This window comes from Mercenaria mercenaria, chromosome 5 (genome assembly GCF_021730395.1).
Source record: "Mercenaria mercenaria strain notata chromosome 5, MADL_Memer_1, whole genome shotgun sequence".
Classification (NCBI taxonomy): domain Eukaryota; kingdom Metazoa; phylum Mollusca; class Bivalvia; order Venerida; family Veneridae; genus Mercenaria; species Mercenaria mercenaria.
The window spans coordinates 55491525-55632047 of NC_069365.1; the positions used below are offsets into that span (position 1 = coordinate 55491525).

Here is a 140523-nt window from a genome sequence, read left to right on the forward strand (position 1 = left end):
TATTCACTTGAAATACTCAGGTACGTAATGCATGTTCTGGAACGACTATTGACAGTTTGAATGTTTAATGATATGATTATCAAAAAAATATTTATTCATTAACGATATAAACTTATTGCAGAAAATAAAATAAGATGATGTTTAACTGCCACTGTATTTTAATTTGTTTTTAACAGATACGTTACGAAGTGTTTCATTCAGCATACATTTATATTGCATTTATCTAGAAATTTTACTGGACAGTGTAGTAGAACACGTGTTAAACTTTGTATCCGAGTTAAAGTATTTAACTTTTAGTCCAGATTTCATATTTTTTCACTTGAGAAAACATATAAAAAACAGATACGTTACAAACAACAGATACGTTATACAACTGTGCTATAAAAGTGTAAAAATGTTTGAATTGTTTGAATAATCATTACCTTAACTTAAAGTTTTAGAAAATAGTTGATTACGGTATTATTATTGATATCTGAAGTTTATAAGACATCATAAACATTGAATAAAACAGATACGTTACAATTTCTATTTTTTATGTTACATGTTCGAATTAAAGTTTTTCTATACAAAACATGGACATTTTGTGTTATATTTCTTTATTTTCAAATAGAATCATATCAAAATGTATGAAATATAATGCAAATGTAACGCCAATTAATCAATTTAAAAATGCGACAGATACGTTATACGAAATGGGTAGACTATTTTCACCAAAAAGACTGTTTATTAGGATATATCTAAGAACCAAAAGTTATATTGTTCATATAGTATGTTTCCCTCATCAGTTCAAGTACATTAACCTACACGATGATATAGGTCTTATTTCATAATCCAATATGAAGTGCGTTTTATGACAATTGATATTTGTGTAAATTACGTTATTTTTTCCATACCATTTGATTTATTTTATCAATCATAATATTTAAATAACTTCATTTCTTATTAAACTATAAAGAGTATTTAGTCTGAACATGTAAATAACGGACACAAATATTGTTATGTGTTATATTAAAATATTCTTTTGAATGAAAATTTGCAGTGTAACGTATCTGTTGCTGATTTACAGCTATCTTTGTAAAATCAATGAAATAATGAAAAATTGTCGATAGTTAACTAAAATATTTAATTTGTGTACTCCAAAGACATGATACAACTAAATAAAAACAAATCTGATTATATTTGGGAACATCAGATGTGGGGACATTTTTACTGCCCAAGTTGCTCCTCTATCTGTAGAATGGACGAACTGGTTCTTTCCATGAACGAAGACAAGGCTTATCAACTGTTAATAACTGATATAGTGTTAAAACGACTTCAAATAAATAGTAGATAAATTCACATAGTTTTACACGTAAACCCCACCAAAAAATCAAATAAAAAAAAAAATAAAAAAAATCAGTTTTTATGGATATAACAATTACATTTTCTACAAGTGTTGCGGAGCTTGAAGCTGGTTCAATGATCAATGGCGATACCTTTCTATAAAACCATGTATACTTTTGCATGGTTAGAAATTTCGTCGATAATAATTGTCATAACAAACAAAAAACGCTGTTTTCATTTGAACGTAGTTGAAATATTCTATATTCTACTTTTGAAACAATATACATATATATCTATTTTCTCCTTATTCATTGCACTTTACAATGTATGCAAGTACGGCAATACTTCAAAGATAGTCAGAGCGCGCGCTTTGTGTGACGTCAAGATAAAGAAAAATGTTTCACCACAAAGTTAATGAATGAGGCGGGGTTAACCTGTCAGCATTGCTCCAAAAATAGCTTCAGCTTCACCGTTTTTGTGACGTAAAAGAGTAACTCTATCGATTTCAAAAAGGAGGAAAGGGCAATTTGATCTGCAAACAGTAGTACATAAAATGTGCGTAAATGTAAGTACATGCTACATGCAATCAGTAATTGTGAATAGAGGTCCAATGTTATAAGCACTAAACCCGTGACTGGGAAACGACACGTGGTAATCACAATTTACTATTCTAACATGTAAATGCCATAATATATTCACAATTACTGATTGCAATTAGCATGTACTTACATTTACGCACATTTAATGTAATTCAATTCAATACAAAATAATAAAATAAATCATCCTTTGTTAAATTGTCTTATGGACTGCTAGCTTGAAAATATAAAACGTCACATGCAGTGACGGTTCGGCTATCGAACTTTAATGGTATCATATTAGTAACTCTTACACAGTACACAGTGACCGGAATAGAGACCAAATTGTTTTAAAGTTTCCCGTAAGATACCGAAATCGGCTTAAACAAGAAAACATCGGCAATGAAAGGTTCTTGCACTTATGCTATGCAGTCGTAAGTAAGAATTAATAATTCTAAAGCCTTGGCTATCATAAATTTGGTCGAACTTGTACAGATTTTTTTTTATAAAAATCGTCGGAAAAGTTGACTTAATCTCCGTATAAAGCGTCCAATAACTTTTTTAGGGCGCCAGATACAGACTCAGGATAAATTGTCGGGAGGAGATAAGTAGCGTGGTCACAGATTGCACGCATGCAATGTTTCCAAAGTAAAAGAAAAATTCACTTACTTGGCAAAATATCCTCCCTTAGGTGATGATTTGTCAACAGAATCCGCCATATTTACACGAGAGACACAATGACACAATTTTCTCACTTAAACCACAGAAAGACACTTTTTACGTCCTACCCACTGCTTCCTATTCTACAGTGCATATATTGAATATTACTTTCAAGAATGTTTTGTTAGGTCTTTTACAGTTTTATATTTCCCTTTAGTTTTTCTGCATGTTGAAGAGATACAAGAATTTTTTAAAGAAATGTTAACATGTAGCAGTTTGCCGAATCATACAAATATAAAGCCTGTGTGTATTAATTGATGTATTTGAATAGTGGAAGTACAAATTATCAATTTGATATGGAAATACATAACTTAAAGCCTAGTGTTACGCTTCTCTTCACGGCATATACAGTCGATGTATCATCAGTAATTTGTCTACATTTGACAGACGGGTGACAATTTGAAATAATAAAATATCCACATTACATTTAAAGATATCCAATGGGCATCTTTAACTAAAATATCTTATCGTTAAATATCTACTGCAAATGTATAAATTCATCATCAAATGTATTTAACTTTACCAAATATATAAATTAAGACCAACGGCGTACTTACATTACGATATAACAATATAAAGCCCCATCCCCGGGTCTTCTCTTTCAAATTTCATTTATCTTTGGTTAAATTTCGTCTTATGTACAACGAAGTACGTAGTACCATTTTAATGAAAAATAGTAGGAAATAGCATGGTTAAGTTTTGAAGGTGGTGAAATCCTAATACAGTCTCTGCAAGACTACTCAAGGAGATTCACTTCACCAAAGGACAGCTCTAGTCATAAAAAGATCATTCTATTAATTTGATAACTATGTTATGAAATAACTGCGTAATTGTAAATACCTTTTTTTCTTTCTTTCAAGTAGTATCTAGTACCCCATATTTTTCAGGGTTGAACTTCATTGGCCAATCTTTTTCCTATGCTTCTAGGGAATGGAGATCATTTTCCAGAATTTATGTAACAAGTTAGGATTTCCGCATAAAACACACAATAGTTTTATATACAAATGATGTACTGTTTCTTTTAATACAGTCGGTAAATGGTGAAGGTACTGCTGCTCCCAAATTCAATGTGTCATTTCAGAAGTCTTAGTATCGGTGCAAAGTGTATGTACCCAGCTATAGTATGATACCTTTCTATCAAATTTCTGCCGATCACAATGCCCAGGAGAACCCCATGCGGGTATAGGTACAATACAAGCAAAACAGGAGCACCGAGACAGTGGCTTCGTATTGTCTTGTCATATTTTAATACCCAGGAGATCAAATTAGGGCAAATGTTGTCATGCTGTTTGTGAAACGGTGTTATTCAAAGGACGTATGGTTATTGGAATAAAGAGTTTGCATATTCGGTGTGACATTGCGGAATCAAATATATTAGATTTCTTACGGCAAGTATATTATATTCCTTATGGGTATGATATTGTTATGATATGTTTCAACAAGATAATATTCTATTTTATAGAATATTATGAGAGAGAGGTTTGCAAACTGCGATTTTCAAGGGATTGCCAGTTAAGTTCTTTAAGGTCATATGACTGACAAATTGATGAAAAAGACGTTAAATCCGAACACACACACACTGCTTGTTTTATTATAGCTGTTGCATACGTATCGGTCTGTTGATAGTTATACTCGTTGAATTTCAGATGGTAGTGCTTCATTCAAGTTTTGATCGGACATAAAGATGTTATATGCTGTTTCTTTGAATTTTCTGTTTGTTGTTTTGACATTTCTCTTGCTGATTCTGGGTGAGTTCTTTACTTTTGAAGTTATGATATGTATGTCCTTTGACTAACTGTGATCTCTACCTAAACTGAATCCCTGTGTATTTTGTTCATTCTATTAATTTGTTAATTATGTTATGAAATAACTGTGTAATTGTAAAAACTTTTTTTATTTCTTTCAAGTAGTCTCTAGTACCCCATATTTTTCAGGTTCGTTGACCAGTCCTTTTTCTATGCTTCTAGGGAATGGAGATCATTTTGCAGAATTTGTGTTACATGTTAGGATTTCCTCATAAGACACACAATGGCTTTTATGCAAATGATCTACTGTTTCTTTTAATAGGGCATTTTAAGGATATAGGCCTATAGTTGCTAGCCTCGGATTTTTGGTCTTCCCTGTATACTGGATCGAAGTGACTGCATTCTTCCAACTACTCGGACTTGACCAGTTTTCAGCGATAGTTTGAATATATCAAAATACACAGGGTTTCACTTAAAGTAAAGATCTCAGTTGGTCAAAGCACATAAATATCATGACTGGAAAAGTAAAGAACTCATCCAGAATCAGCAAGAGAAATGTGAAAACAACAAACAGAAAAATCAAAGAAACAGCAGACGCATATTTCAAAAAAGAGATGAAAATTGTTTATAACGTGCGGATTTTCGTATAAGAGACACATGACTTTTTCGGCAATAAAATAACAAAACCAACAAAACGAAAATGTTAAGCTTACGATGGACTGCTTAAAACTTAAGTGATGTAAATAAAGAGCAATCAGCGCAAACAACAAAAGAATGTAAAATATTTGGAGCGAAAATCATTCAAATAAGATCGACGAAGAAGAAATTATAACAGTTGATAGTGTACCTTCATTAAGCAATCAAACATATACCAGCTATGATAAAAGTGAAAAATATCAACGACCTTTGGGTAAAATTGATGAGGCGACTTCATTTTTGATACAATAAATATTTCAAGATACTTTACAATGGAACTATTGCAAAACGATTTCTTAATTGACGCTTACCAAAGAAAGTAAAGAATAATTTTGCACAGGCAAGGGATTATTGGAAGGACAGTTTGTCAGATTCATGCATGGAATTTGCCCATCAGGCAAGGAAGAAATGCGACTGTAAGTCACTACAATTCACTATCAATCTTCTTGTTCCGTCAGACAGAGTTATTAAACGATTTCAGCCCAAAGTCAGTTACAGTTGGTAGTGATAAACTGGAACTAGGGATTCTTAAAGAAAATGTAGAAATGTTGCCTGAGTTTGGTGTTATTTTTTCACATCAAACATAATTGTGAACGACGTATCTTTCGTTGCTTTCCCATAGATTTCATCGTTTTCTGTTAGAATCCCTGATTCAAATTCAGCACTATCAAGTGCATTCATTTGTGGACAAAGCCAGGCTGAATCTGACAAATTGTCCTCCCAATAATCTCTGGAATTTCGAAAAGAATTCTTTAGTTTATTTTGGTTAGTTTAGTTTATACTAATTTGTTTTAGCTCGATTGTGATGAAAGCTTTAAGCTTATTGGAACCACTCTAGAGACCGCTTCCTGGAAAAACCAGTACTGGTGGGTGTCATATGAGATTTCATGGTCGTGATCCCACTGGGGCTCGAACCCATGATCCCCGGATTGAGCGTCCGACACCTTATCCACTAGACCACCGCTTAGTTTCTTTTAAATTCCCTCATTTCAGAAATCGTTTTGCAATTGTACCGTTGTAAGGCATCTTTGAACAACTTACTTGAAATATTTGATTTGAAATCACTTCTAAAGTCGCGCAATATTTCTGCTGCATAACTGGTGCATATTTTTCGATACAAATCTAATAACCTATAACTACTTGCTCACTTTATGTTGCTTAATTGCTTCCTGTGCTTCAAATGGATCTTTTACAGACCGTATTATAATTAAGATTCGCGCACGAATTATTTAAACCAACTCTGTGCCACCGTACATGTTGCTTTCATTTTGACTAAGATATTTTGGGAAAACCGTTTAATAGAAAAACGAGATCAAAATAAACTACTACACACAGAACAAAATCTAAATTTTCAATCATATTTAGACCTGCTGGTATGTTTAACTCAGATATAAGTAATGTGTTTAGCCGCAATACTTCGATGAGTGTCAGTAACGCTTTCCTGTGTCTTTGTTTAGAGTTTGCAACATCATCGGTTAGAGTGAGGAACATGATATTAGATAGATATTGAGTATTTTTGATAAAGCAGTTGCAGTAATATATTTCTGAGTCATTGCATTTAATTTATCATTGATTGTCTATAACTATTGTTTTTGAAAACGTGTAATATATTTTTTTTTGCTGTGGAAAATAGTAAAATATTTATATTTACTCAAAAACAGACGGAATTTTTTTAAAAATTAAATGTTTTAATCAATTTAATCGGTTACATTTAGAATCTGAATACATGTTAATGCAAAGACACAAGTAAATGTAATCAAAGTAATTATCATATATGAAAATAATATCAGCCGTGTCATACGGAGCGATACCATAACCAGCCATCGTTGAGATGTTGTCACATGATATCGTTGAGACATGGCTTACGTTGGAACGTCCTTCTCCCGGTGTGATGTAATGCTGTACTTATACCAAATAACCCACCTCATTATCTACAACATATTCCTACATTTATCAACTAGATTGTTAATCGGCTTATTGTAGTTAGGGTAAGCGTATTGCTGTTTACAGGTTTGCACAGTAGTTTAGGATTTTCTCGTCTGAAAACGAAGTTTAGGGTGTCATTTTACGGCGGTAAGTTGATTGATCGACTGGTCAGTAGGTCGGTCGGTCGGCTGCAAAAAGTTTGTGGAGCATTAAAAGTCACAATGAACTGTGGCCGTGCGTGACATGCTCTTTCTTAGGTGGACGAAGGTTGGTGCTCTAAGGCGCCCATACCCGCTCAAGTTTACCAAGTTTACTTCCACAGATTTCGAGGGTTTTCAGTGAAATTCTTGCAATGTTCTGTGATGTGTTCCAGCGAATCTTTGTAAGGCGGTCACCATCACCAAGAAGTGTGCTTGACATGATATATTGTTATCTTAAGCGGACAACTGCACGGTGGTATTATTAGGACACTCATACCATCTCAAGTTTCCAAAAATATTTATAGAGCAAACTATTTGCGCAGATTTGAAGGGATTTCAGTTAAACCTCAAAATGAAATGAGGGAACTGGTGCTGGTAGGAGAGCACTTTTGGATAATTGTTTTGGAGTTTTAAAAAAGAAGACGAACGCAAAACTTTCTGCAGTAGGTTTGCGTTTCTATAAAAAAAATTCTTCTAACCATATTCTGTTTCATCTTGACATAGCAAAAAGGTGTGAGTAGAGAACTAGAGTACCTGAGTGCACTGTGCATAGAAAACACAGTCAAAGCAACACATTGAAAAGTAGGCCAACAACAAATAGAAACAGTACAGGAAAATTATACGGGTTGCTCGAAATGCCTATTTACAAAGATATTTTAATTTTATGAATTGTATAAAAGTTGGGGATGAGAGAAAAAAGGGAAGGGTAAGGAAAGGGAAAGTATTGGTGGGGTATACATGTAAAAGAGGTGGGTATGTGTGTATTGAGGATGAAGAAAATGAATACCGCCAACATAAAAGATATTCATTACATATAAAACGAAACGACAAAAATTGTATTGACAGTCTGTAAGTCGTTAAACGTGTTTATCATTATGAAGCCTTTTTATCAGGCAAGATATAAATAGTTCAAAGTTAACACTAACCCTTCTTTGCATTATATCCTCAAGCTTACAGGGGTAACGGCGCTTTAATTTCATGTGTCATTCGGAATGTCTTCAATCAATGTTCAGTCTTCAGCACTGATGTCACTTGACACTGTTAATGCCGACAACTAGGCGGCAGAAGCCGCAAAAATAAGTTAAAATGAGCGGGGCCATGAGAGAACCAACATAGTGGCTTTGCGACCAGCATGGATCCAGACCAGACTGCGTATCCGCGAAGCCTGGTCAGGATCCAAACTGTTCGCTTTCAAAGCAAACTGCAATTAGAGAAACCGTTAGCGAACAGCATGGATCCTGACCAGCATGTGCAGGCTGATCCATGATGGTCGCAAAGCCACAATGTAGGTTCTCTCATGGCGCGGCTCAAATATGGACATCGTCTTCAATGGAATGGATAGTAACTTATGTCAAAGAAACAGAAGGTTTAAACGCATTTGGGGCATGTAAACACAATTCATTTTAAACTAGTTACTCCAGACAGGATATTTACTGATAAATTTGACTTACCAGTGTATAAAAAACATATGAATAGGGTCAAACCAACACATAAGAGAACTAATGTGCTCAACGTGTCTGAAGGCAGAGCAGCAGGAGCGCATATCATTACTTCATTTTCTCAAACTCGGATAGTTTTCATTTAGTTTAACAATTTTAATGTCCAACATATTTCTCAAAGTAGCAAAAGTGTTACGAAACATGTACATTAAAAAAATAAGTGAAAGTAGAACTGTTTAAAATTAAAAATCTTGCAATAATTAGGATACAAATTGTCAATTTCCATTAGCCAGACATCCATAATGAATATGCTAAACACACATTATCGTAAGAAAAGAATTTGTAAAATATATTTAAAACGTTTTATGTCCTTTTCAAGTCGAAGTATGTGTTCAATATCAGCAACCTCTCTTGAAACCTCACCTAATTGTATTGAACGGTTCGGTAAAATATTTTTGAATTATGATGGTCTTGGTAAAAATGAATGAAAACTCAGTTGACAGAAGACACTTAAATACCTTAAATGACACTCAAATCAGATGAACAAATCTGATGTATAGCATTCTGCATTCTACAGTCTACGAGAAAACTTCTTACGAATCTCTATCGCATAATCAAACTTGTTCTGAGAAGGAATGAACTTTTGTATTCACAGTAATTATCTACATCTGATGTATAGCATTCTGCATTCTACAGTCTACGAGAAAACTTCTTACGAATCTCTATCGCATAATCAAACTTGTTCTGAGAAGGAATGAACTTTTGTATTCACAGTAATAATCTACATTGTCTTCGTTAAAGAAGAAGGGTTAATACGTTTTTGTTTCCTGTCATAGCATCGACGGGATCCCGTGGGATAATCGGGTGCCCAAGTCTAATCCGACTAGGCCTATAATGGATCTCTCAGGATTATGCAGATGTCATAACATGAAAACACATGAGCGGCTACATTAGCACTGAATGAAAATGACACCAATTTCTTAATGAATCAATGACAAGCTGATATTTACTTTCATTATGGTTGTTGAAAAAGTATATTTTGTATATCTTAATTCCAAAGTAAAATATTTCAGCTGGAATCTTTAATTTAAACTTCTTTATAACAGCGAGAGTAAAATCAAATTTCAACATCTGTACCAAGTGCATTCCCGCAGCTCCCCAACAAACGAAATCAGTTTCATTTAAGTATGACGGTATTTGAGGACAACTGTAGAGGTATTTCAGCTCAGTCTAGTGTATCTCCTTTTGCACTTTACCCGTATTTTGATAATGGCAGTAAGTACTTTAACTCTGTTCTGTTATACAAAGTAAAACATTATGTTAAAAGGATATATTTACTGATCTATTTTGAATGGAATTATACAAGTGTATGATAAATGAGTATATTTATTGAGTACACTTTTTTGATATAATAGTGTTAAAAGCACTTTCGTTCGAAGAGTATTTCTGAAATCCTGTGTCCGCGAATGTATTGCCAATCTCTGCTTTTTCTCCGTTGGCAGCCTATGATTCGATGTCTAATGTGCATTCAGTTCCTATGTAATTTATTTTTGAAAAGTCCTCTTTGGCGCGAAGTTGATGTTTCCTCAGCTTTGGTTTTGTCGCCTCTTTTATTCTCTGAAAAGAAACAAATGCGACTCAATTATTCTTTCTTTATAATGATTCTATAATCGATGTAAATTCTGATTTAAATTTTCGGGGATTCTCCAAAACAAACATGTACTACACATTCTAGTATCATAATCTAAGAGCGCAAAACAATATCAACAACAACTAAAACAACAACAACAACAACAACAACAACAAAATAATTATGTTTGTAAAAAGCGCTAACTATCACAAAAAAACTTTATTCGCCTTTATTATACAACATACGTTTTTAATTTCGAAGTGTTGAACATACATTCCTATTCATTATAGATACACGATTTCACATCTGAATAACGAGTACTTTAATGGATAACAGCATGTACTGACACCAATTGTCGTAACATAAGATTTGTAATCGCTTTAACAATGGTAAGCCAGAACGAGATCTATACCCGTAAATTGCTTCCAGTGAATTAAGGTACTCTAAATATCTCTAGACAAATTTTTTTACTGCACGTGTTTTTTTCTGATCCATACATTGAATTATAAAAGAAAATATATACTGCTCTGTATAAAATCTATAAAAAGATCCTCTGGAAGCATAGAATGCAACCGAGGTAAATAATAGTAGACTCGGTTTATTTGAGTCTGTATATGAGAGGAAATGGAAAGTTCAACACCCCTCATGCTATCTAGCACTGACTTCAGCGTAATGCTATTACATAGATTTTGAATGAACTCTATGATCCCAGAGAACAAGAAAATATAACAATACTGAGGCGTATCGTTAATACAACTTCCGTAAGATTCATAAAATATGGCTACATTTTATTTAGTTTCAGTCAGTTATTTCAACTTCTTATTTGTTTGTTTGTTTGTTTTGGGTTTAACGCCGTTTTTCAACATTTCAACTTCTTAAGTATTTAGAACATGTAAACTGTTACCTCAAGAAACGTTCCCTCAGCTTGGTAAATTCTATAGCTGCCAACTATGGGTATCCAAACAATGGAAGCAAGGGCCATAACCCAGCCTATTCCTATTGCCCATTGGGGATAATGGTATTCTACAGACTTCCGGTCATACTTGAGTTCAGAGTATGAAATGACACCAACTATGAACAGAAACTGAAATACATCAAAGTAAATCGTGGAACGTGACTCAAAATAGAACAGTAATAACATTTTCTAAAAAATGTGGTTTGTTATTCTTCGGCAGTGTTGACTCATTCTAGAGCTAATCTTATAATGCGACAGTACTTTTCTTGTATCGAATAGGATTCTCAAGTATTGCGCTCTAACAAAAATATAAAACGGCATGTGGACAGCACTCCACTTCGGATATATAGTACAAAAGAAATAAAACACAAGGCTACAAACAGCGTAGTCATAAAATACTTATCCCAAATTTACAAACCATCGTATTCTAAAAGACTTGGCTATTATATATATTTATATCATAAATTATGGTGAGGTCTGAATATTTCATTCTGTCTTTATATTGAATTAATATTAAGGTAATTCGCACAATACAAAAGGACTGAAAGCAGGGAAAATGATACACAATGTTCAATGAGGGGCATATGCTACACTCACCTATGTTTGTATTGTCTGTTCAGAAAACTCGAATCAATATTGAACATTCATATTTAAAACATATTCTAATTTTACATTCATGGTCTGATGTAAACAGCAAATTACATTTACAACATATGAACACCTATATTGATTCAACAAATTTAACATTGTCGCAACGGAAGACAAAATAGAAAAGGTCATCTAACGCCGTTGCAAGCTCGATTTGATTGAGCATGATTATGAACGGTTGTGGAAATGCAAGCTACTGTCTACGCCCAAAGTTGAGCAGAACTCGACATTTGTACATATTACATGTACAAAAATACAATTAAACAAAAAACACAGATATATTGATACATGGAAACATCAACGGTACACAGAGTGTAATTCACAGAAAAGTGGCCAGTTAAAAATAATTCGTTAGTCATACATGAGGGAAAAAAATGGGCAGATTCTGAGTACTAAAAAATTAAGAAAGGGAGCCTTAATTTCACAGATATAATAAAAAAAAATTAACAAGCAGGCATCATATCCATGGGATGATAAAACAAAACCCAAAAACATAAAAGTGGAATGAAATTAATAAAAACGTACCAGAGGTATTTCCACATTCTACATTGTTACATTTGTTTGCTTTGTTGGTTTTACTGTCGCACTGAATCATTTATGGGTCAAACTTTCCAGTTTTGATGGTGAAGGAAGATCACAGGTGCCCCTCCGTGCATCATTTCCTCACGGGCTGGCACCTGAGTAGAACCACTGACCTTCCGTACTTCCGTTAGTCTGCTGGATAAGTTCTTCATATGAAGAAACCATTCTTCAACTCCCCGAATGAGGCTCGATCCCATCTTGGTGAGGGGCAAGTGATTTGAAGTCAGCGACCTTAACTAATTTACATTGTTACAAGTCCAATTACAAAATACCTAGTAAGAATCATTGTATATAACCATAGTACTCTACATACATACCAAGATGAAAATTGGTGTCAGGAACGTCCAAAACAATTTAAACGCTGGAAATACACGGCGCCCATACATCATTTCCAGGTTGTCATAGAAACGATTTATACCTGAAAAACGCTAAAATTATACAAAACAAAAATGCATCACAGCGTTGTAAGGTGATAATATATCCAGAATGCCACTCACTAAAAAGTCAGTTGATAAATAATCAAACGTTTTGATATGGAATTAATTTGCATCTTTGTTCTTGAGGGAGCCCTCTTGGCCACTGAACTGATTCATGAAAATGAGAAGCATTTTGTTCTCATTTCGAAGCTAGCCCAATCATATTTGATACATAGATAAACTCTAAAAAAAAGCTTAAGGAATTATCTGAATGCAATGTGTGCAACCAAACAAAATAACAGCAGATTGTTTGATCGAGTATATTCTTGAGAGGTAATAAAATGTTCAGTAAACCACGCTCTGCACCCCTCTTGCACCAGTTTAAACAGACTTCCAAGGAAGTGCACGATTTCAAAGCTCAAGACAATATAAAACGCATAATCTTTAACATGCAAATATCTTTTCTTTTAAGAATATCAAATAGCTTCTTTTGTTTCCCCAATTTCTGAGACATATCTAAAACATAATCATTTTTACATCATAAAGACAATAAAAAAGGAAAGTTGATAATATTTTACATTATTTACAAACCATAAACGTAAGAAATGACGATCATTTCTAAGAAGGTGATAACGAAAACAGTCCTGCTGGCACAGTAGTAGTCAAACAACTGAAATACGTACATGCCTCCCTAGTGTGGGAGGTAGAAAGTTTTAATTTTTTATAAAATTGAAAAATATAAAACAAACACGCACCTTTATGTTCTTGTGAAATTAAACCGTCTTGCGTTGATTTTTAGAGTTTACTTAAAACTTATTTGTTAAAGGTCTATAATGCTTTAATTTTTATCTTAAAAACAGATGAAACAGCAGTCAAAATAGATGTTATGTGTACTTACATGATTAGAAATGCACTACTTTTAATATTGCGTATGAACTGTTATAGTAAGAGCCATTAAGAAAGACAATAAAACAATAGATTCAATAAAAACATTCTAGTATATTCAGCAACATTCAAAACTTTAACAGATGATAAGAAAGCAATTATCAGAAATAGGATTTCACAAGAAATTAACGTATTTTATGTTCATAACGGAAAATGTGGCAGCATCATTTTAAACAAAGGCATGTTGAGCCTTAAAGGTCGTTTTGAAACAATTCCTACAACTTCAATTAATCACTCATTCACACCTCATATCTAATGGTAGCTATCATCATGAGAGTATCGTATTTCCCTGTGAGTACTTAGCAACAAGAAAGGAGGCTACTGATAACATATTACATAGTAATGCAGTGACATTTGTTCAATGGTTAAGTGCTCGTTTTATTTTTTTTTAATCATTACTTAATCAAATTAATACACAATTATCAGCTCAGATATTTTGTTTAAGATTAGCATAGGAACTGCCGCTTTCAGAGAATGAAGATGTTGTATTTGATAATAGAAAAAGTTGAAACTCCAATTGTCGCTCAACACGACAAAAGTGAAAATGTTGCAGCCTCAGTTTGATTAAGTCTGTTCGTGGACGATAGCGGAAGTGCATGCTACAGTCCATGCCAACTAGACCCCGGTTGAGCAGAACTCAACATTTTTACATGTTACAAAGTACAAAAAGCAAACAATTTAACTTCTAGTACTGACGATACAAATCAGTTTGGAATCGGCATAAATATTCCGAACAGGAAATAAAAGTATGATTAATACCAGTGAATATTGAAATAAAGGGGAATAACAATGTTATCATAAGTCTCTTTGGTAGCATGCAGGTTGATCAGAAACATACATGGCCAAATAAAAACTGCTGATTAGAACAGTTACCTGATGCTTTACGAACAAAAATAAAATAAAATAAAAAAACGTGCATCTTCGTAGCATGATTACTCTGGATAACAATATTATGATCTTAAATATAAAATCAGACAAATATTTGTTGAATGCATTGAAGAGTTCTCATTTTTTTTAAAAATCAATGAAATTTTTAGCTTTTTATTATATTTGCGAAATAGATTAAAATAAACTTCAGCGGGCGTGTTCTCCAAACCGAAGGGTAACCCACGGTGTACATTTATTATTTCTTGCTAACTGTCCTCTTTGGCTATTTGATATAATCTAACTACATGTCTGTTATAAACGCAAGCATACATGCTGTAGGGTCTTGCTTCCAGGCAATTGCGTTCTTGGAACCTATATACTCCTTTAGATCTATGCTCCAGGTTTGAAAGGAACACAAGATACATGTAAGTCTGAAAATCTTTTCTTTATTATTATTGAAATGATATTTTAGTCAAGCGGGGTTATTCACCTCCGAAACTTACACAAATAAAATCTTTAATAAAGCGGTAAAAGCACCTTACGTTTAAAAAATAGCTGACGGTCCACAAAAATACCTAACAGACCAAAAATAAACGTACCTGGCAGACCATCGAGAGTCCAATCAGGAACGAAATAAGGCAAATTACTGCGACTAAAACTTCCCTCCTGTAACCTTTACGGAATACATTTGGATACAGATCGACAACACATGTTACTACAGCTTCTACGCCACCGAACTAAAAGTAGAAAAAAAATGAAGTAATTATGTTTGTACATCGGTTTCATACCATTTCTTATCTTTTCTTTAAACTGTTTCACACTTTGCTCACAAATTATTTACCTTTCTTAATGCTCAATCTTTGTTGTCGTTAAATTACAGCACGCCTCGCACTAGCATTTTGCCTTCTTAAATATCTCCATTGTGATTTTGCATTTATTCCGGTACCAGTGTACGCCTCAGACTGACAAAAATCTTGACTTTGAGTTCATTATAGGTGAGAAAACTTGTATGTATAACGTGTAAATAGTTCAAATCCTGCTCGCTTCCTCTACACTAAGAACTAGCAGATTATACCCCATTATTATTGACCAGTGTTCCGTCAAAAATGGATTAATACCCTAATTCTTTTATATATAGGATTGATTTTGTTAATGTCCATCTCTCGCTGAAGAAGAGAGATATCCCATCTACTTGAGAGAACAAATTCATATTTGTGTACCAGTAGATTTTGCATGTACAAAACTTTACAGCATGGTTTGAAATGTGTTTATATAGTTAAGTGGTATGGAGATTCAAGAATTTTCATGCAGCATCTTAAGACATGTATTTTTAAACGAGAAATTAAAAAAATACCAATGTACTTACACGCAATATTTAGGATTCACATACTTTGTTAATAAAAAAATGTTAAACCTCAAAACCTACCTGACTGTCAAGCCCAAGTAGAATGAGCATGAGAAAGAAAACTGCAGACCAAAAAGGTGCTAAAGGCATCTGGGCAACAGCCTCTGGGTATGCAATAAAAGCCAGTCCTGGACCTGGAATGTAGTTGGGTATCTGTTTGAAATTACTTAAATGTTGCTGTATCTATTGTTTATTATTATTCTGTTAAAATCAAAGTATATCCTTTGTGCTACAAAGAGTATTTTATTTCTGTTTGGTGACCTAGAATTAAGGGGAAATCCCCAACCGAGTGGTTAGGTCACTGATTCACAGCTGTGGGTTCGAAGCCTCGCTTTGAGTGAAGAATACTTTCACGTCATCAAGCTGGCTTACTTAATGCCAATGCTTCTACCCGGTTAACAGCTTTTGCTTGAGATCCCACCAGGAGGATTGCCTGGTGTCGTCTTCACCATCAATACTCGAAAGTTGTGACCTACAAATTGCGTCGTGTTGACTCAAAATAAAGAACAAATGTTTGATAAATGCAAACACATTGAAATAATCACCTCTGTACTACCTGCAACGAAATGAAATTGAAAATGCATATGAAGGATTGGATAGGGTAATTGTTTTGTTTTATCAAAATATTATTACACATGTCTAGATACAATACGCTTTAAGTTATAAAGTAATAGTTGAGTTGTGATAACAAGGCATTTGTTTTCCGTTTTTCAAAGAAACGTAATAAAACATAATAAAGCAGACAAGGGTGGTGTTTTATCCTTATTTCGATGATCAAGTACTAATACCTGATGCATGGGTTATGAAACTTAGTTTGAAACCTTGTCTCAGACGTCAGCGTTGTCAGTGGTCAATTTCAAGAATGAGTCATTCATCAGATGCTAGATCTTTTTTCTAAACTTGTCTCCAATTCGCTTTGATTAGATCGAATACTAAATTCAGTAAAAACATGATTTGGCATTGTTACAGTCGCATATGCTACTGTTGAAACTAGAGCTATCACTGAAGGTGATGAATGTACTCCCCTCAAGCACTGACACAGTACATTTCAATTTGACGCACACAAGATTTCATTATGATGTGGACTGTATGTGTAATAGTATAGTAACAAAAAACGAAGTCCCATAACTCTGCAGAATTTTTTTCTGAAAGAACCTAACATGCACAACACATAAGTAAGGTTGGTACTGATCACTTGTGTGAAGTTTCATTAAATTGTGTGCAATGGTTCGGGAGATTAGGCGCGAACAAGGTTGCATATGCAGACTCTATGTATAAAACATAGTAACAAAACAATGTGTGTGTATTCGGGTTTAACGTCTTTTTCAAAAAAAATTTCAGTCACATAACGACGGTGTCTACTTGTAGCAGTGAGCACAATGCCCAACTTTATAGTGCTGCCTCACTGGAATATCACGCCTTAGACACGTGACATGGTACCCAACCCAGTCACATTATACTGACACCGGGCTGACCAGTACTAGCACTATCCTCTTACTGCTAAGCGCCAAGCGAGAAAGCTACTAGTACCATTTTTACGTCTTTGGTATGACGCGGCCAAGGATTGAACCAACGACCTCCCGCACTCAAAGCAGACACTACCACTAGCCTACAGATGCGTTTTTTTAAAAGAAAAAGTTCCATAACTCTGCAGAATATTTATATAGAAAAACGAAACATGCACCATGCACAATTAGGGTTGGTACTGATCACTACTATTGCTACTATTGAAACTAGAGCTATCACTGAAGGTGATGAATGTGCTCCCCTCAAGCACTGACACAGTACATTTCAATTTGACGCACACAAGATTGCATAATGATGTTGAATGTATGTATATAGTATAGTAACAAAAAACGAAGTCCCGTAACTCTGCAGAATTTTTTTTTCCTGAAAGAACCTAACATGCACAACGCATAAGTAAGGTTGGTACTAATCACTTGTGTGAAGTTTCATTAATTTGTGTGCAAGGGTTCGGGAGATTAGGCGCGCACAAGATTGCATATGCAGACTGTATATATTGTGAAATCATTAATATTCGTGGGGGATTTATTTTCGTGGATTTCGTGGTTGAGTCAATCTACAAAATTTAATCCCAGCGAACAAGTAAAATTCCCATTAGTTTTATGTTCAAAAGTTGAAATCCCCGAATTCATATTTCCACCAAATTGCCGTTTTGACCAAAACCACGAAATTTCATGCCCACAAAATTAAATGATTTTACAGTATACAGTATATTAACAAATAACAAAGTCCCATAACTGTGCACCTTACATACACTATGCACAACTAGGGTTACTACTGATCACTTGTGTTAAGTTTCAGTTAACTGTTCTCGTGGGTTCAGGAGAATAGACGTGCACAAGATTGCATATTCAGACTTCATGTATAAAGTAACAAAATAAAACAAAAAAGAAAAAAGAAGTCCCGTAACTCGCTAAATGTTTTTTCTGAAAGAACATAACATGCACCATGCATAACTACTGTTGTTGCTGATCACTTGTGTGAAGTTTCATTAAATTGTGTCAAGGGGATGAGGACAGTTGGTGCTTACAAGACTGCGTCTACGGACAGACAGACAGACGTACAGACAGACAGACAGACAGACAACCTGAAAGCAGTGTATCCCCTTACAAATTGTTGTTCGGGAGGTACAATAACATGGAAAACTAAAGGTAGCAACAGGCGCAATATTTAGCAGTTGGGACAACCGTGTCAACGGTTAGATTTCCGGTCATGACTGATATCTCAACTAGTGTTCATTTCTGTGTTTCTGTGTGATTACTTGAAGTGGTACTCTTTCCAGTGATACAGGTTAAGACTGGATACGTTGGAGATGAATAGGACACATAAGTTGTTTCATCCATTCCAGTTGAGAGCTTCAGTCAACTACTCTGATATAAGACGTAACTTTAACCTTTACCTTTCAACACAATGTTGATGGAAAACATAAACGTTTCTTTACATTCATGTATAAAAACCCCTATCTACGGATCTTCATAAGGATTTCATTTCCTCCTCAATGATATATCCATAACTGATAAGATAAAGAGATTATGAATAAAGCGCATTTATGCAGTTAAAAATACTGGTTTACCTGATTCAGCGACTTGATCTATGGAAACATTCTGTTTTAGAGCCATAAAACCAAGTACCGAGAATATGACAAAGCCCGCCAAAAAACTCGTCATGCTGTTTACCAAAGCAAACAGGAAGGAATCCCTGAAGATGAAAGTACATCCTGTACTGATGGTAAACTCTGAAAAGCAGCCACATTTTAAGAAAATGATCTGGAAACGTCTTAAGCTTAAAATGGCAAAACTTACATTTTAAGTGGTTGCCGTAGTTAAAACAAAAACGTAAAAGAATGAAAATATTCTGAAGAAAATTCCTTATAATCCTAATTCTACCTTCAGCATATTAAACTGATAAGACCTATCTTTGTACGTCAACACACTACTACCGTAATTAAAACGAAATTATTCAACAACAATGCAGAGCAATATGTAAGAACAACCCAGAACAATGTATTTGGACCTTTTCCATTACTAAAAAAAAAGAATAAAATAAGTAATGAAAAGCAAGAAGTATCTTTAAAAAGACACATGGCCGTATTAGCAAATGCAAACATTAAGCTACGAAACGTGCATGCACTCTGCACTTTTACATACGATCGGGTATTTATAAAGCAAAACAAAATGTAGTTTTTAAAGTAACATTTTCATGTTTTTTATATAGAACACATTTTATATCATTATCATATAAATCATAATCGATGAAACTTTGACAGACAGTAAGACTGAAAAGGAGGGACCGGAAATTAGGAGACAAAGTAACGTCAAAATGGGGACAAGTTGACTGGACGAGTTGACAAGGGGACGAGTTGACTGTAAATCGTTTACTTGACATCATTCCGTATCAAAAGGTTAGTAGTCAAACTCTGCCGCAGTTTCGCTACCGAGGGGGTGCAAGTGTATGGCGTTAGCTATTTCCACAGGAGTCTTGCAACGGATAATACTGTCTAACAATACAGCCCAGAGCACATGCACAACCTTTAAGAAAATATTATCTATTCCATTCGAAGCCCTGTGGATTTTTTCATCAACCAATCAAAATGAACATTTTAATCAGCTGTTAAATGACCTTCATCCCAGATATTTATAGGAAGTAAAAGTGAATTCAATACCGGCCTGCGGCCAGAATAAACATTAACTAAAGCAATACAGTGAACAAGTATGAAGTCATATACGAAATGGAGAAAGTCTAAAATGATTTAGAACAAGACAAAAATGGGCGGAAAGTAAAATTTGTAAAGAGATCATTTGGAATTATAAAACTGATTCAATTTGATTGAGTCCGTTTATGAAAAGCAAATGTTCTATATCTTATCTGTTAGAAGATCCTTTGGAAACACCACGCAAAAAAGTAGGAAATTCAGTGTCTTTTCATAACAGATTATTGAAATGTAAAAACCCTTTTACACGCCCCTAAGTACCGGCTTTAGCGTGACTGTTGTAAGAATTACATGTTCTCCCCACCCCCTCCGCACACACACACACATAAAAAGAAGAGAATTTAACAACATTGGATAACAGTTTTGGGGAGATCTTTAAGCGGCGCTGTGAGGGTGATTCAATAAATTCTGTCACTGGTCTTCGTATGCCTAAATTATCAATCAGCTCTAGATAATTTCCACGTCATCATGTTGCAAAGAAACGATCTTTGACCTAATGCTGCAAAGTATCTACCTTTGGCATATTGCTGGGTCACGAACAAACGGCACTTCTAGTGGTATAACAGCAGCTGAGAAAAAAGTTTATCTATATTTACCGGCTAATTAAACCTCGCATACAAAATAAGCACTGTAGTAGAAGAGTGTATGAAAACTGGGTCATAAATGGAAAATGAAAGGTTTAGGCAGTATTACATTGTAAAATTCAGTTTGCTTAAAAATAGCGTGTTTTATAGATGCAATACTAAAGTTAGGTAGCGTCAATGTGTAGCTCAATTTTGAAGTAAAGATTTGTTTCTCGGAGATTGGTGGCGTAATCTTAGAGTACATAATTGAGCCGTGCCATGAGAAAACCAACATAGTGGGTTTGCGACCAGCATGGATCCAGACCAGCCTGCGCATCCGCGCAGTCTGGTCAGGATCCATACTGTTAGCTAACAGTTTCTCCAATTTCAATAGGCTTTAAAAGCGAACAGCATGGATCCTGACCAGACTGCGCGGATGCGCAGGCTGGTCTGGATCCATGCTGGTAGCAAAGCCACTATGTTGGTTTTCGTATGACACGGCTCAATTGTTGATTATTTCAGTGAATATTTTGTTTCGTGTTGTTGTTTTGTTGTGGTTTTGCTTTAAAGTTGATATTTCTTTTGTTTGTTGGCAGTTCATTCGGTGAATATGTTTATGATTTGGTTGATCATTTGTATTTGTGTGTTCAGTCGATGGTTTGATCATTTGTATTTGTGTGTTCAGTCGATGGGTTGATCATCTGTATTTGTGTGTTCAGTCGATGGGTTGATCATCTGTATTTGTGTGTTCAGTCGATATGTTGATCATCTGTATTTGTGTGTTCAGTCGATGGGTTTATCACTTGTATTTGTGTGTTCAGTCGATGGGGTTGATCATTTGTATTTGTGTGTTCAGTCGATGGGTTGATCATCTGTATTTGTGTAATCAGTCGATGGGTTGATCATCTGTATTTGTGTGTTCAGTCGATGGGTTGATCATCTGTATTTGTGTGTTCAGTCGATGGGTTGATCATCTGTATTTGTGTGTTCAGTCGATGGGTTGATCATTTGTATTAGTGTGTTCAGTCGATGGGTTCATTTGTGTTTTAGAGGTTCTGCTGTTTGAAATGTTTCGATAGCTACGAGTGTATTATTCGATCCGAGTTTCGAAACCGGTTGCTTGGTTTCGGATGGTTCTTGCTTGAAGCTTTTGCTGGCAGTATTGAAATACTAATGGTATTTTGTTCATCTTATATACCTGCGTATATATGATAAAGATTTCCGAAAAAGCGGTGTTTAGTTTTGTTTATCGAAAATATGTTTCTTGTGTATGTTTGCTTTAGGTGTAAATATTACGTCAAATATTGAAGTATCGGATGTATATACCATAAAAATGTACATAAAACTACAAAAGATACACACACAAAAATACGAAAACAATAAGTGCTAGTTTCCAAGGTAAAGATTAGCCATAGCCAGGCAGCGCAAACTACCTCCGCAACCGTTGGTAACGCCCCTCGCATACCCGAGTACCTGACAGATCAATATAGCACAAACCGTCTTCAATTTCAAATGAAAGGGCCAGTGAGAATACCGTGGATGATCCCTTCTGAAATGTCTAAAGAGTGAGCTGTCTGGGAAATAGTATATCCACCATCTTTTTCTACCATTTCCATATTTCATATTTCTTTGTTGCTTCAACAACAGGACGGTTGCTATCTGGAAGACTATTATGACCCCCTTGAAATTTTTGACTGTACTTAACGCACGACAGAACTATCATGAATACGACATAATTCTGAAAATATCACTTTAAAGAAACCCAGGATTTAAAGTACGCCCTAAGTTCTATCTTTTTTTCTTCTTTTTATATAGTCACTGTTTATGAGTGTGTTATGATTCAAAAATGGACAGCTTGGTCAACTATAATTAAATTAAATAGATATTGCACGGAAATGTGCATTAACTTAGGGCTCAAAAAACAAAAGCAAAGTAATAAAATAATAGAAAAATGAAGTCAAAGTGAACATATTAACAACACAAATATTCAAGAGTTGACAGAGAAAGGTTTTCTACAAAGAAAGTACGAAAATCACAAATAACAAGAAATATCTTTAAAAATGATGGTCGGCGAATTGTAATAAGGAAAGAAGTTTATGAATTTTCCATCTAACATTCATCTTTCATCTAACATTTTTCAAATTGCAAAACTAAACACCGCACTTTAACAATTTAAATGGATGAAGATTCATGAAGCGGTTCATGAGAAGAGGTCATTAAACGTGTTTATATTTTCAGCTAAATTGGTCCCTATCCCCATTTGTAACAAAATAGCAGGAGAACTTAAGATATTGTTACACATCGAGTTTGATAAAAATCCGTTACAATTTAGTGGTTAATGCGAAGAAAGGCATATCTACTTTTAGCTATAGTGGTCCCTAATAGGGCCCAAGTTCCTATATAAATAAATTTGGAAGAGGACCTTATAATGATGCTCCAGACCAAGTATGACAAAAATCCACCAAGCTGTTCATGAGACGCTGTATAAAGGCATTTCTAGTTTTAGCTGTAGCAGCCCCTAAAAGGGGTCAAATGTCCCAGCTGAACAAAGTTGGCTGCGGGCCTAATAAAGATGCTACAAATCAAGTTTGATTAGAATACATGAGAAAAATCAATTAAAGGATTTTTTTATTTATTATTTTTATTTATTTCTAAAATAGGCCAACTGATCCCGCTTTAACAAATAGCATATTCGCTATTCATGAATCTTTGGACAATGACGTCACACCTATAAAAAGTGAAGGTCAAGCAAAACATACCATTGTAATTATTTCAATATTTCTGTTTCATAAGCAAAGTTTGACCGTAGTCATATCATATAGATAAACTGTATGCAGCGTACCTTTATTTCGGTGTAATGAGATTCAGTCATTATATAGCATGCATATATAATAAAACAGATTTCAACTGAGTTCAATATTTGCATACCATACTAAAGAAAAATATTCATATATAATAAATCAGTTAAATAATTTATAACAAATATATCAAAGCAAACAAGTACTCATTTTAACATGCAATCTGAATAAGTCACAAAAGCAAGAAACCTTTTCATATACAGACGACAACTGTAACAAGGATAATCTTTTAAAAAGCACTTCTCTACATAAAAGACTCTTATCACACCCTTATTCATGTGATACGCAGACCGTATTGAGCTCTTTCTTTAATTTGATATATGTTGGTATTTGAACAGGTTTTTATCATATTTATTAAACTTATTTATCATTTTGAGATATATCAATATTCTTGCTAAATATACTGAGCCAAAGTTAGCTTTAAAACTGTGAACAGCGTCGTTTAGGATAAACGCTTTGTCTACATTTCACTCAGCGTAGCACAATCAACAGAGTGAAAGAAATTGACACTCTCGTCCAATCAGGCAGAGTGTTGCATAAATCTTCCATTTTGATAAATTGTCTATAATGCGATATCAAGTAGTTTGATTTGCAAACTGAAGTCACGTGGCATAGGTAACGAAAACGAATTTAGACGGCGTCGCCGAAAAAAAACGAAACTATTCAATTTATAATAATTAAAAGCGAGAGGTGTTGGCATTGTCAAATGACATGAAATAACCTAACCATGCTTCTGTAGTTCCAGTGACAAATTTTTTAGTCTTTTATATTTGTAGTTTAGAATTGCGACTTGTGGCATACCTATTTATAGTATTTAGTCTTGACCTTTAAATAACAACATGAATGATAAAATCCTCCATTAGTTAGTAATCATATGTGAGAACATAGATTCATACCAGTGAAAACTTGCAAGGTATCAAAGTAAGCATTGTTCTTCTATTAAGGTTCAGAAACAAATGAACCGTGTCATGGGAAAACAAACATAGTGGCTTTGCGACCAGCATGGATCCAGACCAGCCTGCGCATCCGCGTAGTCTGGTCAGGATCCATGCTGTTCGCTAACAGTTTCTCTAATTGCAATAGGTTTTGAAAGCGAACAGCATGGATCCTAACCAGACTGCGCGGATGCGCAGGCTGGTCTGGATCCATGCTGGTCGCAAACCAACTATGTTGGTTTTCTCATGGCACGGCTCAAATACAGTTGAAACTTGATATCACGAACTCGTTTATCTCAAATGTCCGGCTTCCTCGAAGACATTTTTAAGTCCCGTCCCGAAAACAGACGCACTAAATATCATTTTTAGTTGTTTGTTTGTTTGTTTTGGGTTTAACGCCGTTTTTCAACAGTATTTCAGTCATGTAACGGCGGGCAGTTAACCTAACCAGTATTCCTGGATTCTGTACCAGTACAAACCTGTTCTCCGCAAGTAACTGCCAACTTCCCCACATGAATCGGAGGTGGAGGACTAATGATTTCAGACACAATGTCGATTATCAAATATACACGGAGAACATACGCCCCGCCCGAGGATCGAACTCGCGACCCTGAGATCCGTAGACCAACGCTCTTACCTACTGAGCTAAGCGGGCGGGCTCATTTTAAGTTGAAGATATAAAATGCTCGATCCCTTTTGAATTCGAGATACCGAGTTTGAAGTGTAATTTATAATGACTTGTTGATGTTTGGACGTTTTTGCTGCATGTAGCAATGAATGACATTGTTGCCCTTTGTATGTGCACAGTTAATAAAAACAGAGAATAAAAGAAAAAGATATACCTGTAAGCATTGTGATCGAACTTATTGTAACTTCCAAGCGCTGTCAACGTTCCGACAGACAGTGAGTAAGAATAAAAAACTTGGTTTCCGGCATCAGCCCACACCTGCATGTACATGTACAGCATAGGAAAGATCTGAATAAACTACACGTTTGACATCTCCTAATGATTATCTAGTGAACACGTTATAATTTAGGCTATGAAAATAAAAAAAAAAACCGTACACTTCAGTTGCTGCTTGGACTCCAGACCTCGAAGCATATAAGCATATACAGCTTATAGTTTTTGTTCATCGATTTAGAAGAAGCCTCGCAGAAAGATGTTACATGATGGTATCTCTATATGCCACTCAATATTTTAGAATAAAAAACAAAAACAAGAGTCATATATACAAAGACATGGCAACTACCTTTTCGATCGGATAATTACTCATACAAAAGTAAAATTTGAAACACTGACTGAGCACATAAAGTGCCATCAAAGCTACATAACTCTAGGTAGGCACCCACAAAGAGATACTGCATCGGAAAGATTTAACAGTCGGTGAGTTTTAAATACCCATCCACGACGTGTTAAATCATCACTGCAACATATCTTTTCAATAAAATCAAATAATACCTGCAATTTTAGAAGTTTAGAAAAGTCAGGTACAAGATAGTATTTAATTCCGTCCACAGCGCCATCTAGTGTTAAACCTCGTATCAGCAAAATCATCATCAAAATGTAAGGACTTGACACGGTGACGTACATCACCTACAACAAAAACAAAACAAAACAAAACAAACAACAACAACAACAAAAAAACAACAACATTTACACGACTTCTTATCATGAGTCACCTGGTAGTTCTTCACCAAACTTTACCTGTAGCATCCTGGCATAGACCTTTCCTTGTAGAAACGGTGCTTTTTGACCGTATTTATGGACCACAAGAGCTACAAAAAAATTTATCTAGGCGACTTTATGTGAATGTGTGTTGGTCGTGTGCAGGTCCGCATGCTGGGTTGCGGTTTTGGGAGGATGTGTTCTTGGAACGAGACTTTCCCTGTTGGATATTCATCATTGTTTTTTTTTCTTCTCGTAAAGCGCCAGATGGATTTTCACAGAACTAAGCGGCTTTTATCAAGTTCGTTTAAATGGTTTCGCCGCTTGACTTCACTAATGCCCTGTCAGAGCTAAAAACAAAGGTTGTAGTATTGTCGCCTTACTACATGTGTATTTAATAAATACCTTTCCGGAGCTCCTAATGCCTTTCCAGATACAAAAGTACACAACAATCCAGGCTAGAATCAGACAAAGGCAAATGTCCCATTTAATCATGCCAAGCTCTTGCACACCTTCAGATATGTCGAGGACTTTCCTTCTGTATGTACAGGAAGAAAATTTTAGTTTTGATTAAATGGAAAACATATACAATGTATTAACTTTTTTTTTTCTCAAGGAAAATGTATTCTTATTTTATTATACCGTCTCAAATCATATGATATACAGATCGTTTCATCACTTATATCGGTATCTGGTTGATTTGTTTGTTTGTTTTGGGTTTAAAACCGTTTTAACAGTATTTCAGTTATGTAACGGCGGGCAGTTAACCATACCAGTGTTCCTGGATTCTGTACCAGTACAAACCTGTTCTCCGCAAGTAACTGCCAACTTCCCCACATGAATCAGAGGTGGAGGACAAATGATTTCAGACACAATGTATTTTATCAAATCGTCACGGAGAACATTCGCCTCGCCCAAGGCTCGAACGCACGACCCCGTGATCCGTAGATCTGCGCTGTCCCTAATGAGCATAGCGGGTGGGCGTATCCTGGTTGAGGAGGTCCTAAACGGTTTTATACTAAACTGTACTATACACTATTTCCCGAATAACAACCCCACCACCCACCACAAAAATAAAAAAATAAAACCCCGAAGACATACAAAATGTAAGAGTTAAAACAAGCTATTATGAGGTAAATATGCAGACATTTATGACCGCAAATCAAACTACTTATATGATAACAGATCATCATGTCAAGCTGCAGTTGAGATTATTATACTCTGTCCGGTAGGTGATTTTATAATGCATGGCATTACTTCACTCAGTTGTTTTGCATAAAACGTACTTTAGAATTACTAGCCAGTCATTGCTAACCTTTCCAGTGAAAGTGAAAACGGACGACCTGTTGACTTACAGAAGGTCTGTGGTTATTTCCGCTTAAATATTTTGTTTTGAGACATACACGGGGTCTACATCCACCATTAACGCTTGATATTAACCGGCCACCAATGTCAATATTAACCCAATGGAGAAAACCTTGCTTCATTACTATTCCTGATTATTTTGTCCAACTGACTAATAGCCATCTCAGACGTATTTCATAATTCTCTAACTGTTTACTAAGCTATCTAGAGAATCTATATGAACAGAACTGGTAGACGTTTATTATATCATTTTGTTTGACGTTTTAGTTTTGTAAATACATACTCCCAAAACTCTGTAACTGGATCCGACACGTAGGTTTCATTTGTCTTCGCAATATGGGTCGCCACATCTGCGACTGGACCTGGCAGTGGTGATACATTTAAACTCATCATTTCATTATTGCATTTTAGCATTGGATCGTGTGTAATGTTTTTGAGGTTCGTTACATTCGAGACAACCAATTTATTTGAGAGAACACACTTTTTCTCTGTGCTGTATCCCGCAGTGCATTCTGGCGTGTTCCATTCATTGTCGCAGTGAGACCAAGGCAATCGCGTTGTCAAAGAAGCGAAGAGGTAGTAGAAGGCCCAGGACAGGAGAAGGTTGTAGTAACAGTTGGAAAGAAAAATAATCACTGCAGAGGCCATACCAAAGCCTGCAAAACATTGATGAATGTAATATCGCATCATGGTCATGCATGTTTAAAATAATCTGTAATCGCATTCGTTGTCAATTTCATATATCAGTTAAAGGAATATATCAATAAATAGTGTGATACAATTAAACGTTGCTTTCCTTGAAGTCTTTTGAATATGCTTCTCTTATATATTATTTCTAAGCATATCCGTTTTTAAGATTTAAAAGTTGTACAGTTCTAAAGTCATTACTTTATTGGTAAGAAGTCGTTTCGGCCTATGATGTTTCGGCGAACCGACAGCGGTGCAAAAAAAATGACATGTGCCGACACGACTGTAAATCGAAAACTGAGACAAGTAAATTTTGGATTATTCCTAAACGCTTTGAGCTTAAGCTTTAATTGCAACCGACAACGTGTTTAGAAAAGTCAAGTATGTCTCGTTCTGTCAATATATAATATCCTAATGCTTTACATTCGTACTACTGGTAAGATCATAAAGAGTAACATTTTATGTTTCAATGCTGATGTCATTGTGAAAAAAGCCACTTACGTGTAATGAGGAAAACGTGTTATCCCGTGCTATAAGTATCTAAAAAGTACCTTTGATGCGCTGACGACATACATATACTGTAGTTAAAATCTTTGGTCACCCTATTAGCCTATTTTCTATACATTTTATAAATAACAAATACGAGGGGTGTTTGTAAAGTAATGCAACTGGGTCTGTATTTTGCAAACTATGTTCATTTTGTCGAAATTCCCTGTTTATTTTGACTAAACAATTTCTCATCTCCTCGTTAGCAACTACACAGAACTTAAGCTGAAAAGGGGGCCTTTCTGACTCCTATTTTTGGGTACATATTAAGGTAACTACACATTCAGAAAAGGACAGCAATGTTTCTTTCAGACATGCAGCGGTTGCAGGATTTTGTAATGTTTGTATCAAATTCCTATTAAAACATCTTTCTTCTTTTGAAATGTTGAGTCTTTGGATGTTTATGACACTATATCCTGCATTAATTTGTATTTCACTATTGTCAGTATACATATTCAGTACTTACAAACGTTGCTGTTCACAGAATTGCTAAAAATCGAAAAGTATCATACTTGTTTTCCAGTCGTGTAATTATTAAAATTATCAATACATTTTCCTACGAAAGCTTCATATCTTTCTTTATCTCGCCTCCTACAAGATTCTTGCATTTCTATATTGGTCAACAGACGTCACGTGGAGACAGGATATATTCCATATCCTGCTAGTACATATTACAGATATGAATTTTGATTAAAAACAAAATGGCTGCCGCATCGCTAGGGTAATTAAAACAAGCCAGACTATAAGCCCAAGCTATAGATATCATTTCCGTGATAAAAAAATACTGTTTTCTTGCCGCTCTCATTTTTCCTGTGTAATTAAGGTTCGTGAAGTTAGTGGAAATTCTATAGAAGAACAGTAACTCTGTATGGCACGGCCGCGATTGACAGGTTGAAATGTTGTTTTAGTTAAATCATCGAAAAGCAAAAGAATTAACACATTTGTAAGACAGCAGTTTGTTGTAGGATCATTTAATCTACCTGCAAGATAAAGGAATTAACAGGAAACGGGACTAAAGCCGAAGTTTAAAGACATTTCTGACATCGTGTAATCTGATGATTTTTCGAAAGGATGGAACGTAAATGTTTTTCAAAACCAGTTCATAACCTGTATAAATGAGCTTCTGTGTTTTGTGATTCTGTCAAAATACAATTCATTTTGCATTTTATGGCTGGTGTTAATCAACTATACTCAATGCATGAAAACCAGAGAAGATTTCGGGATTCCAGTCTGCACTGTAACTGTAAGTAGCTTTATTAATATAACAAGAAACGCGGCAATGCCACGAAACCAGGTTTTCAACACTTTTCATAAGAATAAACAATAGTGCCAGAATATCACAATATACGCGCGTCACAACAAATTTCTTTACTCTAGCACCTGTATTTGCAGATGTAATTTTAATTTTGTGGTTGTTTAGTAATCATTGTAATTCTTTTGTTTTTCTAAGTCCACAAAAAAACTCCCTACCAGGTAGAGATACCTTAAAATACACCTAAAATTAGAAAGTAAAAACTATGTTGTACCAAAGAAAAGTGGTCTTGGTTTTTCCCTACGGTCAATTATAAAAAAGTTACGATATAAGTTATTTATAGTAACAACTAAGGGAAGTCAATCTTAAAAAAAACAAAAAAAAAAAAAAAAAAAAAAAAACAAGAGTTCCAGAATGTCACAATATACGCCCGTCACAGCAAATTTCTTTACTCTAGCGCCTGTATTTGCAAATGGAATTTTAATTTTGTGGTTGTTTAGTAATCATTGTAAGTCATTTGTTTTTCTAAGTCCACAAAAAACTCCTTACCAGGTAGAGATACCTTAAAATACACCTAAAATTTGAAAGTAACATCCATGTTGTACCACAGAAAAGTGGTCTTTTTTCCCCTACGGTCAATTATAAAAAAGTTACAATATAAGTTATTTATAGTAACAACTAAGGGAAGATAATCTTAAAAAAAAAAATCCAAAAAAAAAAAAATTGTAAGTCCACACAAAAATCTTTACCAGGTAGAGATTGGTCAAAATACACCTTATAATTGGATATAGCATGCATGTTGTACTACAGAAAAGTGGTCTCAATTTTTCCCTACGACTAGTAATGAAAAAGTTACAATATAAGCTATTTATAGTAACAACAAAGGGAAGTAATTCTAAAGAAGGGAACTGCGCATGACACTTTGTCTCATGATGGTGTATAATTGTGCCAAGTTACATCAAAATCCCTCCATGCATGAAGAAGAAATGCTTCGGACAAAGTCATTCTTGTATCTGACCTTTGGCCTCTTAAGTGTGACCTTGACCTTTGACCTAGGGATCTGGTTCTTGCGCATGACACTCCGCCTCGTAGTGGTGAACATTTGTGCAAAGTTATATCAAAATCCCTCTATGCATGAAGAAGAAATGCTCCGGACAAGGTTTTTATTCTTGTATCCTTTGACCTCTAAGAGTGACCTTGACCTTAGACCTAGGGACCTGATTCTTGCGCATGACACTCCGCCTCGTGGTGGTGAACATTTGTGCCAAGTTATATCAAAATCCCTCCATGCATGAAGAAGATATGCTCCGGACAAAGTTTTCTTTCTTGTATCCTTTGACCTCTAAGTGTGACCTTGACCTTAGACCTAGGGACCTGGTTCTTGCGCATGACACTCCGTCTCATGATGATGAACAATTGTGCCAACTTTCATCAAAATCCCTCCATGCATGAAGAAGATATGCTCCGGACAAAGTCATTCTTAAATTTGACCTTTGACCTCTAAGTGTGACCTTGACCTTAGACCTAGGGACCTGGTTTTTGCGCATGACACTCCGTCTCATGATGGTGAACAACTGTGCCAAGTTTCATCAAAATCCCTTCATGCATGTAGAGGTAAGCTCCGGACAAAATCTGTGGACGCCGCCCGCCCGCCCGCCCGCCATCCCGCCCGCCAGGGGCGTTCCCATAATACGTCCCGTTTTTCAAACGGGCTTATAAAAGTCCACACAGAAATCCTTACCAGGTAGAGATTGGTCAAAATACACCTCAAAATTGGATGTAACATGCATGTTGTACTACAGAAAAGTGGTCTCGATTTTTCCCTACGTCTAGTAATGAAAAAGTTACAATATAAGCTATTTATAGTAACAACAAAGGGAAGTAATTCTAAAGAAGGGAACTGCGCAAGACACTTCGTCTCATGATGGTGTATAATTGTGCCAAGTTACATCAAAATCCCTCTATGCATGAAGAAGATATGCTCCGGACAAAGTTTTCATTCTTGTATCCTTTGACCTCTAAGTGTGACCTTGACCTTAGACCTAGGGTCCTGGTTCTTGTGCATGACACTCCGTCTCATGATGGTGAACAATTGTGCCAACTTTCATCAAAATCCCTCCATGCATGTAGAAGATATGCTAACCCTAACCTAACCCTAACCCTATTTTTAGTAACAATGACCTTGACCTTGATCCCAGAAACCCCAAAATCAATCCAAAGCTACAACTTTATATAAATTTTCTATACACCAAGTTTCATCATGATAGCTCATTCCTAAGTTAAGTTATTGACCGGAAACCCTTTTCTATTTTAAGTAACAGTGACCTTGACCTTGATTCCAGAAACCCCAAAATCAATCCCAGCCTTTGTCTTGATATAGGCTATATACATACCAAGTTTTATTCAAATATCTTTACCGAAACAAAAGTTATTGACCGGAAACCCTTTTTCTATTTTAAGTAACAGTGACCTTGACCTTGACCTTGACCCCAGAAACCCCAAAACCAATCTCAGCCTTTGTCTTGATATAAGCTACATACATACCAAGTTTTATTCAAATATCTTTATCGAAACAAAAGTTATTGACCGGCAACACCAGTTTGACGCCGCCGCCGCCGCCCGCCCGCCCGACCGACATCTACCCCAATCTAATAACTCAGGTTTTCGTTGAAAACCTGGTTAAAAATTATGTCAATCAGTATAGCGAAGATGTAAAAGGTAGTCGGCAAGATAAAATCGTTACACTGCTTGTTGGTGACAGGATACGGGATATACGCTGTCTCGAAATACCATATCAGACTCGAGCTTCGCTCTCGCCTGATATGGATTTCCTCGACAGCGTATATCCCATATCCTGTCACCAACAAGCAGTGTAACTAATAATACTACGAGATACACACGTTTAGAGTTAATGTCAACATTAAGTGGGCTATTTCTATACGAACATACAGACACTTCCAAGAATTAAAGTTGATAAGATTTATAGAGGCACGATTACATAATTCCACGTTTTGTTGTTAAATTATGGAGCTGAACTGCATTTTATAGCCATCCAAAACAAAGCGTCTGATAGTGGATTCGACATTATCCAAATCAAACTTACTTAGCAAACTTAGTCATTACTCGATTCCAGTGAAATTTTGTTGAATATAACTAAAACGTCAATCTTTACAACTGTGTTCCGATTCTTTGTCTAACTTTAAACATGAACGAATGCAAAGATTGGTTGCGTTTCTTTCCGAGCACCTCTCGTAGAATACTGGAAAAATGATGTACAGCGAAAACTAGAAAAAGAGACAAACAAATCACCTTGAAACAGTGGACAGATCTTCCAAGCATTCATGCCGCCCTCAGACATAAACTGACCAACAGAAACCTCGAGGAAGAATGTAGGGATTCCACCAATTATGCAACACAGAAAATATGGAAGCAAGAATGCACCTGCAACACATAAAATATGAGAGCAAGAACCAATCTTTAGAGATACAAATGTTCGCACAAATATTGTTATGCCATTTTTATACTTCATAGAACAATTATGGAAGACCTTTGTGCCATGTTTATTGCCAAACTATATTGGCCTTCATTTAACGCTGTCTCCTCGGTTAAAATCGCTTTTGCTAAAGGTATTATATCGCAAGTTATAAATTTGATACAAGATTATGGAAGGGCTGTGTGCCATGCTTTTTGCCAAATGCTTAATGCCAAATATATTGGCCTCATTTAAACCTGCCTAATGTGTTGAAATAGCTTTTGCTAAAGGTGATTGGGATAAACAGGTTCGGTCCCATGTTCCCGTGACCAGCAGGGCGTCTTATTGTTTCAAAATTAAATGTTAGATTTATTAGATCTTTAAGGTAGTTCTACATGTCTGATAAACCGGAAGACATGGCGTAACGTCATATACCCCGATAACGTAGAATAAAGCCTGGATTGGGAGTATCAAAATGAAAATCATTTGATGAATAAATGAGAACCTGTGAGTACATTTATTACAACGACAATGTTACTATCTTTCTAAAAATATAATATGCTAATAAAATATCTGACATGTTGAATAATTCCAAAAATCGTCAAATGACATTGAAATGCGCAGATCTGTGTAATTATTGGCAAATATCTCAAAAACAAGCATACGGACCATTACATTTTATTTCCTTACATTACAGATCATATGCTTATTTATATCTGAGAAGTTTCATCAAAATCTACATTGTAGAAAAACATCTACAAACGAAAATGTTATCAAAATTGTGATTTTCCCATAGACTCACATTATGAAAACATGTGTCAGATCATTTTTTTTAAAAATCAGTCTGACAAAAAAAAATCGATCACACAACCCTATCTTCTAATTTAATTTGCCAGATTTTCTAGGTATATTCTGAAGTTTTGAAAATTAAGGTTTAATGAATTTCTACATTTTAAAAAAATGTTTGATTCGAACGTGCATAATTACCTTAACACGTAAAGTTAAAGAAATTGACGATTATCAATTGGCAATAATTAAGCATTAATTGGCAATAAGCATTAGCTATTTGTCATTTAGCATTTGGCATTTAGCATGAAGTATATGGTATATATCATTTGCTATGTAGTATTTGTCATTAAGCATTTGGCAATTAGTATGGCGTACTGGCCTTGCATGGTATACGGGCCAATTGCCAAATTCTAAGTGTCATATGGAAGGCCTGTGCACCATGATTTTCTTACCCTGATTGCCCAATCGAAATAATATATATTTAGCATAAACATAGTTTGCCTTAGAAATAATATGGATATAAGATTATATTTGTCAAATATTTGTATTGTGAATTACTATTTCTATAAATTTGTATTAAAACATTGTTACATACATTTCTAACAAAGATCTGACTCTATGTAGTGGATCTTTTGGTTCTTGAAATAAATCTCCAGCAGAACATACAAACACCGAAAATGACATAAACTTTTGGTCAGATGTGACTGACAACCTTTGAATTATACTATAATTTATATAGTCATTACTCATATATATATAATGTGGTATTTACAATCACACCTGTGGAAAGCATCTTTTCACAAGTGTGTATATAAAAATTAAAGAACCATATTTCATGAACCATTAAAACTTCAAAAAAATAAAAAAGTAACACGAGGTCGGGTAGCAGTATATTTTGCAAGAACCTTAAAGTTTTCCGTTTTTCTTAGGTCCTGTGCCGATACTTCACCGTTGATGACGCCATACATCCTCAGTTGATCAACTCAAAACGTACACATGATGGCATCATTTGAATCATTTGAACTGTATGAGTATATAAGTTACTTATACATTTCAAATTGACAAATGCAATGAAACAAATAAACATCGTCTTACCTCCTCCATTTTTATAGCAAAGGAATGGAAATCTCCAAACATTTCCGAATCCAATAGAGAAGCCACAACAAGCTATAAGAAAGTCTAACTTTCTTGACCATGTCTCTCGTTTTCTTATCCCGTTGTTTTCCTCATTTTTGAGTACATCCGTACTTGGGATGAATGTTTTCATTTCATTATCCATTAACGCTGAAGCTGAAAAAAATGCAAGTCAACCATATGAATTTGGCTGGTGTTAATACTTCCGTGCATTAATTTTCTGGTCCTTGGGATTATGGGACCCATTCAAAATTTATGTACAACAGATTTCCGCTTAAGACAGTACTGTGGGGAGTTAAGGGTGTTGCACATTTCATTACCCATAGCTGTCAAGGCTCTACAAAGGCCACGAGTGTAATTTGGGGTTTAAAGGGGCAGTTGCCCCTCGTGGGGTGTGGGGGGGGGGGATCTGGAGGGTGAAGCCCCCTAGAAGTCGGAGACGCCCTCACATGGATTTTTTTTCAACACAAAAAGAACCTGGTTTTGAATCGTATCCCTCTATGTTTACTTTTTTGTGCCGTTTATTCATGCGGTAGAAATTACACGTTGCACCGGTGAATGTAAAAGCTGTATTATACGGTATGAAACGGTATGAAAACACCGTGTCAACGTTGCCGGGTGCAGTTCGATTCAATGATTTTCTACGAAAAAAAAATTGATTGTTTTATTTTTTGAAATGCGTGCGATATGGGATAGTAGGCGTGTGAGCGTGATCTAGGGCCGAAATGAGTGTGACACACGCGAAGTGCGTGTGTCTCGACAGCTCATGAATAGACAGAATCAAATCGAGTCGCTATTACTTTGCTTAGTTGCATTCTATTGTTATATTTATAGTTGCATTCCAAAAATCTCCTTATAGATTTAATTAACTATCATAATAGCACTCTTGAGTGCAATGTTGTGGGACACCTGTAAAAAGCCTCCCCGTGCACCATGGTGTCAGTGTTATTATAATTTCTGCAGTCCCTTCTGTCACTTTAGTAACCTCCCCTGATGGTCAGTAATATCAGGCAGAAATGGGATCGAAGCGATAATTACGTCACGAGTTGGACTAGTCCTTCTGGGACCATGGCGAATCTGCGGTGAACAGACTCAATCAAACTGAGTCAGTTACTATATATCTCGGTTGCGTTCTATGCTACAAAAATATCTTCCTTCATTTTAAGCACAGGGGAGTCTGGGTCGATACATTATGTTCCAGCTTTAAAGAAGAAATATATAGTAGAGATGGTACCTAAAAAATTCAAATTCATCTTTATAGTTTTTTTTAGAGTGAAATGATAGCTAAGTGCACCAATTTTCTAAATATATTTATGGTTTTCCTCTTTTCCTCTTCTCCATGTCAAAAATAGAAATATTTGATATCTAAAAAATGACTTTCTCAAAATATCTGAAGCAAAATGGACAACTCTTGTATTGACCGTTTTTCAAAGATTTTAGGACTTCCCCAATTATAGTCTATATCAAAAGCTCCCACAGCCAAATAAATTCAATAGAGTATAAGGTAAGTTTACTCTACTTTCAACATTTTGAAAGAGCCTATATTGAACTTCCTTTTGTCTTTTAATAAAGTCAAATTCCAAGACTAGCCAAGAGTCTGAAACACTTGAAAAAATGCTGAGTGGAAGAGAATGACATGTTCTTTATTATAAGCTTACCAAAACCATACCAAAAATGTACCTTAAAGAAGTTATTAAAGATTTTATATTGTAAACAAACCCCTACACCATTTTACCATCACTATTTTCCACTCATGAATGCACTCAATTCAGGTGATAATTGTTGATATATTTGTAAATGAGAGGCCCCAACAAAAACCTTTTTTTCAAGTTGTGTAAACAGTATAAGTTTTAAATTAATGTTGATATCTGAAATTATCCGATTACTTTGTTTTCAACAATAAATAAAACACCTTTTAGTTTGTTTAGGGTAGCTGACATGTAACGAAAATCATCAAATAGAGTAATCTCCATATGCTTTTTCAGCATTTATTCGTTTTTCAAGGAAAGCAAATGATCGTGCTAGTTCCCTCCAGAGAATGTTTAAATTGAGAATTGCTTAAAATACATTACATAGAGTCATCATTACCTGTCAGCTACCTTAACATGTAGTAATTACAACCACTACCTTAAAACATTGTAATTATATTTGACGACAATGAATTTTTGTGTTACCAATTTAACTTTTTTCGTTATTTCTCATTGTTGGATATATACATTTTACATTTTGATATATAAATGTTGTGAAAGCCAATGTATCACCATTGAGAACAATAAATAAACAACTTTGGCTAAAAGATCAAAACTTAATAACGTTTCTTAATGTCGTTAATTTTCTTCAAAGGAATGTATGCATTATTCTATATAATCTTCATGCATTACTAAACTTTCTATCAGGGCCTCACTACAACTTACAAAATAACTATCAGTGTAAGTCATGAGAAAAGCGTGCATATTGTATATTGAATACAAAGGGATTTAAACAAATGTAGGTCATATTTTGTCTGCCTGATAAGTTGTTTGAAAAAGGACCTATCTGATTTTTCTTTCACTTTTGATCAATGTTTAATGTTGGCTTCAGTTTATTTATCAATTCAGAGTTGCCCCCCTTTGATTTATTTGGGTAGGTACCATCTCTATATATAGGCTGAAAACATTTATCACCAACAGGTTCGAATCTATTGTACTGGACTGCGACATTAGCAGAAACTTTTGAAGACTTTCATTTCGGTCAGGTAAATACGGACTAGACACCGGTCGACGCGCGACAATTTGAAACGGTATTTTTAAAATGTCGCTTCGCATTGTCGAGAGCGTTGCTTTGCGTTGTCACTTGTCGCGTCGCGTTGTCGTGTGTCGTTTCGCATTGTCGTGTGTCGCGATTCCGGCACAGTAACGACGCAGGACATTTCAAGACGACAATGCGAAATATTGTTTCGCATTGTCGAGCGTCGCGTCGCGTTGTCGCGTGTCTTGTCACGTCGTCGCGCGTCGCGAGCATCAACAAAATGCAGACCGCGACGCACGACAATGCGACACGACATCGCGACAATGCGACACGACATCGCGTCAATGCGACACAACACACGACAATGCGACACGACATCGCGACAATGCGACACGACACACGACAATGCGACGCGACAATGCGAAATATCGCGCTTTTGAAAGGCGACAATGTGACGCGACAATACGATATTATTATCGCGCGTCGTGCCGCATTGTCGCGATGTCGCGTCGCATTGTCGTGTGTCGTGTCGCGTTTTCATGTCGCGATGTCGTGTCGCATTGTCGTGCGTCGACCTCAAAGCGCGACGGACGACATACGACATGGTCCTAACAGGATTCCTTACGTTCAAGTATGAAATCACAATCTCTCTACAACAGCATGACTGACAATTGATTTTTATCAAGGTGAAAAAGCCTCATCAAGTCATTACGAATTTGACCCCGTCAGCATGTGTGTTGTGTATGGTACTTGATACTTAATGGACCAACACAGTCTTAAACTGAAAGGGGAAGAGAGGGAGATTATTATTTCCTTACTTATATATCATTTGAAGTTATTTCGATAGGCATTTACTTTTCTTGAATTTTGGTAATTACCTCACTTTAATATAAAAGTATTTAAAAAGTGAACTATTTCTTTACATTTCAATATAATTTCTACTTTACATTTGCATTTGATAAATATTGGGATATTTCAACTACCCGATACAAAAGGCAAGTTTTAAAACAGGTGTAGCTTTAAAATCCATCTATTTCAATATGTCTTGGCAGGCAAAGGGAGATAATAATATTTTATAAACTTGCATTTCTAATGAATTTTGGGAAGATATGTACTTGTCCATCCAAATATTTGACAAATTTAGAACAATATTGCTTATATTCATATTCTTCCTTAGGCAAAATATGTTTATTAAATTTATACTTATATGCTATCTTGCTTGGGCAGCCAGGATAGGAAAATCAAACATTGAAAATATTTCCAGTGAAAATCTAACACGTGTTAAGAACTCAGTGTAAATGATTATTTATTTAAGTTTTGATAAAATCCATTAGTTAGCCAAAATCTGATCAACCACCTTAAAGTTCACACTTCGGATTGAACTTGACATAATTTTCATGAAACCTGCCCCAGAACACATTCACGTGCAAATCTGACGTGAAAACATTGATGAAGGCTAAAGGGGTGTCCGACAGGACCGTCGGATTTTGTCGCCTGCAGGAGTAAACCAAGTTCGAATATTATCATCTGCAGTCAATAACAACATGATTATGATGTGTATGCTGAACCTTTATAAACTATAATTGCTAATATTTAATAATGTTTTGTACAGGTCTTAACCAAAGCAAATGTATACAAAAAAATATGAAAAATAAAATCTTATGAAGGCAATGTAACCATAATCAATTATAGAGAATTCCTATAGTGTTTTTCCTTTCATAGAATTTTTTCGAATTCACATATATGATAGGAAATATTGTGCTGAAAACAAATAACAAATAAAAACAATAGGTCACCAAGCTTGTTACTGTGAAAAATTGTTTTGAACACATCCACTGTTGCTGAAACTGCCAGCGATTTTTCAACATTTACATTATTTTCTGCTTTTTTATAAATACCGACTAAAATGTACATCAAGGCAGCACAGTGAGGTTTATTCTTTTTACAGATTTTATCATATACTTATTTGATATCATAGTCATATTTGTAATAGACATTTGCGAATTAAGTCTACGTGGACTGTGAACACCAAAGACGATCGATTTTTCAAGGAGACCGTCTCAACATGATAATTTTAATTTATGTTTGGTAGGAAAACATTCCTATAATGATGTCTGGCTTATTATGTCACCGAAAAGGATAAGATTTTGATTTGTCTTTCCGTCCGTCTGTTCACCAGAGAAATGTTTTGTTATACATATCGCAAAAAGTACTTGATCTAGCGTCATAACACTTTCCTGAAATGTTTTTTTAATATTATAAGTTGCGCATCTGCGTCAAAGTTTAAAGTATGAGCTAGTCTGATCGCAATGTATCCGTATTCCATCGTCGTCGACGTCCGACATGAAAAAATCTAACTGGGTCAGCTGGGATCAAAATGTAGGTCAGTAGTTAAACCATTGTGACAACTGTGAAAAACGTAATAGCTTGCGTCTCCATTCCTTTGATGTTATAATACACCCGAGGGGACGTATTCTGGGATACAACAGGTGTTCATTTGGCCGTCTGTCTGCCTGTCTGTGTGTCCGTTAGCAATTTCTTGTCGACTCCGCTCTGTAACTCGTGAAACCCTTTAAGGATTTTAAACAAACTTGACAAATGTTCTCCACATCAAGACGACGTACAGAGCGCCTGTATCGCTTTAAGGTCAAGGTCACACTTAGGTGTCAATGTCATATGACTTTGTTTAGTGTCCGCTCTGTAACTCTTGATCTGTTTGAGGGATTTTAAAAAAAACATTGCACAAATGTCTACCACATAGAGATAAGGTCAATGTCACACTTAGGGGTGGGGTCAAAGGTCATATAACTTTGTTTCGAGTGCGAAATGTAACTCTTGAACTGCTTGAAGGATTTTAAAGAAACTTGGCACAAATGTTTACCACATTAAGACGACGTGCAGAGCGCATGGCTCGCTTTAAACTTTTGGCGATATGTGTAGCATAACATCTCTCTGATGGACAGAAACACAGAACAAGAGCTGTCCGTAAGACAGCGCGCTCGACTTTTCTTGGTACTTGACTCTGAATTACAGCTTTGCCAGTAAAACAATCCCAAGTTAAAACGGGACATAACTCTGTCAAAATTCAAATCTGAGTAATGGGGATTGTTTCTCCACGTGTGGACTTTGATAGTAAAAAGGATTTTAAGTTTCAAGTCAAAAGCTTTAATAGTAACAGAGATATTTGACTTCATCAAAAATTTTAACAAAAAAAAATCTAAGTGAAAAGAGGGCATAATTCTGTCAAAATTCAAATCAGAGTTATGGGGTTTGTTTTTCTGGTGTAGATTTCGATTGTAAATAACTATTTTAAGTTTCAAGTCAATAGGTTTGATAGTAACAGAGATATTTGACTTTATCAAAAACTTAAACCAAAAATTCTAAGTTAAAAAGGAGCATAATTATATCAAAATTCAAATCAGAGTTATGGGGATTGTTTCTCCTGGTGAAGCCTTTGATGGTAAATAAGTATTTTAAGTTTCAAGTCAATAGCTTTGATAGTAACAGAGATGTATGACTTTATCAAAAATTTTAACCGAAAATTCTATGTTAAAAAGGGGCATAACTCTGTAAAAATTCAAATCAGAGTTATGGGGATTGTTTTTTCCTGGTGTAGACTTCGACTGTAAATAACTATTTTAACTTTCAATTCAATAGTTTTGATAGTAACAGAGATATTTAACTTTATCAAAAACTTTAACCAAAAATTCTAAATTAAAAAGGGGCATAATTCTGTCAAAATTCAAATTAGAGTAATAAAGGTTGTTTTTTCCTGGTGTAGACTTCAATTATAGTAAATAACTATTTTAGGTTTCAAGTTAATAGCTTTGATAGTAACGGAGATATTCGACGTTATCAAAAACTTTAACCAGAAATTCTAAGTTAAAAAGGGGCATAATTCTATCAAAATTCAAATCAGATTTATGGGGATTATTTTTCCTTGTGTACACTTTGATAGTAAATAACATTATAAGTTTCAAGTCAATAGCTTTGATAGTAACAGAGATATTTGACTTTATCAAAACCTTTAACCAACGGCGACACCGACACCGGATCGAGTGCAGAAGCTCTACTTTTTCTTCGAAAAGTGGAGCTAAAAATAGGCACATCCGAATTTGTATCACATACCGCATAGTGATGATATAATAACCCAAACCGTATTGCCGTTATAAACTCAATTTCCTACCGCGCATAATATAGTCAAATTATGTTGAGACGATCCCCTTGGAAAATCTATCGTCTTAGGTGTCCACAGTACACGTAGTCTTATTTCGCAAATGTCTAATACTAGATCCTTACAATAATGGGTACAAATAGAAACAAAATCTTGTTTCGTATTCACTTTTGTGAACTTTTTTCAATGAAAAATACCAATAGTGAAGAATAATTTTTTAATTTTAAAAAACTGTTTCATAGATTTTTTCCTGTTTTTGGTGTATATAAATAATTGTATTGTGAGCCAAAAAATGGCTAAAAATGTATGGGTCACCAGGCTAAATTGTATGTTAAGAGCGCTTGAATACAACATCTGTTCGGACGAAATTGGCGCGAATCTGACCAAATTGATAACATGTATATCTGCTAGAAATTTAAAAGAAGTTTTAAAAATTCTTAATTCTTTCTATAACTGAATACAAAATAATCTGAAAGGTGATATTGTTTTATCGGTACTAAGCCAATTGTCTTAAATTATATGAACAACACTGTCTTTGTACTAAAATGCGATGTGAAAACACAACCACAACAATGGCAAGATACCTGTCAGGCATGATACTTGTCAATACAACATAAACCAGTATCAACATTTGATTACTGATAAAACTTATCAAAAATGCTATTTTATCCAAGATTTCTCATATTTAAGATTGTCTGTCACATATTTCAACAAATGTTGACTTCACTTCAGTTTTCCATGAAAAGTGTCTGCTGCGCAGAAAGATGCGCATAAAAAACTATAGGAATTCCCTTTAAACAGCTAGTCCGCCCAGTTAACTTGGCAACAAGACTTCGAATAAAGATGAGGCGGGTTCGATACCCGGGCGCGGCGTTTGTTCTCATAACACAAATGTGTTTGGTGTCATTCATCCTCCATATCTCAACAACAACAACAAAAAAAAAAAAACAAAAAAAAAAAAAAAAAAAAAACCACACACACACACACACACACACACACATTCGCTTGAACAATTGTCTTCCCTAAAAACTGTTTGCTGCAAAAATCAGACTGGAAGTATTTTCAGAGTAGGATTAATTTGCCCGACTGAAGTACAGGACTATGAATACAAAGATTGTGTGTTCAGCGTTCGGATGAGGTGAGGTTTGACAGATGACAGTGCGCAATTTGTCCTCCGCCTATGAGTTATATGGATAGTGTGCCAGTTACATGCATGAAACAAGTCAGAATTATTGTGGAATTAAGAAAAGTGATCTTGTTGACTAACTGATGTAATGTTGAATAAAATGTATTAAAGCCAATCCGTCAAACGACCTATAGGTTGAAAATGTATAAATATAGCACTGTTATTTTTGCTTAAATCTTACTGTAACTTTACATTAACATTGTTCAGCATGCAAACAAAGCATGTGCAGGGGCTGGGCCAATTATACCCAAGGTCAAGGTCACCAAGGTGTTATACTTCGGTTATTTCTAAGGTTAAAGTTTTTCGGCAACATTTGTTTTTCTGATATATCTTTGATACTATTGCTTATATCTTACTTTAAATTCACATAAACATTGTCCAGCATACAAACAAAGTATATGCAGGGGCTGGGCACATTATACATACGGTCAAGGTCATCAAGGTCATCAAGGTGTTATCCTTAGGGTTAAAGTTTTTCTGCAATCTATGTTTTTCTGTCATATCTTTGTTACTATAGCTTATATCTTACTGTAACTTCACATAAACATTGTCCAGCACACATTCAAAGTATGTGCATGTGCTGGGCCCATTATACCTAAGGCCAAGGTTACTAAGTTGTTATACTTGGAATTGTTTTCATGTATTTTTTTTTCTCGAAAGCTTTCTTTATAGACATAGCTTTTGTATGTAAGTAGAGGTTTTTATTGAGACATAAATTCATTTTACTTTCAAATTGCCGAATAGTGGAGCACGCTGTCTTGCGGACAGCTCTTGATATTTAAAAGATTGTTTTATTTCATTTATAATTTTTGCTAAGAAGTGGATGCTAATTAGCTCATTTGATCGAGATAAAAACATTTTTAGTACAACCAGATTTAAATTTGACTGTTTTCTTGTTTACGGTTTTATGGACTTGTCTCAACATTTTATTTGAGCTTATGTTAGCAACTACATCTTTCTTTTAACATGGTGTTTTAAATGTGCTTATTTAACAATCAAAGTAATATTGATATGTTTTAGTTATAAGTCTCTTATAACTATTTTATAGAGTGGCAGTGTGCATTTTACTGATATTTTATTGTGTATATTATGTAATATGTTGTACACTGATGAGACTGAAATAAAGAAATAATATAAGTCTATTTCTGTCAATCAAAAGGTGTTGAATAAATCACAACACCTGTGAAGAGTTTAAAGAAATAATATTAAAGTCTATTTCTGTCAAGCAAAACCCTTAGGAAAAACAACTGCTAAATTTAGCAGTGAAATAGCAGTGAAATAGTAGTTTTTTCAAATTAATGCCTTTTTTTTGCAAGTTTTTTTTTGTCAAGAGTGAATATTTAATTAGCAGTTTTTTAAAAACTGGTAAAAACTTGTTACAAAAAACTTTCGTCCACCAGTTTTTTGTAGCAGTTTTTCTCCATTTAAAATAAATGGTCACCTTCAAAGCATTTTTTGAGCAGTTCATAGCAGTAAATTTCTTGGACCAGTTTTTCTTGCTGAAGTTGTGATGAATAAAAAGCAGTTTTTACCAGTTTTTATTTAAATGCTTACATCATAAGAGAATACACTTGAATTTCATGATTTGTGAATAAAATAGCTACACCAGCTTTGGCGGCAAAATGGTTTGTATAGTTTGAAATTCTGGACCATGTGGAGTACAGAAGATCTGTGTGAATAGCATGGTATTAGCTACAGTAAGTGCCTTTATATAATGACTATAATATATAAACAAGGCATGTCAAAAGTAAAATGTGATATTTTTTCGTCGTTAGCTGAATAACATGGATTTTGACCTAGATTCTGTAGTAATCGGGACACGGAACAGGTGCACGCTGAGAAGATAAACCATTTATTAAGTCTTAAATGACATTGATTATCAGAAGGCACATATTAAATGGAACATATTTAGTAGTTTTGTTACCCTAAACTGAAACGATATATTCTAATTTAAAGTTTTTAGTAATTTATCACCGCTAGAGAAATCGAAAGTAAACGTCTTCCCCCGATGCGTACCTCGCTTATGGATGAATGAGTGGTGGCTGGTTGTAAATGTAGAGTCAGTGTATCCGGTGTCGGTCTGTACGCGGTTTCGCACACACGGCAAAATCATGCTCTTCGTGAAAATAAAGCAGAAAATTTAACAATTCTTTGTTATTATTTCACGAAACTGAGTTATTCCCTACATAATTTGTCACCAGGGGTCTTTCCCCACTGGAGCCTCGCTCTGGCAAGTGCAGACTAAAACAATAACAACATCAATGGAGGCCAGTAGGTCAGCTTAAATTTTTTAAATTTCATGAAAATAATGAATATGCAAACAACAACAATGTGCAAATTAAATTTAAAAATCACTATTCCATCATATATTATGTAAGTATTTACCTATTACTTTACCCAAATAAAAAAGATTTCAACATTTATTGAAGGTATCCCAATCTTCAAATGTTTGATTTTTTGCTTTAAGTTTTTTTAAAACTGAGAACTTAATCAAGTAATTAGAGTTATGGGGGTCACTAGTGATATAAAAGCTAGGGTTTTATTTCTATGTCAACTGCTTTAGCCTTTTCCAGTCCAACTAATCGTACGCTGGTCGACATATTGAGTTAGTGGGTTAGTTATGGGGGATTCTGACCCAACATGAAATTATTTCAGAATCAGCCCAGGACGTTAAATTATTTTGACCTTCTATCACTGAAAGGATACCTCTTGATCATTTAAATTTGGAATATTTGCAAATGAATAATGTGTTCGTATATGCATATCCAAATATTTTCTGTCTGTACATTCTGTTTAATTCTGAATTTTCCATGCGCCAAACATTATTACCTCTACGCCGTTTGTCTTTTTAAAGACATTTCTTGTTTCAATTGACTTGATTCATGTAATTCTAAACAGATGCAGACTTATTTTTGTCATCAGTTTTCATGATTTTGAATTCTTGTACATGTAAATGTATAGAGGTGCCCAGCTAATTCACTAGCTTATTGAATCATCTGGCACTAAGTGCCAGGATGAGCTATTGTGATTGTTCATTGTCTGTCCGCCTTTTCATCCATCAACTATATATTTTCTTAAAATAATATCTTCTGAAACTACAAGTTGATGAAAACTATCTGCAGACAGCTTGCAGCTCATTCACCGCAGGCTGTTCACAGCTCATTCACCGCAGGCTGTTTACAGCTCATTCACCGCAGAATGTTTGCAGCTCATTCACCGCAGACTGTTCGCAGCTCATTCACCGCAGACCTGATTTGCATGTGAAAAGTTAATGAAAAGTTAATGATCTCAACTTCATTCACTTTCTATTAACCAGTCATTAACCTACCATTCACCGATTCCATTTGCCATAGACCATTTTTTTCTGTAAGGGGATATAAAAGTTGCCCTATCATAGACTTATTTAAGAAATAATTTATAGCAAAAGAGTGTTTTAACACTATTTATGCACGATGGGTGGTTATACGTTGGGCATAATAATTTGTATGAAGTATTATCGCCGGAGTGTATAAATAGTGTTTAAACACGATCTTGCTATAAATTCTTTCAATTTTAATATGCCCTTAATCTAAAACACTAGATAAAATATAGTAGCGCCCTTTCCTGGAGCCAGTTGTTCGAAACTTTAACAGTTGATTAAGCTAACAGTCGATTAACTCTTAGAGTAATATTTCGACACTTTAGAAAACGTAGAAACCCAAATGTATGTCTTAAGGATTATGAACACTGAAACGTCTTTACAGTAAAATTAAAACATCATACTAATGTTTCCCATCAAGACTATTATTTTGAATCAAAATTTAACAAGCGATTAATTTAACAGTCTGTTAAAATTTCGAACAACTAGGCCCAGGTCGCAACAAAAAAATTGACGTCACCGCATGTAAAGTGACGTCATTCTAGCGTAACTGTGTTTTAACAGAGAAAAGCATATTAGAATTATAATATCAGTATGTGCAGTACTTATTCTTGACTAACTTTTGAATGGAAAATGCATTTTCTCAATGAATTAAAAATCGAATAACAAAGCTATTGTTGAAATTTTCAAAGAGAAGTACAAAAACTAGGAACTGGTCCAGCTGGAACTCTAGCAGAGAAATGGGAACCAAGCTGTTTGCAACACCTGGAGACGAACTATGTCCAGTACCCATCTACAAGGAATATAAACGTCGAAGACCAACCGATATGCTTGACGATAATAGCAGATTTTACCTACAACTAATTAATACACCAAAAACGAAAGTTTGGTATTCTCATCAGCCTGTTGGAAAAAATAAACTTGGACAAATGATGAAACAATTGGCTGAAAAGGGAAAACTTGAAGGCCGAAAAGTGAATCACTTAACAAGAAAAACATTTGCTCAAACTCTTGTTCAGGCAGGTCGACCTGCAACAGAAATTGCCCATCTAGGAAAAGCCTCTGCAAAACAATAAACGCTTATTCAACCTCAACTTTAGACCGGCAAGCACAGGCGTCTGATATCATATCTGACGTAATGTTTGTTTGTTTTGTTGGATTTAACGTCGCACCGACACAGGATAGGTCATATGGCGACTTTCCAGCTTTAATGGTGGACGAAGACCCCAGGTGCCCCTCCGTGCATTATTTCAACACGAGCGGGCACCTGGGTAGAACCACCGACCTTCCGTAAGCCAGCTGGATGGCTTCCTCACATGAAGAATTCAACGCCCCGAGTGAGGCTCGAACCCACATCGATGAGGGGCAAGTGATTTGAAGTCAGCGACCCTAACCACTCGGCCACGGAGGCCCCCCTGACGTAATGAGACCATCTTCAAGCACTGCTGTTGTTCCGCATTCAGACAAGGTTCAATCCATTGAGCATGAGCAGACATCTGTGTTGGCAGATATAACGCCAGTAATGAACACAAGTAATACATGTAATACGCTTGATGCAAGCCGAAGTGTGTCATCCAAGATCTCAAAACAACACAAATCCTTTTGCAGTGTTATGTGGTGCCAATATATCTGGGGGTACTTTTAACATTAACATTGTGTCAGGGAAAAGGAAGTTTTCAGATATTGAGAGCTCACTGGAATCACAATAAACATTCCTTTAAAATGGTTAAAATATGTTGAAATATGCTGTGTATTTTTAAAGTTCTTAATATATTGTTAAAATTTTGACTCATTTGTGGTGTCAATATATCTGAGAAAATTTTAAATGTTAACATTGTGTCAGGGAAAAGGAAGTTTTCAGACATTGAGACCTCACAGTAATCACAATAGACATTCTGTTAAAATGGTTTAAATATGTTGAAATGTGTTCTGTATTTTTAAAGTTGTTAATAAATTGTTTAAATTTTGAATCATTTAAGTACATGTCGTTATTTAATAAAATTGTCAATAAATAAGTGATTTACGACTGCCCTCTGACAAATAACAGGGCCAATATCAAATCACTTATTTATTAACATATATATCTGTGAATGATTGTAATGGTATTTTCAAAAATATGTGATGAAACGGTTTTATTAAGTTTTTTGTGATGTAATATAACTGCTTTGAGTATTTCCAGTAGTGGACAGTTTTTTTTGCAGTTTTTATGAGGTCATATAAATGATTTATAATGCTGTGGCAGTTTTTTTTGCAGTTTTTCATGAGGTCATATAAATGGTTTGAAATGCCATCTACAAATACGGAAGCAGTTTTGTGATGTCATCTCAGTTACATATTTCGACTGATTTCAATGCTTTTTCACTTGCATTTAACTGCATTTTAAACGCATTTTAACTGCTTTCTATAAAATACCAATTCTTAGCCAAAAACTGCTAACTAAATGGTAAAAACTGCTAAAAACTGCTCAGAAAAACAATGCTAAAAACTGGAAGTTAAATGCCATTCTTTTCGCTATGGAAAGGTGTTGATTAAATCAACAACTGTGAAGAGTTTAATATATTGACTTACAATAAAACTAATGACTTATTCTCAAATAGTAATATAATAAATAATATTAATATAGAAAAAATAATCATTTAAGAAGTCACAGAACAAATTGAAGTTTAGAAAGATACATTGATTAAATTGACAATATTACCCTAAATTAAGGGTACCATAATTTCTAGAATTATGGTCAGTAAAGTAACAGCTATTTCCATAAATGCCCGAACAATCTATAAGAAATAATAATAATAAAAAAATCTTAAATAACAAAATATTTCACAATATCTTCAGTATATTAAAAAATGGGGGTGAAAAGTCTTGGGAGGAAAAGTCTTGGGGGTAAAAAGTCTAGGGGAGGAAAAGTCTTGGGGGTGAAAAGTCTGGAACTCCCTTCGGACGTATATTAAATGTATTTTTTACATTAAACTGTTATCGTGTTACGATCGCAATAGAAAGTTTCACATTTCTAAATTCATTAAATAGCTTAGCCATAACTTTTTATTTCAAATTACGAATCATAAAACTCGTATAAAGATGCATTTTCCCAAGTTTCCTCGCGAAAACGGAACCTAACTAAATTTTCATAACAATGTTTGTTTGGTTGTTTGTATGACTGTGTTTTGAGCCCTTTTTCAGCATAATTTTTATTTTACAATGTCTGTAAATCTAACCAGTGTTTGTTGATTCTGCACCAGAACTGACTTGCTCTCCGGATGTGCCTACAACTTCTCCATATGACTAAAATGTGGAGGACGAGAAACATTAGACACATTGAAATTCAAATCGGTCGCCATTGTGTTTATAAATTAACATATATCTCGATTAGAACCACATTTTTAAGAGAAAGTTTTTTCATTTTTATTGCTCTGAACATACTGAAACATATCTGTAGAGTAAGAGAACAAATTTTACACATTATTTAGTAAGTTACCCAATAAAAAGGACCTCCGTGGCTGAGTGGTTAAGATCGGTGACTTCGAATCACCGATGTGGGTTCAAGCCTCACTTGGGGCGTTGAATTCTTCATGTAGAGAAGCCATCCAGCTGGCTTACGAAAGTTCGGTGGTTTACCCAGGGGCCCGACCGTAATGAATTTATGCACGGAGGGCACCAAAGGTATTCTGCCAATATCAAAGCTGGAAAGTCGCCATATAACCATGATAACTGTGTCGACTTGACGTTAGACCCAACAAAAAGACATAGTCAATAGATTTTATTTTAGTATTTTGCGCACAATATTCTAATAAACCGAAGGGTTTTGCTTTCATTTGAACAATATTAAAAGCATATGTTTATTACATTTTCATCTCAGCCTATTATTCTTCAAATAAAGCATATGCAATGATATTTCTACATAGTGAAATTTATCACATTAGAGTTACCCGTCCTTATCATACTAAACCACAACAATTAATGGTACTTTCCAATAAATAAATAAAAATATTATGGTACAGTAACATTAAACGTCACTTTTAAGTTTTAACATACGCGGTTATCACGAATTTCTGTTTTATTTTATCCGTAGGACATAAAAATAAGAAGCGACAGACTCGCCCGCACTCTGAGAGACATGTTGTTTTAACCATGACGAGAACTGACCTAGATTTTAACCATACATCAGTAAGAGCAGTCTGTCGCTTCTGACTACTGACAATAAATAACAAATGCTGATTGAATGGGATAAGGCCGTGACTTTTATTATTATAATATCATTGCAGAAAATTAATGAAATATCATGGCATATTGTACGAGATAGAAGTATCATGAAATGAAGCATGTAATGATAGATTTCTAGCCAAATTGCAAAGAAACGAAATAGGCAACGCTATGATGCTGAAGCTCTAAATTTATGATAAGTACACATGTACTAGACAATGGAAGGAGAGTGCAAAATTGCAAATTCTGCTAGCAAATCCAGCTGCCGAAAATCCGAGGCCAAGATGCGCAACGTATTCTCAACACCATGATAATGGATTTAAAGGAAACAAAAATACGAATCCAGTGCAAGTGCAAGAGAATATATAATTAGAATAAAACTGCCAAAAAGATACCATATTTTTGCCATATTTATGCAGCAATATATCAGCCACGATGGGAACAAAAGTCACGACTAACAATTAAAACTTAAGTCTTTAAAATGAAATTTTTTTTGCTCTTAAGAAGATGATATTTTGCAGCAAAATAAACAAGTCCGCTGCTGCCCGCGTGTTTACTTGATACAACATAATTATCATATTCTACAAAATAAAATATTTTCTTTACTGAATAAAAACAAACAGTTTCTTTTGTTACACAACCTTGAAGTTTCGCTGAATCTATTTCATTTTGTTAACAGGACTATTTCAAAGGGAAGTCGGGAAACTGAGAGCCGGCTGCCTAACCACTAACTCCTATTTATATATCTTTTTTTACCCTCATCTTTTAGTTATTTATCTTAATTTGGAGGGGAAGGGGGGGGAGGTGGTGGTATCCAAATGCTGCAAACAGAAAGATGTCTCCACCCCCGACTTCCTTGATCTATAACATTCGTTTTTCTGGTATTAAATGAAAATTGGACATGATACAGGTTGTAACATTTAGACAAATTAAATACACAGATAAATACTTAAATAAACTAAAAAACCGCTGAATTTCGTAAATGAAACACTTTCATATGCATGGGCAATATCTTAAACAATCCATAATGAAGCCTTCATATACATGGTGGCGAACTTTTGACTTCCTGGAAGGAATAATTGTCTTTATCCATAAAAGGCACTGTATACCGGTGTGGCAGTATGTGGCATGACCTGGTGTACTGGCGCTGAAAAATATATAACACGGCAGCAGAATTTTTTCCAAAAATTGTTAGGGTGAGGAGGGTGGGTATTTTTATACACCAAGTGTCGACTTGCCTGCTTAGTTATTTGTGAAGGAATGAACCGGTTTGAAATATAATAATGATCAAAACGACCCAACCCGTGAACTGCTCGTGCGTAAAAGTGATTAATCTAGGCACGTTATATTATATGGACTGGATTAGAGTAACATAAGCAGAAATTACAGCTCATGCGTACCTACTGAAAAATAACATAGATTTATTTCTCTAGAGAACATAAATTCCTTTATTTTATCCGTAGGACATGAAAATAAGAAGCCACAGACCCGCCCGCACTCTGAGAGACATGTTGTTTTAACCATGACGAGAACTGGCCTAGATTTTAACCATATATCAGTAAGAGCAGTCTGTCACTTCTGACTATTGACAATAAATAACAAATGCTGATTGAATGGGATAGGGCCGTGACTTTTATTATTATAATATCATTACAGAAAATTAATGAAATATCATGGCATATTGTATGAGATAGAAGTATCATAAAATGAAGCATGCAATGATAGATTTCTAGCCAAATTGCATAGAAACAAAATAGGCAACGCTATGAATGCTGAAGCTCTAAATTTATGATAAGTACACATGTACTAGACAATGGAAGGAGAGTGCAAAACTGCAAATTCTGCTAGCAAATCCAGCTGCCGAAAATCCGAGGCTAAGATGCTCAACGAATTCTCAACATCATGATAATGGATTTTGCTCCGATTGCCTAAATTATACTGATGATTGTGTATACAATATGCCATACCGAAATGCACAAAGTGTGTTGAGGGCCACTAAATATTTTATGAAATAAAATTCGTCCATAAAATGGTACATTGAATATTGTATCTAATTACTGAATAGCCACATGCAAGCATTCATTTCTTTAATAATACCAGATTTTCCGGATAATTTACTTACAAATATGGCAATATAATCTATATTCAACTCTATTTGACCATTATTTCTCTTGATTTTATCTAATCAACAATATGCAGCAGTTTCTTTTTCCCTCATAAATTTGTTGGATCTAACCCGAAATAGGTCAGGCGGTAATCTTTGTAAGACACGCACTTTATAATTCAGCCATTATTCAAGTATGTAATTACGTATATTTGAATAGATCAAAAGTTTTACTTAATACTGTTTTGCTTACCCTGCTAGCAAAGTTTCCATTTACTTTCACCAGTCTAAGGTGAAAGAACTCTACCGAGGTCATGCCACCCTGCCACTCCGAGTGTATATTTAGAATTAGCAAAGTCTCTCATGCAATCCACCAAATGGTTCGACAGTGCTCTCAGGCTGCCTTCTACGCCTGTGACAAGAGGATATAGAAGCTGCATACACAAGCATCTAAATAAAAGTAAATATAATATCAAAATTATTATCTATTATGTTGGGTTAACCCCCTCGGAATCAAATAACTAAACAATAGAAATACTATACAGTTTTTAATTATTGATGAATGATTTCGTGATCACGATAAAGTCACAAAGCGCACAGCCCTAGATTTAGCACTGTGGACGAAAATTATTAACTAGATGGCGGCATTAAGATACCATACTGATGCAATGTTCAAGAATCAATGTTACTGCAATTCATGTACGACTAAGCTACTGGCAGTGTAATACGGAATATTTTCTTACATAATATATGCATGCACAGGCACCATCTAGCACTGAAGACAAGTCAAAGCCGTAATTCGAAAGCAAAATTTGTATGACATATGCCATTCAAATCAGTTCGATCAAATTAACCTCCTTAGAAATTTTGATTAAACAAAAGCCACAGCAAAACAATTTAATTACAAGCGTAAACATAGATATTACAGACATAAACCAACGTATAGTGTATATGATATACGGTAGAACACGGACCAAATACAATTTTTTAATAACATCGACATTTTATCTTTCGCTTCTACAACAACCACATCAAAATAGTTTTTTTTATAAAAAGCGTTAACATAAATAATGTGGTCGTAAACCGATTTAGATGGTAGAACAAAAAGAACCAAAGACAACGGTTTAATAACATGTACCTTTTACCTGACTACTTACCTTCAGGTATTGCTACCAAATAACATATTTTAACTATTTTACCCAACACCAGCATAAATTTCTATTGTCCACATGCCTGTTTTCTTTACCGATCGCCCAAAAGAAATTTACTTTCAATACCTGCTTAAACTAAAACCAAACAATAGATTGTACTGCTGTATAATGAACAAAATGTGACGCAATCTAAAACTTAATGTATGATTAATTTTAAACCATTTCCAGTTTCGGAAGGTCAACATAGTACTGCTGTAATTATTACCCAATGTACAGTAAAATGCATAGTCTAATCATCAACATCATGACCGCCACCACCACCATCATCATCACAATATTTTAATTTTGCGTTCAAAAGTATAATTACTAGCCCAACGACATCATCAACATCATCATCATCGTGAGGATACCATCAAAATGATAAGATTAGAACAATTAGTAAATAACCACGATAGTATATTTCTTAAACCAGAGATGCTTTTGAAAAAGGCGCATGTCTCCCACAACTGCCTTATAAGACTTTCAGTGCTTTGATTATAAAAACAAGTTTCAAGGGTTTTAATTCCGAAGTGCCTGAGCCGATTTGGCATGTTAACGAACTTGGCCGAGATATTATGATCAAACACATAGGGTCAGAATAGCAGAATAGCAGAACAACTCCAGCAGAATAGCAGAATAACTCCAGCAAAATAGCAGAACGACAAATTTCAAGGGCATATTTGGGGGGAGAGAGATCAAGGTCAAATTTATTTGTTTATTTATTTAATAGCAACATACTTGGTCGCAAAGAATTGCAACAAGTATTATAAATAACATTTTATGTATAAGAGTATTTATTTCATCATATTAATTACCGCCAACAATAAATCTTTTTTTTCCCTGAAAATGTCCAATCGGATTTTTTCCAGCTTTTAAAATGGGATTTTTTTATTTATCGCTGAATTCGTCTCAAACCCGGACAAAATTACTGTACAACAGAAAACTTAGTTAAAACATACCATTTATTTCTTTGATAAAAATTCGGGAAAAAATCCAGCACGCCGAAATATGGGAAAAATGTCCGACTGGATTTTCAAAAACTCGGATCGGACACAATATATCCGATCGAATTTTCGATCGGACAAAATTTTTTAACTGATCTTTTTTTTTTGTACATAAATAATTTTGAAATATTACAAAACTCATTCATTTATTGCTCAGTGGTCCATAAACTACCATCCAAACATGAATAAAAGTTTCTAAGTCACTTAGAAATGGTAGTGAAGTTTGCCAAAATCCTGGTTTTGCAAAGATATCCTGGTGGCTGTTAATAACTGAATGTGGCGCCAACTGCTTTTCGGCGCCATAAAAATGTAAAAGGCATTCTGATTGGCTGATCGTAAAATTGGTAACATCATCGGAAATGGAAGATAAAAACCCCGCATGAACAGGAAAATTCCCGATGACCGACGCTAACGGTAATATCTGAGATGTTCCGATTGCGGCGTTTCTAGAAGCGGTGGTTAGAACACATATCGTCGCCTCAACGCGAAACTAGTCTATGTGTATATAGAAATAGAAGCAGATAGACTAGTTTCGCGTTGAGGCCACGATATACATTCAGATCTAATAATCCATCGGCGGTGGAAATTTTCGCTGATAAAAACGACTTACAAAATTTTAGTGTAGTTGGGGATAAAAGTATATTATTTTGCCTGGGGAATGGGGCCGAATTTCGGCCCCAAAATCGGCGTAAAAAAGGGCTGCTGAGTTTAGAAGCGGAAGCTGTGCGATTCTAAATGCCGAAATGTGGTGAAAATACCGAAAACGGATTCGAAAAAATTGGATTTTTCAGTGGTCATAAAAAAATCGGAAACGATCATAAAAAATCGGTCTTTGAGGGAGTGAGAAGCGGATTTCCGCTTAAAAGCGGAAAAAATCATGTCTGTCATCCGGACAATGGCGCTGTCTAAAGCATCTTGAGACTGTGACACTTCTAGTGACCTATTAATCGACCCCATACAACTCGAACTCGCTCAAGGAAGTACTTTGTCATTATTTGATATTAGCTGGCTGTTTTTTTGTTTTGTTTTGTTTTTTGTTCAGTCTTTCGCAAATCGCGCTCAAATGAATAACGAGCTTTCTCATTGGTTGATAGAAAAACAATACCCTACCGTACTATACTGCATCCGGTTAAAGCCGGGTAAACCGCATGATGCGGGTTATGCGGGTTAGTATTTCACGCACAAACGGTTCAAAACTGTTCCAGCTCATCTTGTGTTTTAGGCACCGCAAGATGCGCTTTATAAACCGCATGATGCGCTTTTAAACCGCAAGATGCGGTTTTTGAGAGTTTTGGACCAGTTCGTATCCCATAGCATACAGGTTCAAATGTATAAAAAGCGCATCTTGCGGTTTAAAAGCGCATCTTACAGTTTTAAAACCGCAAGATGTGCTTTTAAACCGGAAGATGCGGTTTTTAAACCGCAAGATGCGGTTTTGAGAATTTTTAACCAGTTCGTACACCATAATTAAAATGGTGTATGCGGAAGCACCTGTTACATAACATATATATGAGTAAGTCAGTCGAGGGATTTAATTTGATTTGATGGGTTTAACGCCGTTTTTAAACAGTATTTCAGTTATGTCAAGTGGGCAGTTTACCCAACAAGCGTTCCTGGAAAGATCCACTACTTGTACCCATCCTCCGTAAGAAACTGTCATCTTCCCTACATGAAGTAATACGGTCGGTTGCAGGGATCGATCCCATGCCCCTTAATCAGTGAGAGATTACAGTGATTTTAAGTCAGCGACTCTAACCACCCTAACATAGAGGCGGTCAGTCAATAGAGGAAATTCTATATTCTGTTTGTAAGTACATGTAGTACGTCAATCCTTCGACATTCAATCAAAATTGTCTATGTCAGATGTTTACATTAATAGAGCACAAAACAGTATCTGTTTGTATCAAATTCGTGTTTCAGTCACTTTGCATTGCTAACACGAATTGCTGAACTTCGATATTAAGTAATATTGTATACTGTAGTTCCTTCTTCATGTTTTAACTAAAATTTTCCATTAGGCATTTACAAAGCTGTGCTAAGCAGACAATTTTTCCTTCAATTCTGTCTAAATAAAAGAACTGATTTACAGAAACAATATTGTAGACCAACATGCTACTATCTGCAGTTGTATTCTACTCGTTCCAATGACAGTTGTTGTGTTCTTACCTTTGAAATATTGTATTATTATACAACTGTATATACACTGTATACATTATATGGATTTAAACTCTAGTACCGTTTGCTATTTAATCATTATACGTTTCAAAAAGTAAGGTATTACAAAATGGTAAAAAAGACGTTCCCAGAGTAGGATATGAACCTATGACCCTCGCTGTTTGTGTTAAAATTAAGACGAAAACAATAGAGCTATCGAGGTAATTAATTTGAATAAGATAGCACATAACCTTAAATGATGAAGAATAACAGTGACAAAACATTAATTTTTATCCGACAACAGGCTAACGAAAACTTGATTTTCTTAGAAAAAGACTTTTGCACATATTTGAAAAGTAAAATTTCAGGTTTGATATGTGGAAACAAGAATCAAATATCGGGGAATCGTTCATTCAACCTCCGCATTTTTGGTTACCAATATATTTTCGTATAAGAAGTTTTTATTTCAATCTTATATTTAGAAAACCAGGCTTCACTAGTACGTTTACTTTACACAGTTAATCTTTCAGAATTTGTGAGGGTCAAAGGTTCGGATCCCACACTAGGAAAATATTTTTCCCAATTTTGTGACGATTTTCCTTTTTGAAACTGAACATGATTTAATTGCAAGCAATACTTACCAGAGTTTTAATCACGAAAAGGTATATATAGTATAATTACAAAGGTAGGAGATTGAAAACTGAAGAAACAACTGAATTTACCGCAATACAAAGTATATTAGTATTTTCTATCAAATGCTTTCATGTAGTAATGCTCGTGTAAAAATCATTCTGATCAAGGAAGAGTGAAATGAATCAATCATAAGTATTTCAAATGCATTTGATATTGTTTTTGCTTTATCTAAACTTTTATGTCCTAAGTATTTTCATGATTATGATATATTTGTGTTTCCAAGAAAAAAGAAGTATTTCAATGCTATTAATACCAGTAAAGCATATGTATGCCACTGTCAAAACTAAAAGAAATGTACTTGCACACATAATATATACAGCGTTAGTGTGTCATCGAATAGGGAAATGTCTTATTTTGTGGTCAGTTACATGAATAAAGAATGAAATAGTCTTATATGTAATAATAAATAATGTCGTTATGTATTTGAAAGCTTTCTATTCAATAAAAATCCCTTTTTGGCACAGCCCCGGCAATAAAATTTCTGTTTTCAAGTTTCCACTAACGATTAGTACATGTGTGTTATGAAGAAATCGGAATTCATTCAATACATAACATATTGTATTTTCTGACATCTTGGGAACTTTTATTGTTTCTATTTCATCAGCACTGTCAGTTCAATCACCAATCATTTTCGCTCTTCGTTCCCAAAAATACCACATTAAGTGCTACCGCAATATACATACGGTATGATATAGCTTTGAATGTACAAAACTGATCATCAAACAAAATTTCTTAAAACGTCGTTTTTCTACGGACCTGAAGTTGAAGAAAACATCATGTGCAGATAATTGTATGCCATATTCATATTCATAGTTGAAAGATAGGAATATCAGCGGCAGGAAAAATTCTCCTTTTGGTTAATGAGAATATGTATTGTAAAAATTACCCTTGGTATGTGTAACGCACTGAGACTTTCATACTTTACACATATACGAGACCGTCAATGATAACACTTCATATATCAATGGCCTCGACAAACAGAAACGTTCGTTTTTGTGTTACAACTTACATGCGCGGATCCAGCCAGTTTTCTCAGAGGGGGTCCGGCCGACCCGTACTATGACAAACGTGTCACTTAACAATTCGATTTTTTATGTTTGGTGCTTACAGTACATGATTGTCAATATTTTTTTGAACAGGCTAAAATAAAAAAAGTAGTCCACCAGCTAGAGGGGTCCGGGAGCATACACCCCCACCCCCCATGGAGAATTTTAAAATTCAGCCTTCATTTTCTGCATTCCGGAGCATTTTAGGAGCATTTATGAACATTTTTTTTTTCCACTGCAATTCTATATAAAGTATACCCCTTCTGTTCCATTTTTATGAGCTCACCTGTTGAATTGGGAAAAATGATAAAAATTTAGTTTCCTTTAAGGTAATTATTTCGAAAAAACAACATTTTCTTTCCTTCTTCTCTTTCTTCCCTATTTTTAGGATTTTCCAGGGGTGGGGGAAGGGGAGATGGGTCCGGACCCCGGTCCCCCCTCTGGATCCGCGCATGAACTTGTTTGTTTGTATAATTCTAAAAGCGATAGTTTACAAAGGTAAGACGTTTATTAAAATAAAGCAAATTATAGACGGCTCTGTAGAACTGACAATTTTTCTTCAGGATATATCTGTCCGTAACGTGAACATCTAATTTTATTAAGTTTTTGTTGTTCTTGATATTTTGCATAAGAATGTATGCTTAATATTGTTCTGTTGTTGTTTTTCATGTGTTTAGTTGATGTCTCACGATCTCCATATTTTGACAAATGTTAATAAACCCGTGCAGCCGCAGCATTATCATTTTATTAGAACCGTCGTAAACTACAAATATTTCGGACATGTGCAACATATTTCGTAGCCTATGCTTTGTTGAAACATTTTTGTAACATGAATATCTATGCATGGCGATCGCTGAACAAAAACCGCGCGAAAATAGCATGAAAATTCCGTGTTAAGATAATTGCACGAGTTAGTTATGATCTAGGCTTGTTTAAACAGTATTAACAACGTACTGGAGTCAGATCCTTGTGACATTTTCTTTGATTTGTGGTAGATAATATCACTTAGATAATGTACTAGTGTTATGATTTATGTGGTCTCTAAATTTGACAAATACTTCATAAATAAAACTTTGTTCAAATATCTTGGCTTTGCAGTATTTATTACTGTTGACACAGATAATTGCATTACTAGTAGACAGCTGATTATATAAAAATCGTAGGAGATAATGAACATAAAAATGCAGCCGTTTTGAAAATGCAGCACAGTAATTTGGGAGGTGTAAGTATTATATACTTTACTTTTGGGAGACCAAAAACTCTGTATTTTATTGCTAAACTTTTGGAGTGAAGTTAGAGGTATGGAACTTATTTCTTTCCCTTAACCAAAAGGAGGCCTGGAGAGACATGCAAACGTTGGCCTTTTAACAATAATAAGCATCTATGTCGGCTGAAGATGAATAAACCCGGGACCCTAAATTAAACGGTATTAAAAATGCAACATATGCAATGTAAAACTTTGTACTCAAAGTAACCGCTATTTGGCGGAGACAAATATAAGTTAGTGCGAATATTTACAAAATACATGAATAACACGCTAAAAGATATAATTATTGCATTAAAAAAACCCTAAGGTATTGGCTTTGTGAATGAACAAGTATTGTTCAATCAGTAGTGTTATATGGCTAAATAAAAGAACTGATTTGGCCGACAACCTTTTTTTCGCTAGAAATTTAGACTAAGTGTAAAGTTTATTTTCTATCGAAAAATCTTAAAGTACTGCTGTACCTATACAGGAAATAATTAAGATTATTCGATAGCTTTTATTGATATGATCAATACCACTCAATTGTTTTATATAATTGAGCCGTGCCATGAGAAAACCAACATAGTGGGTTTGCGACCAGCATGGATCCAGACCAGCCTGCGCATCCGCGCAGTCTGGTCAGGCTCCATGCTGTTCGCTTTTAAAGCCTATTGGAATTGGAGAAACTGTTAGCGAACAGCATGGATCCTGACCAGACTGCGCGGATGCGCAGGCTGGTCTGGATCCATGCTGGTCGCAAACCCACTATGTTGGTTTTCTCATGGCATGGCTCATATAGATGAATGTTTGAAATGTTGAAGAATTTAAAAACAATTGGCCTAATTATGAAATCAAACATAATCCCCAAACAGGGCACAGGAACCGTGTGAATCCCGCTGAAATACCAGTGACTGTTCGGGTGCCCATACCTGCACCCTATAAATAATAATACATAGCAAGTTCATTGAAAATAAGTATTCATGCCGGATTTGATAAGTATTCTTGCCGGATTTAAATTGCAAGTCATAAATTTCAGTGTACAGGTAACAGGCCGTTTGTATACCGAATAAATTACCACAAGTAAACTTAAAATGAAGAAATAAATGATATAAATAATTTAGAAGAATTAACGAAGTATAAATAAAGATATAGATGATATCAAGAATTTAGAAGAATTAACGAAGTATAAATAAAGTGGAAAACGTATATTTATTCGAACAAAATTTGTTCAATACATTCATATTGCTTTTCTTTGAGCGGGTTCAAACGATCTTTTTAACAACTATAGACTTTGAAATAGACACGGTGCAAAGGTGAGGATCGGGCACATTGTGCCGCGCAATAGTTAACCCTCCAAGCAATCAACTGCACTAAATGGTAAAAGGTAAAGGTAAAGGTAATTTTATTTACCGTCGCTTTGTGAAATAATTAACATAAGCTCTGCAGAGTTTTTGAGCGACCCTATTTTAAGAACAGTTAAAACCACTTATACCTTACCCCTAGCAGTTTGCTGGTACCCATTTACAGCTGGGTCGACTGAGGCAAACGTGATAAAGTGCCTTGCCAAAGGACACACCGCAATGGGAGTAGCCAGGATCCGAACCAGGGGCCTTCACCTCCGTGGGAAAGCGTCTTAGCCCTCTCGACCTATGCGTCCACTAAGCGGCACTCAAGGACATAAACAGGGGGGTGATGTCTGTTTCAACATACCCAAATGTTAGAGGTTTGTAGCAAAGTGATCCACAAATATATAAAATATATAATATGTACTGACTTACAAGTACACATTTATAAACAACTTTCGACGGGTCAAAGACCAATTGGCCGAAGAGTTGTAATCCCTGTTTAATATAAGATACAGTCAATTCGAGGAATTTGGTTGAACGGCCGACCATGTAGGTCAAGGCCCCCTCTAAAGGTTAAGAAGCGCACGCCCTTAACACCAATAATAAGAGAAGGCCGGTCGAACGCCAAACTTAAGATGCTGATCTAGTGGCCAACCTAGGAAGTGAGCTTGAATTTTAAGATACTACCGCAGTATCAAACCTTTAAAAGGCATACCAAAATTGTGGATCATATAAACTTTATATAGCTCACGTGATCAACACGGACAGCGTAAAAACATTTTTGAACAAACAAACAAACAAACAAAAATTAATTCTCCTGTACGAGTGCGTTGGACTAGTATTTCCTCTGAGAGACATAATAACAACGTCAGTAATTAAATTGATAATCATTGTGATCATCATCAAAATCGTCCATTCCAATATCATCATAAGAATCGTCTTGACCACTAATCGTGTTCACCAACATCGACCTTTTCTGTACATAAATCTACTAAATCCGTTCTAGTATACTTAGTATTGTTATACTTTAACGTTTACCCAGGTCATTATGATATCTAGCATTCCATCTTTCATGTATATTCGTATATTTCAGTTTATACATGAAATACCTTAACCGGTCACACAGGTATACGCGTGACATATAGTTGACCCGATCAAATGGGCATTGGTCAAACATATATTTAGAAAGAAGTTAATAATAACTATGTCCTCATGTCTAGACAGTCAAAGGTCACATAATTGTTATAAAACCCATAGACCACGGTACTGTGGCGCGCACTGTTAGATAGATACTTGTAGAGTATACACCTTATTTTTCAGCCACCAATTCTGCGTCAGGGTGTGCTGTATTGAAAGACTTTTGGGACTATTTTACTATTAACTGTTTCATCTATTTTGACTTGTATATACGTTAATACAGAGAGAGGCTCGCGTGTGAATATTTCTGCACATTTTAGTTAACAATTAATACATTATATAAAGCTGACAGTGTGTTTGTTTATTTTCCATCTCTTCTCGTTTCACATACATATGAGCTCTTGATTACCCACCCAAGACACAACGCGAAGGAACAATATTCTATACGATCACGTAACACCAGCCGTAGGGTAACAGTATTATAACCATATGCAACGACAGCAACATGACCATAATGGACAGCATGATAAATTATTACGCTTTATAAGTATTCAACTGCTAGTAGCAACAACCATAGAAAGATGCGTTCATTCATTCTCAAATTTTCAATCGTTTTTTAATTTTTGCATTTCATTTGTAATAGTGTATATCTAAGGCAGTAGTGAAACAAATAAAATGTTGTTGATAATGCTGTTGTAAAATATGCCCGTATTGAGGCCTTCGGTCTTGAAATGTTCAAAGATATTTCATTTATTTGTTTAGGATAGTCGTTTGGTTTTGACTGTATAAGCAGTGTAGACTTTGAGCTTTCATCCTAAATTATTAGAACGTTTGCGATGTGTCAAAGCTTTGACATGAGACATGTAAAACTGTCACCCAATATCCAAAAAACAACGTCCCAACAAAACGGCAACAATCAAATAATGACGATTGCTGCTACTTTTCAATAGAAACGGGAATTTACCTCGGAAAAGAACACAGCCCCTGATACCGCAAACAAGGAGTGACTGTTGGACACAAACAACACATGAAAACATCCAAACCACAATGCATTCATGTGCCCCAGCGGCCAACCATTGCAGCCTTGCACCCTTCTTTAATTTAATGATATACACAGTAAAAGAAAAAAGACAATTTGTTCAAAACTTATCTGCATTTTTCTTGCATCCTCCTCTCTGTGGCAACATTACTGGAAAACGCCAGCTCTTCAAACATGTGATATACATATTTTTATACACGAAGTGTCGACTTGCCTGCTTAGTTATTTGTGAAGGAATGAACCGGTTTGAAATATAATAATGATCAAAACGACCCAACCCGTGAACTGCTCGTGCGTGAAAGTGATTAATCGAGGCACGTTATATTATATGGACTGGATTAGAATAACAGAAGCAGAAATTATAGCTCATGCGTACCTACTGAAAAATAACATAGATTTATTTCTCAAGAGATCATAAATTCCTTTAACGGAACAGTTGCATATGGAAGAGCATTAGTGCCAGAAGAAATTGAAGTTCAGTGCAAATGTATCGGTTCGTTATACATGTATATAGCAGTTCGCTATTCAAGGGATGTTTATCAGGACTTTGTTCGCTATACGTTTATAGTTCTATAATAACAAACTCCGAATACAATGAAAACATTCTGTTGGTCTAGAGATGTTCACCTTAGCGAACTCTACTTTATTTCTTTTCGAAAAGCCATTAAGAATTGTTGTATTGCTTGCGTTTAATCAAAGTAACACTATAATATGTACACGCAACTTACCTTTATTAAAGAAAATAATCCGAAAATATAAACTGTATGCCAACAGACGAATTTTGTTATGTTGCGAGTTTAGATTTGTATTATATTTGTCAAAAGTAGCTCACTTCAATCATTCAAATCTTATCACACTCACTTGGCAACATAATAATGATCAGCATATAAACAATTTATAGCTGTGTTAAGCGTATTTTACCATTTGCGTCAGTCAGGCATATAAAATATATTTGATGTAAAATAGAATGAGTAAATCTATACAATTTATCACACTTAAGAAATATCAATTTCATATATTTAACAAACATACCAATCTGTCCTTTAGGTAATTATGGCGTGTATGTGTACATACGTAGTAAATCAGATCAACTTACCCCAATGACTAAGGTACATATCCGAAATCTGAGCATGGAAAAGTTGAAGAGATTTTCATATTTTTAATCGTTAATTAAAAAGCAAAATATATGGATACATACCTCTGTTCTGAAATAACTGAACATTTTGATTTTTGTATATGTGTAGTTATAAACACGGTTTTAACAATCATCGCCAATGTGCCTATATGATATCTTTGTGCGTTTAATACATAAAGCATTATTAAGGAAAATTCAAATATAAATTGTAGTAATACTCTGCTGTTATCATGTGTTGTGCGTAAGTGTAATAGAAATATATCGTGATAATTTATAGAAAAACTTCAAAAGCAATAGGAAATCAGTGATTCTACCACTAAAATGCAAAATTTAAGGTGTTTATAATATCAGAACGCGTTTACACGTGGTATTTCTTTCTTAGCAGTTTACAAAACCATATGTTTGACAGGAATATTTTTTTCTCTCCAAATTTGTCTGTCAAAATATGAGAACGCACGCACGCACGCACGCACGCACGCACGGATATTTGTTTTGATTTATTGAACGGTAATAATTAAACAATTAATAGAACTGATAGTGCGTATCTAACTTTCTCAGAAGCCAAACTGACACTTGTCATGTAACGTACAGGAACACTGTTCCTTCTTCTTTGTATAAAAGTTATCAGATTTGCTTTGATCCTGCTTGATGGTGTGGTATATATTAACTATTACATGTTCATAATATCGACTTTGATAATCTAAATACATTTTAGTATCTATCATATTTAAGCACGATATCTCGAACAATCTTCAAAACTAACCTGCTAGAAATACGGTGGCCCATACCCATTTTTGAATTCATTTTCTCAATTTGGTCCGTGGGCCAAGGTCAAAAAATTTGAAAGTCGTAACCCAGAAATTAGGCAAAGGTTGAGCTATACCATGATGTTATACTATCATTCAGGAAACTTTTAAGGGTGGATGTCGGTCTGAGCGACATGTCAGTAAAATTTAATGACGATTTTAAAAACGTTGGTGTCTAATAAATACGATTTAGCATTGCATAGGGATATCGCCGATTTGGATGGTAAAAGAGACATTTATGCGACATTTCTTATAACAAATCTTATCTTTTAATGTCTGAAATAATCAATAATTTACTTTTGTTGTCAAAGAATGCTACGATATGTATTATATACTGAATAAAATGTAAAAAGTAGGGGTTGATGTACCCCACCCACCACATTAGTACATATATTTATGCGGGAAATCTTTAGAACTTTTAATCCTTTATAAAGGAACAGAATCCTAATGTTTACAGTAATGAAAACGAAATGAATGAATAATTAACTAAAATTTCAGACACCTTTACACTTTAATATCAGTTGGCTAAACCTATTGTTTATGTTTTATTTCTGGGCGAATTGCATACTGACAGACGTATTCTTTGCTAGTGCAGTAAAAATGATGAAAGTATTGCAAAAACTAAAACGACCGCAAACGTTTTATGGAAGTTCCCTATGGAGAACATCAAAATGGAAGCAGATCCAGCAATATAAGTCTTTATTCAAGATGACAGCTATTTCAAATTAATCCAAAATTATTATACATATGAGTTAATGCAACAAAAGTTTTTATATTTTGATGACTTTAGTTCTCTTCTAGCTTAGGTCTTCTTAGTAGTCATTTTGTACGTAGTTATTAAATCACCCAAAATTTATGTTTGTTAAACTACCAACAAATTAGGTTATTTAGTTACGCAGACTATACAAATTTAGACGGCCACCACTTTCCAAATTTCCAAATAACTGCTTTAAATTTGATCACACATGCACATATGAAAGAGGCGTAGCTCTTTAAAAGTCAAAACTATAACACGAATCACTTGATATTGATTGAAACATGTTACAGAGGATTTTACCGCTCACAAAATGACCACCTGAAATCGGCTACATGTACAAATATTGATGAGCTACTACTGTTTAGATATTCAGTATTATAAAACAAACCAAATAAGTTTCCAAGGATTGAAGTTTGGTTATCCAGATCAATCTAATAAAGATACTGTCCTGTCATTTTCAAACTGGTCGCCAAAAGTAAGTTTGCAAACATACATATGGATAAGATTTAAGTAATCATTGCTGTAATAGAAGTTAAAATAATTTCAATTGAAAACTACGTTACCAATATGAACTACTTCTATTGTTTTAATCAAGATGGCGCCATTTTCAAAATGCGTACCATAAAAGACATAACAGTAATATGATTTAAATACTGATTTTATTTCTTTTAAATCTAAACATGTTACTCTCAATTTTCATTCAAAGGATTTTGAATGTAGTTAAAATGTAATATTAATTTGTATCAGAATGGCTGCCTGATATATGTTACATATACAGTGTATCCTAGTGGAATAATGAGAAATGGAGAATGGAACATATCATGAAATTATCACTTTCTTCTGAGGTAGTGAAAAAGATCATTGTACAAACACTTATGTCTTTTAAAACATTTTAAAGGATTTATAATGTTCAATGCAAAACTACGTTACCAATATGAACTACTTCTTTTGTTTTAATCAAGATGGCGCCATTTTCAAAATGCGTACCATAAAAGACATAATAGTAATATGATTTAAATACTGCTTTTATTTCTTTTAAAACTAAACATGTTACTCTCAATTTTCATTCAAAGGATTTTGAATGTAGCTAAAATGTAATATTAATTTGTATCAGAATGGCTGCCTGATAGATGTTACATATACAGTGTTTCCTAGAAATGAGCATATACAGTTCTAAACCTATCAAAGCAATTTAAGATGCATATATATTGATGTACCTTTAGGTTGTGCTTGAAAGTTTTATCTGTTTTGTTTGAAATAGAAATAGTCAGATATATCATACATCATTCAACAAAATCCTTTCAATGCGTATTCCTCTGAAATAGTGCCAAACTGGTATGAATATATCTGTAGTAATGCATTTGCTTGACATAATGAACAGGTAGTACAGAGCTTCGCAGCTATAAATTGAGCAAGTCCTGGAATCAAAAAGTCGTGTATTGTATCTGTTTTTTTTTTTTTTTTTTTTTTTTTTGGTTGTATAAGCAATAATTATTGGTATTGTTGTAATTAATATTTAAAGTAACGTATGTTTCAATCAAGCACATAACTGAAAAGAGTTTTTACAGATATGTCATGAAGATATCAAATTACCACTGGCGTTTTCCAAGCAAATAGTACAGACTCTGTAAGTATGTATGTGTATGATGAACTTATTCTGATACTGATACCGAAAAGTGACTTCCACGCAACCTCTCATATCAAAATTTAGAGTATATTTCTGTCATATGGTGTACATAGGTGTTATAATGTGTCCTCTTGTGTAGTTCTGAAACATACGTTACCGAAATTAGATTAAGGTAGTTACTAGACTAAATGGTTGAAACACAGTTACATACCAAGTTAATCTAAATGTAACAGTTGAAATACACCAATTTTTGAACGAACTAGTTTCTTTGTATTTGTTAATAGTTTTGAAAATAGAATATTGAATTTTAGTAAGAACGCAGAACTGACAATAATGATACCACAATCAGGATATGAACAAGGAGTCTTATCTATGTTTCCGTTAAGGGAATGTAATATGAATTCGTAGTTCAGTAATTCCGTCCCACATTTTAAGTGATATTTGAAAATCATCATGGTCAGAAACAGAACTATTTTAAAAAGCATGTTTTACAAAAAGTGTCATTTGTTTCACTACATGTACCCATGTTGTACTGTATATGTATGATGCTCCATAAGTTCAAAATGTGCCGTGTTTATTTACTTCAGGAATTATATCAGCAACTTTGAACACATAATGCATATAAACCGATAATTTCAGTGATGAATACAATCTTACCTTCCGTAAATATCAAAACAACGCATTAAAATATAAAATCCTCTGTCTTGAAACCGCCTAAGTCCATCGAAACCCCAAAACTATAATAGCTTTAATGTTACTTAATGTAGCTTTAATATTACTTAATGTTCTGTGTAATCTTGGTAACGTATGTTTCATAATATATTATTCCTTTCATCTTTGTAATGCTGTAAAAACTGACTGAGTTGGTGCTTTGCGATGCCAGTAAGCATGATTTATGTATTAGCCTAGAATAATTATATACGAAATATAAAATTGAATAGGTGACCTTTAAAACCTAGGTAGGAGAGGTGGTCTAGTGGATAAGGTGCCGGCCGCTCAATCCATTGGTTCTGGTTTCGAGCCTCACTAGGATCACGACCATGACCTCTCATATGGCACCAGTATTGGTTTCTCCAGGAAGCGGACTCAAAGAGTGGTTTCAAAAGGCTTGAAGCTTTCATTACAATCGAGCTATAACAAATGAGTATAAACTAAAACCTAGGTAACGTACATTTGATTCTTAGATACCCTCACGTTCTGTATTTATTTTGAATGAAAGACAAAAATATTCAGACTGCGTACAAACTGTAACCAAGTCTATTGTTAATTATCAATATGCTATCTTTTGAAGCAGAATCCATAAAATGCTATTAAATCTATGCTATCTTTACAGTGATGCTGAAAGAGGCACCGTTGTTTTACTGTAGTTTGTCGACATCCTATAATTAAGAATAGTTACAGGGTTAAGTCCAACAAAATTATAACGGTCATGTGTGCATAGTTTATTTTAATTAAAAGCATACAAATGCAATTGCTTGAGTATTTTCAATGTTGCAAATTCTTCAAGGTGGAAAATTTGAGTGGCGGCTGTTACGTATGTTACATTTTAAAGTATCTTTATCAAATAAAGGTTAAAATTATACATGTAAGCTTACTTTGACATCTAAAATAGAAGAAAATTATTGGTACCCAAAACCTTTCTGAATGAAACACAAATAGGTGATTTATATGTATTACATTTGCATGCACGTTGTCTATAACCTAAAGTGATTGCAATATTTCATATTCTCTCATGAAAATATATAAAATTGTGAATCTTAACACAATTATTTGATGATGTCTTATTAAAAAATATAGTAATTTTGATAATTTTATGAGATATTCAAAATGGCAAAAATGTAGCTCGGGTGGGTGGGGTATTTTGACCCCTAAATTTTGGTAGAAATCGTCAAAATTTGGAAAACTTTGTTACAGTGAAGCTTTAATTGATTTAGAACAGTTACATAAGCAAAACTCTAATATTTGAAAGTCAGTATTGAAACAATCTGTTAAGAATTCGTGTGTAGCCAACAATACTTTCAAAGAGAGAGAATTCCGCATTTTTCATACACAAGGTTTACTAAAATGTGTATAATTTTTATTTGACATACGGTAGAAAGCGACATCCGGTCTTAAACAATCCCGGAATGAATGTATTAATGGCTGAAGTGGATGAACCTTTGCCTAATTTCTGGGTTACGAAATCGAAAAACTAGAGGACTTTCAGAAACTGGCCCACAGACCATTTCCATTGTTCTATCTTTTCTCATATATCAATACCAACGTCTATATTGTTGATTAAACAGAATCTGTAAATGTTTCAATTATTCTTTATATTTCTTTTATAATAATTATAGTATTTCTTAAAAAGATGCTGATGAAACTTCATGTATATATCTGAAATCGAATATTTCAATAAGTAACATAAAGAAACCAAGCACAAAATTATGAGTTTCTTATTTTATTAGGAGAACAGGACAATAGGAGGACAGGGCAATAACAAACGCAAGACGCACATCACTAATACTTACCACGACGAAAACTGAGTCAGTACAAGTGCCTCACCAGACCTGAAGAAAAACACCAAGGGAAATCTTTTTCGGGGACGAGGTTTTGGTACATGCACTTGCATAATTAATGTTTTACAAGCACACATGGAATAGTTCAAAAACAAGATTTTCATATAACTGATAACTAACAAAACGCGGTTGTTTATGCCTCTAGCAGAACCGAACCGGAAAGGAAAATGTTTAAAAATCATTTCAAAACAAGAGCCATGTTAGACATGGCTAATCCCCACGCCGGGCATATTATAATTGAAGGCTAAAGTTCCTGGCAAGTTAGTTTCTGAAAGTATTAATTTTGGGGAAAGCTTTGAAGAACCGTTTAGCTGTGGTCCACACCAGGGGTTTTCAAGATGTGGAAGAAAGAATAAGTCAGTGGTGAGGTGGTTTATTGCTAAATGTTATTAATTTTCATGAACAGTATGGCTATGATGTTTTTCTATATGGCTACTGTAAAAAGAAGGAACGGAAAGCTAACAGGGAACAAGAGTGCCAGAATGTCACAATATACACCCGTCACAGCAATTTTCTTTCCTTACCAGGTAGATATACCTTTAAATACACCTAAAATTGGAAAGTAATATCTATGTTGTACCAGAGAAAAGTGGTCTTGTTATTTCCCTACGGTCAATTATAAAAATGTTACAATATAAGTTATTTATAGTAACAACTAAGGGAAGTTAATCTTAAAAAATAAAGAAAAGAAAAAAAAGTGTAAGTCCACACAAAAATCTTTACCTGGTAGAGATTGGTCAAAATACACCTCAAAATTGGACGAAGTATGCATGTTGTACTACAGAAAAGTGGTCTCGATTTTTCCCTACGACTAGTAATGAAAAAGTTACAATAAAAGCTATTTAAAGTAACAACAAAGGGTAGTAATTCTAAAGAAGGGAACTGCGCATGACACTTCGTCTCATGATGATGTATAATTGTGTCAAGTTACATTAAAATCCCTCCATGCATGAAGAAGAAATGCTCCGGACAAAGTCATTCTTGTATCTGATCTTTGGCCTCTAAGTGTGACCTTGACCTTAGACCTAGGGACCTGGATCTTGCGCATGACACACCGTCCCGTGGTGGTGAACATTTGACCCAAGTTATATCAAAATCCCTCTATGCATGAAGAAGAAATGCTTTGGACAAGGTTTTCATTCTTGTATCCTTTGACCTCTAAGTGTGACCTTGACCTCAGACCTAGGGACTTGGTTCTTGCGCTTGACACTCCGCCTCATGGTGGTGAACATTTATGCCAAGACATATCAAAATCCCTCCATGCATGAAGAAGATATGCTCCGGACAAAGAAAATACGATAAAGGGGAATAACTCAAAAATGGGCAAAGTAGAGTTATTGTTCTTGCACACTGCACTTCCTCCCGATGTGTTCTATCAGTGTATGAAGTTTGAAGAAAATATCTCCTGTACTTTTGGAGTTATGCTCCGGACAATTTTTTTTTAGAAAATAAGATAAAGGGGAATAACTAAAAAATAGGCAAGGTAGAGTTATTGTTCTTGCACATTGCACTTCCTCCCAATTTGTGCAATCAGTGTATGAAGTTTGAAGAAATTCCCTCCAGTACTTTTGGAGTTATGCTCCGGACAAAGATCGTTGCGGACATCGGACGGACGGACGCACGCACGGACGGAGAGCATTTCTAATATCCCCTTTGCCTTTGGCGGGGGGATAAATAATCTAAAAAGAAATATTCCTTGATTAACCTTCTACCAAGACTTTTCAAACTTATAGCACTATGACTTGTCAAAAAGTATAGCTATCAAAGTGCGCGGTCACTTTTCCATATAGGTATAAATAGGAAACATTAACAAGAGGGCAAGATGGCCCTAGGTCGCTCACCTGAGAAACACACCATACCACACCATAACAGTGTAAACATGTTTGACATAGTGATTTCATGGAAAAAAATATTCTGACCAATTATCATTAAAATTGGAGCAAAAATCTTGAGTATAAGTAAGTATTTTCTTTGATTTGACCTAGTGACCTAGTTTTTGATCCCAGATGACCTATATTCGAACTTGACCTAGATTTCATCAAGGCTATCATTCTGACCAAATTTCATGAAGATCAATTGAAAAATACAGCCTCTATTGCATACACAAGGTTTTTCTGATTTGACCTAGTGACCTAGTTTTTGACCCTAGACTACCAATATTCGAACTTGACCTAGATTTCATCAAGGCAACCATTCTGACCAGATTTTATGAAAGTCCAGTGCAAAATGCAGCCCCTATTGCATACACAAGGTTTTTCTTTGATTTGACCTAGTTACCTAGTTTTTAAATCCAGATGACCCATATTCAAACTTGACCTAGATTTCATCAAGGCTATCATTCTGACAAAATTTCATGAAGATCAGTTGAAAAAAAAATAGCCTCTATCGCATACACAAGGTTTTACTTTGATTTAACCTAGTGACCTACTTTTTGACCCAGATAATCCATGTTCAGTCTTGATCTAGATTTTATCAATGCAATCATTCTGACCAAATTTCATGAAGATCAATTAAAAAATACAGCCTCTATCGCATACACAAGGTTTTTCATTGATTTGACCTAGTGACCTACTTTTTGAACCAAGATGACCCATTTTCAAACTCGGCCTAAATTTCATTAAGATTATTATTTTGACTTAATTTCAGGAAGATCAATTGAAAAGTACAGCCTATACCGCATATACAAACTTTTCTTTTTATTTGACCTAGTGACCTACTTTTTGACCCAAGATGACACATTTTCTTCTCGGCCTGGATTTCATTAAGGTTATTATTTTGATTGAATTTCAGGAAGATCAATTGAAAAATATAGCCTATACCGCATATACAAGCTTTTCCTTTTATTTGACCTAGTGACCTAGTTTTTAAACGCAGATAAGCCATATTCAAACTTGACCTAGATTTTATCATGGCAATAATTCTGACTAAAATTCATGAAGATTAATTGAAAAATACACCCTCTATCGCATACACAAGTTTTTTCTTTGATTTGATCTAGTGACCTAGTTTTTGACCCTAGATAATCCATTTTCAAACTTCTCCTAGAATTTATCAAAGCAATCATTCTGACCAAAATTCATGAAGATTAATTGAAAAATACAGCCCCTATCACATACACAATGTTTTTCTTTGATTTGACCTAGTGACCTAGTTTTTAATCTCAGATAACCCATTTTCAAATTCAAGCTAGATTTCATCAAGGTAATCACTCTGGCCAAAATTCATGAAAATTAATTGAAAAATACAGCCTCTATCGCATACACAAGGTTTTTCTTTGATTTAACCTAGTGACCTAGATTTTGACTCAAGATGACCCATTTTCAAACTTGGCCTAGATTTCATCAATGTTATCATTCTGACCAAATTTCATGAAGATCAGTTGAAAAATACAGCCTCTATCGCATACACAAGCTAAATGTTGACAGACAGACGACAGAGGACAGACGACGGACACCGGACATCGAGCGATCAGAAAAACTCACCTTATAATGTTGTCAGAAGCTGCATGTTCGATTTTGAATTTTATTACACAGATGTTTTTCCAGGAGTATTCAAATTATTACGACATAAACATGGTATCAATGATAAAAATGGAATAGTCTTCAAACAGCATATCCCCCAAAATCATTGGCTCGATTCTGTAATAATTTCTCACAAATGTTTCTGTGTAAGCCACAATCAAGATTGTTAAATCATTCCTATACGCCAAAAGATATGGCTATCTGAGGTCGTGGTCACTTTTCCCTATAAAAATGCTCTTGTTAAAAACTGTTTGGCCAATTTTTAAATTATTTCACATACATGTATCTTTGATTACTCTCTATGTTCAAAGCAATCCGATTTGTTAAAATTATGACCACCAGAGGACATGGTCACTTTTCCCTATATGTATATAGCGCAAACTTAAAAGAGCATTTTTGTCAGAAACTACGAGGGGTGTCTGGCAAGTTCGTAGACAAACGCTATTTTGACATTACATATGATTAAATATGAAAACAAAACTTTAATACCTATTTTCTTCTCACAATAAAGAGGTTATTATTGATCATAGGGAGCACGGTCGACGCTCTTGCGACATCATAATGACGTCAGGTGAGGCTGGGTGCAGCAAAGTGTCATACCATTTCAACGGTTTCACATTTATCCGTGATGTATTTTCTCAACATATTCACCCATTTATTGACCAAAAACGCTGCGAATGAAGTGTCAGTTGTTTTGCACTATCAAACTTACACCCTCGCAACATTCTCAACTTTGGGAAAGACCAGAAAATCCATAGGGGGCAAGAACCTTGCTGTCGGTTGGTATTCCAACAGCTCAATGTACGAAACGAGATCTCTTACAGAGTTAATTTAGCTCTGTGAAATAATAGATTTACTAGAGTTCTTCGGTTTTAGAGTTCAGATTTTAAGTAGTTATCTATGTTTGAAAGAAATATGTTATTATTTATTCAATTTACTTACTTTGGAATAACATTCTGCCGTTACAGTTTAGCTATCAGCGAACATAAATTAGAACGTCTACGATCAATTCAAAAATAAAAACATGTACTCCTTCACTTTTCTTAAAGAGGTTGGGTGTTTGGAGTTTTCCAAACACAACATTGCTACTTAGTCTCGGGATCGAAATTCAAGAGCCAAGTTTCGTCTGCTGTAACGATCACGTCTAAAAACTTGTCGCCCTCTATTTCATATCCGTGAACAAACTCTTATTCAACAGCCATAGAACCCAACATGTGCATACCTTTGATACAGAGTTCACCATTTAAAATCCCATGTACAGTAGAAACGGACACTCCAAGTTCAAAAGCAATTGTCTTTACAGTATTGCGTCTATCTCCATTGGTCATGGATTTAACTTCTTCAGTCATGGACCTTTTCAACATACTTTTCCGTCCACATCTAGGCTCTCATCTTTCTATGTTCTATTGTTCATAATACTACTGTGCAACTTAAATACTAAAGCTTTGCTGCATGTACCAACTGTCTGCAAAATTTGTAACAAGTAGTTGGTCTGAGTCAGTGTTTTCTCTATTCCGGAATGAAATTCAAGGACGGCACAAATTTCGACGACGTTGATGTATTGCCGCTAGCAGAAAATGGTAACCTTAATTTGTTCAAAAGAATATGTCACGCGGAAGAGCAGTAGTTTAGCGTGCTCGGGGTATGGTTTAGTATGTTACTATTTTGCTGTATGGAACGACTTTGTTTTTCTGCCGAAAGATTTCTTTTATGTATTGCAATTAATATACTCAGTTTAAGCTTTGAAACTTTATACATACAAAAGATACTGACAAATTCTACACATTGCCTGAACACCTCTTGTACTAGCCAGATTTTTAAAGTTTTTGCACATTCTTTTTCGGTGAGTTATCAAAATTTCGATTTGTCAAAAATGTATGACTGCCAGAGCTAAAAATATGAAAATCTTCAAACATCATGTTCTCCTAAACTGCCTTCCTTATTTCATAATATTATCACACATATCTAATGTGCAGCCTCTATTTATATCAAAATGATTTAAATTATTCTGATTAAATGAAACAATGGTCACCAGAGGGCGTTGCATATGGAAGAGATGGAAGAGCATTAGTGCCAGGTATAGTTTACTTATTAACTCGAAATTTCGACGAAGTAACCCAATATTCCGAGCTAATATTTTCGAGCTAAGTCGAAATTTCAATTTAGTACCTTGCCTGTTTATCAGCAAAATTTGCACCTCTGTCCGTCCGTCAATGGACAACAATGTTAATGGGCTTCTCTTCTTCACAGACTACTACTAAAAGTGTAAAGTTGATACATTTACCTGCACGTCCATGTATTGTACACAGCATGTAGGTACTTGGGCATATACTGCCAAATATCGATGTACATGTATGACCTTCCCTTGCATCTAGAGCTACTCCAAGGTTCAAACTGTATCCAGGATATATACCACCATTTACATTATACAGTATGACTTGGTGGCAGGAGCTTGAACTAGATCGATAACCTTCTAGCTACGGTAAGAATGAAATATTCTAAGTTCGGACACCAAGCGTTTACCTTCTTTGACCTCTCCTTAAAATCGTGAGCTATATACCGAAGTACCCTGTCTTGGTCGGAGTCATAACTAGACGTTCATGTAGGGTATGTGTTTACTTTCTTGCTACATTGGCTCAAACTGGGCCGAGCAACTTCCAGACTTAAACATGGCTTAAATAGTAATATTTAGACAATTTCTGCCCGATCATATTAATGACCCTCTGTGGATACTCGAGGGCTCCTTAAGGTACATAATATTGACCAAGATCTTTACATTTACGCGCACTATGGTATTAATAAATCAATAGTTCGAGTTAGTAACTAGAAGTTTAAAGACAAGTAGCTTAATTCGAAATGTATCTCGAAATGTAGAGCAAGTATCACGTAAATTTCACGCTAATGAATAACATACACCTGACACTAATGCTCTACCGTAAAAGCCACTTTTTCTGTATAAATATATAGTGGGAACTTTAACAAAATGTCCTTTCAGAAAATACTGGCCGGATTTTGAAATGATTGTACACAAATGATTCTTAGGAAAAGCTCTGCTAATACTTATTCGTTAAAAATATGTTCACCAGAGCTACAACTAGAAAAATCTTCAAACAACATCACTGTTTCTTTAATGTATATTGTTGGAACTTAAAATGCTTTTATTTCCTTGAGTTATTCTCATCTATCTTAAGATATTCCAAATGGTAAGACTGTCATAGGCACATAGCAATATGACTACTAGAGCGTAAACAGAATTATTAATTTTATGCTTTTCCGTGAGATACTGGTATATCATTGTTTCAAACAGTGAAAATATCACTTTTTATTTTTCACTGGTAGGGAAGAACACTGGAGTGAGAATGCATATGAATCGTAAATAATCGGAATATCTTTGCAAAATATACTTTAATAAAGATACAGATGTACATAAATACCTACACGAACATAAAGAAATAGATCTACGCTCCGGACGAATAAACTGTAAAAGATATCTGGAAATTTCATAGAAATTATTTGACAATTTTTCAACATAGATGTCTTGAGGTCACGGGAATTTAATAAGATCCCAAGAAGATGTGTATAAAATATCATAGACTGGGCTAAGTCTTTCTACACAAAAAGCATGCCATATATCAAAACACTTCAAATCTATCGATTGATCCTTCTAAAACATAGAAAGTCATCAGGCAAAAGTATAGCATAATCGCTTTGACTGAACCTGTTAGTGAGAGTAAACGAAACGTGCATTGCACCCCATATAACGGAACTGTTTTACACAGCAACATAGAATGGATTCTCTGTACCGAAATGCTAAGAAATACTATCAAAATCTGAGAGCCCAAATAAGAGTAAACAACTTAAACACTTAAACACTTCTGCTGAGGTTAAGGTTAATCAAAATTCATAAAGTACTATAAAAGCAATCAGGCAAAATGATAGGAATTTTCATTTCGAGCAGACGACACACGCAAGCTCTCGTCCTTGGACGTATGGCGGGCACGGCAATGATCCACATTGTGCTTGCACTACATATAAAATGTGTTGATTATTATTGCCTGATCCATTTGGTATAAATTCCGGCTGGCTGTCCATGCAGATATGGTTATATGACCCCAATCTATCATCCATTCCTGCCATTAGGTATCCCGTGTACTCAACATGCCATCCTGAGAAACAGTTGTTTTGTGCTGGCACCATCAGAATAGAAGACCTTTGGGATCTGCAGACTACGCAAGGCATGTCTTGTTGATGAACTGAATACGGAAATATTCCACTGGGATCATTCAAATCAATCTCCGTACCGAAAATAAGTCCTTTTAGGCTACTTTTTCCAGTGTAGTTTGACCAGGATGGATTACTTGGCAGACATATTGTATCGCCTCCACTCCCTTTCTTGTTATAATGTTTACCTGCAGTATACCCTGTAATATAGATACAAATAATTCATAAATATTGCATGTATAGTATTTGAGTTTCACCAGAGGAACAGTAAAAATAAAATAAAGGCAAAAGAATGCAGCCATTCACACATCACTCTTCCACATTGCAAAAGGCAAAATGGCCATGAAAACACATTCACAAAGACGGAGCATATTTACTCATTTAAACAAATAAATGCAATAATAAAATCCGCAGGTGTAATACACAGACACAGGCGTACATGAATATGGAACACAGCAGGGTACAATTGGAACGACCAGAGCCACTGGGAACCTCAAACTTCGCTCTACAATCCCTGCCATGATCCTATATTATAAAAACACTGTAGATGAAAGTACTCTCCTCCAGGTGAATCCCTTTTATTCGTACCAGTTACCACATACTGTAAAATCAGAAAATTTCGCGAAGGTTTATATTTCTATATATTCGCGAGGCCCTACAAATCGCGAAAATTAATCCTTGCGTAAATATTCACATATTAAGTGTTTTTCAAATTCAAGAAGGATATCATTTCTACAATTTTGCGAATATTAAACCTCGAAAACATTAAGTTTTAGATTCGCGAATCTTTGACCCAGCTAAAATATGTGCTTTAACAGTAAAATACTAAGAAAAGCACATATATGCTCATGTAAAGAGACATACATCAAACCAGCGTAATAGCAGAAATATAAACTCACTAACTTTGTACAGAATCATCATTAAAGGTATGAAAAGCAGGGCATTTGAACGATAAAACCAGAGTAAAACATAAAAAAATAATAACTTCCGGAGAAGCTATAAATGTATTTCATTTCCTGTGAATTATATTGATTTCAGCAATATTCTTTTGGGTTTTGAACACACTGGTTTTGTTAAAAGCACGCGTAGAAGCCATTTAATATGTCCATGTATTCCATAGCAAAATGATTACAACAATACCACATGACATTTTAATATAGAGCAAAGAACTACTTCATTAACACTAGACTGATTAAAACGGATCTGTTTTATTAATTGCATGAATATACCATATTTCTAACAAATCATGCGTAATGTATTTAAATATGAAATATTTAATGTACCTACCATTGTAAACAAGACTCGAACCATCCGGGCAAACATTGCGCCCCCATCTTACGTAAACAGCCCCATGCCCTGATAATAGATCACAAATTTATTAACATGCTGATGATACACAATTTTCATCTTCATTTCATGCTGCATAAAAAAATTCCTTTTAATTAAGCAATGTGTATATCTTAGTTATTGAAATAATTTCGATATTCTTAAACACCTATTTGCAATGGAATTTAACATTTTCCTGCTAAATTTCTAAAATAGACTGGTCCATCATTCAATTTGGGCAGTACCATTTATTATTCGAAGGGGCGTTCGCTTAAAATTTACTCACTGAATAGCGAACAGTGCAGACAACGATCAGCCTATACAGACCTTGGTCTGCACTTGTCGCAAGGCAAAATAATTTGCAGACAACAGGCTAAGGTTAAATACATTATTTCGTCAAAAGCTACGACATCTAGTTTTAAAAACAATTTAACTTTCATAGAACTTGTTTCAAATGCATATGGGTGTAATTTAACAAATATAAATATGTATCTGCTCCGATACTGTCAATAAACTAGTCGATGTAACATCACCCAAACGTTATCTTGATTTGCCGTTAATTCAATAGTTTTGCAGAAGCACTTATTTTCAATAAATTGTAATCAATGAGTAATTAGTCATGTAATCATCACGCGTTTAAAGTCTACAATCTTTTCATTTGAATAAAAAAACCACAACAACAACAAAAAAAAAAACCACACACACACAAAAAAAACAACACAAAAACAAACATGCATTCTAGCATAAAAGTTGCATGCAGTTTCTTAAACTTACCGACTGTTGACAATTTGTTGATAACATCTTGCTGTTTCTGAACAGTAAGTTCCATGTTGTTAAGCTTTTGCTCGAGTTGTATAACCGTTTTCAGAATCTGATAGTCACAGCTTGCGTAACATTTTGGCTCCTCAGAGTATGCAAGTACATGCAATATGTGTCGGAATAATATAATACACAATAAATTATTCATTTTTCGTTTATTAGCATACATACTATCATGTAACTGAAATCGTTATATTTCAAGATGTTGGTATTTGCGAAAGTGGTACAGGCAGAGTGGCTACATCCGCATATTTAAAGCGATCACACAACAAACTAAAAGCAAACTGTTCATAAAGAGTCATAAAGTCGATTTAATGTGCACATGACATTAGACTAAAGAATAATGAAACATATTAAATTGTTCTATGCATTTTAATTGCTCCTTTTTATTTTCCGATAGTTCTTATTCAATATTCTTCAATTCCGTGCATTGGCCAGGTTTACTGTCTATTAATTTGTATCTGGTGGTGTTGAAAAAGCCTTAAACAAGGACCACCGTGTCCGAGTGGTTGTGGTAACTGCCTTCTAATCAATCTACAAACGTACCTTAGCTCCCTGGTTTCGCCCCTTATTGTTGAGTTCAGACTCAGGTCATGTGAGGACACCATTCATCTGGAAAGTACACTGTTGTACCAAGGTGTCTTCCGGTGCTGCAGTTTTGTCCAGACGGTCACATGGGTGTCATTTTCTTCATCACTGAATCTGTGAAACTCTGACTTCAACTATGATGCTTTGACTTTAAACTAGTTTATATGACGTAAATTGTAAAAGAATACAATTCATTTATTTACACTTTACTATTATATTTTAATAAAAGAAGTCTTAAAACGTGTTGATGTATTTTCTGATCCTTTGGGTTCGCAGAGTGCACTCAGTTTTCCTGTTTATTGCCACAGAATTCCGCTTAAATCGGTACTTCAGAGCGTGAGGGGTATTGCATATTTCATTACTCCCATGAACAGATTCGGTCAAAATTTTTCTCTACTATTAGTTTGTCTGGTAACGCTCTAGTTTTATAGATTTTATTAAACCAGAGAACGTTGTTGCAAAACCGCTTTATAAAAAGATAAAATATTTTCGAACTATCCTACTCAGACTTGTTAGTAGATTTTTCCGCAAATACTTTACAAAGGACAACAGCAGTATTCATACTTTAATCAATGACAAGTGACGTGCGTCATTTATAATCCAGTCCCAAAGGAGAAAAAGCGGTTGTTTGTTTGTGCTGCCTTTTGTCCTAAAATGTTAAGAGGAATCTGCTTTGGAATATGCATACTTGTTTATGGCCTGGCGGAGGAGCCAGTGTGTACATCGCACTTTGATTATGAATACAGGACGGTTCAAAAGTTGTTTCAGTTAGAGCAGAAGATAGAGCAGTTGTTACTCAAAGGTAAACATATTTATCGCATTTTTCCGTAAGTTTTAAAATTAATGTAATATCAGGGAGAACAATTTTAATTAACCATTCTTTGTAAACAACTGTGAATATTTGAAAAAAAAAACAAGTAAAGGACAGTTTTGAATCTATTATCAAGATACGGATAACTAATGCGATATAAACAGATATTTAGTACATTTGATAGGGAATTGAACAGTTTAACATATAGAAAAAAATTACAGTAATGCATAGCTACCAAATAGTGTAGACAGAAGCCAAATTAATACGCTGTGTATTTCTATATCTAGTAGGCCAGTCTGTGTATGTAAGATGGGGAAGAAACACGTGTCCTGATGATGCTTCACTGGTATATTATGGTATATTTTAATTAATTTACAATTACATAAATGCAAAGGTAGATAGACAGACATCCTTTGTTTACTGCATTTATCACATATTTGACATCGTGGTAGCGAAATATTTCATATATTAGTATCACACTAATGTAGTTAAGCTTTGACGTTGACGTCTTTTTACTTATAGGAGATGTTGGTCGAACTGACTTGGTCTATAATAGGTAAAGAAAGAAAAATGTAATGTTCCAGCAGAAAAAGCTTACATGTGATAAAGGGAATTATATCATACGTGTGTCTTTCCACATTGAATTTATTAAACTCGTTGAACAGAGCAGAGCTCCACATTTTATTATTTTATTCAACACGTTATAAAACTAACAGTCATGCATGTAAATAACAACACGTTGACAAAACAGACAGACGTGAATGAATAAAGAGGGTTGTCAACAATCAGCATTGGTAATATATACAAAATCTGAACATATGTTCGAAAGTTTCAAGAAGAAAAATGAATACCACTGTAAATACAGTGCAACCTCTCCAGGGCGGTCCTTTCTTTAGCAAAAACCTCCCCTCAACAGCATCATCAAAATTTCCCGTAGCTGAAATTTACTATCAGTTTAACCTCTATACAACAACAACCTCTCAACAGAGGTCAATATCTGCATCTCCCAAAGGGTGTGGCTCTGCAGAGGTTGCACTGTAGTAATTATTAGACATTACTATCCTGAAAATAATTAATAGCAAGGAAGACTAGACATAGTTTTCTTACTAAGATAATAACATCATGGTTGACTGTGATGTTATAATATCATACTAATATTAAAAAAGATATCGCATCTGGTAAGTTAATACAAATCCTTCAATATTTTTTGAAAACTAATATTATAAATACTATATATATAAATACTGTTTACAGGCTATTCGGCAGGTAAAAAGTATGCCGATAAAGGAAGTGGGAGTGATACTGTATGTTTGCCGTCAGTACCCACGTGGTCAAAATACAACGATGGAGACGACGGAAACAGAGGACACATTTACGGCACAGAAACGGATGTCGTTGATGTCTTCGATGATAACATAAACGAGCAGGATTCCCCCTGTGCGGTATGCAGAGTCCAAAGGCCTGTCACTCTTATGATTCCTGGAAGGTCAAATTGCTACGATGGATGGAAACTGGAATACGGCGGGTATCTTATGTCAGCCTACTATAATCATCCTGGACCGCATAATTACGTGTGTGTCGACAGTCGTCCTGAGTTCGTGCCGAATGGGGGCAGGAATGATAATCAACACATATTTTATCTTGTAGAAGTTAAATGTGGCTCCCTTCCTTGTCCACCCTACGTACAAGGTAGGGAACTAGCTTGTGTTGTGTGTTCTAAGTTACAATAATCAACAAGTCCCTTTATCTCATAGTCGTTGGTTCTCATACTTGCCACCATGTTTATGATCAGTAACTACTCTCAAGAATTTGAAACGCCTCATCCATACGGCAATTATTTCACTCTTGCCACATGTGCTCAAATAATGTGATATTTACTTACCACTGTTCATTAATTCTGATAGAATATAATGGGTTATTTTGTAATACTTGAAGCGTAGACGCCTTTGCACGTGTCACTGGTGATGTAATTCATGTCGTACTAAATCCACAATGTGCACATTCAAGGACTAAATGTTATTACATGTTGAAGTCGAACAATATGTTCTTCAAATTTCCAGGCTTTAATTAACTTAAAGTTCTAGTTATTAAAACCAGTACTGACTTTTGTCTTAAAAATATGCGTTTCTGAAAACCTATTATTGAAACACTGTTAATGGACAATACAAATACGATCTCGATATTTCTGTATGGAAGAGTCAACGAAATTATACTGGACAGACTGTTGTTCTATGTTAGAACCTCTTCCTCCCCCACTATATTTATTTTGCATAAAAAAGAAAATGTACTTGCTGGACTTCGAAGCAACCCAACGGTGGCGTTAATCAACTTAAAATTCATCTTAACCTTCTATCATTGGAAAGTCTCGTCGTTTTATTAGGCAAGCAAATGAAACTCTATATATCCGGATATTGTTTTAAAATCTAAATATGGACCTCTTCTGCGGTAGTAACGCTTTGTTTAGGATAGAAAAATTACAACCTTAATAGATCTACCCATACTCTTTGTATATTTCATAACTTTATGTATTACGAACATGGGCCGTTCTCAAAGTCCTTTAGCGTATCTTAAATGTCTACCTGTGTAAAATCGGTTTTCTCAAACCCGAGGGGCGGCGGATAAAAAAAATGTTTATTCGCATTGTCCAATAAGTTGTTTAAACGGCTTTCATACAAAGGCAGACATGTAAAATCATTAATTTTGTCTTACCTACCACGTAAAAATATCAGTCCAATCATTTGTCGCTGTAACAAATAAATGTTGGTGTTTACCCTGGATTCAGTATTATGATGTCACGATGTCGCTTATCATTGTAAAATATGTATTGCACGTGATTTCTGTTTAATGAATGTTATTTTTTAAATCTCGTTTTAAAAAAGATACGTCGCCAACAAGATACTCCTGTTGAAGTTTCGCTCCAACTCTTGCTCCGCCTGCATATATGGCCATAAATTGATTTAAAAATTCATGTGCTAATGATTAAATAATTAATTATTTTGTCCCTTGGGTCTGAAATAATTTGTCCTCCGCGTCTAAATGATGTTGAGAAGTTTGCAGTTACCTGCATAAAACAGGTAAAACCCATACACAAAGCCGTGACACCGACACCAATTAAAAGTGTAACTCTTACGCAGTATACCATTTTTGATAAAAGAGCAAATGAGCGCCGCTGTATGTAAACCAACTTTAGGGCTTTGCGACTAGCAACGACCCAGATCATTGCACATCCATACCGCTCATTTAACCCCACATTCGTTCTATCATTCTACTTGTTTATCAGTTTCAATACTTTCATGCAACTGATAAGCGAGCAGTGTGTTTCAGATCAAACTGTACGGATATTCTGGCTGATCTAGATCCATGCTTACTGCAAAGCCCTAACGTTAGTTTTCGCACAGCGGCCCTCATTAATAGTTACTTTTTAAATTAACGTTGCTTACATATTTTAAGTTATAGTTAACTGCGTGCTTAAAGGTTCAATAAAAGAGAAAGTTACGATGTTGCGTAAATGAAGAAGCTTTTACGTTAACAAGTCTGTCTGCCATTCGTACAGATAACGCAAACGTTACGTAAAAGTCATGGCCTTTGTACATACTATTTCCTGCTTACAAATCATCCGGTTATAATACAGTCTTCATTTCTCATGCATATTAGATGAAATTACATGTATTAATAGACAAGAGCACCGCCTACGGGTGCCATTGCTTATCTGCAAGTGCTGGACAATATGTAATAAACGAATTACAGTTTTTATTTTAATACAAAAAGGGCTATAATTCTGACAAAACGTATGTTAGAGTTATGGTTCTTAAATTACTTAGTCCCCTAATAATGATAAACAAGTGTGCAAAGTTTCAAAGCTGTAACTCTTACAGTTTTTGAGGAAATGTGACCTAAACAAAAACATTGACCAAGGAACTCAAATTTTATAAGTACAAAAAGGGAGATATTTCAGAAAAAAATGCATGTCACAGTTATAGTTTTTGGCCTACATAGTACCCTAATGATGATAAACAAGTGTGCAAAGTTACAAAGCTGTAGCTCTTACAGTGCTTGAGAGAAGGTGGACCTAAACAAAAGTTTTAAACAACGCCGACGCCGACGTCGACGATCCAATGACGGCAATACCTCGTATATTTTTGTTTTCAAAAACCAGACAAGCCAATTAATAGATTAAAAATGATTACGACCGCCTGGAAACGGTTTTGAAACTGCTATCGTACATCCGTTTTTTTTTCTGTGATACATTTGTATATCCGGACAATTAAAGCACTTGTATACAGATACAGTTAATTGTTCGTGTTGATAAAATGCTGCCTTTATACGCAGGTAAGGTGACAGTACATTAGTGTAAATAAGATCCAGCAAAGAAACAATAAAATGCGTTGTGTCAGTTCGTATCTGTATTCTGAATCTCTTGATAGTGTACATAACAATAACAACATATCATAACGTCGGAAGTGACGTTGACATCATAAACGCGGTAAGACGTAACGTGCATACTAGCGTAATTAACACCACAATATTTTGAACGTATCTAGCTCGCGGACAATTAGAAGATACTACTGGTCATACTGATCTAATGCAAATTGAGAATCAACATATATATTTATAGCCATCTTGATTTTACATTCTGCATATTCAAACTGTATGTCTGATCTGATTCTGTCATATTGCTGCATCTTCATAGGCCCAAAATGATTCTAATACATAACAAAATTACTTATTACATGACTCCTAATATAAATCGCCGGGCAATAGTTTGTGTTATTGACCTGTCTATAGTTCAACACTAAATTTTACTGGATTTAAGTGAAAACTGATGTCGTGTAATAAAACGCTTACTAACGAGCTCCCTTCGAACCTCAATAGTTTTGACTATTGAGCGGCAAGCCATTCAATAAATGTATAATATGTACAAATATATGTGTTTTCTGAAACAAAATGTGTAAAATGCTAATTCTATTTCATAGAAATAGGTAAAATCGTGATGTGCACTGCAGAGTGTGAAGAGAGCGGTGGTCTAGTGTTTCAAGTTTTCAAGCTACAATGAATGAGTATTAACTAAAATGTCAGCTAATTGCCGACTTAGTTTCAGCGAATTTTGTAGTACTGTTAATACAGAGGAATGCGAATAAGAAAACACCTAGTATTTACACAGTATGTCCAGCTCAAATATTATCGAGAATACTTAACATTTCGAACATATTTTCATGCTTATGAGGTTTATTAGAAAAGTTGTGTGACATTAAATACATACAATGAATTTTTTTTTAATAAAGTGAAAACATATTCAAATATGATGGGAATATACGATACTTACCATTGTATTTTAAAGTTACAACAGTGCTCAAAATAAAAAAAGTTCTCCTTACGAACTGAGATAAAAGTTTCAGAATTATGAAGTAAGATTTTTTTGCGTGAATGATATGACCCCCTATTTACATTGTGGAAGAAAACCGTTTCATGAAACTATTTTTTCATTACACCTCAAATGTAGCAAATATTGTCGAAATGCATAATAAAATACTCTAAGCATACTAAAAGGTTAAACAATTACTTGTTTATTATTGACCAATCAGAATGGACTAAACATTACCTAATTCCCAGGTATACGATTACCTTATTTCCAGTGAGTTCCTTGTACGTTTTTAAATTTGTGGTCTCTGATTAAATAGTTCTTCCTCAGTCTTCTTTCTATATATTTAATAACTGTTTATGCTGATATTACACTTGAAATAGGTATATATATATACAATAAAATGATCATTAAAACAGTACTTTAATTTGCAATGATGCATTTGGCTCTAGTGGATTCTGCCAGGTCGGATTACACTCGGCTAAAGACCTCGTTGGATTCAAAATTTCGATTTGTCAAAAATGTATGGCTGCCAGAGCAAAAAAATTCAAACATCATCTTCTCCTTAACCGACTTCAGTGTTGTTATATTTTCTGTTTCTTTGGGATCATAGAGTCCATTCAATTGATATGTAATAGATTTCTGCTTAAGTCGGTGCTAGGGGGCGTGAGAGGTGTTGCATATTTCATTATCTCTCATGAACAGGCTCAGTCAAAACCGAGTCTGCTATTATTCTGCTTGTTTGCATTCATTGCTTTCAAAGGATCTTGTTATATATTCTATTCCTTATTTCATAATATTTTCACACAAATCTTTAATGTGCAAGCCTCTATTAAGATGATTTAAATTACTCTCGCTTGAATAAAGAATGACAATCAGAGGGTGTTGCATATGGAAGAGCATTAGTGTCAAGTGTATTTTATTTATCAACTCGAAATTTCGACTTAGTAACTCAATATTTCGAGCTTATATTTTCGAGGTAAGTCGAATTTTCGAGTAGTGACATCGAACGTTACTCGAAATTTCGATTTAGTACCTTACCTGTTTATCAGCAAAATTTAAACTTCAGTCCGTCCGTTAATTGACAATGTTAATATGCTTCTTCGTTGACTGCTACTAAACGTATAAAGTTGATACATCTACCTACACGTCCATGTATTGTACCCAGCATGTAGGTACTTGGACATACACTACCAAACATCGATGTACATATATGACCTACCCGTGCATCTAGAGCTACTCCAAAGTTCAAAGTGTATCCAGGATATATACCAACATTTACATGTATTGTATGTCTTGGTGGTACGAGCTTGATCTAGATCAAAAACCTTCTAAATACGGTAAGAATAATGAGATAATCGAAGTCCGAACACCAATAGGTTACCGCCTATGACCTCTTTTTAAAATCCAGAGCTACCGAAGTACCCAGTTTTGGTCGGAGCCATAACTACACGTTCATGTATCCCGGTACAACCTCATTTCGTCCACCTAAGGAAACTTCCGGTTAGTGCTTGTCAACAATGTTAAATTCTTAATCTTTTTGAGAATAATCAAACAGAACATGCTTACTACAACTGATATATGATTAAAAAAATGTATTTACCTGATAGTACAATGAAATATTCCTTCCAATCAGCAATGACCTATTTTTCCCCTCATAAAATTTTACAACCTCTTTTCGTCCACTTTACGATAATTACACTGCTCATAAAAAGTTACGGTTTAGAATCACAAGAACACTGTAAAACTGGAACTGGGTAATAAACTGTTAATAATTCAAACTGTCAACATATTTACATTCAGTTTTTATGTGTTTCAGTTAGCTTTAACACTGTGAACAGAGAGGGCACATAAATGTGTCACCTCTTCTGATCACTCTCACAGGGGTACAGAAAGACAAATGCACCCAACCTTGACACTTATCACATTGTGCCCATGAAACAATGATAAGATGTGGCCTCTTTGTTATATCAGGTGAATGGCGTTTACAAATTATGCATTTGTCACTATCTTGCACATCCTCCTCATCAGTGTCAGAGTCAAAGTCTTCCTTGGGAATTGGCTTTGGCCGTTTCACACCTGATGGACCTGGTTCACTTGTAGGTGGCACTGTGATCTTCTTGGAGCTGACCTTTTTGTTAGTGGTAGGATACTTTTCTACATGATCCTTAATTTTTTCAAACATATTTTCCTCTGTTATAGCTTTTCCACCAATTATTTTACTGATAGTGTTTCTAGGTTTTTTAGCTTTCTGGACATTTTCAAGAACTTTACCACCCTTCTGCAGGAGAAATTTTTCTGGATTCGATACAGATGACACTGGTTGTTGAACAGACTCTCTGTACTTGAAACTGGTGCTACTTCTTCAAAGGTGTTCCTATCAAAAGTGGTGGAAGGGGCTACTTGGATGTCATCAACAACATCAGGGTTGAAAGGAAATACCCCACACTTCTTGAAGGCTGACATGATGTTACTAGGTGTAATGGTGCTGCTGTAAACTCTGCAGGCTAACTTACACACATCATAACGTGTAACAAGACACCCCCCTGATTCCCGTAGGTAATTATGACAGGCGGAATTCCAGGCTAGCTCAAATGGCCCAAAGCAACTCACATCCAGTGGCTGTAGTATGTGGCTGCAGTGTGCTGGCAAGACAAACAACACAATGCGGTTATCCAGAGCCCACTGTATCAGACTAAGGGATACATGACTTTTATGTCCATCATACATGATAAGAACATGTGTATTTTCATCACGCACAGGTAAGTACTTGCTCAGGTGGGTCTTCATATACTGTGAAAAAATCTCTGTGTTGGACCAGCCACTCTGTGACACAGTTCCATCAGTACCAGGACTGGCACCAGCTAATAAAGAATCCAGCATCCTTGCACCTGGAAACACAAAAAAGGTGGAACTTGATGGCCAATTGCATTCACTCCTCCAATCAGTGTTACTGTGTTTGACTTGCCAGATGTTACTGCTTGTGTCTTGTGATGATTGCCAGATACTATCTTAGGAGGCTTGTGTTCTGTGCTTAGGCCTTTCTCATCCACATTGTACACCAGGTGAGGCTTGTCCTTTAAACCATATTTGACCAGAATATTTTCCAACTCCCTGAAATAGTTATCAACAGCCAGTCTTGTTGCTGACTTGGCCCTGGCTACATCTAGGCTCCTAGGTTTTACCACTTTTAAATCTGGCCATCTCTGAAGAAATTTATAAAACCATTTGTCTGTTAAAGGATGATCCTTGTCTCTGAGTCCTAGATGAATAGCATAGTCACTAGCCAGATTTATTGTTTCCTGACGGCTGTATCCATAGCCCACATCAGCCATGACCTTTACATGATTTGCAAGAAAAGCTTCCTGTTCCTGACTGAAAAGAGGAGGAGTTCCTGACTGTACAACATCAATGTCAATTTTGCCATGCAGTCTGTCACACAGAGTAGACTTGGGGACTGCAAAGACTTTACAAGCTCTTCTGATTGTCATGGTGCCTTCTTGTACTGCATTATATGCATCAGTCAGTCTGTTGGCATCATACAGCCTGTATGGACCTCTGACAGGGTTATTTTGCTGAAATAAGACAGAGAAACAAGATGTAAAACTTACCCAAACTTTCTGATGTTCAATCCAATTAGCAATTAATTAGAACGAATTACCTAAGGACGGTAATTATTTGGCGCCGAACTTTTGCCGTGAAGTATACTATAAAATCGCACGCGCGGGAATGTGGGCCCTGGAAAATATCCATTTTTGCAGACGGATAAATAACAAACAAGGATTTTTATAAATTTTAGTGGAAAAAAAGCAAATTCTTTGGGGTCATAAATGACCTTAACGAAATCTACTAAAAATTGAGTTCTGCTAATTATTTTATTGGTTTTACCTGTCTTATTTCCATTTTTGTCCCAACAAACGTAATGTTGACAGCTGTGTATCCACTGTAAACATCCGGCAGGTGCGCACATCCGCTTTATGCAAATTAGCAAAATATGTAAAACATTCCGGGGCCGGACGAAAACAGGAAGTGGACGAATTGAGGTTGTCGGAGGATACATTATGTCTTTACTTTCTTGTCACATTTACATTTACGTGCACTATGGTATTATTAACTCGATAGTTTGAGTAAGTAACAAGACGTTTAAAGACAAGTAGCTCAATTTTTCGATCTTGTAACACGAAATGTAGAGCAAGTATCACGAAATTTCACGCTAATGAATAACATACACCTGGCACTAATGCTCAACCGTAAATGCCATTTTTGCTGTATAAATATATAGTGGGAACTTAAGAAATCTACTTTAAGAAACTACTGTCTGGGTTTTGAAATTATTTTACGTAAATGCTTCTTTGGTAAAGCCCTGCTAATACTTATTCGTTGAAGATATGGTCACCAGAGCTACAACTGGTAAAATCTTCAAACAACATTGTAACTGTTCACTTTTTGTATATGAACTTTAAATAATGCTTTCACTTTCTTCTGTTCTTCTCATCTATCTTAAGCTATTCCAAATTGTAAGACTGACATAGGCACATAGCACTATGCCTACTAGAGCGTAAATGGTTTTCCGTGAGATACAGTGAAAATATCATTTTTATTTTTCATTGGTACGGAAATACACTTGAGTGCGAAAGAATAAGAATTATAAATAATCGGAAATTCTTTGCAAAATAAATTTTAATAAAGATACAGATGTACATAAATACCTACACGAACATAAAGAAATAGATCTACGCTCCGCACGAATAAAATGTAAAAGAAATCTGGAAATTTCATAGAAATTATTTGGCATTTTTTCAACATAGATGTCTTGACGTCACGACAATATTAATAAGATCCCAAGAAGATGTGTATAAAATATCATAGAATGGACGAAGTCTTTTCACACAAAAAGCATGCAGTATATCAAAACACTTCAAACCTATTGATATATTCTCCTGGAACATAGAACGTAATCAGGCAAAAGTACAGCACACTCGCTTAGACTGGATCTGTTAATGAGAGTAAAAGAAACGTGAAAAACGCATCGCACCCTCTTTAACGGAACTGTTTTATACAGAAAAATTGAATGGATTCTCTGTACCGAAATCCTAAGAAATATTAACAAAATCTGAGTCACCTAAAATCCTGTTGAAATGGTTAATCAAAAATCATATTATACTATAAACGCAATCAAGCTAAATCATAGCAAACTCATTTCGAGCAGACGACACACGCAAGCTCTCGTCCTTGAACGTATGGCGGGCACGGCAATGATCCACATTGTGCTTGCACAAGATATAAAATATGTTGATTATTATTGCCTGATCCATTTGGTATAAATTCCGGCTGGCTGTCCATGCAGATATGGTTATATGACCCAAGTCTATCATCCATTCCTGCCATTAGGTATCCTGTGTACTCAACATGCCATCCTGAGAAGCAATTGTTTTGTGCTGGCACCATCAGAATCGCAGACCTTTGAGACCTGCAGACTACGCAAGGCATATCTTGTTCATTAACTGAATACGGAAATATCCCGCTGGGGTCCTTCAAATCAATCTCCGTACCGTAAATAAGTCCTTTTGGACTACTTTTTCCAGTGTAGTTTGACCAGGATGGATTACTAGGCAGACATATTGTATCGCCTCCACTCCCTTTCTTGTTATAATGTTTCCCTGCAGTATACCCTGTAATACAGATTCAAATAAATCACAAATATTGCATGTGTAGTATTTGAGTTTCACCAGAGAAACAGTAAAAATAAAATAAAGGCAAACGAACGCAGCCATTCACACATCACTCTTCCACATTGCAATAAGCAAACATGTCAATGTAAACACATTCACAAAGAAAGAGCATATTTGCTCAATTACACAAATAAATGCAATAATACAAATGCAGATGTAATAAACAGACACAGACGTACATGTAAAAGGAACACAGCAGATTACGTCTTGGAACGACCAGTGGAAATACAGCCACTGAGAACCTCAAACGTCGCTATTCAATCCCCACCATGATCCTGTTTTATAAAACACTGTAAATGAAAGTACTCTCCTCCAGGTGAATCCCTTTCATTCGTAACCACATACTGTAAAAGCAGAATTTTTCGCGAGGGTTTAAATTTCGTTATATTAGCGAGGCCCTAAAAATCGCGAAAATTAATTCCGCGTAAATATTCACAATTAGTGTTATTCAAATTCAAGTAGGATACCATTTTTACAATTTCGCGAAAATTAAACCTCGCAAACATACTCAAAATTTCAAATTCGCGAAATTTTGACCCAGTAAAAATATGTGCTTTTACAGTAAAAACACTACGAAAAGCACAAATATTCTCATGTAAAGAGACATAAATCAAAACCTGCGCAATAGCAAACGTATGAACTCACTGACTTTGCACAGAATCATCATTAAAGGCATGACAAAGCAGGACATTTGAATGATAATACCAGAGTAAAACCATTAAAAGCTTTCATGACTTCCGAAAAAGCTATAAATGTATTTCGTAACCTGTAAATTATATTGATTTGAGCAATTTTTTGGGGTTTGGAACACACTCAGTCTGGTTTTGTTAAAAGCACGCATGGAAACCATTTAATATGTCGATGCATTCCATAGCAAAATGACTACAATAATACCACATGGCTTTTTAAATATAGAAGCAAGACTACTTAATTTAAGCTAGACTAATTAAAACGTGTCTGTTTTATTAATTGCATGAATATACCACATTTCTCACCAATCATGCGTAGTGTATTTAACTAATGAAATATATAATGTACCTACCATTGTAAACAAGACTCGAACCATCCGGGCAAATATTGCGGCCCCATCTGACGTAAACAGCTCCATGCTCTGACAATAGATTAATAATTAATAAGATGCTGATAATACACAATTTTCATCTTCATTTTCATTCCATGCTGCATGCAAAACGTCCTTTTATTAAAGTAGTGTGTATATTTTGATTATTGAAAATATCTCAATATTCTCGAGCACCTATTTGCATCGTGTTTAAATATAGGGATAACGCATGTTTTTCGTGTTATAACGTCTGCAGAATATAACATCAAATGAACTTGCGCTAACGCTATTCTAGCATAAACGCGTAAAAAACTAATAAATGAATGTATTGTCCCTCAACTCCATTAATATTTTAATTTCCATGAAATGCGCGGGAATGACTGCGTTGTTTTTTCACGTTTACTTGATTTGCTTTTTAATTATTCGTTTTAAGGCCGTAATACGTTTACACTTTGCCACGCATATATAAAAAGGTGTTTAATTTAACAGCACGTGAGCGCGAGAATTTCAGTTAATACCCGTTTTCTATCCTGTTAAAACACCCACGAAAAGTGACAAGAACAGCAGTTTTATGCTAGAATACAAATCATTATATCATCATAATCTTCGACATCTAATTTTGAAAACAATAGATACATTTATAGAACTTTTATCATAAGCATGTGGGTGCAATTTAACAAATATAAATATGTTTACTAGTTTTGAAAACAATAGATACATTTATAGAACTTTTATCATAAGCATGTGAGTGCAATTTAACAAATATAAATATGTTTACTAATTTTGAAAGCAATATATACATTTATAGAACTTGTATCATTAGCGTGTGGTTGTAATTTAACAAATATAAATATGTTTATGATGTTTAATTCATCAATGGGTTATTAGAAAACTATTCCGTTAAAGTCAATAAACTATTCGATGTTACCTCAAACAAACGTTGTTATGCACATCTATGAATAATTAGTCATCCCGTCTATAAAGTCTAGAATCTTTTAATTTAAAAAAAACAACAGCATGCATTCTAGTATAAAATTTGCATGCAGTTTCTTATACATACCGACTGTTGACAATTTGTTGATAACATCTTGCTGTTTCTGAACAATAAGTTCCATGTTGTTAAGCTTTTGCTCGAGTTGTATAACCGTTTTCAGAATCTGATAGTCACAGCTTGTGTAACATTTCGGCTCCTCAGAATATGCAAATACATGTAATATGTGTCGGAATAATAATATTATACACAGTAAAATATTCATTTTTCGTGTATTAGCATACATACTATCATGTAACTGAAATTTGTATATTGTAAGATGTTGGTATTTGCGAAAGTGTAACAGTCAAAGTGGATACATCCGCATATTTAAAGCAGTCACACAACAAACTAAAAGCAAACTGTTTATAAAGGGTCATAAGGTCGATGTAATGTGTACATGACATTAAAGAGACTAAAGAATAATGAAATATATGAAATTGTTCTATGCATTTTAATTGCTCCTTTTCATTGGCCAGGTTTACCTTCTGTTAATCGTATCTAGTGTTGACCTAACCTTAGACAATGATGTCTTCTAATCAGTCTACAAACGTACCGTCGTTCCCTTGTTTCGCCCCCTAGTTCGGAGTTTTCACTCAGTTTATTTGTAGAAACGTACGTTGTTGTACCCAGGTGTCTTCCGGTGCTGCAGTAGTGTCCAGACGGTCACATGGGTGTCATTTTCTTCATCACCAAACCTGGAAAATTCTGACTTAAACTTTGTTGACTTGACTTTAAACAAATAAAAAGAAAAAATTGTAAAAGAATGCAATTCACATATTTACTGTTTACTCATCTATTTCAATTAAAGAAATCTTAAAAAGTGTTGTTATATTTCTAATCCTTTAGGTTCGCAGAGTACACTCAGTTTTTACAGTCACGGAATTTCGCTTAAGTCAATGCTTCGGGGCGTGAGGGGTATTGTACATTTCATTACTCCCATGAACAGATTCGGTAAAAAATTGTCTCTACTATTAGTTTGTTTGGTAGCGTTCTATTCTAAGACTTATAGATTTTATTAAATTAGAAAACGTTGTTGCAAAACCACTTTTTAAAAGATAACATATTTTCGAACTATCCTACTCAGACTTGTAAGTAGATTTTTCCGCCAAGACTTTACAAAGGACAACAGCAGTATTCTTACTTTAATTAATGACAAGTGGCGTTTGTCATACATAATCCAAACCCAAAGGAGAAATAAACGGTTGTTTTGTGCGTTTTGTCCTTATGAAATTAAAATGTTAAGAAGAATTTATTTTGGAATATGCATACTTGTTTATTGCCTAGCAGGGGAGCCGGTGTGTACATCACACTTTGATTATGAATACAGGACGGTTCAAAAGCTGTTTCAGTTAGAGCAGAAGATAGAGCAGTTGTTACTCAAAGGTAAACGTAATTATCACTTTTTTCCGTAAGTTTTAAAATTAATGTAAACAAGTAAGCAGTGTGAACAAATTCAATTAACAATTCTTTGTAAACAACTGTGAACATTTGAAAAAAGAACGAGTAAAGGACAGTTTTGAATCTGTTATCAAGATGCAGATAAATAATGCGATAAAAATTGAGATATTTGGTACTTTTGATAGGGTAATGAACATTTTAATATATCGAAAAAAGAAACATACAAAAAACCCCAAACTTTTGAATATAGTAATGCATTGCTACCAAAAGTGTAGACAGAAACCAAATTATTATTTCTATATTTAGTAGGTCAGTCAGTGTATGTTAGATGGGGAAGAAACACGTGCCCTGATGATGCTTCACTGGTATATTATGGTATATTTTAATTATCTTACATTTACATCAGTGCAAAGGCAGACAGACAGACAGCCTTTGTTTATTGCTTTCATAATATGTTTGACGTCAAGGGAGTGTAATAAAGCCATTACATAAATTTCGTATTACTCTAGTGTAATAAAACTTTCACATTGACGTAATTTCAAGTATAAGAGACGTTGGTCAAATTGATTTGGTCTATAACAGGTAAAAATAAATAAAAGAATAAACGTTTCAGCAGGAAAGCTTACATGTGATAAAAGGAATATTATATTTGTGTCTTTCCACATTGAATTTATTAAACTCGTTGAACAGAATTGATAAAATTCTCGGCAAAGCCTCACATTTTATTATTTTATTCACATGTAACATGTTTTGTCCAAAAAGTATCGCAGTACTGAAACATATATGTATAAAGCACTAACTAAGCAGACAAAAATAGCATAGACTTATATTTCATGGATATTTCCATTTTATTGCTGAAACTGTATCAAGTACATTTTTATTGAATGATACTGGAATATACTTACAAAAAAGTGTCGATACCGCTCTAGACGAATAAACACTTGGAAGTAAAATTTCGCGCATGCGCACTCTACGTTAGGCAAAAAGGAGATTCAGATGATTCTGTGTATGTTTAAATTTACATATTGTTTAGCGGTCTTTTTGCCACAAGTAAAAAACATTAAAATAAAAACATCCGGTAAAACAACAGGGCAACCAAATACGTCTATAAACAGATTAAGATTGTTTTTCCAGACCTGTAGAGACAGAGTATGTGTATTAAGAAAAACATGGCAATTATTAAAAATAGTCATAATTCAATAATTATTGTACATTCATTATCTTGTTCTATGGATATTTGTAAGGCCTAAAGGTTTACTTACGGGCAATGACCGTGATGTAATAATATTTTGTGATGATTATATCTATATGTTTTGAATAAATTAATCTATGGTAAAGCCTTTATACAAGTCTTTCAATAATTTGTCTAAACTAATATTATAAACACTACGTACATAAATATTTTCAACATTTTGCATTTTGTTTTCAGGCTATTCAGCAGGCAAAAAGCATAACGATAAAGGTAGTGGAAGTGATACCGTATGTTTGCCGTCTGAACCCACGTGGTTAAATTACAACGATGGTGACGACGGCCAAAGAGGACACATTTACGGCACAGAAACGGATGTCGTTGGTGTCTTCGAGGATAACATAAACCAGCAGGATTCCCCCTGTGCGGTATGCAGAGTCCAAAGGCCAGTCACTCTTATGATTCCTGGAAGGTCAAATTGCTACGATGGATGGAAACTGGAATACAGCGGGTATCTTATGTCTGCCTACCATGATCATCCTGGACCACATAATTACGTGTGTGTCGACAGTCGTCCTGAGTTCGTGCCGAATGGGGGCAGCAATGATAATGAACACATATTTTATCTTGTAGAAGTTAAATGTGGCTCACTTCCTTGTCCACCCTACGTAGAGGGCAGGGAACTAGCTTGTGTTGTGTGTTCTAAGTTACAATAATCAACAAGTCCCTTATCTCGTAGTCTTTGATTCTCTTACTTGCCACCATGTTTATGATCAGTAACTACACTCCAGAACTTTGAAAACGCAAATATTTTTTCATCTTGAAGTCGAATACAAACTCATGAACAATATTTTCTTCAAAATTTCCCGGCTTTTATTAATTTTAAGTACATCAAAATCAGTACCGACTTTCTTCGTGAAAGAAGGCGTTTCTCAAAATCTGTTATTGAAACGCTGTTAAGTGACAATACACTTATTTTGGCATAGAAGAGTCATTGGAATTATTCTGGACAGGCTGTTGTTCTAGGTTTGACACCGCCACGTAAACGTTTAAAATTGCGTTAAAATCACCTACGGTGGCATAATGCAACATAAAAATCATCTTAAACTGTTATCATTGGAAAAACTGGTCATTTTATTGGATATTGGAGTGTAATGATTTTAAAGGATATTCAATATTTTTTCCGTGGAAGACAACCGCAACTCTGTATATCCGATTAACATTAATCTAGATATGAGCTTCTTCAGCGCTAGTCACACTTCGTTTAGCGCCTTAATACCTTTAATTATGTCCAGCTCTAATATTATCAAGAACACATAAAATTTCAAATATATTTTCATGCTTAAGAGGTTTATTAGAAAACTAGTATGACACTTAATGAACAGAATGAAAAAAAAATGTTTTTTTTCTTTAAAAGTGAAAATAGAATGGAAATATACGATACTTTCCGTTGTACTTTATAGCTACAACGGTGCTCAAAATAAGAAAGTTAGATTTTTCGCGTCAATGTTTACATCGTTGGCCTTGCGGGAGAAAACAGCTTCATGAAACTTTTTTTTTATTTTCAATACATCTAAAATGTAGCAAATATTGTTGACAAGCATAATAGAATACTATAAATATACTGAAAATGACCAATCAGAATGGATTTAACATTACATTATTCCCAGGTGGCAGGTATAAGATTACCTTATTCCCAGTGAGATCCCTGTACTTTTTTAATTGGTGGTCTCTAATCAAATAGTTCTTCATTTCATACGAGTTATCAGTCTTCTTTCTGTTCAATTAATGACAGGTTATGCTGCTATTTCACTAGAAATAGCATTATGTATACAATAAAACGGTCATTAAAACAGTACTAATGCATTTGGTTGTCATGGATTTTACCAGACCGGATCACACTCGGCGCAAGGGCCTCTCGAGCCGAATACAACATTGCAGATCAAGTTACTGTTATAATAACCCTATTATCCCTGTTGCATCTGCACAATCATCCACCTAATTTCTTTTCTTGTTATTCAAAAATTTTATGAATCCATATCCGTTAAAACATCGAGTCATGTTAATTTTACTGTAACGACTGTACATGCTTTTTCTGAAGAGCATCCTTTAGATTACATTTTATAGTTTAAACATGTTTTCATCCAATGACATTAGAAGAATTTAAAAAGAAAATGACCAGCTTATTTTCATATTATTTCATAACTGAAAAAAAAAGATCCACTTAATCATGAAATGGTACAAAATTAATGGGAATTCATAGTTCTGCCTACCATGGATCCCCCACATTCAAGGAGGCAGAGCAATTGTCAAAATACAGGCTAGGACAGCTCATCCTAGTTCAGCAAAAGATGACATAATAAAAAAATTATTTTTCTCCCTTGTAATGCAAACTGTACTAAATCTTTCAAAATTCAAGATTTACCTTTTGCATTTTTATATTATCTCCGCGATTTTAACATTGTCCGGGTTAAAGTTAAATTATCCATTCCACTGAAATATTGAAAAAATGGCATAGACTGCCATTTTGGTTACTCTTTGGCTGTTTTATCTACGGTGTTCCGTTAGTGCCAGCGCCTGCTCCCTGTGAACGCGACGGTGCGATGGCGAAGCGCGACAGTAAGATGGTGACAACACGACAGTACGATGGCAAAGCGCGACAGTACGATGGTGACAGTCTGTCGTACTGTCGCGCTTCGCCATCGTACTGTCGCGCTTCACCATCGTAGTGTCGCGCTTCGCCATCGCACTGTCGCACTTCACCATCGTAGTGTCACCATCGTACTGTCGCGCTTTGCCATCGTACTGTCGCACTCCGCCATTGTAGTGTCACCATCGTACTGTCGTGCTTCGCCATCGCATCTTCGCGCTTCACCATCGTGCAGTCGCAAAAGAATTCATTTAGTCTGTAGGGTCAGTGGACAATTAAAAAGGGTCGGTCGGGTAAGAGAAAACAAACAATTATATTCTAGACATAATTAACTCTTTGATAAAATGTACCCAAAAGCTTATACAAGAGTGTATTTTTCTTACTTTTAGCTGACAATATATACCTTTAATGTTTCATGGCTTGAAATATAAGAGTTGATTAAACAATATTTTCTCACAAAACAATTAATTACATGTAAATACATTATCATTTATTTTTCCTCATTTTGAATACAATGTTATTTTGTTCATAAATAACGCTCGGTTGGGTGATATTCGTTTAAACAACACCCTACCGGTTGATATTCATTTTTATTATCCCTAAATTAAACAATGTAAAATAGCCATATAGACCAAAGGAGCCTATTTTTAAATAGTACATTTCAAACAATATAAAGGTATGATATTTTTAATATCATCATGCCAGATGATATTCATTTGAGTGACACTCTGCCGGGGAATTTTTAGTTGAATAACACCCGGTGATATTCGATTCCAACTATCTGATCATTGGACAGAGTTGACAAAACTATACGATACAGAGTCTAATTAAAGTCGGTCCTTAAGAAAAGAGAGAAAAGATGGTGAAGCGCGACAGTACGATGGCGAAGCGCGGCAGTACGATGGTGACACTACGATGGTGAAGCGAGACAGTGTTATGGCGAAGCGCGACACTACGATTGTGAAGTGCGACAGTACGATGGCGAAGCGCGACAGTACGACGGATTGTCACCATCATATTGTCGCGCTTCACCATCGTACTTTTGCGCTTCGCCATCGTACTATCGTGTTGTCACCATCGTACTGTCTTTTAATTTTCTGGGGTATACACTGTATTAACCTTCCATCTGGTGTAAGTGCATCTGAAGCCTCCCCTCAAAGTTATACATGTAATGAAGTTCACAACACGCGTCTTAACTTTATAATTAAAGTCACAACATTGCCTCAATATTTATAATGCACTTAATTCTTTTTAAAAAGTAAAACATATAACTTTAACATTGTTTTAAATAATTCATGTATTGTCCCTTTAAAACGATTATCATTACTACATGGACTTAATATAGTATTTCAAGGACATGACTACATCCGACTTATCCATAATTTTGATCGCAATTAATCGATGATTGGGTTTTCTTTGTGCCATGGAAAATCTTGCTGGTCCCCAACTCTATATTTTACCTTTCCGCCCTTGTGAGGCCCATAATTTAGTTCACAACGTCATTATAACTCTGAAAACCATTCATATTTCTTATTGTGCTTAAGTTAAGAATGTGTGAACTTTGCCTGCTTTTCGACTGACAAAACTGTCAGAAAGTTTGTAGGTTAACCGACATATATACACTAGTATTCGACCAATGTGAGAAATGCAATTCATGTACTTTACAAACGCTCACTCACCGACTTTGTGTGTGTGCGTGTGTTCGGGTTTAACGTCGTTTTCAACAATTTTTCAGTCATATAAACGACGGTGTCTACTTGTAGCAGTGAGCACAATGCCCAACTTTATAGTGTTGCCTCACTGGAATATCACGCCGTAGACACGTGACATGATACCCCACCCAGTCACATTAAACTGACACCGGGCTGACCAGTCCTAGCACTACCCTCTTAATGCTGAGCGCCAAGCAAGGAAGCTACTAGTACCATTTTTTACGTCTTTGGTATGACGCGGCCGGGGATCGACCGACTTTGTGAGAAATATCAAAACTTGAGAACTCCGTGCAGTCTGATCATGATCTGCACTATTCGCCATTCGGTAGTATATTTTTGTAAGCACCCCTTTTAACAGTTAAGGTACTGTCCAATTTGAAATTTGGACAAGTTCATTATAGAAATTTAGCAGGGTAAGGGTTAAACCAAATTACTGTAAAAGCTCAATTACGTTATATACTTCTTAGATTTTGTAGGAGGATTTTCCGCCAAAAGTAAATAGAACAAAATAAACAGTCTTAGTTAGATAAGTGACAAGCATCAGAGTTATTTCTCATTTCATTCATACTTACAATTCATAGGCAAAAAATCGTCACAAATTAGTAAAGGAATACAAAAGGACAATAAGTCTAGCAAAGAGTTATGGGTTTTAACGCACTTACCGATGTAATGGTGATAAACAACTGTCCAAAGATTCATTTAATAGCTTTGATAATGCATGCCATATGTAACATGTACAGACAAGTATTTTACAAAATGCATACAAAAATTTACAGCGACTTAAAAAAACTTGAAAAAGTGCTTGCGGAATAACTCATTTTGCAAAAGTATTGTACAGGTTGTAAGCGGAGTTTCCGTCGAACGGAAAAAACAACAACATATGCACTCTTAATTAAACGAATGAGAAAGACAAGTTCTATACGTTTGTTTTATAACGTATTTCCAAAGGAGAAACATATTTATGTTGAAGGCTTTTGTTTGGCCAGTCTGAAATGAAAATGATTTATGAAAATGTATGAAAATGGATTTATTTCGGAATATGCATGCTATTGTGTAGTGGTGCAGAGGAACCTAGTTGCACATTACATTTTGATTACGAATACAGGACGGTTCGAAAACTATATGAGTTAGAGCAGAGAATAGAGCAGTTGTCACATAAAGGTAAACCAAACAAATATTTTAGAGCTTGTAATATAATGTGGATTTTTTTTATATATTTTGACATTTTTAGATTTAAAATATCTGGAATTTACAAACTAACGAAAAAGGTACTGAGGGAAGAAAATTACAACTAAAACAGACTAAAATCTTGTCATGCCCTATCAAAAAGAACATTAAGAACAATTTATATTTTTGACTGCGATATTCAACAATTTTCTAGTAGAAATCTAACTATACATCTGTGTATACCTGCACTTTGCGACTTTTGAAAAACTGAATGTGGTAGTAATAGTTAAAGAAATGTCCTTGCGTAAATTGATATTTTTTGAAATAAGAAATGTTACATAATAACACCAGATTTTTATAGCAACAGTTTCAGGATAAACACGTTCAAAAGCATATAAGGGGCAGTCACCAGGGTGCCATTCATCCTAACTAATACAGACACAAAATGATCTTACCAGGCGGACAGAGCGAGAGAAAGACTGAGAGAAAACAGCCTGTGCAGTTAACTTAGCCTAGTACACATTACAATTACTGGTTTGTTTTGTCCCAAAGTCGGCTCGACCCAAATCACAAATTACCTGTCCTATGTTGAGTTAAATCTCAATACAACTGATAAAAAATCAAGACGTTTTATCTTATTTTTTCAGTTAAACGTCCTTAAATTCAAAGTAGCCAAACTTTTCTGACCAGGTTCCAGGTCCTGCTTATTATTTTAGATCTGGGTTCCCAGGTCTTAAAAAGTCTTGTATGTGGGTCCCGAGTCCTCTCTTAAAAGTTCCTGGGTTCCCGGTCTCAAAAGTGGGGCGGTTTACACTCATTACTGACCAGCAACTTCTAAAAATCCTTATTTCCTATTCTATTCAATCCATCCATTTTCTTTTCCAGATCATACCTTTGCAGATCAAGATCGTAATTAATGCAGATTCAGTTGGCAGTAATTCTGACGCTATTTAATCTAAAAAACATGAAATAACAACTTAGTCAAAGATAAGGTAAGCAATTTCCTTGTGTTGTTCCTTCTTTAAACACCTCCCAAGCCATTCTTCTTTAACACTGATCCTCCTACCTCTTTTACCTAATATCAAAGTAATTATACGGACCGTTCTGAAAGAAATGCTTTAATTCATACACATTTAAGAAAGTTTTGCACAATACAAATCCTAAAGAGGACAGCATAGCTTTTCGTTAAAGTAAAAATCTTATTTATGTTGGTGTTCCCATTATTACCTAAATTCTAAAGTCGGCTATTGGCCAACACAAATTATGACACTGGCGAGAAACCTCCAAAATGAATGTATAGTAGTTTTCAAATTTTGGATGTTTGTACTCGTCTGATACAACAGAGCAGGAAACTACTTGCCAAACTGTTTTCATGTTAAAAATTATATAACATACATATACACGCGAGTGCTGCTGTGCTAAAACCAATGTTTTGGCCTTTGCAACCATTATGATTCTAGATTAATAGCCTGTAATCTGCGCATTATCAGGGTCCAGACTGTCTCCCTTTAGATTCTATGGATGTGGTAGAAGCTGTCAGCAAACAGTATGGATTCTGATCAGACTGTTTGGACATGCAGGCTGTTGTGGATCCATATTGGTCGCAAGGCCAGACGTTAGTTTTTGTACAATAACGCTCATATTACAAGTTGGGTTTACTATGTCCTTGGTCTGTGGACCGGGAGCATATTGTTTTTGGTCTGTCTGTCATGAAACTGTATAACCTTGTCTATAATTTTTTAGCATAGCAAAAACAGTCAGGGATCAATTTGTCCATCCACGTCACACGGTTAAAGTTCACTATCATGGCCTATCTTGATAATCATTCAATGTATTTGGTTGAAATTTCTATGGAAGCGTCCTGGTCACCAAAGTACACAGATTTGATAATTCTGTCTGGAATTATTACTTTTCTGCTATTATTATCGTTTTCTGACACAGAAAAATTGCACACTGATTTAAAAGCTTGGTTCAAGTTTTATAAATAATCATTATACAAATACAGTGAACAGTTACTTCTAATGGGAATGATCTGAAACTTATATTAATGTTGTCAGGGTAATTAAACAATCACATTTGATAAACTCTTAATTGCATTTAGCGAAATTAATATTAAGGGTCGTATCTGTATTAGAAATTTTGGTTAAATATTTTACATGCAATTACATGTTTGGACAGTCATTTGGATAAATTCTCCTTTTGAACTGACTGATATTTTCAAATGTACCTCTATGGTGGATGCCAAGATCACTCTGTGATCTCTTGTTTTTATAAATCTAGGTTTAAATATAGGTCTTAAAAATATTAACACCAGGACAATACTGATTAACATCAGGACAATACTGATAGTTAAAATAATTGGAATAATAGAAATTTACACAATAAGTTTGAATTTTTGGCTGACAGAAGTCGCAAATATAAGTGAATTTTATTATACACAGTCACAGTGTTTAACTGTATCACTCTTACTATTTTATTAGTACTTGTTCTTCTTATATTTCAGATCCCTCATTTAGAAGTCTTTTGAATGCTAGGACTGGTGCTCAAACAGAAATAAGTCAAGATATATAACATAAAGCAAAGGTATTAATAGTAAATGTTGAAGTCAGACAGTAATAGAGACTAGGATTGAAATTAAGAAATCCTAAAAAAGAAGAGACTTTAATCATTGAACCTATGCCGTAATTCCTAAAAAACTGAAAATTTTGTGTTGTGTCCACATTCAGATCTTACTGAAACTTGGTTAAAATGCTTTTTGTTGAGTCTGAATATTGGTCACTGTTACCCTTGCTTTGTAGATTACTGCATGCCTCAAATCCAGACTGTGTTATAAATAGCACTTAAACTAAATATTTAATACATATCGTAGATCTACTGTTTTTTAAGGATGCAGTCTTTACAGGCATCTATGCATCAGGGAGACAGTCACTTCAAGAATGCAGGAAAGCAATGCACTGCGAATAGCCTCTGTGCTATGACTTGTTCATTAAAAAGCCACTGGAGGAATGGCAGTCAAAAGACTTAGATCACTTATTGGAAGACGGTGAATGTTTATATCACACTATTGGGTGTTCAAAATTATTGCTCATCATGGAACTACCACAACAGTATGACAATTGCAAAATGAAACCTACAAGGTCTTATTCAGGTACAATGGACAGAAAATTAATTGAGTGCCCATTTTACAGTCTATATGATGCTGTACAAGACATAGACACATTTTGTTTTATTAAACTGGAATGTTATACTGTAGCTGTTTTTCAACACAATATTTTTTTTATATTTTTGATCCCCTTACGACTGTGGTATGTCTTATCCTGATGAGAAGGCTGTCTTTGTCTAGACACTGCAACCTGGATAATGTCTGTTCATTTGTGTGCCAGCTTATTTCAGAATAATAGCAAAGTTGTGCATTTTGAGGAAAATTATCTATCGATCAAAGCCTTGAGAAAGAATTTGCATACACGCACTGGTCCAGAGCATATATATGTTGACTTATCTAGGTCTAACAGTGAATTTTCAGGGTTTTTAGAGGTGAGTGAAGGAGAATATTCCTGCAGAATGTATGTGGTAAAAGAGTTAGAAAACAAGCTTAAAAACTAAATCAAAACTCAAGCAGTTCTGTCACAGTCCGTGAAGGAGGGATTGATGATGTGGCGATGCAGGGTGAGAGTGGTGTGGTGTCTGCTGAAGAAGGGTTTGGCGATGTAGCGATGCGGGGCGAGAGTGGTGTGGTGTCTGGCGAAGGAGGATTTGGCGATGCAGGGCGAGAATGGTGTAGTGTCGGGTGAAGAAAAGATCGGCGATGTGGCGATGCAGGGCGAGAGTGGTGTGGTGTCTGGGGAAGAAGGGATTGGCGATGTGGCGATGCAGGGAGAGATAGAGTGGTGTGGTGTCGGGAGTAGGAGGGATTGAGGGCGAGAGTAGTGTGGTGACTGGGGAAGAAGGGATTGATGATGTGGCGATGCAGGGCGAGAGTGGCGTGGTATCGGGTGAGGCAGGTTCGAATTATGAGGTATTATCTGATCATGACTCAAATAAAGAGAATGAACAGGATGAATATTTAACAGGTAAGGAATCTTTTCAACCTTTCTGGAAATGACGCTATTATTGATGACACAATATCTGCATTAAATGATTCATCTGCCTTTTTGCAATCACTTAATCTGGAAACATTCGAGAAGTCTGATCATAGTAATGTAACTGTAGATTATGAGACTCCCGACAGTTTCTTTCAAGCTGAAAATGAGGTAAGTACAGATGATTAAATTCCATTAAGCTTCATTTTAAAACAATCACAATACAGATAAAGAAGAAAAGAGCAAGGAAATAATGCTTGGTCTGTTAAAAACACATTCATATTCGACAGAAGAAACTGAAAACTCTAAATATGTTCCAATTCACAGAAGAGGAAGAAAGAGATAGAGACAGGAAGCGGAATGGAAAAGAAACAAAGCAAAATGTAGAAGGAATGAGGGCAAAAGTTGTACAAATAAACTTGGGAAAGAGGTACATCAGTGTGAAGTAAAGCGAGCATGTGGCCAGAAAAGCCCTTTCAAGTGTTCACTTCAAGTAACTGAATCTGAAAGAGAAAAACGTTTTCATAATTATTGGAAAACAGCTAAAGTGACTCAGCAAAAACAGTTTCTTGTTAAGTACACTATCATAAAATCAAAGTCCGGAAACAAGCTGCATTTACAGAGGAAGTATTCTTCTATCAAGTACAAACTTCCTTCCTCCTCTGGACCTGTGCGTGTATGCAAGCTGTTCTTTTTAAATAAACTTGGTATCCCACAAAGGACAGTATACACAGCACAAGAAAAGTCAATTCAAGGCTTACCAGGCGTGGTTTCAGAGGACCACAGGGGTATTTCAAACAGGTGGAATATAACTCCCAAGAAAAATCTTGATACAGTAAGAAAACATAATATGTTCATTATCAACCGTTGAGTCTCACTATTGCAGAAAACACACTAGCAGGCAATAGCTTCAACCAGGTCTAAGTGAAGCCAAAATGTATGATCTATACTGTCAATTCTGTGACACAGAAAAGGCTGAAAAGATATCACTAAATGTGCACAGAAGTATTTTCAAAAAAAGAATTTAACCTTGGGTTTCACCAACCCAGCAATGATCAATGTGAGTTTTGCAACTCTTTCAAGTATGCATCAAGTAAAGAAAAAATGAGCATGCTTGAAGGGTACAACACTCATATCAGAAATAAAAATCTTACCAGACAGATCAAGGATTCTGACAAGATGCGTGCAAAAGATGACAAGAATATTATTGTTGCTTGTTTCGATCTTGAAGAGGTCCTTGCCACACCAAAGGGATTTAAATCTTCATTGTACTATAAAAGGCGGCTTAATACTTTTAATTTTACCATTTATAACTTTGCTAATTCTGAGGTACATTCCTTGTGGAATGAAACTGTAGCCAGTATGGTAGAGTGACAATTAGCTGATAAGTGGCTTATTTAATGACTTACCCAACCACAAAACCTAACAAGCTGAGTCATATACCAAAATGTTCGGCATAGTCTGAAGTTTATCAAAATGCCGGGCTATTAGATGGCAACTTGTGGCGTTTTGAGAAATCAAAGATGGCCGCCAAGATGGCCGCCGAAATTTCAAAAGACACCTATCTGTCTATATAGACAATATAACGCTACAATTTATTAACTTTTATTTGTTCTTTTGATAAAATCAATAGAAATACACATAGTACATTAAATTAAAGACATATTAACATCAAAGTTAGAAATAATATATGATTTTTGACAATTTTAAGCCGAAAATATGGGAAAATTTGGGGTAGGGGGTAGTATTTATTTTGATATTTTCTTTAGTTTCAGTCAAACATTTTTTTTAATTCAAATGCTAGTTAAGACACAGGCAATTGCAAATAATAACAATTGTATTGAAAAAATACATTTATATGATTATAAGGCGATTTATATGTGGGTGGTGTAATCTAAAATGAATCTCATCTAAGGTAAAATTTTGCAAAATGCAAATATATGATTTGCTGCTCAATGCTACATGTATATCGCAAATCACTATGCATTATGCATAAATGCAACAGTTAACTTAATACTATAATGCATCATTTAGTGTAAGAAAGTAAAGAATGAAACAATGCTTTTAAAATGGCTCCCTGTTTATGTACGCAAAAGCGTGATTTGTGGCGATTAACTATTACCTATTGTAATAATTGGTTGCTTGAACACAATAGCCGTGGAGGTAGGGCTTTAACTTTACATTATAGCAAATGTAAGTTAATATGGCACCCCACAAACAATCTTCCATGTACCTTTTCTCTATATCTTTAATGATTAAGATAGGATAGAAAAAAGAGGACTTTACCAGCCAGTAACAGGACATGGGCAATAAAAGCGGATAACAAACTAACATACAGAAACAAACTGAGGCGAAGCCAAGATTTTTTCTTTGTGTTAACAGTTTTCATAACCTATGTCCCATTATCAGCTTGTAAAATCCTAATTAGCCCTTACCATGCTAAATTTCTATAATGGACTGGTCCATCTTAAGATGTAGACAGTATCATTTATCATTTGAAGGGATGTTTACTGAAAATTTTCTGACTGGATAGCGAACAGTGCAGACCATGATCAGACTGCACGGATGTAGTCTACACTGGCCGCAAAGACAAAATCAATCGTGTCCAGCATGGTAGGGGTTAAAATGCTTTAGCTGTTGCATGACACTGAGAAAGAACATAACTCTTAAGTGAAACTGTGATTTATATATCATCCTCATCATCACTACAAATGTTTGCCAGCATTGTAAAGAGATTTTGGCATATACTTTGACTGTCCAATGACCCTTCACACTGACATGCTGATGTGCAAGGTTGTTCATTTGAGGAACAAACACAATCATCCTTGCACTGATTATCACACGTGCACACCATGTCATTGAGGAGCTCTGGGGGAGACATTGGTTGTGACATTAATTGGGGAGTGTACAATCCAGATCCAGACTTAGTGTACCCAAAATCTAATGGATCAGGCAAATCAACATAAGGTGTTAATGCATTTCTCCAAATGTAGAGTTGGTACACGCATCTCAACAAATGTAACAAGAAGCTGTTACTTGTGGGAGGCAGTAGTCTTGGCTTTACCTTGCCAGCTTGAACAAGAAACCGTCTAAGTAAGTTCAAAGACAGACATTTGTCATGACCATAAAGAAGTCCGACGAAATAGGTAGCTGCCGATATTTGTGTTTGGTTAATTTCGGTTGTTTCTCCAAGACTGGCAAGCCCCGAAAGATTGGCAGCATGTTGACAGAGAATATTATACGCCTTTTTCTTTCCAATGCCATAGAAGGCGGAACATGTGTCGCACCCTGTCATGCAATAGACAGTCAGCAGGATAGATCTGTTAGCTGGTAGCAATTTTGAATGTATTGTATGTACTTTGATGTACCTTGTATTATCAGAGTGCATGCCCTTAGTGCCTGTTCTAAAGTAAAACTCTGACAATCCAAGGCAACTATAATGGTGAACAAGTAGTACCAGGACATCTGTGTCGGGACTGAATAAGACAGCATTCTTTGCACCTTCAGAGGCAGCATGTACAAGATGCAGCAACATCCTAGTATCAGCCTCTTCCTGTGTGGAGAAAAGGGATTTGTCATACGCTACATACTCATTTGTCATTCTAAGTACTTTGTCATAGAGACCACCTGAGACAAAGACCTCTACACCATCAAGAAGAAGGACATGAGAATTAGCAGCAACATACATTGTAAATAGCTTCGTTAGTTCAGATTTGGACCTGCTACTAGTCAGGAAACGTTTTCAATCTCCAATGACCATGTTGGGCTGGATTGAGACAGGGGCAATCGATAATACATTCTCACCACGTTTTTCTCGAGTTTGCATCTTCAAGCTGTTCTCATCATACCTGTCAAAAACAACATGTACATTTAAAACACCTGCACTCAGTCTTAGGATGTGATTCCAAAATGCTTCAGCCATTTGCTGGTAAGTGGCTTTTGACATCCTTGGTTGCAACATCTGTATAATGGCCATACCATCAAACACAACAGACTCAATATGTGATATGTCAGAACAATTCCTGATAACATTTTCAGGTCCGGCAAGATTTCTGCATGAAATCTGATTTTTTGGTTGAACACATCGTACCATCATCTGCAAACAAACTTAAGGGAGCTGGGGCATTCTCGAAGGAAACAACACGTTCCAATGGAACCTTCTTGTATGCATTGATGGCAAGTAATCTGAGGTACATCTCTTCGCCATTGATGTTAAGGGTCTTGTTTTTTAGTTTTACTGATGCCTTTGTGGCTCCCATTGTCTTTACATTTGTTCGAGGCATTGGATCAAAGAATTTTTTTTCGGTGGCTGTTCACCTTTCCCCTGAAATCGGTCACGTACAAAATTGTGCAACATCGTTTCACCAGTAATGTGACATCCCAATAGACTTGCAGCAATCTCTGGTGGGGCTGGCACACCGGTGGTCATGTTTGTAAGGGTAGATGGGGGTGAAGTCAGACAAAACGGATCAATGAAGGTATCCTCTTCAAAGAGCTTAAGCATTTGATCAACAGACTCATTGTATGCTTTCCTATGGTAAGGAGTATCTGTGTGATGTTTCCCAGGGTCATGGTGTGATGGTTTCTGCCCTGATTGAAACCCCATTGCATACTTGGCTGTTAATGGTCTTGACAGGAACCATCGCATCAAAGCACTGTCATTGTGTGTTATTCCAACTATTCCACCTGATGATTTCAGACTTTTATTCTGAGTGACCTCCAATACGTAATCAATCCAAACATAATTAAACGTGCCATCTGTGAGTTTTGCTACGAACTTGCCTTTCTGAAAACTATCTAACAGAGTATCTGGCAGACGGTTCATGTTCATCACCATGTAAGGCATGTACCGTGCATACACAGTGCGGTTCGAACAAAAGAGAAACGGCAACAACATGGTCTTACTGTACATATAGTTATCCCAGAGTGCATGCCTTGAAGCTGCAAGGTAGAGTTTGAGGGGCAAAGAAACATGAGTCAAGTAATCATCCCAGAACTGAAATAGTGGTGAATTGAGCCTACCTTCAGCACGAAACATTTTCAAAAGTGGGCTGATTGCCACCTCGATCTGGTTGCCGATTTCAGCCAACACGGTGTCAGATCCATTTGATCTAATGTTGAGAAGCTTAAACTTCTCAAAAGGCGACAGCGGGATAGTGTGGCCATAGCCCTCTGCCCATCTGAAAAAATTAATCAACAGGCGCCTGTTTAGCACTTCGTCAACCATAAGCAATGCTCGAAGTGCACGATCAAAGTCTTTGCCTGACAGTATATGATCAGCGGTGTTTCGAGCAAAAACGTCTGACTCAACCAATAAGTGTTTCAGCCCTGCATCACCATAGATAAATCCGATACCACCAAAAAGACTCATCAGAAAATGCATTCCACCCTCAATCGGTACAACACCTTCAAATTCCTCAGGTCTAGACCACACAATTTCCAGAGCTTTGGTCAACAAACCCATATCAAATATTACTGGACACACAGATTGACCCAATGCATTTACTTGCTCTTTTGTGCGTTTAAGTGTTGTGTAAACAGTGTTTGGATCATTTGGAGGTGCCATGATAATTGGATTATACACAATTTCAGATGGTTCTTGAACTGAATCAGGAAATGCATGTGTTTGAAAAACAGTCCACGGCGGACATTCAGTGGTTACTAATCGATTAATGTTATACATTAACTCATTTGTGCGCATCTTCTGAGTTTCGGCGGGCTCGGATGGTTTGAGTTCGCTGATCTCAACTGGAGATAATGGTGGAATTGGCCTGCTTGTAGGTTTCTTGTACACCAGAGTATTTGATAGTCCAACACCTGCAACATTAATGCTTTATTAACAAATATGTTATTACAATGAATTTACTGTCGCTATTGAATTAATCTTATCGTTTATTGATCACCTAAATAGTATCAATTTCATATGCTCACATTGCTAATGTCAAGGAAGCTTGCAATATAATTATGCAGTTACTTACATGAATATCAAACATCCTATATTATGAAATGAACATGTTCTTTTACTGTCATGTCATTTTAAAAACATTGCTACTTATTATTACTAATTATATCAATATTCTTGTATAATAATAATAATAAGTCATCATCATTATTATAAAATATAACTATTCTTCTTATTATTGTATTATATCGATAATAGTAAAACTAAAATATTACTCTACGTGTTATTTTATTATACCTGGTAGACTTGATAGATTGATTGACCGTTCTGACACTAGGTATGCGCTCTGATGCACACCGGTTGCTTCCAGTTACCAGGATACTTGTCATGGCATGTGTAGACTGTTTCCCACTAAGCGTTGCTTCGTTGTGGTCCCAGTTGTCCGCTACAACTACGATTAGGTCATCATCAGGTCTTTCTTCCCGTGACATATGAGCAGGGATAATTGCACCTTTATAAAAAAGATCATGATTACACTCCAGTCAAACATGATTACACCTTAAAGATTTTTTTAGTGATTATTGTTATTGTTGCTGTGAAATTTCATTTGTATTTAAATAAGTATTGTATAATTATAATGTTATATAAGGAGAGAATTTCAAATAAGCTCAGAGTTTCCTACTCAATCCTGTATACCTTTGTTATATATAATGTACATATTTTAAGTGAATTGTGATTAATAAATATTGTTTACACCAAATAACTATTAGACTAAGTACATTGTATATTTTTAAAATGGCTATCAGCCGTTCACGGAAAGCACTTTTATATAAAAGGCAGTCTGCAGATAATAAGTGATCGGTTTGATCACCTGTGAATAATGACCACCATTACAAAACATGTCTGCAAAAACCACCATTTTTAACTCTTGTCAGACCATTATAACATGTTGATAAAGACCAAACATTTCTGAAACCATTGGTGATCTTTAAATAGAGATTTAACTGTAACTGTTATTTGACATGAGATTTATTATTATATATACCTGAAAATGTCTTCTTCTGCATGGATGATGCATGTAATGCTGCAGATGTTAAGAACTGTCTATATTCGTGGTAAGACAATGTGTATTCGTGACTGTGTAAATCCTCAATCAGTGTCTTAATCCCGAATGAGTGGTGGAGATATATGGATAATCCGAGGTGTTTGGGAGTTATCACATGTTTAACTAGATATGTGATATCTGAACACACAGATACTATTCTCTGGTCTGGATCATTATGACTATCTTCTAGTTTTGAATCAGAGGCTACCCAATTTACAAATTGGAACAATAAAGGATCTAAGAATTTGACCTGTTCGTTAATTTTGATCTCATCTTTAGAAAAGTACATATTGTCAAGGCCATGTGACTGCTGAATTCGTCTTCTCAATATAACAGCTGCTTCATACAAAACTGTGTTTTCATTTGCATTTTCATCTAAGAATACACTGGATAGGCATTCTTCAATATCATTCTGTTCGGCTGCCGACTGAAAAGACTTCTCTAACTTGACATACTTTGCTAACGCTTCATCAACATCAATCTCTCGTGAACAAACGAGGTCGGTGGTACCTTCCCGTGGAATAAACATAAGTTCCGGCCAAACATTTCCAAAGGCAACTTTTAATCTGTTAGTGCGCATCATCGAAACTCCAATTTCCATTCTGTGTTTTTCAAAAAGTTCAATCATTCTCGATTTTAAATCAGTCAATTCAAGTACACTTCGTTTTGTTTCAATCTCAATATGTAACTCATTTTTCAACTGTGTACATACTTTTTCTAATATGCTCTGGTCAAGAACTTTATCAGTATTTGGGCTAGGCAAATTCAGCAGATACTTAGACAAGCAATTTTTGTTTTTACTGCCCCTATGATATCTAGCCTCCACAGACACCAAATCTCATTTACAACTTAACAATCTTGAGTGTAAGTTCATGTCATTTTTTGATGAAGATATATTTAATAGTTGTGAATACATTTTAGAATTTTCATCAATTGATCCTTCAACCATTGACCATTTAGAACGATGTTTGGTGCTACACTTGCACCCACATATGAAACAATTTTCTTTCCAATTAAACTGATCTGACTGTGACCTGGTATACTTTGGTGGTGTCGCAAGATCACTATTTGATGTAGAGGCACCATTTTCTACATCTGGTTTGGAATTAAATGGTTTTAAATATATAAATTTTGTTCGACAGTTTTTTTTCCATTACTGCTCATGAATAGACTCAATAAAACCGAGTCTGCAATTTTCACTGTTTGCTTTGTTCTCGGTGCTTTCGAGGGATCTATTTTCCAGATTTTATTTACTTCACAACAGCGGGTGTCAAGTGCTGTGTGGCGGCCGTAAAAAGTCGCCCCGACTTCATCTCAGTGTTGTTATATTTTCTGGTCCTTCGGGATCATTGATTTCAACTCATTTAGATTTGAAAATTGAATACTGCTAAAGCCGGTGCTAGGGGGCGTGAGCAGTGTTGCATTTTCCATTACTGCTCATGAATAGACTCAATAAAACCGAGTCTGCAATTTTCACTGTTTGCTTTGTTCTCGGTGCTTTCGAGGGATCTATTTTCCAGATTTTATTTACTTCACAACAGCGGGTGTCAAGTGCTGTGTGGCGGCCGTAAAAAGTCGCCCCGACTTCATCTCAGTGTTGTTATATTTTCTGGTCCTTCGGGATCATTGATTTCAATTCATTTAGATTTGAAAATTGAATACTGCTAAAGCCGGTGCTAGGGGGCGTGAGCAGTGTTGCATTTTCCATTACTGCTCATGAATAGACTCAATAAAACCGAGTCTGCAATTTTCACTGTTTGCTTTGTTCTCGGTGCTTTCGAGGGATCTATTTTCCAGATTTTATTTACTTCACAACAGCGGGTGTCAAGTGCTGTGTGGCGGCCGTAAAAAGTCGCCCCGACTTCATCTCAGTGTTGTTATATTTTCTGGTCCTTCGGGATCATTGATTTTAACTCATTTAGATTTGAAAATTGAATACTGCTAAAGCCGGTGCTAGGGGGCGTGAGCAGTGTTGCATTTTCCATTACTGCTCATGAATAGACTCAATAAAACCGAGTCTGCAATTTTCACTGTTTGCTTTGTTCTCGGTGCTTTCGAGGGATCTATTTTCCAGATTTTATTTATGATATGACAATTTTACATCACCATTTCTAATGTTGTCTTCATTTGCGACAATATTTTGTGATATTTCATTATTTTGCTCCTTGCAAATAGATAGCAATGTATCAAACTTAAGTGGGTTTAGTGTTTGTTTGCCAGTTGAAGTAAACTGCTTTTGACAAAAGCAGCAATAGTCTGAAGAAAATGTAAGTTTTCGTTTCTTTTCCATGGTAGTTGGCCTCCCCGCACAAACTGCAAATTAAATGGGATAAATCTGAAGAGCATCATTTTATGCTAACACCGTTTCAATTTACCTAATATGCAGAATTAATCATGCACATAAATATGTGCCAAACATCATTTCTGTATTATCTAGAATAACCCTGAACATAGGAGCTACTTGTCTAACTTAAACATCTCACCACATGCATTTTAGAAAGAACATTATAGATCTAAGACTAATAAGTGCATGTAAACAACATTCAATGATGACACTGCAAATTTGAATATAAATCTATTCTAAACAAAGTTCCCTTAAATATTGATCCTTATATACATTTATACATATATTATGTGTAAAACCACCATAACTTACATTTGGACTAGTATTTTGGTTTGTGGCAAACATTTAAAACTTTTTTTTACATTTTCAAATTTTCCCTCCATAAAACTTCAGGTGTTATAGGATTGTCACCCTACCAGTAGAGGGGCATCAGAGATTGCTTCTGCTGTACACAGTTTCATAAAACAAAAAAGTGAAAATGGATACATAAAAATCATATTTTACTCAGACAAGTGTGCTACTCAAAATAAGAACAAGTTCTATATTTCAATGATATGGTACATACTTCAAAAGTTTGACTTTGATTCAATAGCAATAGACGACAGTGTTCATGCTGCTATTGAAACTGCATCAATACATCTTTCTGTATATACCACACCCCAGTGGACAGCAGTGATCCGGACTGCCAGGCCAGAAAAAAGCCATATATAGTGCATGAATTGTCACTTGATGATTTTTATGACTTTAAACAGTTGTCAAAATGCTTGAAAAGTTTGATCTAGATTATGAAAGACAAAAGGTATACATTAGTGAAATAAAGAGTTTTTACATAAGCTCTGATGATCCAAACAAATACTTGTTAAAGTGTGATCATGGCAGTCCTGATTACCGCTGTGTGAATCTAATTAGCCGCCTGAGAAGGTCTCTTGATGCTCCCCCTAACCCCAAATACATAGATCTTCTGCAGCTCAGAAAAGGTGCTATCCCTTTAAGTGCAGAAAAGTATAATGACCTGGTATCTCTTTGCATATCAGGTGTTGTACCAAAGCCAAACCATGTTTTTAATGCGTTATTGCCGCATAACAGTTCTCAAGCAGTGTTCCAGATAATTTTTGGACCCCACCCCTTCCCGAGTGATTTGATCTGCTGTTTTTGTATTGACAGTATGGGTAAATATTTTTGTAAGGCTTAGACTTTGTGCATGAATAAAAGTTGACTACCTAAATAGTATGCAAAAAAAAAAAATGCAACCTTATGTGTTTCTTTAATATGATGTGCAGCTTATCTGGAACACTGTTTAAAGACTGAAATTCATGAAATACAGTAGGTTATAATTGTATATTCATTACCTATTTTGTTTAAATTGTTATTACATGTATGATGAAAACCGGTGAAAAGAAACAGAAGTGTTGCACTAATTAGTTAAGAATGATTGAGTGTGAAACCATTGTGTTTCTAAAGTTTCTCATGTTTGAAAACCTAGGAATATTATGGATGTTTATGTGACAAATTAGATACCAATGCTGGACTATAAGGAGCATGAGAGTAAAGTGCAAACATGGGGTATCAAAGTTTCACGAAAGATGGTTCTCACAGATTCCTAACGGGTGTTTCACGACAAAATGGTTCTCACTGATGCGGGCTTGTGTTTTGTTTTCAACACACGATAATCAGTGAGAACCATTTTGTCGTTAGGAATCTATGAGAACCATCTTTCGTGAAACTTTGATGGACACCGTTGACATCAGGACTGAATTGATTTTCATTTGAAACCAGTTTCAGGTTGTTCCTATTTGGTGATCAGTTTTACTAGTTTGATAACATTGTTTAAAGCTAAGTCTGTATGATAGATTGATAGTATACTTATGTTGCTTGTACTCACTTTATGTGAAATGGGTACAAAAGTCTGTGTCTGCTATGGCAAGTATTATACTACAATGTACACTGTATACTGATTTTAGGAGAGAGACTGAAATAATAATCTTTTATTATGTTAGATGCCCATTAAACAGATTCTTTCCATTTCATATAGATGACTAAAGAGTTTAAAAAATTTAAACTGTCCCAGCCCTGTACAATTTCACATTAAATGTTAACATTTTATAATTTCTATCTATCGTCTTCTATTAAAGAGTTCAAAAATATCTGTTGTTCTTTATATTAAATAGCGACCAATGATGCTCACGTAATTTGTTACTTAAATCCCATAGAAAGAAATTTACCCTTGATGGCAGCTGCACTAAAATGTTGCTCTAAAATATATTATAGTTACATATATTTCTTCAATTTCTCCAAATTTCTCCCAGTATCTGACATTATCTGTTATAATTCTACAAAATTGCATTTAATACTGGATTATGTGTGAAATTTAATGCACATGGAACAGTTACACAGTTAGTTTGAATAGTTTATTTCTTCCATTTTCTGGTAGTTATCAATGTGGAAGTGGAGTGTATAAATTTTTTATGAAATTTTATGTGAAAGACTGAAAAAATAAATCTTAGTTCAAAGTTAAAAGCTTGGTAGAACAGTTTCGCAGTCAAATAATTTTAACATTTTCTTGAAGTTCGGGTGCGAAACTGTTCCATGTAACACATTTGAATATGGAAGTGCAACTGTATAGATTTTTATGAACTTGCATGTCTAAGATTAAAATAATAAATGTCAAATTCAAAATTAAAACCTTGATAGAACAGTTTCGCAGTCAAAAAAATTTCACATTGTCTTCAAATTTGGGCGAGAAACTGTTCCATGTAACACATTTTTACAAATACATCCTCTGTCAAGTCAGCAGTTAAGTTTTGTTATAGTGTACATACTAACTTAATTTTGCATGTCATATCTGAATTAAATAACCAGAACTCCAGAAATTATTTTTTTTTCCTTCTCCTGAAATTTTTTCAAAAAGCACATGGAACAGTTTCGCGTTGAGCCCTCGAATTCACACCCGACGCAATTTTATGATTTAATTCATAACATTGCCCCGATATTTATAATGAACTTTATTTCTTAAAGAAAAGGAAAACGGATAACTTCAGCATTGTTCATGTATTATTCTTTAAAACTACTTATAAGTAAAATATAGAAATTTCTTCGACTACTTCATCCGAATTGTAACCAGATTTAATCGCAATTAATCGACGATCGGGCTTTCCTTGCGGCGAATAATAGACATGGAAAATCAGCTACCATTCACCTTTCCGCCCTTGAGAGGCCCATAAACAATGCATCATACCTGTGAAGGACAATTCATATTTCTGATTTTGTTTTCGTTATGAGTGCCTGTACTTTGCATGCTTATCGAATGACAAAACTGTTGGAAAAATGGAGGTTAAGCGATTTACGTTCATCCAATGTGAGAAACACAGTTCAAGCACATCACAAACGTTCACTAATCGACTTTGAAAGAAATATTCAGACTTGAGATGTTAAGTTGCGCATGTTTTTCAAGAAAATAAAGTACTTTAAAAAACATCTCTTATAAGTGCAAATGATGCATTTTATAAAATGTTCTCTTACAGTGACTTTAAAAAGAACTTGAAAAATTGCTTTCGCTATGTGGAATAACTCGTTTTGCACACGTGTAGTACAGTTCTTATACTCGTAGGTTTAAGTGGAGTTTCCTTCGAACGGAAAAATCAACAACATAATTATACATGTACACTCTTAATTAAACGAATAAGAAGGACAAGTGCTATAAGTTTTCTGTACATTATTTCCAAAGGAGAAAAATATTTATGTTGTAGGCTTCTGTTTGGCCAGTCTGAAATGAAAATGATTTATAATAATAGGATTTATTTCGGAATATGCATACTAGTGTGTTGTTGTGCAGAGGAACCTAGTTGCGCATCACATTTTGATTACGAATACAGGACGGTTCAAAAGCTGTTTGAGTTAGAGCAGAGAATAGAGCAGTTGTCACATAAAGGTAAACCAAACACATATTTCTAGAGGTTTTAATATGATATGGTAAATATCCTGGATTGTTAAACTGATCTTCTTAACATTTAATAAGGTACATTGTAACTGAAATATAAACATGTCTACTGAACAAAACAGCTAGCCCACCGTTTGTTATAATATCAAAATATATACATACATTTTAGACATCTTGAATACACAAACTAACAAAAAAAGTTTTGAAAGAAGAAACACTAAACAGAATATCATTAACATCGTTGTCGTGCCCTGTCAAAAAAGAAAATTAAGAATTAAGATTTAATATTTTTGACTGTGATATTTAATAATTTCCTAGTAATAAATCCAAATCTACACCTATGTATGTGCACTTTGTGACTGTTGAAAAATGGGATGTGGTAGTAGAATTAAAATTAAACTAAAGTTTTTGCGTAATTTGATAATTTTCTAAAACCAGATTTATATAGTGCCATTTTGCACGATGAACACGTTCAAAAGCGCTTAACATACAAGGACAGCCGAAAAGGACGCCATTCATCCTAACTAGTACAGACACAGAGTGAACTGTCCAGAGGGACAGAGAGAGAGAAAACTCACTGAACAGAGACATAGAGAAATCCATTAGATAATCTCATAAATCTATTAAATGGCTGGACGGGGATTCGAATTCCGGACCTCTGAATTGACAATCAAGCATGATACTACCAGACCATTGGGTTATTAACAATAGGTTGATCTAACTGTACGCTTAATTTCAAAAAACGGACTACCAAGTAGTTCGTAGGACATAGTAAAATAGGTAATGGCGTCCCAGTTGTTTTGTTCAGTATATTAATTTGACATTACTATTACAGCATATGCAAAAGGAATATGAAACATAAAATCAACCGTTATATTTCTCTGTATAGGAGGCGTGTCAGTTTATGTCAGATGGGGAAGGAATACATGTCCCGTTGATGCTACACTGGTTTATAACGGTATATGTTTTATCATATAACTATTTTATTATCCATGTAAAGGGCCTTACTAGCGGACAAGTGTAACAGGACTTATTGCCCCCGCCTCATACCCTGAAAATCTCCCCCTATGAAGGTCAACTTCCTAGGAAAATACTTAACTTTAGAAAGTTATCTCCCCACCATAGTAAGTGTTTGACCACCTTGTGTGACCTTGACCTTTGAGAGAGAGACATGGGTATTTCGCACGACATTTTAACTAACATGCCTGTCAAATAAAACACATTACTTAGTGCGTATGAAAGTTACAGTCCGGACAAGATCGAACGGATGCATGCACGCACTGTAGCATTATATTAGTGCTTGCTTAACTCGTATGCACAAAACAGCCAGCCTTTTCACGACTGCGTTTCTCTCACTGAATGAGACAAAGAAAAGAGGGACAAAATGGTCAGAGTTGGGGAATATTTCCTAGAAAAACCGTAACCGGGGGTTATATTCGCTTCGAAATTATACCCCCCCCACACTGAAAAAGGAATATTTTCAAGGGGGTAAGGGGTGGAGGTGGGATGGGGGTGTTGGGGTTAATTTCCTGTTACATCAGTTTTATAACGACCAACACTCGATTTCAGTGTATTGCATTTTATCAATTCCTTGCATTGACTAATTATCAAGGGTATACATCTAAAATTAAGCATTTGTTGTTCAAAGACGGATTTAAGACTGTACCGGTTATTTATCGTATTACTTAAACCTTAAAACCAAATACTTCAAAACAGTTTGCATTACATTAACAGGTTATTCGGCAGGTAAAAAGTGGAATGATAAAGGTAGTGGAAGTGATACCATATGTTTGCCATCTGAACCCACGTGGTTAAAATACCACGATGGAGACGACGCTAGCAGAGGACACATTTACGGAACAGAAACGGACGTTCCTTCTTCCAAAAATATCTTCGATTATGAAGTAAACAATCAAGATTCCCCCTGTGCAGTGTGCAGTGTTCAAAGATCAAACCCTGATGATTCCTGGAAGGTCAAATTGCTACGATGGATGGAAACTAGAATACAGTGGGTATCTGATGTCCGCCTATTATAACCATGATGGACCACATAATCACGTATGTGTGGACAGTCGTCCAGAGTTCGTGCCAAATTCAGGCGGCAATAGCGATCAACACATCTTTTATCTTGTGGAAGCCAGATGTGGATCTCTTCCTTGCCCTCCTTACATACAGGGTAGGGAACTAGCTTGTGTCGTCTGCTCAAAGCTATAATTTTAAACAAAGCGTGGTCCTCTCCTTTTTTACACACTGAAGAGGATTGAAAACACTTGTTTGTGTTGCTTACTCTATGAAGTGTTAATATTAATATGTTTATTTTTGTAGAAGCTATATATAGACGTATTTCGATAAATTCTATTAAGCCTACATGTCAAAATGTGCTTGCAAAATTAAAATATGTATCTTTACGTATATCGGTCAACTTGTTTTGTTTTTTTGAAAATCATTACAACAGACTTTGTACATGTAAAAGGGTTTTCATACCCGTCAGCGTGCGCACATTATCAGAACATCTGATTCAGAACATCAGAACATATTTCACCTCTTGGATTTTATTTCTTTTCAAAATTTCGTCTGTTTACTAGCACATTTCAGAACGCGAAATGTTACAATTACCCCCAATGAATTTTAGCTCACCTGAGCATAAAAATTTCAAACTATTTCACTATATATATACTGTAAAAGCAGAAGATTTCCCGATGGTTTAAATTTCGCTATATTCGCAAAGCCCTACATATCGCGAAAATTAATCCTCGCGTATATATTCACCATAAGTATAATTCAAATTTAAGAATGATACCACTTTTACAATTTTGCGAATGTTAAACCTCGCGAACATAGTCTTTTTACTCAAAATTTAAGATTCGCGAAATTTTGACCCAGTGAAAATATGTGCTTTTACAGTATTTAAAAGCATGGCCGCAAGTGGGCGGGGCGGTTTTCTTTAAATAGCTATATATGAAAAGTTTGAGAATCTTCTAGTATAAAACTGATCAGTTGATTTCAAAGTTATTTCTTGGGTGACCGTCTACCAAATTCCGTGAGAATGTACCGTCCTTAAGGACGCTGTATCGCTCACCTGACCTAGTTCTTACCCAAGATAACCTAGTAACTAATTTTGCCTAAATTTCTTTGACCATGTTTTATGTTTTACAGATTACCAACTTTTTCAATGATTTACCCCAGGTACCTTGCTTTTAAACTTGACCAACTTCAAACAGACAAACATTCTGAGAAAGAATTTATTTATTTTGTTGGGTTTAACGTCGCACCGACACAATTATAGGTCATATGTCGACTTTTCAGCTTTGATAGTGCAGGAAGACCCCAGGTGCCCCTCCGTGCATTATTTCATCACAAGCATGCACCTGGGTAGAACCACCGACCTTCCGTAAGCCAGCTGGATGGCTTCCTCACATGAAGAATTCAACGCCCCGAGTGAGGCTCGAACTCACATCGATGAGGGGCAAGAAGATTTGAAGTCAGCGACCGTAACCACTCGGCCACGGAGGCCCCTAAACATTTTGAGAACGTTTTAAGAAGCTCAAACAGAAAATGTGACTTCTGAAGTTTTGACAAAGTTTTTCTATGATTTGATAAAGTGACTTAGGTTTTTGAACCCAGATAATCCAGATTTGAATTTGAATTTGTCCTAGATTTCATACAGATTTCATCACACATGATGAGGTAGAAAATGTGACATCTAGTGTGTTAACAAGGTTTTCCTATTAACTGACCTAGTGACCTAGTTTTTAATCCGAGATGACCCAGTAACGACTTCGTCTGAGGTTTTATTGAGGCTAATATTCTGATCAAGCTTCATAAAGACTAAGTTAAATTGTGGCATCTAGAGTGGTTGATGAGGGACTCGCATAAAGCAGGATGACGGACACAAGGTGATCACAATAGCCCACCTTGAGCATTTCGTACTCAGGTGAACTGAAAATATTGCAACTTGAAGGGCGGGTAGTTTTTCCTTATATGGCTATAGAGGAAATTTGAGAAACATCTTTTTAAAAACTGCTGGCCTGTTTTAACAGTCATTTCATAGAAATGATTCATGAGTGACTATCTACCTGTTTTCTTCAGCCCGTTCCTCTCCAATAAAAACACTGCTACTAGACGACCTGGTCACTTTTCCTACTAAGTATTCATTCTATAGCGATAGTGTAAACTTTGATAGTCTTCTTATCAGGTTTGATATGGTTCTGTTGTATTTAGAGATACACCGACACAATTTAAGTCATATGGCCACTTTTCCAGTTTTTGATGGTGGAGGAAGGCCCAAGGTGCCTCTTTGTTCATTGTTTAAGGCATTGTCGGGTACTTTGGTTGAGGCCTTTTTTTCAGAAGCTGCTGGTCTGACCCTTACCAAAGATTGTTCAGGTCTATTTTGATTTGTCAGAAAAATGGCAGTCTGGTAACGTGGTCATTTTTGTGCTAAATGACCTACGAAAGTTGGAGCTTGTCACTTAAAAGTATCTTTTGAATTTATTGTCTTATGTTTTCGAAATAACGAGAAAAGATCACGTAATTACGAGAAAATATTACATAACTATAAGAAAATGATCTCGATATTACGAGAACATTTACTATTTTGATTAAACCAGTGCTAGGGAGCGCAAGAAGTGTTGCATATTTCATTACATGTACATCTCATGAACAGACCCAATCAAAGCGAGTCTGCTATAATGTTGCCTGGGTGCGTTATGTGCTTCCAAAGGATCTTTCCTCAGATTTTATTGATTGAGTACAAATTAGTTGCAATATGACTTATTATCTCATTTATAAATAATAATATATATTTTGGAGCATCAAAGCTTGGTTTGTATCCATGGTTACCAATTCAAGGTTTGCATTCGGGTGCACTGGGCATTTTTGGAATCCAATAACCATTACTAGTATCATCTGCCCGCTGGTTATTCGGCAGCCAGCACGTGTACGACCAACAGGAAAGAAAATGGTCTCAAAATATATTAGTCAACATCTCGATTTTGCTGCAAGCAAAATGTTCCGTTTGGTCTGACATTTGTACAAGACGGTTTCAAATAACGTAAAACTGGATATCAGAGGTGGAAATCAGGATTTTGAAGGTATTTTGGCTGCCTCACAAATTTTGTTTGTTTGATTCGTAAACTCATACAAGTTTTGAAACTGGTGTTATGGAAAAGCTCTTGCGCCTGACAATAGTATCGTTAACTACTACACTGAAGCTCTAAAATATTCACTTAATGTAAAACATCTGTTTGAAATCTGAAGACGACTTGTTGTTCCATATTTTCCCGGAACCCATTTTTCCGGTGCTCGTAAACAAATTACAAGGGTCACCATGTTATGATCATTTTACGGGCATCAGTTTTCAAACAACATTAATTCTAAAATAATGTAGATGTTCATGCTCGAGGAAATTCGCAGAATGTTGTCATTTCGATTGAGCAATAATGTTACCACTTGAGCGAAAATGTTTATCCGAAAACTTGCTAACCAGGAAACTTGTGGAGTATTGTGGTGACATGTCTTTAGGGAAAATGTCGTTTATTGTTTAGAAATGGAATAAGTATGGTTTATGGTTTTTGGTTTATGGGTATTTTCCTGCCGTCCACGATCAGGCTCAATCAAACCGGGCCTGCAACATTTTCATTTTTGTTGTGTTGGGCGTTCCGTGGTTTTCCTTTTTTTTTTCTATTTTATATTAGGTACTGTAAATTTGCTTATATCGCTGTGAATTTTCGCTTTATAAGAAAATTATCAATTTTAACCACTGTTTTTGTATATTACAGTCACAATAAAGATAACTCTTGTTCTCACTTGATTCAGGAATATCAATACGAAATGTTTGCAAGTCAGTTTTTACAGAATACAATAAACATTAGCTAATAGTCGGTCGAAATTGCGTTTATGCATTTATGTACTGACATTTTCTAATAATAGCTATTGCATGTTACCACTTTATTAAAATTGCATTATTTTTAGTAATGTTGACAGCTGTTATTAAGCCAAGTTTATTAATCATTTCATAACTGGCATGATTACATGCTCTTTAAATGTTACATTTGTTGACATATTTAATTATATTCAAAGCTGTTTAGTGTGTAATAAATGCCAAGACGGTTGACATGGTAACAGCAGGCTTTAGTAATTGTCTTTGTAGATAAGAACAGAACGGAACCGCTATTGTTGCAGTGATGCAGTATGAGGCATGAAAAGGCTCTTTGTACTGTCTGTCATGTAGTTAAAATTTATGAAATACAACTTGAATTTGGTTGCCTTTTATGAGAATGATTATTAAACAACTCTCTAGATCAGCCTCTTACCAAGACTCAATATCTTTGTTTAGGCATTACACGCTTCAGGAACATATGAAATTTGGTTGAAAATAAAGGGTAAACTCTAATTTATTGTTGCATATAATTGTACTGAAGTAATCTTTTTTGCAACGTTATGGACAGCTTGAGACCAGTTTTGTAAATGAGCTTTATATCCCAGGTGTCTACTTCTGCTCAGCTATTAAGGTAACTGGACTGTATTTAACATGGTATCAGTAACAAATCTATTTAATGTAGGGCGGGTATTATCAATTAGTGTGAAATTAGTTTCAACTGACTTTAATCAGCAAACTTTTGTAAGGCAGGGCCACATTTAGCAAGATGATTATGCAATAATGCACAGGATAAACTGGTTCCTGTAGTCTCCTTTATCAATATACAATTTGTTGAAAAAGCATATGGAAATTAGTGATCAAGTGTAACCTAGAAACAGGAAAATTCAAGTAACTAGTATTGTAGACGCGTTGAATGATTGATGGTGCGCATCTAACCCGACATATTCAATCATATTTCTTGACGAGGGCAAACTTTTTTGACGCATTGTATAGCTTGACAAATGTCGGTTTAGCATTTAATTTGTGATTTTGGTTGGCAGTAACAAATATTCAAATGTACACATTACATGTTGGCAAGTAAGAGCCATTTTAAATGCAAATGAGAAGTTATATGCACACGCGAGTTGCTTTTGTTCAAAAGCTTTGCGACAAATTCCGTTAAGATTCATTTGTTTTCGTATTTCTCAATAGGCTTTTAGTACTTAACCTGATGGCGGCAAGTGATGTTGCCTTTGCGACCAGTGCAGATCAAGATAGGCCTGCACATCTGTGCAGACTGATCATGGTCTGCACTGTTCGCTGTTCAGTCAGTAATTTTTCAGTGAACTCTTCTTTGAATAAGTGTTCCTGCCTAAATAGAATGATGGAAATGTCCGTTGGAGAAATATAACAGGAAAAGGTTAAAAACATTAGCCGGCTTAGATTATTTTGTTGTGTCCATAAAAATGTGAATGTGTGTAATATGGTGTGCGTGTGACATATCAGTTTTAAAGACACACTTAGATTATCATTGTTTGTCGTCACCAATAACTGCTTTACATGATATTGTTTCACCATCAAAGTAATTTATACATAAAACTAAAGTGATATTAGAAGCTTTTTTTTTATAACAGAATTTAAATAGATTTCAATAGCATTACTGTTATCATTGCTTTTTTCATGCAAAAGAAAAAATAACAAAAACAAAAATTTAACAAAAATACATTGCAAGTGAGAAATGACATTCTGGTCCTCAGTTGTGTTGTATTTTTTATCCCATGTCAATCAGTATATCCATTGGTACTTTGAGAAAAAAAGGTAGAATGAGTAATATGTACAGTTGGTAATTTAGGTGTTTTACAAATTGGTGGCATGGCGGACATTAGAGAGGAAATAATATTCCAGGAAATCAATTTTGAAGGATGTTTAATTATACTGACACTTCCCTATTGTGTGAATATATCATTGATGTCTTTAAACGTTCAAACTCACATAAATAGTGCACTTAACTTGTTTAGATGTGACATTTTAATCACTTTGTCATTGTTTTGTAGGACAAAATTGTTTTTTTCTTTTATGTTATGTAATTTATGTATTTGAATCTGAATCAGTCTGATATTTTTCTTTTTCAAAAAAATATATTTATGGCGTTTCAGTTCTTATATGTTTCTTGTACAAATAATCTCTTATGAGACTGTTTTCACATCGGATTAAGTATTAAGTAGAAAAATAAACAAAACGGAAATATGCAATGACTTAACTTTTAGGTTAAATAACCTATTAGATACTGTAATGGCTATAATAATAGCCGTGATCACAAAGCTCCTTGGTAACTGGGGTACCTGCGGTTACAATGCTCTTTGGCAACCGGGATGGCTGTAGTCACAATGCTCCTTAGTAACTGGGGTAGCTATGGTAACAATGCTTCTTGGTAACTGGCTAGGCTGCGGTCACAATGCTCCTTGGTACCTTGGGTAGCTGTTGTCAACTAGGCTATGGTCACAATGCTTCTTGGTTACTACGGTAGCTGTGGTCATAACGCTCCCTGGTAACTGGGGTACCTGTGATTACAATGCTCTTTGGCAACCGGGATGGCTGTAGTCACAATGCTCCTTAGTAACTGGGGTAGCTATGGTAACAATACTTCTTGGTAACTGGCTAGGCTGCGGTTACAATACTCCTTGGTACCTTGGGTAGCTGTTGTCAACTAGGCTATGGTCACAATGCTTCTTGGTTACTACGGTAGCTGTGGTCACAATGCTACCAGGTAACTAGGGTATCTGTGATCATAATGCTTTTCAGTAACTTGGGTAGCTGTGGTCACAGTGCTCCTTTGTAAATGGGGTGGCTCTAGTCACAATGCTCCTTCGTAACTTGGCTGTCTGTTGTCATAATGCTCCCGTGTAGTTTAAGTTTTCATCTACATGCTAAATGTACCGAATGAATTCATTGCGGTACCGTTAGATTATATTTCAGAGCCTAAAGGAATCACACGCAGTTCAATATATTGAACCAAACTGAGTACTAGCAGAATTATTTTGGCTAATATTATTCTTAGAAGCCTAACTTGGATATATTAACTCTATTGTTTGTTAGATTAAACAAACAATACACAACTGGTTTGATTATTATTTTTACATGCTTTATAAAATAAGGAGAACCTACTTCGTACATAACGAAGCTCACTTACACCAGGTTTACCTGGATATTCAGGAACCTACCCTGACTGAGCGTGTAACACGACAGCCATTTATAAAATTACGCGAATCCATTGTTTATCATTATTATCCATATTAATTATAAATTATAAATGAAAAAAATGAACATAAATATTAATACCATAAGATTCTACTAAATTAAATGTAGGAATTAGATTTTATAGCAACTGAAGAAGATGTTCGGCTCAAAAACGTTTTTGCGCCAGGAAACTGTTTTCCTGGTAAAATCTTCCAGTAATAAAAATTGTATTAAGGATGACTACCCGTAATAGGCCTCAATTTCACCAAAAGCGTACATACAACTTGATAATGTAAGCTTTGAAAAAGTCAAACGATAGAAATAACGTGCATATTGATAAGTTATATAGTGACAGAAGTTCTCAAAAAATTCCTTTACATTACCTCCCCTGAAAATTTTGATTTTTCATAAGTTATCTCCCCTGAAAACTAGAAACAAATAATTTTCTCCTTTTCCCTACGGGGAATTTTAGGTTTCTTTTTGGTATTTGTATCAGAATCATAAAATGCAGCTTTCTACCGCAAAATTTTCTGGAAACTCAAGCTCAGATTCTCATAATCAAAGAAATTATATATTTCCCATAGGCATTAATGTTAACTTCAATACCGATTATCTTCCCCAAAAACGATAAAATTCGAAAAATCTCTCGGTGAAACGTTTTAAATTTTGAATGTCTTTAAAGTAACCAAATTTCATTTAAATACTACCATCCAGTTACAAGATATGAAATATGGCTATTACACCATGTTATCCTTAATAATAAAACGATACTTTTGCCCATTCTATGGAAAAATACGTCATTAATTGACAACGCAAATACTGTATAAATTCAAATTACAATATATGATAATATTCTGTTATTATAGAAGGGATCCGATTCAAATTTAGAATAGCGTTTCCTAATCAACGCCCTCATCATATAACACAAGGTCCATAACCCTTGCACAAATATTTTATGAATTATGTCCCTTTTTATTTAGAATTCCAGTTCAATTTTCATGGTTTTCACCTTTTTCTCTGTTGTTATGAAATGGATTTGATTTAAACTAAAATGACTTTTTCCAAATTCTCTCATAACACAAGGTCCATAACTCTGCATCAATAAGTATGAAGTCCGATTTGAATTAAATTTCAGGCATTAAGTGTTGTCATCCGATATTTCCCAAACGATAATATTCGATAAAATTCTCGGTGAAAATTATTAAATGTGAATGTTAAGTCCATTTTTATACTTAGTTCAATGAATTATGCCTATTCACCTATCGTGTTATCTTATATAAAAGATACTTTTGATCAGATTAAAAATATCACTAATACATACCAATACTGTTAAATTCAAATACATATATGATAATATATTGTATTATTAACTAATTTCGATTCAAATTTGTGCTTCCTAATTAAGCTATCATTACAAATCTACCTTTCACAAATATTTTATGAATTAGTCCCTATTAGAATCCCAGTGCAATTATCAGGTTATACATTTTCTTCTAAGAAGAAATGGATTTGATTCAACCCTAAAAGACTGTACTCCCCTACTTCTCATTGACACAAAGCCAACAACTTGCAGTAAAATGTTATGAAATGATTAATTTAACATTTTCAGCTGGTGTGTGATATTGAAAGTCATGATAAAATGGTTCGAACATTAATAGAATGGTAATTTGTGCATAATAACAGAATTAAATGTCCCTATTTTACAAATGATTAATGACTTCACACTCTATCGTTAATGAAAATAATTACTCGACCAAGTCAGAAACCCTTATGGCATAACACTGTAAATCATTGCAATAATAATTCATGTCGGTTGTGATCTCTGAATAAGTGATTATTTATATCTCCTCATAATATTAAGTTTTATCCAAAATAAGTGAATTAAAGAGGCTATATTGCTGTACATGTCAAGAAGAAATACTATTTACCTAACCTAAAAAACACTGTATGCCGATTTGCCAATTTTGATATTTTATCTTAATCCTTATCTGCGACTGAAACCGTATTCCAATGCGACTTTAGTATGCGATTTGTGTTCTGAAAGGCGTAAATGAAATAAAGATACATACCACAGTGTCTCTATCGATCAGTCTCCATGTATATAATGTCAGTTAATATCGAACCCCTCGTGCTATGCCAGTACTAATCCATTGGGGTTGGGGTGGGGGTAGGGGGTCTGTGACTACCTATCTATATAATGCAATTGAATGCTTCAGACTCATTTACATTTAAGTATTTGGTGCTGGTTTACAGACATATATTCTCATAAAATACAGAATTAGAAACCGAAAGTATACACGGCGCCCCTAGAATGTCACGCAAGAAATTACCTTCTTCAGTCACGCGAAAAAGTGTTTCCTGATGACTTCAAAAACATGGAAGAGGTGAGACAGGAGGGACTATAGGTTTACCCCCGTCCGTCTGTCCGTGTGTGTGTGTGTGTGTGTGTGTGTGTCTGTCTGTCTGTCTATCCTCCAAATCTTCTAAAACCCACTTTTCTTCTCATATTTTGACAGCTTATTTATTGAATCTTGCGATGATGGATTTCAATTTTAGAAACTATAATAAATGGACCTAAACTGTGGCAAATTTGCACTAGAACGCTATGGGAAATGTTTTACTGGTAAATAACGTCTACGATAACGCACATTCTCCATTTTATGTGTAACACGTTTATAAACCGTATTTCTATCGTCCTAGAAGCCAGTGCTGCTGCCTAACGGTCGCTAAATTATACCTCCGTTTCTGTCGTCCTGGACCAATTCATAATGGCAAAAAAAAAGTACCAGCGGAGACAATAATTGCTATATACAATTGTATATTAGGATGCTGAACAAGTAACATAAGTTACGGTACTGACACGAAAAACCAACCTTTATTTTTATTTTGTGTCTTACCCTTGGAGCAGAGACCAGCTGGGGCCAGTCTTCATCAAACATCTTATCGTATCGTACGACCGAAGTTTTGTCTGAACACTTTTGTTGATAACAGTAACAAAACACGTTACCAATTTCATGTGTTCAAGATACGGACAGGTAGCATGTTTTCTGTGTAATGTGTCCATATTCCAAGAAAACAGATATTACAGGCCTACGATCGATTTTAGTCGTACTATGTTTGGTAAGACGGGCCCCTGTGTCTTATGCGCTACACATCGTCTCGTATTTGTGAATATTTGTAACAAGTTATTTCAGAATCCCTTCATGCATAACACGTTAAGGCCCGAACGCGAAAAAAAAGTGTGACCTTGACCTTGGAGCAAGGGAACTGTGTCTTGTGCGCAACACATCGTCTCATGAACATTAATTTTGTGCTTCCCTTAATGCATAAAGAAGTTATGGCGCGGACACGAAATTTGGACCTGATTTTACATTTGACCTCTTACGTGTGACATTGACTTTAAAGAGAAAAGGAAAAGAGGACGGGCAAACAGTATAGTCGTTTACAGGGTGTGTGTTTGTGTCCAAAATTTCATTTTCGGTAAGAGAAGCTCTAATTTTGCTAATTGTTTAGAAAGAAGAGTGAAATGTGCATTACAATACCTACTTTATTAAACATAATATAAATTGGTAAGTTGGCAAAACATCTTATGTATTAATGCTAAATGAATTTGCAGAATATACTCTGAATCGGAGCTATTAGAACACGTTGTCCCCTTTAGTAATGAAGTGAAATTTCTTGTCCCCATGCTGCTACATTGTTACCCATAAATGAGTAGTGTAATATAAATTTATACTATGAAATAAAAAAAGTGGAAACTTCAACACGACAGATACGAAAATGTTGCAGGCTCGGTTTGATTGAGCAGACCATTGGACTCTGGATGCCCAATGATGTAAAAGGGATGCCCCATGGTTTAAAACGCCGACATGGACAAAACGACAGTCGAACAAAACAACGTTAATTTCATCAATCATAATGTGCTTAATGTTTGCTAGTTCAACTACCTGGTTTCATGGCTATTTTTAAGTTAGTTTGAAGCCTCTGAAAATGCTTTTTTTCTGATAGGTAAACCATTCGCAGCAAGAGGCAATATAATTATCAATATAGACACAGCCTGCTTGAGTGTTTTCAAATGTTAATTAGGCGAAACATAGGGCCGACAACAAGTCTAAATGCCCACGCAACTCATATGGAGACGTTTTAAAGTCTGTTATATTCATTTATAGAAGGTATTTTTTCAATAGATACAAACAAATCAAACAAAATTACATAAAAGAAAAAATATAGTCCTAAACATTTATGAATTTCAAACATAAAACGGTCGTGTAACTAGCAGATGTCAAGGGAGATAAATTACTACATATCTATTTAAAATGTGCTGCGGAGTAATAGGCCACATCAACGACTTTTGAAACAGGATGTTGTTATTGTTTGAAACATAACATAACACCGTTTACATATTTACAGCCATAAATAATTACAGTGAAAACATGAAGCACTCTCAAAGTATATTGTATTTTCTGAGAGGGTATGATTCTAGACTATACACATCTGAAACAGATATGAAGAATTATTTTTATAGTCACAAGGTAAAGCAAACAACACGACTGTATTCGAGTAGTGCTATGAAATATTTCTATTTGAATACAGTATGATGAATCATTCAGATACAGGGCAATGTGCCATTTATGTTTTTTTCCTTCAGGCCGGCGCGGCGGGATCCAGTAATATTTGACTGGGAGAGGGGCACCAGTCTAGAACGGAGACGTCACCGCCGAGGTCCTGGTAGTTACAGGAACGGGCCTCTGTCCTGGTCAGGGGGTGGGGTGGATATCTTCCCCCTGGAAATTGTTGAAATACAGTCATGAAATTTTGGCAAATGGTGCAATTACTCATGGGGGTACCCAACTCATTTTAGAGAGTTCAGGAGGCCCTCTGGAAAATTTTGATATACAGATATGAAATGGTGGCCTCTGTTACGTTTCTGGGTCTAAATAAAATATTATTCCTTTGCCATAATAGTAGGGTACATCCTTGATGAGTATATGTCACTTCTCAGGTAACTGTGGGGGAGGGGCAGAGGGCACGAGCCGCCTCGGCCTGGTCCTGGAACAGGCCATGGAACCGGGCCTGTCCTTACTAGTAAAGAGATCGATCGCTAAACGAACGTTGATACAATGCAATACAAGTGTATATGTAATAAATTATATAATTATAATTATATATATGCCCATATGGACCATATTGATACACTTATAAACACAACCCGCCCGCTTAGCTCAGTAGGTAAGAGCGTTTGTCTACGGATCGCGGGGTTGCGAGTTCGATCCTCGGGCGGGGCGTATGTTCTCCGTGACTATTTGATAAACGACATTGTGTCTGAAATCATTAGTCCTCCACCTCTGATTCATGTGGGGAAGTTAATTGCTTAGAACAGGTTTGTACTGGTACCGAATCCAAGAACACTGGTTAGGTTAACTGCCCGCCGTTACATGACTGTAATACTGTTGAAAAACAGCGTTAAACCCAAAACAAACAAACAAACTTATAAACACATACAAACAAAAAGTTCAAACGCTTAGATATGAAACATTGTTAGTGTCATATTATATAAATGAAGTTGTCAGTAGTGTTTAGACTTATGTTACATGCTTATCTCTTAAGTGATTTACGTCATTTATGTGTTAAAACAAACTTTAAATGTTTAGTTTGAAAATTAACTTCAAATAAACTTTCTAAGCCCGGAATTCTGTGTTCATTCGTGGTCCGTAATTCTGTTTTCTTTAATTGTTAAATTAACACGGACAACGAAACTATGAAGTGTAAAATACGTTTTGACAGGGTGTAAATGTATAACCATTAGCTGTCTCTTTTAAGTGACTAATTTATTAATGCAGGTCATCCTTTGAACATCAGTAATTAATTGCAATAATGCGACGTCTACGTCATACAGTAACATTGTCATTAAGTGGCTCAAATATCCTGTTACATGGGAAAAAATAAAATTATTCGATTATCGCACCATCGTATTATCAAACTGCTACCCTTACCATTCTACCACGCGAAGGGGCAAAACAACTATAACCCTTACGAAACGTTGGTAAAAAAACATTACTTGCATCAGTTTCTCAAGCTTTCATTAAATTAAATATTTCTGAGGCCCACCATACATTAAGTATTTTGTTAACTGCTACAATGCGTTTGAAACTTAAAAGGCGATATCTATATATTCTTATTATGCTCAAGTGCAACAATTTACTTGACCTTTAGCCTGCTGGCGGCAAATTATTCTGGCAGACCAAGATCAGCTGCACTGTTCGCTATTCAGTCAGTCATTTTTCAGTGAACATCCCTTCGAATAATAAATGGCACTGCCCAAACTGAATGATAGACCATTCCATTCTAGAAATTTAGCAGGTTAAAGGTTAATAGCTTGTTCATTTATTGTGAAAAAAAACCCACCTACATAACCTTAAGTAAAATTAAGGTCGTGCTAATGGCCTTTAATGTCAAAAATAAATTACATCGCAAATTACATCGTCATGTATGTAAAGTAATAGTATTTAATAACATTAAAGGGACGCAAATATACACCACAACCTGTTTATAGCCTGTCTTTTGTTTGTATGTTGTTTTTTTTTCGTAGCATAAAAATTCAATATAATCTATACTATGTTTTGGTACATTGCTATCTACATAGAGCAGCAGTTTTGGATGTTTGCAGATATAAGAAGTGTCAAAATGAAGAAATACAATATTTTTTGTTTCCTTGAAACGGGGTATTTTGTACGACGCTCTCGTATAACGGAATGTGTTTATAGAGAGATTAATAGACTTGCACGACTTAAAGAGTGTTTTCAATTCTAAATTTATTTAAATATATCTGATATAAAAATTCTATTTTGTTACTGAACATCCTTCTTTCATTTTTTTTTCTTTAGAATAAAAAAATATGTTTACGTCTAAAATTATAGTAAATCAGACAAGTAATCAATATAAGAACTAGCACTAGAGGGGCTCAAACTTTGTTTTATTGATGTTTTAGTCAGGTGATAGCCAGTATGTGTCCGTGTTTATGTGTGTTCAGGTTCAAAGTCTTTTTCAACATTTTCTTAGTAATATAAACGACGGTGTCTTCCTGTAACAGTGAGCACACTGTCCAACTTTATAGTGCTGCCTAAATGGAATATCAAACCATAGACACGTGACATTGGGCTGACCAGTCCTAGCCATTGTCCTCTTAATGCTTAGCACTTAGCGAGGAGGATACTAGTACCATTTTTGCATCTTTGGTATGGCGCGGCCAGGAATCGAATACACGACCTACCACACCCGAAGCTAGCGCTCTACCATTAGGCTACATGCAGTTGCTGTGAGAAGGGCATAAGGAGGTGTAGATTGTTAGAAAAGGGTATTGTTAATATCTTTTTTAAATCTTTTATTTAGTAAATACGTCTCAGGACGTATTTCAATGGTTGTGGTTCCATTAAGATTTTTTTGGAAAAAAAATGTATTTAAATTAAAACAAACCAAAGATTTTTTTGGAAAAAAAATGTATTTAAAATAAAACAAACACACAGCGAGGACAAAACGAACAGTGAGGCATCGCCCAGGAACGGCCAGTGGGACATCAAAGCGGTATATGGTGTGCACCTGTCTTCACTCATAGTTAAAAGGAGACCGGGATTAAAACTGGGGGTTAGGATAGGTTTAACAAAATTAATGCTACCAATAAACCAGTGAGTATGTTTAACATAAATTACGAGACTGAAATATAAAGCATGTTGAAAAAAGGGGCACCGCCTTAGTTTATACTTTGTGATGAAGCTCCATGCTTGTTTCATTTAATCTGGAGTCCGCTTCCTGGAAAAATCAGTACTGGTGGCATAGACCATTTGGAATGGTCAGTTACCTACCGGTATATATTAAAAGAAACTTGGGGTTAAAATGCATTTGAGGCATGCAAACTTCCATTTTTTCCTACTATCAACAAGTTAGACAAGAGTGTACATAAAATAACTCCCCGCTGAGGACAGCTGTAACATAAGTGACAAATTACCAGATGTATAAAGTTAAACAAACATAAAGCCAATATACACAACAACTTGTTAGAAATCAGAACACCAGGGGGCACAAGTAAGCAGGTTGCATTCCTCCGTCCGTTTTATAGGATTTTGGAGAAAATCATCACGGAGTCTAAAACTTTTGTAATCATCGCATCATCAAATAGGAAAGCGTGGGGCCTTCTTTTCAAATCAGGTGCCACAACAGGGCTTAAAGCTTTTTACCCACATGAGGCAGATACTTCTTTCAAAATACTCTCAGAAATTGAACACAAGTATCAACACTATAATATTCCAACAAACATACACAGGCACCTGTTTATGTTCACTGTCAATTTCATTTAATTGAGACAATATTTATCCCCAATACAAATTCCATAGAAATGAAAAAAAAAAAAAAAGTAAGCACTACGATAAAGCTCTTCTATTTTATATCGAAAAGATACTGCATCACTAAAGTAGAGAGTGACTGTACATATTTTTCAGACTGTATAGATTTTTGTGTGTGACTGCAAACTTAATCAATTTTTTGTCATTTTACTCGCAAGTACAAAGTTTTTTTTTAGTTGACAATTTTTCGTAAAAAAAAAGACTTGGTATGAGACAATCACTTAGAGGTAGTACCGTCTAGATATTTACTGATATCTGACCTATACTAGTGAGCATTGTAGTTATTTACCACCCCGCTACCCTACCCCAACAAGAAATCACCGAGTATCAACAAATATCATGTTCAGTACTAAATGTTGAAGAATTTATTCAAATTCTACGCGGCTATATTTGTTGTTAATGATGTAAATTTGCTAATAAAAGAGTACAGCTTCAGGGGTAAATGAAAGTTGCCAATCGATTTTACTTTTCGAACAGAAATGAAATGAACACATCCGGCATTGTTCTTCAACGGTTTGTTAGCCTAAGGCTAATGCGTCTATGTATCAACACAAGAGCTTGTAACACATATTTCAAAGCATAAACAGCACACATAATTCAATTATTTTATTGGCTAAAAACAAACGGCTAAAGGACAATGCCAATGACCATCTTCAAGATTATGAACATTAGAATATGAGTTTTTGTTTCTAAACTATTTTAAAAATGCCAAAATCAAGAAAAAAAAGGATGACCGCGTCGGGAATCGAACCCGGACCGCTGCAGCAATAAAGACGTTTTCCGCTGTCATTACCAATAACGCTGTGGAGGATTTAGTGTTCAATGCGCGTTAAATATAGATATTTATAATCGAGGCAGTTTACCTCAAGTAAAGCGTTACAAATGCTTTTCGATTTTCATCGTAAAAAGTAGTAAAAACAACTAATTATCATGTGTTTCCGTAACATATAGTATGTTAGTAATTTAGTTTCAAAGCATTCTGAAGAAATATAACATTAATTTCCAGATACCTAAAAAATTTTTTTTTCGAACGATCTGGAGGCCAGTGCCTTGAACATGTCGCCCTGGCCTTCATAAAAGAGACAATAATGCATAATTTTATTTACTGTAATTCGGGTTTCAGTGGCCAATTGGTTTAGATCTCAGGCTACGAATCACTTGTCCTTTATCGATGCGGGTTCGAAACCTCGCTTCGGGTGTAGAATTCTTTATGTGAGCCGCGCCATGAGAAAACCAAGATAGTGCGTTTGCGACCAGCATGGATCCAGACCAGTCTGCGCATCCGCGCAGTCTGGTCAGGATCCATACTGTTCGCTTTTTTAGTCTATTGCAATTAGAGAAACTGTTAGCGAACAGCATGGATCCTGACCAGACTGCGCGAATGTGCAGGCTGGTCTGGATCCATGCTGGTCGCAAAGCCACTATGTTGGTTTTCTCATGGCGCGGCTCAGGTTAGGAAGCTATCCTGCTGGCTTCGGGAGGTCAATCGTTCTTCCAGGCGCCCACCAACGCATGAACAATATTCATATGGGCACATACCGTCTTCTTCTACCACTAAAAGCTGAAAAAAGTCACTATATAGCCTAAATTGTGTTGGTATGACCATACCAAACAAAATTCAAAAAGTTCTGTAACACTATATTACTCATAATGTTCAAGGTCCATAAACAAGCCATAACGGAAACTTTACCTAGACAGCGTACAACTTATTAGCTGATAGATTCTAATTAAGTCGTATGAATAAGATTCTTGTACATGCACTAATTAAGTCATTGCGACAAACAAGAAATATTGTTCATACATACCGTATTTTCAAAGTTCTGTTACATTTATAAATATAGATATTGTAAAACTCCATTCAGTCGAAGTTTGTTGTGTTCCTTCTTCTTGATGTCTGTGTCTGTTTTTTTTTATTTCTCTGTTATGATCATTGCATTCATTTCTGTTAATGTGTATATGTGCTCAGGCGCTGAGTACATGTAAACATTCACACCCCCATACTTCCATGTGGAGTGTT

General features: G+C 35.2%; 6 protein-coding genes and 1 long non-coding RNA gene across 11 annotated transcripts; 4 read left to right on the forward strand and 3 right to left on the reverse strand.

Moving 5' to 3' along the window:
• Positions 1–9157: 9157 nt before the first annotated feature.
• Positions 9158–65084, reverse strand: LOC123557278 (sodium- and chloride-dependent GABA transporter 2-like). 2 transcript variants are annotated; one of them, XM_045348678.2, is made up of 14 exons: positions 64906–65082; positions 35535–35729; positions 33488–33619; positions 27977–28349; positions 26734–26866; positions 26122–26256; positions 25505–25608; positions 19170–19294; positions 16094–16206; positions 15267–15404; positions 13447–13546; positions 12757–12857; positions 11159–11338; positions 9172–10241 (listed from the first exon to the last, which is right to left on the reverse strand). In XM_045348678.2, exons 2-14 carry the CDS (start codon positions 35716–35718, stop codon positions 10128–10130), a joined length of 1932 nt encoding a protein of 643 aa, XP_045204613.2. In that variant the 5' UTR covers positions 35719–35729; positions 64906–65082; the 3' UTR covers positions 9172–10127. The 2 variants fall into 2 exon arrangements, with proteins under 2 accessions (XP_045204614.2, XP_045204613.2); XM_045348679.2 differs by lacking the exon at positions 13447–13546 and having other exon boundaries at positions 9158–10241; positions 12757–12867; positions 64906–65084.
• Positions 65085–77967: 12883 nt separating this feature from the next.
• LOC123557281 (short-chain collagen C4-like) lies at positions 77968–81160 on the reverse strand. Its single transcript, XM_045348683.2, has 3 exons — positions 80903–81160; positions 80090–80158; positions 77968–79002 (listed from the first exon to the last, which is right to left on the reverse strand). Exons 1-3 carry the CDS (start codon positions 81114–81116, stop codon positions 78527–78529), a joined length of 759 nt encoding a protein of 252 aa, XP_045204618.2. The 5' UTR covers positions 81117–81160; the 3' UTR covers positions 77968–78526.
• A 965-nt stretch (positions 81161–82125) lies between these two features.
• Positions 82126–84572, forward strand: LOC123557282 (short-chain collagen C4-like). The gene is made up of 3 exons (XM_053543641.1): positions 82126–82337; positions 82634–82702; positions 83601–84572. The coding sequence occupies exons 1-3, from the start codon at positions 82190–82192 to the stop codon at positions 84074–84076; spliced, it is 693 nt and encodes a 230-aa protein (XP_053399616.1). The 5' UTR covers positions 82126–82189; the 3' UTR covers positions 84077–84572.
• Positions 84573–85134: 562 nt separating this feature from the next.
• LOC123560449 (short-chain collagen C4-like) lies at positions 85135–96115 on the reverse strand. 4 transcript variants are annotated; one of them, XM_053543638.1, is made up of 4 exons: positions 95558–96115; positions 94480–94548; positions 91594–93377; positions 85135–91280 (listed from the first exon to the last, which is right to left on the reverse strand). In XM_053543638.1, the coding sequence occupies exons 3-4, from the start codon at positions 91606–91608 to the stop codon at positions 90570–90572; spliced, it is 726 nt and encodes a 241-aa protein (XP_053399613.1). In that variant the 5' UTR covers positions 91609–93377; positions 94480–94548; positions 95558–96115; the 3' UTR covers positions 85135–90569. The 4 variants fall into 4 exon arrangements, with proteins under 4 accessions (XP_053399613.1, XP_053399614.1, XP_053399612.1 ...); XM_053543639.1 differs by lacking the exons at positions 94480–94548; positions 95558–96115 and adding an exon at positions 93617–94182; XM_053543637.1 differs by lacking the exon at positions 85135–91280 and having other exon boundaries at positions 92368–93377; positions 95561–95825.
• Positions 96116–96679: 564 nt separating this feature from the next.
• On the forward strand, positions 96680–98919 carry LOC123557280 (short-chain collagen C4-like). Its single transcript, XM_053543640.1, has 3 exons — positions 96680–96913; positions 97235–97303; positions 98358–98919. Exons 1-3 carry the CDS (start codon positions 96766–96768, stop codon positions 98831–98833), a joined length of 693 nt encoding a protein of 230 aa, XP_053399615.1. The 5' UTR covers positions 96680–96765; the 3' UTR covers positions 98834–98919.
• A 3808-nt stretch (positions 98920–102727) lies between these two features.
• On the forward strand, positions 102728–106230 carry LOC128557482 (uncharacterized). The gene is made up of 3 exons (XR_008371181.1): positions 102728–103640; positions 104532–104638; positions 106150–106230. It is a non-coding gene; the product is annotated as an uncharacterized LOC128557482 (long non-coding RNA).
• Positions 106231–120644: 14414 nt separating this feature from the next.
• Positions 120645–123183, forward strand: LOC123557283 (uncharacterized). The gene is made up of 3 exons (XM_045348684.2): positions 120645–121004; positions 121903–121971; positions 122748–123183. Exons 1-3 carry the CDS (start codon positions 120845–120847, stop codon positions 123047–123049), a joined length of 531 nt encoding a protein of 176 aa, XP_045204619.2. The 5' UTR covers positions 120645–120844; the 3' UTR covers positions 123050–123183.
• Positions 123184–140523: the final 17340 nt, after the last annotated feature.

What these genes read in the sequence shown, in the direction of transcription:
- LOC123557280 (XM_053543640.1), top strand. Translation starts at nt 96,766, where the DNA reads ATGTTAAGAAGAATTTATTTTGGAATATGCATACTTGTTTATTGCCTA. An exon ending in AGAGCAGTTGTTACTCAAAG is followed by an intron (nt 96,914 to 97,234) that starts GTAAACGTAATT and finishes TTCTATATTTAG; the next exon opens with TAGGTCAGTCAGTGTATGTT. An exon ending in TGCTTCACTGGTATATTATG is followed by an intron (nt 97,304 to 98,357) that starts GTATATTTTAAT and finishes TTTTGTTTTCAG; the next exon opens with GCTATTCAGCAGGCAAAAAG.
- LOC123560449 (XM_045348680.2), bottom strand. Translation starts at nt 95,774, where the DNA reads ATGTATGCTAATACACGAAAAATGAATATTTTACTGTGTATAATATTA. An exon ending in CAACAAATTGTCAACAGTCG is followed by an intron (nt 94,549 to 95,557) that starts GTATGTATAAGA and finishes ATCTATTGTCAG; the next exon opens with AGCATGGAGCTGTTTACGTC. An exon ending in TTCGAGTCTTGTTTACAATG is followed by an intron (nt 93,378 to 94,479) that starts GTAGGTACATTA and finishes TCTGTATTACAG; the next exon opens with GGTATACTGCAGGGAAACAT.
- LOC123557281 (XM_045348683.2), bottom strand. Translation starts at nt 81,116, where the DNA reads ATGTATGCTAATAAACGAAAAATGAATAATTTATTGTGTATTATATTA. An exon ending in CAACAAATTGTCAACAGTCG is followed by an intron (nt 80,159 to 80,902) that starts GTAAGTTTAAGA and finishes ATCTATTATCAG; the next exon opens with GGCATGGGGCTGTTTACGTA. An exon ending in TTCGAGTCTTGTTTACAATG is followed by an intron (nt 79,003 to 80,089) that starts GTAGGTACATTA and finishes TCTATATTACAG; the next exon opens with GGTATACTGCAGGTAAACAT.
- LOC123557282 (XM_053543641.1), top strand. Translation starts at nt 82,190, where the DNA reads ATGTTAAGAGGAATCTGCTTTGGAATATGCATACTTGTTTATGGCCTG. An exon ending in AGAGCAGTTGTTACTCAAAG is followed by an intron (nt 82,338 to 82,633) that starts GTAAACATATTT and finishes TTCTATATCTAG; the next exon opens with TAGGCCAGTCTGTGTATGTA. An exon ending in TGCTTCACTGGTATATTATG is followed by an intron (nt 82,703 to 83,600) that starts GTATATTTTAAT and finishes TACTGTTTACAG; the next exon opens with GCTATTCGGCAGGTAAAAAG.
- LOC123557283 (XM_045348684.2), top strand. Translation starts at nt 120,845, where the DNA reads ATGAAAATGATTTATAATAATAGGATTTATTTCGGAATATGCATACTA. An exon ending in AGAGCAGTTGTCACATAAAG is followed by an intron (nt 121,005 to 121,902) that starts GTAAACCAAACA and finishes TTCTCTGTATAG; the next exon opens with GAGGCGTGTCAGTTTATGTC. An exon ending in TGCTACACTGGTTTATAACG is followed by an intron (nt 121,972 to 122,747) that starts GTATATGTTTTA and finishes TTACATTAACAG; the next exon opens with GTTATTCGGCAGGTAAAAAG.
- LOC123557278 (XM_045348678.2), bottom strand. Translation starts at nt 35,718, where the DNA reads ATGGATAATGAAATGAAAACATTCATCCCAAGTACGGATGTACTCAAA. An exon ending in CTAAACTTCTAAAATTGCAG is followed by an intron (nt 25,609 to 26,121) that starts GTATTATTTGAT and finishes ATGTACATGCAG; the next exon opens with GTGTGGGCTGATGCCGGAAA. An exon ending in TACTTGGGCTTGACAGTCAG is followed by an intron (nt 15,405 to 16,093) that starts GTAGGTTTTGAG and finishes TTCTACTTTTAG; the next exon opens with TTCGGTGGCGTAGAAGCTGT.